The 144,179-nt window shown below is 41.8% G+C and overlaps 1 protein-coding gene across 1 annotated transcript; it reads right to left on the bottom strand.

The window, feature by feature from the left end:
- Positions 1 to 61,450: 61,450 nt before the first annotated feature.
- Positions 61,451 to 118,342, bottom strand: LOC124613794 (peptidoglycan recognition protein 1-like). The gene is made up of 3 exons (XM_047142516.1): positions 118,270 to 118,342; positions 80,698 to 80,877; positions 61,451 to 62,028 (listed from the first exon to the last, which is right to left on the bottom strand). Exons 1-3 carry the CDS (start codon positions 118,340 to 118,342, stop codon positions 61,451 to 61,453), a joined length of 831 nt encoding a protein of 276 aa, XP_046998472.1.
- Between the last annotated feature and the right edge of the window lie 25,837 nt (positions 118,343 to 144,179).

The raw sequence follows: 144,179 nt of genomic DNA, 5'->3' as shown, positions 1-144,179 counted from the left end.
ACATTGAGGCTCTGGGAAGGATATCTGATGACGATATATACGACACATTCATTAAACGAAATGAAATAGTGTGAATACAATGATTGCCCCATCTACAAAATTAAACAGAGCTCCACATGCGTTATGTCTGTGAATTCAGTCATGGTGAGTCTACGTGAACTTACTGGAGTTTAGCAAAGCCCTTACTTTATTGCGACCTAATGCGCAGAAGCTGCTGCGTGACCTTATCATAATAATTGTGAGTAGATGAAATGAGTGCGGACGTGTAGATGTACGTCACCAGAATTCCGACACTATATCAGTCCATTTCCGGACATTGCCTTCGCCTTTCTCCATCCTTCTCGTGCCTGCAAGTGAAGTCTGATGTGGCGTATGCAGAAGTCTGGCTAAAAGTGTCAAGTCTTAGGAGTCTGCAGACGCCTGCTAAGAAGCGAAGTCAAACCCCGTATAGTCTGAAGAGAAGTTAAATTTGAACTGAAATGATGTGAACACCACGCTCCCATTGTCTGCCCTGTGCGTAATTTCGCGATAAAAAAATCTTTTTCCACCAGTGACACGATTTATTGTATCTTCTGCCAATAGTATTTGTAGATTTACTCCCATACAATCTGGTATCTGTTTGCCTGCTCTTTATTGAGAATTCTGGGCCTAGTACCTCCGTTAAGAACACGTGTTGTTTTAGTCAACCAATGATGTGTCGTTTCGCGTGAAAAAATTTTGAAATTGGACTTTGCTTTTACATGAGTTCTCAAGACACTTCTTTCTGTTCGTACATGGAGAAATTACTCTCATCCCACTATTGCTGCACCGCCCAGTCCTCTCTGCACCTGGTTGTAAAAAACGACACGCAGGACGTCGTTCGGAATGTTTCAATTGCTTTCAGGCAAGAGAAAAAGATAGGCATTTCTGGAAAAAGGCCTCCTCGTTCCCGTCTTCTGTAAAATACTCTCGACATCCAGCAAAGCTTTAAAACCTGGCTTTGTTTTCATAGGACAGCCTGACAGTAAGTCGCTCCTCTGCTGGAAGATTCGCTACGGTGTCGTCTCAGAAGAAGGCGAGTCTACCAGTGTTGTCGCTTAGCTGGCAAAAGCTGGCCTTCTCTGCACCGTGACGCCACACCTAAATGCATTTTCTGAGCCTTCCTGTTGTCTCCTAAAACTGTGTGAGCTCACCTCTTAGCGCCCGTGTGCGTGAGGTCGCCGTCACCCCATCGGACATCTCTGCTCTGACCACTGACCAAAAACTGTGTGTTTCACAAGCAAAACCAACCTCTAAGTAAGCCCACATTGTTAAATGGAGAAGAAAGTGATTTGGCTTCACAATCACTGCTAATACTCTTGCAATACATTCTAGTATTAATTTAGAGAAAGATTCGATCCATGTGGAGACGACATCCTGCAACTCTATGAATCAATGCAAAGCCGAATAACTGCTTGCATAAGGGCCAGAAGTGTACCAACGCGATTTGACATGCTCAGTTTGTGGTTTCTCTTCAATAAATAATCAATTTTTTCTGAAGTTGTAATCATGTATTTGTGTGAACATTTACGCCATATCTACCGACTTCCGTCGCATTCGAATAACTCCTTCGTGGTTCGTCGCTCTTTTCTTTTTTTGTCTTAGAGTGTTCTTGCTACAGAAAATAGCATGTCGGCGAGGCCCAAAGCCGTGCTTCAGTGGAAGTCATTAAATACGCCAAACACCTCGAGAAATACGACTGATGCGTAAGTCCCTTGCCCCAACGTTAATTCAAGCGTAGGTGTCACGTGACAACACCGAATTCACCATTGCTGCGATGTGCCAGTGTAACGTTCTGAAACTACTACACACTTACATTATTAAAAAAATGGCTCTGAGCACTATGCGACTTAACATCTGAGGTCACCAGTCCCCTAGAACTTAGAACTACTTAAACCTAACTAACCTAAGGACATCACACGCACCCATACCCGAGGCAGGATTCGAACGTGCGCTCGGAGCGGTCGCGCGGTTCCAGACTGAAGCACCTAGAACCGCTCGACCACTTCGGCCGGCTAACATTGTTAGTCCAAGTAAAATATCTCTTCTTTATTATAGTTCACAAACTATTTTGACATGAACTCTGTTGAGCAAGTATTCCATGCAACAGCAACTTAGTCCGTGATAAGCTACCACCCACAGTAGCGTCGTCTGGAGACCAAGTTCTTAACAGCTATGCAATCCTACGTGGTGGTTCCAGTAACAAGTCTGTTTACAATATGGCGTATGCCTGTATGATGTCTCTCAATGGTCCATCACACTTACAGCTAACTTGTAACTATGACTGTAGAACATGGCTGTAGTATGCGACTCCAGAATGCGACTGTGACAGTCTCTGCAGTCCTCGGTCTGCAAGTTGTAACACCGCACGGATGGCCACATTGGATCCAAGTGGATGTCAATCGCTGCCGGAAACAACTTGGCTTTCCTGGCCAGATGGCATCACTGTCGTTCCTGGTTGGTGTCTGCGGGAGGTGTAGCAAAGTAGTTTCTTCCCACAGGTGATCTCCGTTGAACAGTCCCAGAGACCTGCGCAGCTCACTGCCTTGCACGCAGAGCAGGAAACCAGGAACACAGTGATAGCCGGAGAATCCAGCATATATTAATAGTGTCTCCATGGCTACCCTACCATTTCCATTCAAGTACTGTCCATTCTCACGTAATGCAGATACATTTATGATTTTTTGTGGCAGAGGTCCAATCTTGACTTGTCCAAATCGTTCTCATCCAGAACGTCCAAATTGTCGACTAATAACGATTTCACTGAAAACATTTTGCTTGCACCGAAAGTATCCGCAGCAAGCGGAATAATATATTTGCTATTCACTTCTTGCATGGTGCCACGTTGCCACATATACACTACTGACCATTAAAATTGATACACCAAGAAGAAATGAAGACGATAAACGGGTATTCATTGGACAAATATATTATACTAGAACTGACATGTGATTACATTTACACAGATTTTGGGTGCATAGATCCTGAGAAATCAGTACCCAGAACAATCGCCCCTGGCCGTAATAACGGCCTTGATACGCCTGGGCACTGAGTCAGAGCTTGGATGGCGTGTACAGGTACAGCTGCCCATGCAGCTTCAACACGATACCACAGTTCATCAAGAGTAGTGACTGGCGCATTGTGACGAGCCAGTTGGTCGGCCACCATTGACCAGACGTTTTGAGTTGGTGAGAGATATGAAGAATGTGCTGGTCAGGGCAGCAGTCGAACATTTTCTGTATCCAGAAAGGCCCATACAGGACCCTCAACATGCGGTCGTGCATTATCCTGCTGAAATGTAGGGTTTCGCAGGGATCGAATGAAGGGTACAGCCACGGGTCGTAACACATCTGAAATGTAACGTCCACTGTTCAAAGTGCCGTCAATGCGAACAAGAGGTGACCAAGACGTGTAACCAATGGCACCCCATACCATCACGCCGGGTGATATGCCACTATGCGGACGAATACACGCTTCCAATGTGCGTTCACCGCGATGTCGCCAAACACGGATGCAACCATCATGATGCTGTAAACAGAACCTGGATTCATACGAAAAAATGACATTTTGCCAATCGTGCACCCAGGTTCGTCGTTGAGTACAACATCGCAGGCGCTCCTGTTTGTGATGCAGCGTCAAGGGTAACCGAAAACCATGGTCTCAGAGCTGATGGTCCATGTTCCTGCAAAAATCGTCGAACTGTTCGTGCAGATGGTTGTTGTCTTGCAAACGTCACCATCTGTTGACTCAGGGATCGAGACGTGGCTGCACGACCCGTCACAGCCATGCGGATAACATGCCCGTCATCTCGACTGCTAGTGATGCGAGGCCGTTGAGATCCAGCACGGCGTTCCGTATTACCCTCCTGAACCCACCGATTCCATATTCTGCAAACAGTCACAGGAACGAAGCGAACAGCAATGTCGCGATACGATAAACCGCAATCGCGATAGGCTGCAATTCGACCCTTATCAAAGTCGGAAACGTGATGGTACGCATTTCTCCTCCTTACACGAGGCATCACAACAAAGTTTCACCAGACAACGCCGGTCAACTGCTGTTTGTGTATGAGAAATCGGTTGGAAACTTTCCTCATGTCAGCACGTTGTAGGTGTCGCCACCGGGGCCAATCTTGTGTGAATGCTCTGAAAAGCTAATCATTTGAGTATCACAGCATCTTCTTCCTGTCGGTTAAATTTCGCGTCTGTAGCGCGTCATCTCCGTGGTGTAGCAATTTTAATGGCCAGTAGTGTAAAACAGTGCGATGTACCCAGATTGGTGTTGTCTAACATTGACTCTACCAGACACAAAATATCACTTGGTAGATCGCTCCGTAAGCTCTTCCCGAGCAGGTTATCTGTGGGTTTTGGCACCATCATGCGATGTGAGTCTTAAAGATTGTATATGCAGTTTATTCGGCTCTAACGTCATGAGAGAAGATCCTTGAAATAATGTATTGTAGCGGTCTCTAACAGGTAGAACAATGTTCCACTGGGTGCAGCTGTGTGCTGTGAAAGATAAACTTTTGCGTGATGTCTACTTGAGATATGTAACCCCAGGACTGCACAGTATCCTTCACTTACAAGAGGCAAAACGTGCGTACTTTCCCTACAGTGACTTCTTTCAGTGGGAAAATTGAGCAATATTGAACCTCGTGATGTCATACACTGTCCCCTACTGCGCCTAACCAACTGTGTGAAGAATTTAGCCTCTTTCTACCCAATAGGTTCAGACTCATCTAAAGAGCCCCCATATCCACTAAAAAATTGTGGTCCGTCCCATTTACCACGCCAACTAAGCATCACTCCGCCTCTGTAGATGTCTTTGTACCTCTGAATTTTATTGGGAATGCCATTCGATAATTTTGGTGTGCATTTCCTACGTCCTTGTCCATTTTGTCTCCTATTACTACAATCTGGCCCGAGGTGTCCCACCGCACTCATGGCATTGTGGCTGAAATCCAGAACTACAACACTTTACATCCATAGAAGAGTCATCTCACTTGTCCCTGCACTCATATCGCTACAAGTACTTGCTCCAACTCCGTAGATACCCTGAAGGCAACAGCCAAATCCCTTTGGTTTTCCATCCGTTCCCGCCTCGACATCTCGGGAGGAAGTTCTCTCTCTCGCCCTCCTCCCTCCCCTCCCCCCCCCCAAAAAAAACTGCTTTGTAAGCAGTATGAGAATAGCAAAACGCATAGATGGTTCCTTTGTAAAAGTCATGCCATGTTTTCTCTCATTCTGTGTACGATCGAAGACTGTGATTCCCACCACCCCCCTCCCCCCCCCCTTCAAATGAACACATCGTTGACAGGACTTTCAAAAAAATATATTGCTCCGTGCTTTAAACAACTGCTCTGTGTCAATATAATAAAATTATTGCGGGTTTCCTGGCGCATAAGGCCGCTGTCAGATGCAAAATTTCGGAAAGGCTTTTCTCTCTCACTCTTTTGCGATTGTAAAAAATTTTATATCGGACAAACGCAGAGCCATGTGTACCTGTGTTGCGCCCAGATCATATGCGCAATCCAAGACTGTGCCAGAAAAATAGATTTGCGCAATGCGACTGTAGCTTAAAGGGAAGTCGGATAGTATGTTGGATAGCATTATTAACGAGACAGTGGAGATACGAGCGCTGACGAATGTTATTAAGGGGCTCCGGAACGCCCTATACTTGCAATGTTAAAATAACGCTTATAAATTACATCTTTCCTCACAAAGTATTTGAGGTAGGAAGTTGAACTTTTTACAGATTATTTATTGGAATATGGGCTACAACTTAACACAGGGATTTTACAAAATTTTAGTTCAGTTATTAAAGATGATTTTTTTTTCAATTGTAATGAAAATTCACAACATTTTTTTGCAATTTTTTATTTATATATTCAAAAATATACAGTTTTTTTTGGAAAAAGGCTGTGTTAAATTATGCAGAAGGTACTGTGTAACATTTACTGAAAGTTTGAAACAATTATGTTTGGAAGATCCTTAGAAAACATGTAATTAGTATGAGAAAATAAAAGTTTTGGGAATCGAGCGACAAAGATTGGATTAACTTTTTAGTGCATTCCAGGTCCATAGGATGGATTATCTTCATCCTCTGCAAACTCCTCCTCCAGCTTCCTCTTGTTCCTCCTCCTGTTTACTCTTGCTTGTATTTATAGACTCTTTACAGCCCTGTCTGCAGCCCGAAGGCGTTCCTTGTCTAAAGCAAGCATCGCTCGTTGTTGTGTTCGTAGATTTTGCTACCATTTTCTTCAGTTGCAGTTACTGCAACACTGTTCCAAAAGGTGGTCATGTATGAACACTTATCACATTTCAGTTGTATTTCACTAGCAAGTCCTACGTGCTTTATTATGGAGAGTTCCAGACCAACTTCACTACAATGAATACATCTTACACAGTTTGAAAAAATTCCTTTGAGAACCGACATATCAAATATTTCATTCACATCCGATTCGCCCATAAAACATTCATAGTTTTCACTCATTGAACCAAGCTTCTTCTGTGAAATATTTTCTTTCCCACTTTGACTGCTATGGGCAGGTGTACTTGAGAGGTTAGGTTCACTCACTTGGTTATCGTCTTTATTGTTTACAATAATAACACATACCTCTGGCTTTCCAACATTTCTCCTTTTCTTAAAAGCCTTCAGAGGATTTCTAATAACTTTACTTTTACTCATTATTATACTTCAACAAAACAGAGACTCAAGAAACAGAATTAATTACGAATATTTTCGAGATAACGACAGAGTAAATAAACATGAAACAATCGACAATCACACCAGCGATATATATTGAACCATCACAGGTTAGCCACAACACATACTTTATCTCACATCACTAAAATGTACCTGATGAACACGGACGTTAATAATAACACCATTTGACAGCAGTTTAACAGCGCCACAGTGGGTTACGCCCATGTAGAACACATTTCAAAAAAAATTCAAAACTAGTTGTAGTCTTCGGAATTGAATAAATTATATATCTATTAAAAGGCAATAGTCTGCAGATTCAGAAAACGCAAAAAAGTAAAAATTGAACTTTTCATGATTTTGAGCCTTTCCGGAGCCCCTTAACTGAAATTAGGATTTTGCCCTCAGCACAAGTAGCAAACCAGCCACTGAAGTAATAATACAGGAGAGGCGGCGGACTGCACCGAGTAGAGCAGTGGTGGATGGCGGACGCGAGTTACGTCAACAATCGGCCGAGTCGCTATTAACTGTTGTGGAGCGGACGTTGCGCGATCTACATGCCCGCCGCCGATACAGACAGGGTCTATCAAAATGACACCGACAAACTTCGATGGGATGTAGAAAATGTCATGAGGAACAAAATGAGGATTGTCCAGAGCGCCGAAGTTATAGGCATCGGTGCCTGCCGCTAAACGTCCTCTCCAACAGAAGGCGTGCCACTGAAAGCGAAAAGACGGCGGATAGGCCGAGTCCTGTGGCTCTTTATATTCGGCGTTCGCGACAGGTTGCCACGAACGCCAGTGGAGTAGATGGAGTTAGCTGCTGCATAGACAAGCCTTGTCTCCTACAAACGCGATGCTCTGTTGTGGTGGCTGACTGTGTCGGATACGGGCATCTGTCCACAGTGTATTGTTTCCCGAAAACCTCTACACAATCTCCGATACTTTGCGGTGTATATACAGACTTTAATACACAGAGAACAAACAGCGTCCAAATTGCGGGGGCGACAGTCGGGCTACGCAGCGGCTGTTGCCATCTACTCCGATGGTGTGTGCAGCAGTCGGCCCCATTACATCAATAACAGCAGACATTCCGAGACGTCGGGTCCTTTATTGAATTTAAAGAACAGAAACCATGAACGCAAGGGAACTGGGGGAACAAGGTTACATGTAGACACTGTGGCAGGCATCAGACAACAAGATCCAAGAAACGTACATTACTATTTATTCCGCCGGTACAGGAAATTAAATATACTCTACACACAAAAAAGACATGTGCAACAAATGTTAAGTCCCTAAATGTTGCATGGCGGTCTAGACTGTTTTTTTCACTTGTTTAAATTAATTTATCGGTTCGCTGGTAATCCCTTCAACAATCTACATCTACACCTACGTGACTATTCTACTATTCTCAATTAAGTGCCGATCCACTCTCGCACGGCACGCAGGAGAAACGAGCACTTAAATTTTTCTGTGCGAGCCCCGATTTCTCTTCTTTTTTTTTTATCATGATGATCATTTCTCCCTATGTAGGTGGGTGCCAACAGAATGTTATCGCAATCGGAGGAGAAAACTGGTGATTTAAATATTATGAAATGATCGCCTCGCAACGAAAAACGCCTTTGTTTTAATGACTGCCACTCCAATTTACGTATCATTTCTGTGACACTATCTCCCCTATTTCGCGATAATACAAAACGAGCTGCCCTTCTTTGAACTTTCTCCATGTCATTGGTCAGTCCCACCTGATACGGATCACACACCGCACAGCAATATTCCAGAATAGGGCGGACAAGCGTGTTGTAAGCACTCTCTTTAGTAGACCTGTTGCACCATCTAAGTGTTCTGCCAATGAATCGCAGTCTTTGGTTTGCTCTACTCACAATATTATCTATGTGATGGTTCCAATTTAGGTCATTTGTAATTGTAATCCATAAGAAAACTGGCGTACTACGGATCGAAGCGTGGAATGTCAGATCCCTTAATCGGGCAGGTAGGTTAGAAAATTTAAAATGGGAAATGGATAGGTTAAAGTTAAATATAGTGGGAATTAGTGAAGTTCGGTGGCAGGAGGAACAAGACTTTTGGTCAGGTGAATACAGGTGTATAACTACAAAATAAAATAGAGGTAATGCAGGAGTAGGTTTAATAATGAATAAAAAAATAGGAGTATGGGTAAGCTACTACAAACAGCATAGTGAACGCATTATTGTGGCCAAGATAGACACGAAGCCCACGCCTACTACAGTAGTACAAGCTTATATGCCAACTAGCTGTGCAGATGACGAAGAAATTGATGAAATGTATGATGAGATAAAAGAAATTATTCAGGTAGTGAAGGGAGACACAAATTTAGTAGTCATGGGTGACTGGAATTCAAGAGTAGGAAAAAGGAGAGAAGGAAACATAGTAGGTGAATATGGATTGGGGCTAACAAATGAAAGAGGTAGCCGCCTGGTAGAATTTTGCGCAGAGCATAACTTAATCATAGCTAACACTTGGTTTAAGAATCATGAAAGAAGGTTATATACATGGAAGAACCCCGGAGATACTAAAAGGTATCAGATAGATTATATAATGGTAAGACAGAGATTTAGGAATCAGGGTTTAAATAACAAGACATGTCCAGGGGCAGATGTGGACTCTGACCACAATCTAATGGTTATGAACTGTAGATTAAAACTGAAGAAACTACAAAAAGGTGGGAATTTAAGGAGATGGGACCTGGATAAACTGACTAAACCAGAGGTTGTACAGAGTTTCAGGGAGAGCGTAAGGGAACAATTGACAGGAATGGGGGCAATAAATACAGCAGAAGGAGAATAGGTAGCTTTGAGGGGTGAAATAGTGACGGCAGCAGAGGATCAAATAGGTAAAAAGACGAGGGCTAGTAGAAACCCTTGGGTAACAGAAGAAATATTGAATTTAATTGATGAAAGGAGAAAATATAAAAATGCAGTAAATAAAGCAGGCAAAAAGGAATACAAACGTCTCAAAAATGATATCGACAAGAAGTGCAAAATGGCTAAGCAGGGATGACTAGAGGACAAATGTAAGGATGTAGAGGCTTATCTCACTAGGGGTAAGATAAATACTGCCCAGGAAAATTAAAGAGACCGTTGGAGAAAGGAGAACCACTTTCATGAATATCAAGAGCTTTGATGGAAACCCAGTTCTAAGCAAAGAAGGGAAAGCAGAAAGGTGGAAGGAGTATATAGAGGGTCTATACAAGGGCGATGTACTTGAGGACAATATTATGGAAATGGAAGAGGATGTAGATGAAGATGAAATGGGAGATTTGATACTGCGTGAAGAGTTTGACAGAGCACTGAAAGACCTCAGCCGAAACAAGGCCCCGGGAGTAGACAACATTCCATTAGAACTACTGACGGCCTTGGGAGAGCCAGTCCTGCAAAACTCTACCGTCTGGTGAGCAAGATGTATGAGACAGGCGAAATACTCTCAGACTTCATGAAGAATAATAATTCCATACCCAAAGAAAGCAGGTGTTGACAGATGTGAAAATTACCGAACTACCAGTTTAATAAGGCACAGATGCAAAATACTAACGCGAATTCTTTACAGACGAATGGAAAAACTGGTAGAAGCCGAGCTCGGGGAAGATCAGTTTGGATTCCGTAGAAATGATGGAACACGTGAGGCAATACTGACCCTACGACTTATCTTAGAAGAAAGATTAAGGAAAGGCAAAATTAGGTTTCTAGCATTTGTAGACTTAGAGAAAGATTTGACAATGTTGATTGGGACACTCTCTTTCAAACTCTGAAGGTGGCAGTGGTAAAATACAGGGAGCGAAAGACTATTTACATTTTGTACAGAAACCAGATGACAGTTATAAGAGTCGAGGGACATGAAAGGGAAGCAGTGGTTGGGAAGGGAGTGAGACAGGGTTGTAGACTCCCCCCGATGTTATTCAATCTGTATACTGAGCAAGCAATAAAGGAAACAAAAGAAAAGTTCGGAGTAGGTATTAAAATCCATAGAGAAGAAATAAAAAACTTTGACGTTCGTCGATGACATTGTAATTCTGTCAGAGACAGTAAAGGACTTGGAACAGCAGTTGAACGGAATGGATAGTGTCTTTAAAGAAGGGAATAAGATCAACATAAACAAAAGCAAAAGGAGGAAAATGGAATGTAGTCGAATTAAGTTGGGTGATGCTTAGGGAATTAGATTAGGAAATGAGACACTTAAAGTAGTAAAGGAGTTTTGCTATTTGGAGAGCAAAATAACTGATGATGGTGCAAGTAGAGAGGATATAAAATGTAGACTGGCAATGGCAAGGAAAGCATTTCTGAAGAAGAAAACTTTGTTAACATCGAGTATAGATTTAAATGTCAGGAAGCCTTTTCTGAAAGTATTTGTATGGAGTGTAGCCATGTATGGAAGTGAAACGTGGACGATAAATAGTTTAGACAAGAAGAGAATAGAAGCTTTCGAAATGTGGTGCTACAGAAGAATGCTGAAGATTAAATGGGTAGATCACATAACTAATGAGGCAGTATTGAATAGAATTGGAGAGAAGAGGAGCTTGTGGCTCAACTAGACTAGAAGAAGGGATCGGTTGATTGAACATGTTTTGAGACATCGGGGATCACCAATTTAGTATTGGAGGGCAACGTGGAGGGTAAAAATCGTAGAGGGAGACCAAGAGATGAATACACTAAGCAGATTCAGAAGGATGTAGGCTGCAGTAGGTACTGGGAGATGAAGAAGCTTGCACAGAATAGAGTAGCAAGGAGAGCTGCATGAAACCAATCTCAGGACTGAAGACCACAACAACAACCATCCATAAGTATTTAGTTGAATTTACAGCCTTCAGATTTGTGTGACTTATCGCGCAATCGAAATTTAGCTGATTTCTTTTAGTACTCATGTGAATAACTTCACACTTGGCCTTATTCAGGGTCAATTGCCACTTTTCGCACCATACAGCTATCTTATCTAAATCATTTTTCAAGTCGTTTTGATCATCTTGTAGGGAAGCAGCCTACTCGCGCTGTAATAAATTCACATCAATCCTTCCATTGTGTGCCAGCCAGTCCGCTGTAACTAGCTCAGACGTCATAAATGTTGTGCAATACTTTAAAAATCAAGTAAATAACCTAAAATGTTTCTAGCAGGTCAGGAGCAATACTAAATTAATATGTGTTGAATATCAGTTCGATAACTTTAACCATTTTCGAAATTTGGACGTTTTTCTGTAAAAATCATTGGCACAACAGAAAAGAGCTAGAGACTTAAAAATTTATATCTAGATTCCTTTTTCCTAATTATTTAATAGAAACAGTCTTCTGGATCTCACAAATTAAGTTTTTAGTTGAAATTCATGATTTTCTGGTTTTTGTCTTAAAAATTAAGGAAGCAAGATAGATTAAGTAGGCTAATAAACAAGGCTAGGATATTTATATTTAAGTAGAATGAAGATCCGCTATAACCATAAAGAAGTGAGAAGTTTCATTTGAATAACTATAAAACTATAGCGATAGCGCATCTCCAAAGGGCAAGTTCAGAGCTCGTCTACTGCGTGCAGTGTAATTAAATTAATTCTCTCGCCCAAAATATTTAACTTAGCCACGTCAAACTTTTATTATGATTACTTACCTGTGTTTTGAATGCACATTTCAATTGAGAGCTTCATAGGCTATCAGCAAAAGAAGCTATGATTTATTCAATAACTTAATGTGGTGCATTATTAGCCCAGCGACTAGTCGGGAGAGCCGATTTGATCAGGCGTTCCCTTAGCCGTCCGCACAGCGGCTTTATATATAAGAACGCTGCGCGAAGAAGCAAGGCCCCAGTTCTCTCCAGACGCTGAATAGCACACCATCTGCGTCGGGAGTCGCGTCGTGTCGGTATCATTGCTATAAACAGCCTTGGATGCCGTATTAAGTTACTCGAGATATGCGTAACCATGAAATCATTTTCGAGTGAAGTGTTAATTCTGGGTTGACTTTAATTATCTATCTTCAGTTTGCGTATGTCGTATTTTCACGTGCCGTCGCGGGACAGACATTCTACCATTATTTAGCGTGGCGTTTGATGAACATTATCATCAAATTATGGCGAGCATTCATTTAAATATTTAATTTGGACAGTTATAGTTGCATCAGCGCATTAGACTCTGAACGGCTCTGTTAGATTGTTGGGATTTTTTCTTTTTCTTTTCATCTGTGACTTTCAGAATACAGCGAATTTTTAGAAAATCGTTTTTGATTATGAATCCCAGACAATCTCCTAATTCCTCAGAGCTATAAGCTGCAGCTATAAGTGTGTTTCTCAGATGAAGTGGGCACTAGGAATTCTAATTACAGGCTTCACGTTTTGCTAATCACTTTCTGGTTGCCAATATTGTAGTTAGAGAGCCAGTGTTGAGAACGGCAAAAGACAGCATAAATAACATTCAAACATTAATATAACAATTAATTCCACCTGCCGCCCCACATATGGTTAAACGGCAGGGAATTGTATCTTTTCTCTTTTCTACATAACATTCTACGTTTAAATAACAGCATTTAAAATAATTACAACCGCCGCCCCACATATGGTGCATCGGCCGGGAAGTGTTTCAACATTCAAACATTTATACAACAGTAAATTTTCTAACCACCGCCCCACATATAGTGCATCGGCCAGGAAATGCATCTTTTCTACATCACAAAACATTATATAAAACAATAATTCCAACCATCCGCCCCACAATTGGTGCATCGGCCAGGAAAAAAAAGTAAAGAAACTGAATAAAGTGAAAGTGATTTTTAAATATTCGGATTCGCGAGTGAAATGCGACACGCAGCTGAGTAATAAGACAGTGATAGTGACGTGTGCATGTGGACGACGCAATTGGATTAACAACGCATCTGGATTGACGGAGCTGGCACCGAGTCTAGCGGCGCTGCCGGCATCGCGAGAAGCCAGTTTCGCCTCATCGTAGTCGTCCGGCGGAGCAGCTGGAGCCGCGCCTGCAGTTGCGGGCCACGCAAACACACAACAGCCGTCGGAGTGCCGTCTGCAATTCAGCGCGCTGAGTCGCATCAGTAATCCTGGTATGCCACGCCGGCAACGCCATACGTCATGCAGAAGGAACTAAGTTGAGTGAAAAGCTGTTAAAAATTTTACTAACCTGCACTAAAAGACTGTCGGAAATGGAACTGCCAGAAGAAACTGAGGTTAAACTTATGAAACGTCCCCTTTGAACAATTATACAGGACTGTGCTTAAACTGACACACAATATTTTGTTAGCGCAACGCAATCTGACTTTCAAAATTCCCTACAAAAGAATGGCCCTGACTAACATTAAACTATACCTTTCACAAATCACTAAATCACTTACCTCACAATAATCTTCGTTTCTCCCACTACTGCAATACAGCAAGCGCCACTACTGCCAGCTAAATAAAAGATTCAAACTACTAAAGGCACTAACTACTGATAGGGATAGTTAGCAAATGAAAGATATTAATAGAGAGCAAACAATGTATTTACCTTAATATCATCACATGCCATAATATATATATCAGTTCATGAAAAATTACAAAACTCCGCCATCTCTCTCCCCACATCCACCACTGCTGGCGGCTCACCTCCAACTGCGCAACGCTACGCGCTGTTCACAGCCAGCTGCCTAACACTACAATGGCGAGTATTACAACAATGCAAAGCAGCCACAGACTGCACACAGCACAGCCAGTGATTTTCATATTGAGCGCTACGTAACGGTGCCAATAAGAAAACATAAACAGCCTACTTACATAGAGAAAACATAAACAGCCTACTTACATAGAGAAAACATAAACAGCCTACTTACATAGCCCCCATGCTCCCCACAAAAATTTTTACAAATTGGATGGGGCAGTGGCCAATACAGATTTGAAAAAATTTTTCATAATTACAATAACAAAGAAATCAAATGCACACACTTATTGATATTATGTTGGTCAAAAGCTAAAATTGTCTCACAGTCCATAAAGACAGTCCTAATCGTACATCATAACAGTAATTACAGGTTTTTTTTCACAAAGTCTCATTAGTAAAAGAAATTGCACACAGAAGTAGTGGATTTCCATGCAGTCTCGAAGAAGTAGTGTTGTCCTTCCAACGGAAAGACAGTGCTGACTCTTGACATGCTGACAGATAACGGGCCACAACAGAGCAAACCCACAGCAGAGTCAGTCGTAGTTTGGAAGAATATTGGTAGGTAGGTCATCACAGAGCAGACCCACTGTAGTCCTGGTAGAGAGTATGGTATTGGTGGGCCACCAGAGGTGCAGACCCACTGTAGTCCTTGTAGAGATAATGGTATTGATGGATCATCAAAGATGTAGACCCACTGTAGTCCTTGTAGAGATAGCCAGCAGCCATCTGTTGTGACTGTGCAGGTGCACAATCACCATTGAAGAGTCTTGCGGATAATATAGCAAGTCCATAAACCACCACTTGTGCACTCACAACGTTTTTGGAATTGTCCTTAGAACGAGCAATGCTGTGATCCAGTCCCTTGCTGAATTAGTAACACACGTCCAAACACTATCAGTCCCTACTTCTCACATATTGTCCATGTACTATGACCAACAGAAACGTGTGCAGTGAAATGTTACTTACAAGTTACTTAGTTTGATAAACTGGTGTCAATTACAATTTTATAACATGAGAATACAATTACAAAGGTACAAAATACGTCATTAAAAACATAAAAATACAGATAACATTTGTAGTACAGGCTTTACAAAAGAATAGAAATAAACATATACATCAGTGTTACAAAAATAGTGACATAAGTACATACATAAAATAATGAGAATAGTTTTCGAAACATTAATTTCACACATGAACATTGAAACAGAACAGAATTGTAAACAACTTTACAAAGAAAATAACATATTATTAATGCAACTTATATTTGAGGATAACAGTATTCCTCCTCATAGTGAATATAGCTTAGTATTAGAAGAGAAAAACGATTCTATGAAACAGTACACAGAGACAGGAAGAAAACAAATACTCAAGGGTACACAAACACATAGTGGGATAACACCAATAGGAAAGGACAGGGTTCGTTTTCAGTGTAACATTTGGTACTGCAGTCCAACCCAAAACTTCATATATCTTTCCTCTTATTTCATCCTTTGTTTCCACCAAAAAAAATTCTATCTAAGCATGCTTTCTGTATTTATATGTTCACACATTTCTTACCTCAACATTTATTTCCAAGAGAATCCTACCTAAACCTGTTTTCTCAATGCATTTCTTCCAATTCATCGCAACTCATTCTCTTAGAGGCTACCCCCTCTTAAGCTAACTTAAATCTACTGAGCTCAGATGCTAAACTAAGGGACGAGGCAATGCAGCATCACATAACAAATCAACACAAACAGCAATGCAAAAAATGAAAATTGGCAAAGCTAGCAGCATAAATGAGCAAAAGTCAAATTCAATAACACTATACCTGGCAAACAGCAGCAACTTATACCTAAACATGACATAGCGCAAGCAGAAAAAATATTACACTAAAATGGCCATGTCTAATACCTATGTCACATCTTAACATTAGAGTGATGCATCACAATTTATTCTACAAAAGAAATTACCAAGTACTTGAAAAGAAAATTATGTGTTACTGTTATTAGTTCCTTCTTATTGTTCTTTCCTTTCCAAGTGCTCCCTTTTTTTTTAAAGAATGTGGATCATAAAATAATTATTCAATAGATCTGTTGACAGAAAGTGTTCACATTAGCAAATGCATTTCATTTTATAAAAGCAATGCTGCAACACAGCTGAAAAACAGGTATCAAATGAAAAAAGCAACTATGAAAAGCAAAGCATAAAAATATCATTCAATAGTCATGTGACATTTCATAAGTTAGTAGAAATTCTCTCAACTCTCATAGAAAGACGCTTGTCGTAATCAGGTGTGCAGATGTACGAATATTTCCCATCAATTCATAAGCATTTCAGTAATTAGCACAAAGTGCGAGTAATCATATGTTTTCAAGTAACGAGGGTGTCGCATTAGCGATGAAAGGCACACCCTAATGGCTTGTTCTCCAGGTGTTTGACACGTCCCACGTCCCCTTTTTTTTCTACCTGTGCCGCTGAAAAGGGCTCGCAATAATGGCTTTTTCTCCAGGCGTCTGACACAGCTGGGTGCCCGCGACGCATTACGTGCAGGTGGTCACTTAACTTTCTTACGGAAATATTTACCGCTACAGTGACAGCCTCACATAAAAATATTTCACAGGTCAAGAATTAGCGTTGCAAATCTGTAGAAACAAAATGCTATTGATATAACAGTGTCCAAAAAATGTTCAGTGGCATTGTGATACATTCACACATGATTCACACATGTCATAACTCTTAAAGTACGATTCTTGGTTTCCAACATCCTTTTTCACAAGTCAAGAGTCCCTACCCACTATTCATTACTCCTTACCTCATTATACATATACATATTCGTCGACACTTCTTCAATATTTCATCGTGAGAAATACGTAGCATAATAAACATTCCTCAACAACATAATACACATCATCGTCGTAATAATATCATAACACCTCAGTCAAATCTCAAAATCGTCGTAGCTTCCTCCAATAATTAAAAAAAATTCTCTGCTCATGTCAAAAGTGTCATCTGCCTCAAACGTACTTTAAAAATCATGCTCCCTTACCAAATACATCATTCAAAGCTCTCATAGTATCACAATGGTTCCGAAAAAATATGAAGAGTTCACACAGTACAGACAAAATACAGTTTCATAAGTGTGAAGTTATCCAACTGTATGATTGCGTAAACATGTGTCACTGATGTAGTAAAATGAATGTTTGTCTCTCTCAGTTAAATAATCAGATAGCTGTGTAATTTGTGTGTTAGAGAAATAAGGTACCGATGTGTAAAGTTGTATAAGCAAATACCATATTAGCTAGGGTTCCTTGTGGTTGCCACACACATGGTACACAAAGTAAGCGTGTACCCCCCTGAGGATAAATGTAATTATACCCTCAGGTGTTACAGATTACAGCAATGGAATGAAATGTATCACGGAAAACTTTCTTTGTAATTAAAAAATCTTTAAAAATAAATGTTTCAAGTACAAAATTAATCACTCAAATACGTGTACTGTAGCGCTAAATGTGCGTCTTGTTGCAACATAATCTGTGTGGAAGTGTCGTAGTTATCGTCCTCTGAAAGCTAAGTTCTGCAGAAGCCAATGTACTTACCTCATGATAAACAAAAGTGAAATGCTTTGCGTAGAGATATCTTAGTTATTACGCTTATTGTTGTGATGATGAAAGTACTGTGCTGTAACGTATTGTTGTGCTATGGAAAAGGCTGTCTCCTTGTAGCTATACCACAAAAGTTACTAATAAAACATGTTTTGATTTCCAGAAGAATTCAGAAAACTGTGCAGATATAAAACAGATACACCGCAAAAGCAACATTGTAAATTGTCACTCATTAGTAGCGTCGTGATAAAAATCGTGTAGCTGTCACATAAACTAACCTCTGTGTCATCTGGTATCTCTCAGAAAGCACTTTAAATTCAGAATGTATTTTCAAATAAACCAAAATGTTGCATTAAAATCTCATTAGCAGTACTGGTAAATGTTCTAAGTATGTGAGCCTTATAGTCGTTACGTAATCGTGCAACAAACAAGCAAGAATGTACACACACAATAACACTGTGACGTCTGTTTACTATAACAATGCATTCGTCATTTCTGTTTAAATAAGTTTTCTTGGTTCTTGATTGGATATTTAACTTCAAACATTGTTGCATGGTAACAGTTTCTAAAGCATACTAGTAACGTGAAGTGAAACGTTTTATGGCAAAGACAAAGTTAAAAGGCAGATTATCTGTCAATAAATGGTTTTACATGAGAAATGTGGTGTAAACCTTTACTCTTCCTAGTACGCAGAGTTTCAACTTCAACGCAATTATCATGTGGTATACGTCGGATTCTGTAAGGTCCATTGTAAACTAGAAAGAATTTGTGACTCAAGTGTTTCTTCTTATGTGACAATGAATGAGCTTTAATGAGAACTTTCTGACCAATATACAACTTCTTTGCATTTGCTTTACCGTGTAGTTTTCTCCTTTTGTCTGCTGCAGATTTTATATTTTTAAGAGCCAAATCTATTATGTCTTTGTGTCGAAGTTTACGTGTATTCGGGAAAGGTACAAGCTCTCTGATTCTGTTCGATGGTTCTTCATTCTTCAGTACAAGAGTAGGTGGTAAAGCAGTGGAGTCGTGAGGCATTTCATTCAGCACGTTTTGAAATAAGTGTAAATATCTGTCCCAATGCTGATGCTTTCTGTGACAATAAAGTCTGCAAAGCTTATTGATTTCTTTCATAATCCGTTCAGACGGGTTGCAATGTGGTGAGTACAATGAAATAAAAACAGGTTTGATTTTATGGTTGCGAAGCATGCGTGACCAAACAGCAGATCTGAATTGCGGTCCGTTATCTGAAATGACTTTACTAACGTGTCCAACTTCACGTAAGAAATTTTTAACAAAGGCGTTGGATACAGACCGTCCAGTGGCTTTACGTAACGGTGTGAAAGAAACAAATTTTGAAGTAAGTTCAACAGCGACTAGAACGTACGAAAATCCATTAGATGTTCTGACAAGCGGTCCCAAGAGATCAACGGCAGCAAATTCTTTTAATTTAGAAGGAATGATAGGAAACAACGGAGCACGATGTGAGACAGTGGATGGTTTCGCCTTTTGACAAAGTTTACAAATAGACAAGACTCTTCGAATTCGCTTTTCCATATTGTTAAAATAACAAGTCGTTCGAAGAATATGATAACATTTTCGTGGGCCAAAATGTGCGTAGCTGAAATGAATGTACCAAATGAGCTTATTAACAAAATCGTCAGGAATGCAAAGTACCCATAGCTTGTCATCAACAGTGCAGCGTTTGAACAGTATGTTGTTTCTAACCAGATAATAATGCCGAATCTGTGTGTGTGTCTTTACATGCCATTTGCTCTTGATGTCTTTCCAAATCGGATCTTTATCTTGTTCATGAGCAATGTCCTTTAAAGATGTGGTGATGAAGTTTTCAAAGGCGACTTTCTGAATGTAAAGAATACTGAAATTTTTCTCGAGGTTGCCTTCTGTGGTACTTTTCTCAAGCCCAGCCGGTGCGCGTGACAGTGCGTCCGCAACAATGTTCTCCTTGCCGGGAATGTAGACTATTGTGAAGCGGAATTCTTGCAGAAACAATGCCCAACGTTTTAACCTGTCATGATTTAATTTTGAAGACATAAGAAATTGTAATGCACGATGATCACTGTATACTTTTACGTGCTTACCAGAAAGAAAGAAACGGAATTTGTTAAATGCCCAAACGATAGCTAAAGCTTCTAATTCAGTAACGGAATAATTTTTTTCAGATTTTGTTAGCACTCGGCTAGCAAAAGCAATGGTTTTCTGAACGGTAGTGTCATTTTCTATGGCTTCTTGAAATAAATGGGCACCAAGACCGACTTTAGAAGAATCCGTACTAAGGCAGAAATCTTGTGACAGATCAGGATGAGCTAGTATTGGCGCGTGAAGTAACGCTTCTTTCAAAGAATTGAATTCCAACTGTGCTTGTTCGTCCCAGTTCCAAATAGTATTTTTTCCAGTGAGAGAACAAAGTTTTGGTGTAACTAGAATTTGCATATTCAGAAAACGACGGTAAAAATTTACGAGACCTAGAAAACTGCGGACTTGTCTTTTTGTGGATGGAACTGGAATGGCTCTGATTGCTTCTAACTTTTCAGGATCCGGCTGAATGCCTTCAGAAGAAATAATATGTCCCAAAAACCTCACCTTTGACCTACCGAATTCAGACTTTTCCAAGTTAACTGTAATTCCAGATTCTGCAAAAATACGTAACAGACTGTTGAGGATGCGATTATGTTGTTCCCATGAAGCTTCCGCTATTAGAATATCGTCCACATATAAGGTGATGTGACGTTTTAAGAACTCAGGTAATATGGAATTTAGCCCGCGAATAAATGCTGCTGAAGAAATGTTCAAACCAAAGGGAAGTTTCCGAAACTGATAACAAACGCCGAAACAAAGGAAAGCTGTGTATTTTCTGCATTCTGGATGAAGTTCGATCTGATAAAAGCTGGATCTGAGATCAATGGAAGACAACACTTTTACACCATTAAAATTTTGAAGAAGTTCTTCCATCGTCTGCGGCCTGTCTGTTTCAGGAATAATGATAGTATTGATTTGTCTCGAATCTAAGACAAGCCTGATCGATCCGTTTTTCTTCTCAACAACATGTAATGGATTGTTGTATGAGCTTACTGCAGGCTCAATAATGCCCTCGTCAAGCATAGATTGTATTTCTGTTCTAACACGGTCCCTATAATGTGCTGGAATTACATATGGTCTAACACAAAATTTAGTATGCTCACGAACACGAAATTGGTATTGAAATCCCTTGATTGTTCCTGTTTTATGAGTAAAAACTGTGGAATGTGCTTGTAAAATCTCAAAAAGGTCCTGCCTATCAGTGTCATTACAATTCTCAATTGTTTGAATTTTATTCTGAATTAACTTATTAATGTCAAATGCGCCGTCGATATCATCCCTGTCAGTACTTGCAGAGTGATTATTAGTGTCTAGTTCCGTAGAAAAGTCCGAACTGTTGTCTAACAGAAGGTAAAGCCGATTAATTTCCTCGTCATGGTTTGAGAGCCAGTCTTCAAATTTCAAAGCTATTGACTTACCTTCTTTCTCTAAACTTATTTCAGCATCGTGAAAGCTTAAGATTGCTTTGTATTCATTCAAAAAGTCTACTCCCAATATAATTTCCGTCGACAATAATGGAACAATAAGAAAGTTCGTAGAGAAGCTATGGCTTTGACAAAAGAATTCTAAGTTGGTTTGTTGGCGTACATCTACACTTTTTCCAAAGATTGCACCTTGTAATTTAATCTTACGTAACGGAAGTGTGGGGCAATCGTTCGATTTGTTGCATTTGCTAAAGGCTGTTTCACTAATTACTGAAATGGGACTGCCAGAGTCAAGTACTGCCGTAAATTTTACATCATTTACTGTAATGTGAATCACAGGATATGCAATATTGTTATGTTTTATGTCGTGTTCCTGGAGTAAGATGTCCCTAATGTCTTCCATTTTTACGTAATTACTAGCTACGGCAGCTGCGTCGTTAGTGTCATAAGAACGTTTTGTGGCTGCCATCGGTGTGAGTCATTGCCTATTGTCTCTTTGTTGGCGCGCGTCGTTATTGGGATTTGGAGACCTAACTTCTACAAATTCACCGTGACGAGAGGGCCCTGCTCTGTTTGAATCCCGCCAGTTCTGATGCAATTCAGGTCTGTCGTTACGATCATATCGTCTGTCGTCATGTCGGTAGATTCCATAGTTTCTTTCTTGTCGGTCACATGGTGGAGAATTTCTCCCTGAATCGTAACTGCGCGCTGGTCCGTTGCGTCTAAAGTTATTCTGTCTCCCTTGATAGTATTTATTTTGGTTCCCATATTGTCTGTTTCTCTTATTGTCTCTGTGATAGTCATTACCACGGAGAGGTGATCTTTCCCTGTAGTTATTACTACTCTGCCAACGGTTGTCATACGGGTGGTGTCTGTTTTGGTCACGATTTGTGTTGTGAGAATAGCCTTGTCGTGTAAAGTTATTACTTCTTTCATCGCGGAATTGCGACGGATGTGACCTGTAATTGCTGTGTTCCTGGTTTCGCGTTCCGCGATTGTCAGTGTCAATTTCTAATTCTTGTAAGAGTCCCTGAAATGCTTCAATGTCGTCTTTGCAACGTCCTGCCAAAATAATATGTCGTAAATGTTCAGGCAGTTTGATTAAGCAAATGCGGATGAGTTCTGAGGGGCTGTATGGGTTTGAAAGATACTGATTCTTATGCAACATGTCTTCAAAATATTTCATAAGACTGGAAAATTCAGATTGTTCGAAACGTTTCATCATTATGATGCTATGTTTTACACGGTCTTGTGTGGCTTGAGACCAATATGCTGAGAGGAAGGCATGGTAAAACTCTCCTTCACTGTGGCAATCGTGAATTACCGATCGCATTCTTACAGCTGGTTCATTCTCCAAGTACCCACACATAAATTCTAATCTGTGTTCTAACGACCAGTTGGGAGGAAAACAATGAGAGAATTGATGGAGCCATGCTTGTGGATGAATGTCGTTGCCAGAATTCTTAAACGTTTTGAATTTACGTGTAGTAATGAACAGCTTATAGTCAAAATCATCGTGTCGGCGAGTAGCATCTCGGTCATAGTTACGTCGTTTAGGCGGTTCCATCTCAAAATCCAATGCGCCTTGCCAATTTCTTTCACAATTTCCGAAGTGCCCTGTGTTGTTATTTTGTGTCTGTTCCGTATTTGTATGTCCCTCTTCCCGTATTGGGGCGCGAGTGTCCTCCAAAATACGTAATTCTTGTACTACTTGTGCCAACTGATCTTGCACTTCCCGGATTTCTCTTTTGTACTGTGTATTGATTTGATTTTGATTTTGTTTGAATTTTCTAATTTGTTCATACTCTTCTGTGTCAGTGAAGGCTACAGGTGTTGTGTCATTCAGATCATCATCTACCTTTGTAGATAAGTTAGTGAACTGATCTGAAAGTTCGGCTACTTTATCCGATAGTGAAATCATTTCCTCTGTATGTTTTTCTGAACCAAGTTTCAGAGTGTCCATTTGTGTTGCAATCGTGTCTACTGTGACCTTTAAGTTTTCCTGAGTTTTTGCAAGTTGCGTAACCGAATCGGTAGATGCAACTGAGTCAATTTTAGCTTGCAAGATGTTGTGATTTTCATGAAAAATAGTTTGCAGTTCTTTTATGGCTGCTTCATGATTCTGTAATGCATTTTCATGCCGCGAAAAAATAGGTTGGAAATGCTCACAAATTTGTGATTTTACGTCATTACAGACTTTTTGACATTTCGATTCAATGTTATGTAACTCACTAGTTAAATCTTCACGTGTTTGTTCAAGTGTGGTGTCTAACTTTTGAAGATTTTGTTCCATTGTGTCTAACTTTTTGAGATTTTGTTCCACTGTGTCTAACTTTTTGAGATTTTGTTCCACTGTGTCTAACTGTTGCTGTGTTTGTCTCTGATTTTGTTCCATTTGTTGCATTAATTGCAATAATAATGTATTAGTGTCTGGAATCTGTTTCTCTACGCTTTTCGGCAGTGCATTTGCACCGACAACATTCACATTTTGACAAGCAGAAAATGTGCCTTGACTTATTTGAGAAAACGGTGATGACCCAAAACCTGAATCTACAGTATTTGCGAAATTGTGTCCTGTCATTTCGGATTCCTGAGGCGAGCTGTTGCCGACCGATCGATCGATAATGCTTCCCTCTTCACTAATTGTTTCACTGTCCACGCCATTGTTTGCCGCCCGTTCCATTTCCCTATGCACAATTACCAAATTACTACTTTGAACATCAGTTAATTCATTACTCGGTGGCGCTAACACACTGCTCTCATTTTCACTGTCATTTCTCAGTTTACTTTGGAGCCTAGTATTACGTTTTTCACACGCCATTATTGTCACAGTATTTCACACGACAACACAGAAAAACACAATTTGAAGAGCAAAAATAAGAGAACACATTAACATAACACTGAAAATAATATCTAGTTAATTGCAAGCGCAGCTGCGAAATACTTGCTGCAAATCTACATGCATGCCACAACTGTTTTACTATGCAACAATGAAAGGCTACAACTACAAAGGAGATTCTCTCTACAATTACGCGCTAGCAATAAACAAAAGCTACACTAAATACACAAACTACAAGAAAAATCAGAAGATTCCAGTGAGGTATCCTAGGCTAAGGGTCGACATATGAAACGTCCCCTTTGAACAATTATACAGGACTGTGCTTAAACTGACACACAATATTTTGTTAGCGCAACGCAATCTGACTTTCAAAATTCCCTACAAAAGAATGGCCCTGACTAACATTAAACTATACCTTTCACAAATCACTAAATCACTTACCTCACAATAATCTTCGTTTCTCCCACTACTGCAATACAGCAAGCGCCACTACTGCCAGCTAAATAAAAGATTCAAACTACTAAAGGCACTAACTACTGATAGGGATAGTTAGCAAATGAAAGATATTAATAGAGAGCAAACAATGTATTTACCTTAATATCATCACATGCCATAATATATATATCAGTTCATGAAAAATTACAAAACTCCGCCATCTCTCTCCCCACATCCACCACTGCTGGCGGCTCACCTCCAACTGCGCAACGCTACGCGCTGTTCACAGCCAGCTGCCTAACACTACAATGGCGAGTATTACAACAATGCAAAGCAGCCACAGACTGCACACAGCACAGCCAGTGATTTTCATATTGAGCGCTACGTAACGGTGCCAATAAGAAAACATAAACAGCCTACTTACATAGAGAAAACATAAACAGCCTACTTACATAGAGAAAACATAAACAGCCTACTTACAAACTTAAATCAGAACCTATGTCTGTTGAAGGAACTGTAAATCCAGACAACGGTTCAAGTATAAATATGCATGAAAGTAGTAATGTTAAAGTGAAATATGAAGTATTGTCTCCTGACAGTAGTGTGGGAAGGGGCAATGATTCAATAATAGAGACCCCTGTAGTAAAACAGAAGTCAGAAATTGTTAATTTACTGGATGATAGTTTCTATGATGAATTAAAAACGAAACAGCCATCAGAGGTGGTAGAGTTTAAACAGGAGAAGTTAGATATGACTGATCAATCAGAAGTTTCATTTAGTTTTGATGATTCTGGTGTTGGAGCTAGTTTTTTGTCACCTGAGTGTGATAAAAATCCAGCTAGTGAGCAACCCAAAGATACTGGGGCTATTGATTTAAATGTTATATTACAAGCAATAGCTGCCAGTAATGCAAAATTGTCAGCCAGTAATGCTGAATTAAAATCTAATATAATTGAGGTAAATAACAGGATTGTGGCCAGTCAAACCAATTTTAATAAACGATTGGAGGTAATGGACGATACCTTAAAAGCTGGTTGCAGTAAGTTGAAAGAGGATCTGGACAGTTTGAATTATAAAACTGATTACAACCATGACGATGTTAAGAAAAAGGTTTCTCAACAATTTTCTGAAATGTATAAAACAGTAAAATCCGAAGTTGCTGAGGTTCGCAAAGACTTCCAAATGGAAGATGCGAAGCTGGAGCACAAGTTAACAGAAAAGATCGAGGCGGAATCTGAACTGTACTCAGATAGATTTAAAGATGTTAATATAAAAGTAAACATATGTCAAGCAGAAGTAAATGAAATCAAAACTGATACTACCCATATTGTGCAAAGAGTAGATAATGTTGAAATGAGAGTAGAAAATATTAGTACTAACATTGCTAACATTGAGAGTAAAGTAGCTTCAGTAACTGCTGGTAATGGTAGTATACAACAAGTTGTAGCTGCAAACGCCGCTTTTATCGGGTGTCGGCAGTTCTTGCGGTTCGATCCAGATAAAAATATCCACCCGCTAGATTTCTGGAACGATTTTGAAGATGTAATTCCACCAACTTGATCTGAACGAGAGAAAATCTCATTTATTAGAAGCCATTTAGCAGGTGACTCCATGCGTTGGTCAATTGATGTTATGTTGAAGTGTAAAACATTAGCGGAGTTTAAAACAGCTTTCATTAATGAGTATTGGTCTAGCAATAAGCAAAATGAAGTGTTGAGAGAATTTTGGAGTGGAGAACGCTTCAATGCAGGCAAGGAATCTATAAAAGAATTTGCTAGGTCATGGATCTCACGTTTGTCACATTTGGCAGAAAAGCTAAAACCTGAAATGATAATACTAGGTCTTGAAGCCGAACTGCCATGGTATTGGCATACTAGAATTATATCTGCCCCTAGAGACAATCTGGATCGTTTCATTGAGTATTTGGAACGTGTAGAGCGTGTTGCTGCCAATGAGGAGGAAGCACATAATAACAGAAATGCTAATAACAATAGTAGTAATTTTAAGAACTAGCAGATTGGCAATGTAAACATCAGAACAGTAGGTGTCCGCCATCCTAAGAGAGGTAGGAATTGGAGAAATAATTATCAGAACCAACAATGGCATCCAAATGATAGTAATTTTGTTCCGAACAAAATTATGCAGGTAAACAACAGTATGGAAACCAATGCTGTGCCAGTTAACTATAATGGAAATAAAGGAAACAGTAGTAGGCCGAGGCAGGAAAACTAGTTCCTGTCTATCAGGACACTGGCGCTCACCAGGCGGCTACTTTTCCTAAGCCAGTAGTTACGAGAATTCGTAAGACAGATCAGAATACTCAAACTGAACATGTGGATGAAGTGTCGTTAGCATCTAAGGATACAACAGAAATATTAGATCACTCACAGTATTTGATAGATACCGTGTTAGAGACGCTTTCTAAGTGGGAAGAGAAAGAGAAGGCGCAGCAGTGTAACGATAGGGAAGAGCTACAAAATACTGAATAGTCAGGTGAAGAAGCAGAAGAAATTCATGCTTATATTTACGATGAGGATGATGTGCTCTTATCTAAAGTGCCTGTGCAGGATGTTGATACTGTACTAATAGATTTAGGACAGGAGGTAAGTGAGAATGTAGAGGGTAGCCTGTTGGGGGTCGATGAACCCAGTAGCTGTGACCAGTTGTCACTTGACAAGGAACCCGACGATAATAATGAAAGTGGTTTAGCTGTAACTAGTGTTATGCCCGGTCTGGAGGCGCAGAATCACTCAGACTACAGCAATTTGGGTTATGTTCAGCAAACTAAATGTAATGAAGTCGTGCGGTGTTTCGATTTGAAATTAATAGACCGACTGGAAAAGGCAGCTGAAAATGTAATTCAGGAAACCCCTACACACTTTGACCTAAATGTAATGAAGACAGATGTCGATCACTTTAGTTGGAGACAAATCCAAAAGGAACTATTGGATGAGTTTGAGGTACCACCTGTACAACCCAGAATAAGCCATCCTTTAATAATAGTGAATATGTTGGGTATCAATGTACGTTGTCTCTTAGACAGTGGAAGTGAGGTGAGTGTGATATCTCAGTCCTTCTTTGATGCATTACCTGGTAAAGACAAGCTTACAGTAATGAGAGTATCAGGACTAAGAATAATTGGTGCTACTGGCAAGGTGTCAAAAACGGCAAAGCAAGAAGCTTTGCTGCCCTTTAACATTAATGGTAATTTAATTCACCATCCATGTTTAATTGTAAACAATCTCAGTATTGAGGTTTTAATTGGCATAGATTTCTTGTCAAAATATCAGAGTGTTGTTGACTTTGAAAGAAGCCAGTTAAAAATGGTCTTGCCGATAACCGGAGTAATTACGGTACCTTTTATTGATAAACATGTAGTAACTAATGATGAAACTTGGGAGCTGCCTATACGAGTTCTGCAAAATAGGAGGTATTGGGACGAAGGTGTTAATAAAAAAAAAACTAATGTGACAAACCTAACAGTGGCATAAACAACAGAGAAGTATGACGTAATTAAGATACAAATGTATTTGAGTAACAAGTATGTATAGAACCCTGGTAATATTGTAAGTACAAAGTGTTGTGTTATTGGAAATGGTCCACCAACAATATTTAAAAAAGATATACAAGTCTAGAAGCAGGATCTGAAGTGGCAGTGAAACCTATTATATGCTGTAGAGCTAACTAATTAATAGTAAAAGAGATTGCTTAGTGTTATGAAAAATATGCAGACAAGTTGTAAGAATAAACTCACCTTGTGTAGCAAGGAACGGCAGTGTAATAGAATTGAACAGTGTTTGTGGTTGAGGCGTGAAGGACACGTCCCTGAAGTATTTATAAGGTTGGAGCTGGCCATTATTTTGGTGTAGTGTTTGACAAGACACACCTACACATATTGAGGTTATGAGTTGGAGGCGTGAATGCGACCATAGGTACCCCTATGTTAGATGAGACAGAGCAGCTCATGGTGTCCTATAGGTTTAAGGAATTTAGCATTACGCTCGTCCACAATTACTTGATGCACTTTAGTGGTAGGTCGAGAGAGACTACCTGTGGTTTCAGCGTCCGATCGAGTGGAAATGGATTGCCACGTGAGCAAACTAATCAGCTGCAATACACTATAGATATGAAATAAATGTGCTGTCCTATGCTTTAAATGTTAATACAGTGAGTGTTAAATAAGTACATACACTAGCAACATATTTGAGTAACATTATGGCAGATGTGAAACATTATTTATAGCTCAGCATAAATACACTTCGATGAAGTAAGTACATAATTGTAGATGTGGAACTGACACAACAGCAGTGGACCAATATGTGGATTTAGTAGTCAACTAAGCGTAGTGTGTTTTGAACACTCAGAACTGTACTATTACCAAAAGTTACTCACATGTACAAAGAAGCTGAGAAAACAACTACTAATCAAATATACTCATACTATCTCTAAGAATTAGGTAATCGAAGATGAGTCAGCTAAGTGAATAAAATACAAATGTATCAGGAATGTACCGAGCATTGGTTCAGTGTTCCGGCCCAGAAGTAATAAATTCAGATTAAATAGGATTTATGATTGTATGCCTTGAGCATAAATTTTCTCTAGTACGTCACTAACGGCGTTTTGAGCCATTTGTTTACCGATTTTATGACAATTAAGTAACCGCGAGAGTAAAATTGAAAAAGTTCTGTTAACTTTGTTCCAGTAACATATTGAAAGATAAAATGTATATATCCCCATTTCATTGTGACCCACCCTTAAATATTAAGTGAACGGAGTCTGAGGCACTCTTTTTGTTTGTTCTACAGGACAAACCAGATAATGGCAGCCTGGTAGCTGCATGAAAGCGTGGAGTGACTTGGACACAGTTCACAGTGACCCCTCCCCTTTCCCCATGTAATTTAGAGTGAACGTGAAGGACGCACACCATAGCAACTTCCCCTCCTCTACCCTTGTGAATGGAAGTGTAGAACGCCAGCAAAAGCGGCTACAACCACGAGTGTAAAAATGATTTGTGAAATTTTCTTTCAGGTTTAGAAAAGACTGCTCAGATATAATCATCTGTTTATGTATCTTGAATAACTGTGTTATTTTCTTTGAATTTGTGTAAATAAAAATGTATTTAATGGATTTAACATTTTCACAATTTTACATATTTTTACGTGTTTGTTTGTCTAAGGCAATATGTATGCCAAAGTGTTTCATTGATTTTGCTTAAATTTTGAGCGATAATATTGTTTAAGAGGCAGTGAACATGCCAGTAATTTAAATAATTAAAGTAGGTAATCAGTTTTCTTTTAATATTTCTATATGTTTACATTTCAATTTTAATTTTTCATAGGAAGTTAAGCTGTACTCTTGCTTCCCTTTTTGTAATTAAATTTTTTTTCGTTCATTAACATTCAAAAACAAAAAATTTAAGTAGAGGGTGATGTATAAAATTCCCATCAGTCTTTCCACTGTGTGCCAGCCAGTCCGCTGTAACTAGCTCTCACGTCATAAATGTTGCACAATACTTTAAAAATCAAGTAAATAACCTAAAATGTTTCTAGCATGTCAGGAGTAATACTAAATTAATATGTGTTGAAAATCAGTTCGGTAACTTTAACCATTTTAGAAATTTGGACATTTTTCTGTAAAAATCATTGGCGCAACAGAAAAGAGCTAGAGACTTAAAAATTTATATTTAGATTCCTTTTTTGTAATTATTTAATAGAAACAGTCTTCTGGATCTCACAAATTAAGATTTTAGTTGAAATTCATGATTTTCTGGTTTTTGTCTTAAAAATTAAGGAAGCAAGATAGATTAAGTAGGTTAATAAATAAGGCTAGGATGTTTATATTTAAGTAAAATGGAGATCCGCTATAACCATAAAGATGTGATAAGTTTCATTTGAATAACTGTAAAACTATAGTGATAGCGTATCTCCAAAGAGCAAGTTCAGAGCTCGTCTACTGTCTGCAGTGTAATTAAATTAATTCTCTCGCCCAAAATATTTAACTTAGCCACGTCAAACTTTTATTATGATTACTTACCTATGTGCGGAATGCACATTTAAATTGAGAACTTCGTCGGCCATCAGCAAAAGAAGCTATGATTTATTCAATAACTTAATGTGGTGCATTATTAGCCCAGCGACTAGTCGGGAGAGCCGATTCGATCATGCGTTCCCTTAGCCGTCCGCACCGCGGCTTTATATATAAGAACGCTGCGCGAGGAAGCAAGGCCCCAGTTCTCTCCAGACGCTAAATAGCACGCCATCTGTGTCTGGAATCGCGTCGCGTCGGTATCATTGCTATAAACAGCCTCGGATGCCGTATTAAGTTACTCGAGATATGCGTAACCATGAAATCATTTTCGAGTGAAGTGTTATTTCTGGGTTGACTTTAATTATCTATCTTCAGTTTGCGTATGTCGTATTTTCACGTGCCGTCGCGGGACAGACATTCTACCATTATTTAGCGTGGCGTTTGATGAACATTATCATCAAATTATGGCGAGCATTCATTTAAACATTTAATTAGGACAGTTATAGTTGCATCAGCGCATTAGACTCTGAACTGCTCGGTTAGTCAGATTGTGTGAATTCTTTTTTTTCATCTGTGACTTTCGGAATACAGAGAACGTTTTTTCACGATCGTTTTTGATTATGAATCCCAGACAATCTCCTAATTCCTCAGAGCTATAAGTTGTAGCTATAAGTGTATTTCTCAGATGAAGTGGGCACTAGGAATTCTAATTACAGGCTTCACGTTTTGCTAATCACTTTCTGGTTGCCAATATTGTAGTTAGAGAGCCAGTGTTGAGAACGGCAAAAGACAGCATAAATAATAGGAACATCATAAATAACAACATTTAATATTCTACCAGCCGCCGCACATATGGTTAAACGCCTGGGAAATGCATCTTTTCTACCTCACAAAACATTATATAAAACAATAATTACAACCAGCCGCCCCACAATTGGTGCATCGGCCGGGAAGTGTTTCTACATTCTACTTTATTAAAACACAACAAATAATTCCAACCAGCGGCCCCACAATTGGTGCATCGGTCGGGAAATGCATCTTTTCTACATCACAAAACATTATATAAAACAATAATTCCAACCAGCCGCCCCACAATCTGCTCACTTTACAAGACGGTAAATGACAGCATCATCTTCAAACAATCTAAGACGGCTACTCAGATTGTCTCCTATGTCGTTAATATAGGTTAGGAACAATAGAGGGCCTATAGCACTTCCTTGGGGAAAGCCGGATATTACTTCTGTTTCACTCGATGACTTTCCGTCTATTACTAAGAACGGTGACGTTTCTGACAGGAAATCACGAATCCAGTCGCAGAACTGAGGCGATACTCCGTAGGCACGCTGTTTGGTTAGAAGACGCTTGTGAGGAACGGTGTCCAAAGCCTTCTGGAAATCAAAAATATGGAATCAATTTGACATCCCCTGTCGATAGCACTTATTACTACATGAGTATAGAGAGCTAGTTGTGTTTCACAAGAACGATTTTTCTGAAACCGAGTTGACTATGTGTCAATAAATCGTTTTCTTCTAGGTACTTCACAGTGTTCGAATACGGTATATGTTCCAACACTCTACTGCAGATCGACGTTAGTGATATAGGCCTGTAATTCAGCGGATTACTCCTACCTCCCTTTTTGGGTATTGGTGTGACTTGATCAATTTTCCAGTCTGTAGGTACGGATCTTTCTGTGAGCGAGTGGTTGTATATAATTGATAAATATGGAGCTATTTTATCAGCATATTCTGTGAGGAACCTGACTGGTATACAATCTAGACCGGAGGCCTTGTCTTTATTAAGTGATTTGTGCTGCTTAGTTACATCGACGATATCTACTTCTATGTTTCTCATATTGGCAGTTGTTCTTGATTGGAATTCAGGAATATTTACTTCGTTTTCTTTGGTGAAGGAGTTTCGGAAAATCGTGTTTAATAACTCTGCTTTAGTGGCACTGTCACCAGTGACTGCACCGTTGTTATCGCGCAGTAAAGGTATTGATTGCGTCTTGCCACTGGTGTGCTTTATGTATGACCAGAATCTCTTTGGGTTTTCTGCCAGATTTCAAGACAGAATTTAGTTGTGGAAATTATTACAAGCATCTCGCATTGAAGTACGCGCCATATTTCGAACTTCTGTAAAACTTTGACAATCTTGGGGATTTTGCGTTCTTTTAAATTTGGCATGCTTTTTTCGTTGCTTCTGCAACAACTATCTGACCCATTTAGTGTACCATAGTGGATCAGTACCATCACTTATTAATTTATGTGGTATATATCTCTCAACTGCTGTCAATACTATCTCTATGAAAACATTCCACAACTTTTCTACACTTACATGATCAGATCGGAAGGAGTGAAGACTGTCTCTTAAAAAGGGGTTAAGAGCATTTTTATCAGCTTTTTTAAATAGATATACTTTGCGTTTCTTTTTGATGCTTTTAGATGTTACGGTATTCGGCCTAGCAGCAATTGCCTTGTGGTCGCTAATCCCTGTATTCGTCTCAATACTCACTATTTGTCCATGATTATTTGTTGCTAAAAGGTCAGGTATGCTTTCGCAACCATTTACGCTTCGAGTGGGCTCATGAACTAATTGTTCAAAATAATTTTCTGAGAAAGCATTCAGTACAATTTCGGATGACGTTTTATGCCTGCCGCCGGCTTTAAACGTATAATGTTTCCAGCATATCGAGGGTAGATGCTTTCACCATTTGTGAATTAAACACAATTATAGTACGTGCTCAAAATGCCTGCCTCCAGCGTCGCAGCATGCCTGACATCAACGTTCCCGAATGAGCGTTGTGTAGCGTTGTGTAGCTGTCGCCTGTGAGTCGAGGAGGGAGCATACAGGGCCCGGTCAAGATAGCATGAAACTTGCCAGCCCATACATTGATGGTGAACATTTCCTGATGGCCCGTTCATGGGTGACTTGGGGGTTCGTCACTGCCTACATACGGCAATTTTGGTCTTTGAACACTCCCTCGAGGTGAAGAACGCCTCGTCCGTGAACAGTACATACGCGGCCTAATACGGCTCTGCGGCGCAACGCTGCAGGAACCACTGTCTGAACTTCACACGCAGAACAAAAACGTGGGCCAGCAGCAGCTGTGTCTACCGAAGATGGAATGGATGACTTCCCTCCTCATGCAGCACCCATCAAACCACTGAGTGGTGTAAGACGTGTATATTTCTATCGTCTATTGTCAAACCACAGTTTATGAAAGATGTTTATATTTTATTAATAGGATTAAGTAGGAATAATTAATATTTGTCATGTTGGAAATAATTGTGGTAGCAGGGAATGTCTGCATCAAAGTACTGTTGGCAAGAGAAACCGCACATTGATGTAATTTTAAAAAGGGCGAGAGAGACTGTGTATGGATACATTTTAAGAAAAGAGCGGGACAGACCGCACATTGATACATTTTGTAATGGTAGCGGGGATTGCCTGCACCAGAAAGCATTGTTGGCACGAGAGACCGCACTTTAGCGTTCGTAGGAAGTCAGTAGTAAGCGAGAAGTGAAGCGAGTCGGTAGCAGGTCTGAAGCGAGAGGTTAAGAGGAGCGGTGTGCCTGCCAGCCACCAGCTATGATTTACAAGAGATTATAAACGGCTGTACAGAGACATCAGCTAACTATTATCATAAGAGGAACTAATATTATTGTATTATTTTTTGAGAAACTGAAGACTACTGAAGGTATGTTTGCACAATGCTAGTTGTAAGATTATTGTAAAAAGTAAGTCCCATTTGAACGTTTGTATAATCATTTCATTCAGAATGTAATTAACTTGTGCCAGCAATATTGCATTTCTAATTATAATCCATCCCAAAAACCATCAACGTAAAACTTTGCAAAATTTTATTGTTGTCAAGAAAAAGTTTATCTATGCATTACGTAGCGTCAGTCAAATTAATTAAAGAATAACGTCAGCTTTGCTATTAAAGAATAACGTCAGTTGTGGTAATAAATACAGCCACTTATTATGACAGCCCACCAGCAGTTAATATAGTATAGTAAACCAGAGGAAGTATATTCATGTGACATTTCGATGTAGCTGTCAGATGGCGATCCAGTAATAGTAAAAAAGGTAAGGAACAGTTTTGGGTTATTGCAGATAACGACTGAGGGCCACACGACGACGACACGTTCTATATTTCGACGAAATAGTCAGAAAATCACTTTTAATAAGCAGCAATTAAATTTGTATGCGAAGATTGAGAAAGAGAATAAATTTCAAAGGGAAGATTTCATTTGTTATTATCAAGCAAGAGATAGAAATCCTAAGGTTACTGTAAAACGGAAGGTTATTGTGGTGTCACCGCCAGACACCACACTTGTTAGGTGGTAGCCTTTAAATCGGCCGCGGTCCATTAGTATACGTCGGACCCACGTGTCGCCACTGTCAGTGATTGCAGACCGAGCGCCACCACACGGCAGGTCTAGACAGACTTACTAGCACTCGCCCCAGTTGTACAGCCGACGTTACTAGCAATGGTTCACTGACAAATACGCTCTCATTTGCCGAGACGATAGTTAGCATAGCCTTCAGCTACGTCATTTGCTACGACCTAGCAAGGCGCATTTATCCTTTGCTATTTATCTTATGAAGCATGTACTGTCAAGAGCTATGTTCACCAATTGTGGATTAAAGTTAAGTATTCTACCAGTTACGTCCGTTTTTCTAAGTTCTCATTTCCTTGTAATGTTCCAGACCTCACGCCAGACTGCGTGAGCTTAAAAGCGTGCATTTCGGCCTCCTCTAGCAACACGGTGTTGGCTCTTCTGCCAACACCTCAGTTATCATTAACAAAAGAGGTGTAGAGGAGACGGTAAGGTTTCAGTGGGAGCTTCACATTGCGTGTGCCGCAGCGCGTGTGTTTTCAGATGGATCTGCATCGAGCCCCTCTAGTACGTCCTTAGCAAAATGTGATGTGCATACACTTTGCGCTCGACATCTGTCGTGTCGATGCCCTGTGAAACAGTCTGTTTCATCCAGACGCCTATGGATGGCCACAAACGTGGAGTGGTGCGGCTGACGCCCATAGATGCATAACGCTGCGGCCCCATTGCCTGTCGCCTAGTTATATGCGATATCCTTGTTGCTCCGCTCGGCTCAGGTGAAGTCTCCATGATTGCAGCACACCAGCACACGGAAAACTACGACTAAGCGGGGTTTTTCTAGTGCATATGTTTGTCGTTCCCCTCTGCCACTACCACTGTTACCAGTCTCTACGATGCTGATCCGACAAGCATGCCCACGTTTGGCGCCATCTGATGTCGAGACTAAGACCGTAGACACCTATAAAAATATCGTAAGTCCGTTATACCGATATTTAATGGGATATCACTATCAGCCCCGATATAACAAAAAAAGTATCGATATATTATGTATAGATGGGAAAAAATGTGGACGTACTGGTCTGCAAAACTGTCGGCCGCACTGTTGTTGATAATTATTCTGGGTTATATGGCCGTGGTCCATGGAATTCTTCTATTCCTAACGTTTCGTCCAATACTACGTTCGACATCTTCAGAGGTATGGCTGGTCCTGCTGAGTCCTGCCGACTGACGAGTCGGGCGTCGGAGAGCGGCCTAAATATCGAGGAAAGTGGGCGTGGTCTAGCTTGCACATGGCAGCGGAGAGAAAACTAGTCAAAGATAAAATGTAACTATCGATAATAGTCCGGCATAGATAAAAATCACTTATCGATTCTGTAACACCACTGTCCATATCTAGCTTAGTTTCAAGGCCTCTTCTTTTCTATTAGAATTATTTTCTTGTTTATAAATTTCAATAGCCTCCCTATACAGTCGTGGGTAATAGTTCGTGGTAGCACTTAAAACTGAAGTTTCAGAAAACTTAACTGCATGGTCACCTGACTGAAGTGCATGTTCCGCAACGGCCGATTTATCTATTATCCCCAATCGGACAAGGTCTAACCTTGGCTCTTGAAGACATTCTGGTCAGTTTTGATATTGTATCTCCGTTTACTATGATTCCGGTCAATGAAGTTATGGTTTACATAACGGAAGTTTTCACTGAAGATTTGACCGCTCTGTTTAGACACTGTCTCACATCTAGCCAGTTTCAGTGGGATGAGGAGTTTTATGAGCAAATGGATGGTGTTGCCATGGGTAACCCGTTGAGCCCTCCGATTGCCAATTTTTACATGGAGAAATTTGAACAATTATCGTTCAATAAAGCAAATAAGGAACCATACTGTTGGTATCGTTATGTAGACGACACATTCGTGGTTTGGACCCACGGTAAAAAAGCCTTAGACGAATTTTTTTATTATCTTAATAGCATAAACCCTAAAATTCAGTTTACCATTGAAGTGGAAAAAGACCAGGCTATTTCGCTTCTCGATGTGTTAGTCATGAGACAGACAAATGGCAGTCAAAAACATAAAGTGTTTCGGAAGAGCACACATACTGATAGATACTTACATAAGAACTCCAATCATCACCTACAACAAAAAAGAGGTGTAATCAAAAGTTTAGTGGACAGGCCAAAACGGATTTGTACGCTGGAACATCTGGATGCGGAACTGAATCATCTGAAACAGGACTTTGAAAAGAATAGGTACTCAAACAAAGAAATTAATAGAGTTTTAGACCTAATTACAGCAGGCCAAAGGACAAGGATGGTACACAACAGTGGAAGAACACGGTGTCTTTACCTTTCATTAGTAAGATTACAGATCGAATCGGCAAAATTTTACTGAAACATAAAGTGAAACCGGTATTCAAACCTACCAGAAAAATAGGACAAGTACTTCGTTTTGTTAAAGATAGAAGGCCACCATTATCATCTAGCGGTGTGTATAAAATTCCGTGTACTTGTGGCAGGGTCTACATTGGTACTACGAAAAGAAGTGTGAATACGAGGGTAAAGGAGCATAAAAGTCTTTGCCGACTTGGAAAAATAGATAAATCGGCCGTTGCGGAACATGCACTTCAGTCAGGTGACCATGTAGTTAAGTTTTCTGAAACTACAGTTTTAAGTGCTACCACGAACTATTACCCACGACTGTATAGGGAGGCTATTGAAATTTATAAACTAGAAAATAATTCTAATAGAAACGAAGAGGCCTTGAAACTAAGCGAGATGTGGACAGCGGCGTTACAGAATCGATAAGTGATTTTTATCTATGACGGACTATTATCGATAGTTACATTTTATCTTTGACTAGTTTTCTCTCTGCTACCATGTGCAAGCTAGACCACGCCCACTTTCCTCAATATTTAGGCCGCTCTCCGACGCCCGAGTCGTCAGTCGGCAGGACTCAGCAGGACCAGCCATACCTCTGAAGATGTCCAACGTAGTATTGGACGAAACGTTAGGAATAGAAGAATTCCATGGACCACGGCCATATAACCCGGAAGAATTATCAACAACAGTACCATCCGATCGTGAAAGCCTTCATTGTAAATATACTGCCGATTTTAGATGTCTATATTTAAGTATTGATTTATTATTACATATTCTGTACACCAACAAGCTATCTGGCTGCTTATCTCACTTAGGGCAAGAACTGAAAGGAAAAACGATGCACGTTCGCGCTTGCCAATAACCATTTTCCTAAGAATGGTAACTGCATGTAAGCAGCACGATAAAGGTATCCGACGGAGCCGTCGTTCGGCTTCGACACGTATCATTCGTCTGGAACACTTCATGCCGATTTCACTTCTTTTTTCTCATTTCTGCAAACGTCAGCGACATAGCAGTTCTAGTGTCAAAGTCGTGGGGTGAAGTTAAACGTTGCAGTTTCTGTTGGTAGCGCCGATTTCGTCACAATATCCATTCACACGTCTCCGCCCACAACATAAACCAATCTTGTGATTTAGATTATTATCTCTTTCTCAGCAGCTGTTCTTGAAGAATGTCGACGTGAAGAAAAAGCACGCTGGTTGCATCAAGATTTGCTTTTTAAGCCTCTCGGTATGGTATCTTGTCTCACACAGTCAAACAGAAAGACTGGAAGTGATGGGAGCTCGAAAAGTAGTAAGACTCCCGTAAATAATGAGAGTAAAATTGTGTTCCAATACCATTTCAGAAGAATAATTTCATATATTTACCGAAAATTGCGAAAATGTATAATAAAAATATCGGCACATGATATTACCGTTTCGGTGTTGATATATCGATATTTCCGGCTATAGCTGTCACTTTAGTATATCGACATTTTTCTGGAAAAATATCGCTGTATCGATATATCAATATTTTATCAACAACCCTAGTCGAAATTGCTGTCGGGAACCCTGCGAGTCGTTCTGCCCGCGGCCTGTTCGTGTAGTATGTCACGCCTGCTGGGAAGGGAAGGTCTAGCAGCAGACGTCGGCGTCTGTAACTTCGACGATCTGCAACGTTATTGGGTGACGTTTCCGGACACGAGTTCCTTTTCTCAGTTTGTTCCTCAAGACGTCTTCTCCATCCCCTCGAAGTTTGTCGGCGTAATTTTGGAGCACCTGCATATAAGGAGACGGCCTTGTGACACATGGCACTTCGCCAGAAGATGGAATGTCAGGGTATCCATTCCGAAATATTGCTCTCACAATGCCACCTTATGCTACAAGCAAGCCGAGTGGGTTTTATTGTAAGCTTTACACTACTAGGTATTTTTAGTATCGTATATAATACATTCAAATTAATATTTGTTCGTTTGTCTTCTATGCATGCCTATACCATTCATCCATTGCAATATACTTCAGTGAGTTTTGTGCGTGGTTTTGTCTGCGGCCATGAGTGTTACTGTCGATGGTGAAAGGGATGAAAAGAGAGCGACAAAAGAGCGACGATTGAGTCCGTTAGAACCGTGTGGCGCTATCTGATGTTAACGTGCTGTGGCACCAGGCGGCCGACGCCCCTGCCTTTGCTAACAGAACGACATCGCCAGCAGCGCCTCTCATGCGCGCGTTGAAACCTTACCATCTCCTCTATATCTCTTTTGGTAACTTTCTTAAAATATGCATTCAAATTAGTCTTGATTGATTTCTATGTGTTCTATTTTGTCAATTAGTGTCAGAACTTCTTCTGTTAATTTATCCCTAATATTATGGATTTCAGTGTCTGTAGAAATTTTCACCTCAATTGTCTGTGATTGGATTTCCGTGAGCCTCTCTTGTATTTGAATATTTGTCTCCGTAACCGTTTCGATTTCTTCAGAAATCGAGTGCATGTGATTGTCCACTTAAATTTTTCCCTGAGCAAACACTTTCTTTTTGTCGTCCTGTCGCTGTTTAGTAATTGTTTCTAATAGTTCTTTTCGTTCTTTATCCTGCGATCGCACCAGTTTGCGGTGACGTATCAAACAGTTTTCTGTGTGATTGTTTAAAACGTTCACCAATGTGAGCGTTTTGTTTAGAAAAGTTCTCTGCCATTGTTTCTCGTATGCTAACAGTGAATGCTTCTTGTTTATCTGTTATTTCTTGAATCTTGGCGTGTAATTGGTTTGATTGTGAACGTTTTTCAGCGACTGCTTGAATTTCTACCTTGATTTCGTTTTTTAGGTCTGCTGATTCTTGTGCCCTTCTGTTAAAGTTTTGATTCATGTCTTGTCTCATTTGTAACAAAAATGCCATTATTCGATCCGTTTCGGTTTGACTTCTGTTTGTATTTGTATTCGTTGTTAAAGGTTGTACATCTGTGTTCATTTGAACATCCTCAGATGACTGTAAGCGTGTCACCTCTTCCGTGGTTTCGGAATTTGCGTCAATAAAACTGTGGTATCTGCTACGCAGATTGTGTATCTGTGTACCGTTTGAATCTGTTTCGGAGAAGACAATTGGTGGTGGACGATGGAGTTGATGTCACGGTTTCGCTCGATTAAAAAAGCACAATTTTGAAGGCGCTTGACCAAATTTTTTACCTGCCGTTAAAAATACACGTCACACGGTTGGACGAGAGGACTTCACTTTGGAGGAATGACTTTTATAGTGCACGTTGGTAACTTCTTATCGTCCTGGAACATCTCATCGCGTAACGACGGGTTCTTTCTTTTGTACGTATGGTTGCAAAGCATTACGCAAGAAGACCATGAACAAACCCGTTGTTAGTTATCGGATTTGGAGGATGTAATAACAACGTTGATATACTTCTTGGCGTACTCGTCGACTGTCTTCTGTACTCTGGGTCCAAACGTACCTGTGGACTCTTGGAGGCCTACGAAAACAAGAGGCAAGACTCGTCCAGACATCGTGATTGAATATTGTGCCGTATACGAATGCGTCACCTTGTTCATGTCGTGCCGGGTTACCAGGACAGCCTTGTATACATTTGAATTACAAAAAACAAATAATAAAAAAGTTGCATGGCTCGAGATTCGATCCGGCGACCTTCGGATTACGAACCCAAGGGCTTACCGCTGCGCCACGACGCTGTAGAAAATTATTAATCATAGAGAGTATTTCACCGCAACGGTTTCTTTTAACTGTCGATTTTCTCGACAACGGCTGAGAAGTGCATCTTGGTGCTTTGCCACATTACACCCCTGGCCATGAGCTTTTATCATGCGCAGTATGAATTGAATCTGAATTTCACAATTGGCGGCCTCCCCTTGTCAGTATATTCATTTTCACAGTAGGATCACTAAAGAGTCTCACTGATTGGATGTCGGCAAGTGAAACCTTCCCGTCTCCTCTATACCTCTTTTGTTAATGATAACCTTTCCTTGTACAATAACCTATGAAACCTTCCCTTAGGATTTCTACCTCTTGCTTAGTAATAACAAATGAAATCTTCCCTTTGAAATTAATTCTCTTTCTCAATCTTGGCATACAAATTTAAATACTGCTTATTAAAAGTTATTTTCTGATTATTTCGACAAAACATAGAATGTGTCGTCGTCGTGGCCCTCGGTCGTTACCTGCAATAACCCAAAACTGTTCCTTACCTTTTTTACTGTTACTGAATCGCCATCTGACGGCTACATCGAACTGTGACATGAATATACTTACTCTGTTTTACTATACTTTATTAGCTGCTGGTGGGCTGTCATAAGTGGCTGTATTTATTACCAAAGCTGGCATTATTCTTTAATAGCAAAGCTGACGTTATTCTTTAATTAATTTGACTGACGCTACGTAATTCATAGATAAACTTTTTCTTGACAACAACAAAATTTTGCAAAGTTCTACGCTGATGGTTTTTGGGATGGATTATAATCAGTAATGCAATATTGCTGGCAAGAATTAATTATATTCTGAATGAAATGATTTTACAAACGTTCAAATGGAACTTACTTTTTACAATAATCTTACAACTATCTATTGCGCAAACATACCTTCAGTAGTCTTGAGTTTCTCAAAAAAATAATTCAATAATATTAGTTCCTCTTATGATGATAGTTAGCTGATGTCTCTGTACAGCCGTTTATAATCTCTTGTAAGTTATAGCTGGTGGCTGGCAGGCACACCGCTCCTCTCAACCTCTCGCTTCAGACCTGTTAGCGACTCGCTTCACATCTCGCTTACTACTGACTTCCTACGAACGCTAAAGTGCGGTCTCTCCTGCCAACAATGCTTTCTGGTGCAGGCAATCCCTGCTACCATTAAAAAATGTATCAATGCGCGTTCTTTCCCGCTCTTTTCTTAAAATGTAATCATACGCGGTCTCTCTCGCCGTTTTTAAAATTATATCAATGTGCGGTTTCTCTTGCCAACGATACTTTGATGCAGACATTCCCTGCTAACACAATTATTTCCAACATGACAAATATTAATTATTCCTACTTAATCCTATAAATAAAATATAAACATCTTTCATAAATTGCGGTTTGACAATAGACAATAGAAATATACACGTCTTAGGCTGCGTTCACACTGCCGGCCGGGCCGGGCCGGGCCGGGCCGGGCTGACGCGTACTAGCTCGGCTCCTGCCTAGCCAGCTCAGGCCGACGAGTAGTGCATTCACATTGCGCGCCGCGCCGAGCCGGGACGGCGAAATGGGGGAAAATCCACTTCTCCGATTTTCATGTTTTAAAAATTCTTAGCGGTATATAAGACTTCGCCACATCGTTTTATGAACTTATTTTTTCCTTAAAAGCGTTACTTACGTCGTGAAAGAAGAAAAAGTCTACGTTTCTTAGTTTCGTAACGCTTCCCAACCGATTTTGAAGAAAGTATGCTGCTAAAGAATCTGATTTTTGTACACGTGGTAGTGCAACATCTTAGCTTCGTATTGAGTCATTTATCTTTCCATATTTCTTAACAGTCATTGTGAAATGATGCTATTTGTCAACGTTGTGCACTTGATTTACAAATCTTGTAGTGAAAAAGTTATGTAGCGGGTAGCTTACTGTTAGATCCGTTTTAGACCATACATTGTTGGGAATGAAATGTAGCTAAAAGTACCAAAAAGTTTTTGAAATGATAATGATACTGATATCTGTCTCTGGTCTCAAGTAATGCGAGCTATTCAGTGGCGTCAGTGCCGCGTCCGCAAGCCACGGAGTTCGCGCGGTTACAGCTTGGTTTAGTGTAGTCATATAATGCAGCACAGAAAAAAACTGATTACTAGTGATCAGCGCAGATCTAGTGCCGGCCCCTCTCATTATTTTAATGGTCTAATTCTCTAGATAAATCCAAATGTATAAGAATTTTTCCCTCGGCTACTAGATAATCATCTGCTATGCTTTTATAATTGGCCACACGTTGCATCACAAAAGGCAAACAATTATTTGTCATCAACATCCTACAATTAGTATGATGTACATTTCGTATTTCGAACTAAAAGATAACTGAAGCGCAATTCTGTAGTCTCGTTGTCTACTTTGGCAGAAAAAATAATGGAGAGTTAGTGAAACTACTATAGATCGGCACAGATGTGCTTTTCATTGTTCTTCATTGTTTTTTTTTTCTTCCTTGGCGGGCTGCGCTGCACTGTCAAGGTAATTCCCACTCTTTGGCTAAATGGCTGGCGGGAGGCCAAATAAATAAATTTAAAAAGATCCCCACCCTTCGACAGCTGACAAGCAAGTTAGTAGAAAACGCAGCTGCAGTCGACAGTTGCTCATCTTTAGCTAGTCTGTGCTGTCGTGTAGAACAATGTCTTCACTCTTTTATTGGTATTGTTTTGACTCTGCAGTTTTGAAGTACAGAAGAACTAGGAGGTTATGGATTCATCCCATAAATAGCGACAGACATTTAGGAGAGTTTTTGTCTTTATATGAAGAACTTAAAAACTATCCTGAAAAATTTTATTCAAATTACAGAATGAATCATAATACATTTCAGTATGTGCTGCAGAACATTAGAGACAAAATTTCTAAACACAACACAAATTTTCGCAGAAGTATAACAGCAGAAGAAAAATTGTGTATAACGATAGGGTAAGATTCGTCAGTACACACTTTTTGGTTTGCTGTAGAACTTTGTACAGCATTCACTACCTCCAATTAATTGTAGTCATGCTTTTGTATTTTAAATTTCACAAACGCTTACCTCTGAGGGGAAGAGTGTTTATGGGACTCCTGAGAATCATTAGGAAGTAATTAGCTTCGTCATTTTGGGTAATGTCTTTCTGTGCCTTCAACGAAGAATCGCAGAAATACTCCTTCAGAATTTTCCAACTTTTTTCTTCTTTTTACTTCATGATGCAGCGCTTGGCAGTGGTAATGGTTCATCATGTGGAGCCACTGATGACCTCACAGAATTCTTTTCATTTCCTTGTAAGATAGACAGATTGATAGGCGAAGAGCTTTGAGATAATGCCCTTTGACTTATTGGTTCTATTTCCACTGATAAGGAACTGCCACAGCATGACTTTACAATGCATTATCATCTGGTAGGGACACATTTCCGTCCCTCAGTGACACTCATATCTGACTCCGTTTACAAGTACATGCGAACTATTCAGTGGCGGCAATGCCGCGATCGCTGGCAAGCTATTGTTGTAAATGCATGTAAATACGGTAGATTAAAGAAATGAAATAAAAGTAATTTCGCATGTATCATTATAATAAACGTAATTTTTCCTCACTGATTGTGAAATGTGAGGTAACATCTTAAAATAAAAGACGTGTGGAGTCACACTTGTGATGAAAGTAGAAGGGAGACGTGTGATGCGTGTACTGCAGAAGCTGTAGTGCTGCTCCACAGGCTCGCGCCTGCGGTCGGCTCGTGCCGGCAATATTAAACACTCGGGATGTCGCCGGCTCGGCTCCGGGAGGCTCACGCCGTGTCGGCGCGGCCCGGCCGCCAGTGTGAACACCGCAATTCAAAACCATGTGTTTGATATCGAAGCGGGCGGCGGCCCGGCCAGGCTCGGCTCGGCCCGGCCGGCAGTGTGAGCGCAGTCTTACATAACCTTCCACTGGGTTTCCTTAAAATTTTCCTAAGCCATTAAGTCATTTGGACTTGATGTAAGGAGAAAATTTGATTATAGAAATATGTGTAGTAATATGTAAGTTAATGACAGAATATTTCTTTCAATAAAGCACATACATATGCTGTCATTAGAATTTGTTTTCCTAAATCTAACAAAGAGAATATTCGAAAGAGTATACATCAAAATATACAAATAATATGAGTCAGTAAGTTGGAAGTGTACATCGGGTAGTAAAATTTATTTGTATCTCTAATAGTAATAGATGGCAATAAAATTAGAGCATAGTTTATGTTTCATTATAATTTTTTTTTCATTGGTAAAATTGGCATCTATTAGTACCATATTCAAGGAAGGGAAAGAAAAGGGATTGGATAGCATGGTCAAAGCACTGGCAACTGTTTGTGAATGCACTCAAAAGTCCGTTTCTTTCCCTCGCATAGCACAACACCAGGTTTCGCCATGTGATTCCGTCGTCTCTTAGATCCATAGTTTTAGTGTAAGCAAACACTAAGTTAACCGTCGAATTGCCTGAGTTGCCGCAGCTACATCAGGTACAAGTTCCAACTCCAATTGTCCATTAGTAGTGATGGTGTGCATCTTGGTATGCAAGCACCTATTGACGTACATCATGACTGTGGTGTGCATCTTGGTATGCCAAATTCATAGAAAACATCGCAGATTGAAGTAACGTGATTCACTAATCACTTTGTTTGTGTTCCATAACCATGGGGATGCACAGGAATTAAGGTACAGGTATAATCATTTTGTCAAAATGTTCACGGATATGGTTGATACCGTTATTACCAAATTTTACATCATCTCTTTCCTCTGTGCTCATAAAAATTATTTAATTCACGTTTAAAAGGACAAAATATGTCGCCTTGTGTGACTGTAGAAAAAGTTTATAGTTTTAAACAATTACATAAAAAACACATTTTCCATCTGTAGTGAATTTAGCCTACAGTACATATGATATTACGTGACAGTCAATAACATAAACGAATATTTCTGCAAGTGGAATTTAGTAGTACATTTAGGCATCAACATTTTAAATAAAATAGACAAGTACCTTTATACAAACTACGTCACTTTCTGTGACTTTATCAGATACATTTCCTCTAAATAAATCATAATCTGGTGCTCATATAAATAATTACATAAAGACACTGTTATATTACTTCACAGGTTGTGAATACACAGTTTTTGAAATATGAAAGTACATTTTGACAAACTATGTCACTTTCTGTGACTTCAGTATGTTCGGTAATGTGGTCGTCAGTTACGAGTCATATTGCCAGTCGACCATATATTATGTTTGAGTTGTGTAGCACACATCGTCATTGTTATTTATGAGAAAACGTTTGTATTTTACGCAGAGTGCGAATCGGTATGCTGACATTTGGCGTGATCTGTTTTTCCTATGTATGTATCTGATGTAAAAGATACCATGTTCAATGCAGAAAAAATTTTTCGAATAACAAAGTACATATAGCAAGCAAATTAATGTGGTTTCTCCATCCGTAGTGCTGCGCTGCGCTGTGTCACCTGTTATCAAAATAAACCATTACTAAATTATATTCCTTACATACTAACATCTTCATTCTCCTCTCTCTTTTGTACACCGTGTCATCTCTCTGCATAGCCTATAATAAAATATTCATTGTTAATAATCATCAGCGCACAGCGCACGGCATGGCTTCAACATCTCTCTGCATCTGGAAAATCGCGTTAGCTCTCGGCATGACCTGTAAAGCATTTATCCACATTTCTCCATATTCAATACTTATATTATAATTAAAACTACGTTTATTTTGGTGAACTATGACAACAATGCTGCACGCACGGGTTAAAGAATACATCTAATTGCTACTACTGTATGAAAAACATTTGTACGTGTTATACATTTACATTTAAAGTAGTCCTGTTAATTGCTTAACTTACCTTACAAAATGTGAAATAAATGTCCTGCGAGAACGCTTGTAAGACTGCTATTAATGTTCAGTGTAATTATCTACGGTCGAGTCGAGGTGACCTGTTGTGCACGTAAATAATCCATTAATAGCTCACTGTGTTCGGGCTTGTTGGAATGTGTCAAAAAGCTTATTGTTATACTCTGTCTATATTTATCGCTGTAAGAAGGTTTTTCTATTTTAAGAAGTTCTTTATGTTTGACATATGATGGTTTTCTCTCGATTTTTTTGTCCTGAGTGTCTCATTGTGTACTACATTAGCGTGCGGAATATTTCGAATTCTGTACGGTCCTGCATATAGAAGTACAAATTTTTTGCATCGGTTCTTCCCTTTATGTGACAGGTAATAGGTACCATATCGCCAATCTCGTACTTGCGTAATCTACTTACCTGCTTCTGCTGTCTCTTCCGACGATCTGCAGCTCGTTTAATGTTCGCTAGTGCCGTGTCTATTATCTCACAATGACGAAGTCTACGCTTCTTTGGAAAAGTAATCATTTCAGTAAGTTTATTCGGTGGGTCTTTATTCGTCAGTATTACAGTTGGTGAGAGCATCGTTGACTCATTAGGTATTGCATTTATTACTTCCTGAAACTGTGAAATGTATTCGTCCCATGTTGTATGCTTTCTGTGGCAGTAAATTCTACATAGTTTCCCGATCTCTTTCATTATTCTTTCTGACAGGTTACAAGAACTGTGATATCTTGATATGTAAATTGGTGTTATGTTCTTACTCTCTAACATTTGTTTCCACATGTCTGACATAAACTGCGGTCATTTATCTGAAATAACCTTCTGTATATGTCGTACTACTGATAGAAAATCTCTTACAAATGCTCTTGATACTGATCTAGCTGTTACTTTCCTTAGTGGAGAAAATGTTACAAATTTGGGTGTCAGTTCTACGGCTACAAGAATATAACTATAACCTTTACTTGTTCTGGGGATTTTACCGAAAAGATCTACTGCTGCCATGTGTTTTAACTTAACCGGTATGATGGGATACATTGGTGGAATATGTGATACTGTTGATGATTTAGCTTTCTGACATATCTTGCAGGATGCTATAACTTTTCGAATGTTTTTCCATATTGTTGAAGTGACAATTTTGTCGAAGAATTAGAAAGCATTTCCTAGCTCCGTAATGTGCATAGCTTAGATGCGTATACCATATCAGTTTGGAATGCATAAAAGCCAATTGTTGCCGTCTGGGTATGAGCGGCAAAACAGAATATTTTGATGTATAGTGTAATTATGTCTGATTTTTGCGTTGCTCTTGTCTCGCAAAAGCGTTACAATCTCTTTTAATGTTTCATATTTCTGCTGTTCTCTCTCTATGTCCTGTAATGCTGATGATATAAAGTTTTCGAAAGCTACTTGTTTGATATACATAATAATATGGTTGTTGTGGCAGAAGGTAATTTCTTTCTCTAGTCGTTTATGGTGAATAGATCTCGATAGTGCGCCGGCAACAATATTCTGCGTGCCTGGAATGTGTACAATAGTAAAGTCGAACTCTTGTAGATATAATTTCCAACGGCTTAATCTATCATGCCTAAGTTTTGGTAATAACAAAAACTGGATTGCTCGGTGATCGGTATGTACTGTGGTGTGACTTCCATATAGATGATGACGGAATCTCTTAAATGCCCATACTACGCATAGCCTCTCTAATTCTGTTACAGAATAATTGCGCTCTGCTGGAGAAAGTACCGTGCTTGCAAACGCAACATGTTTAACGATTGTCTTAGCTTCTTCCTCTACTTCCTGGAAAATATGTACTCCTAGTGCTGTAGTTGAACTATCTGTTGCATTGGGAAAGTTTTATGTTGGGTCAGGATGAGATAACAAAGGTGCCCTTAGTAACGCTTCTTGCAAATTCTCGAATTCAGCTTCAGTGTCTTCATTCCATGACCAAATTGTGTTTTTACTTGTGAGCTGGTATAGCAAGAGTGTGTCTAATGCTTTATAATGAATGAATTTTCTAAAATAATCAATAAGGCCTAAAATGCTCCGATGTTTCTTCGTATTGGTTGGCACGTCGATATCTTTCAGTGCTTGCAATTTGTTGGAGTCTGGTGCAATACCTGTTTGTGAAATGATATGACCTAGAAATTTTATTGAGGCTTTTCCAAATTCAGATTGATGGAGGTTTGTAGTTACACCGTTCTGCTCGAATGTATTCAGTAATTGTTGAAGGGTGTGGTTGTGCTGTTCCCAGTTTTCTACTGCGATTAGAATGTCATCTACATATGTAGAAAGGATATTGCGGAGACATGGCTTAGCCACAGCCTGGGGGATGTTTCCAGAATGAGATTTTCACTCTGCAGCGGAGTGTGCGCTGATATGAAACTTCCTGGCAGATTAAAACTGTGTGCCCGACTTTCAGGAGTGCTAGTTCTGCAAGGTTTGCAGGAGAGCATCTGTAAAGTTTGGAAGGTACGAGACGAGGTACTGGCAGAAGTAAAGCTGTGAGTACCGGGCGTGAGTCGTGCTTCGGTAGCTCAGTTGGTAGAGCACTTGCCCGCGAAAGGCAAAGGTCCCGAGTTCGAGTCTCGGTCGGGCACACAGTTTTAATCTGCCAGGAAGTTTCAAATCAGCGCACACTCCGCTGCAGAGTGAAAATCTCATTCTGGATGTGTAATGGATTTATATATTGGCTTGCTGCTGGTTCAATTATACCCTGATTAATCATTGCTCGTAACTCTTTCTTAACTGCATCTGTGTGTATATGCGGGAATGGATAGTGTTTTGAAAGTCTCGTGTGGTTTCACTTGAAATTCGTACATAAATCTTGTCATCGTTCCTGGAACATTGTTAAAAACTCTTTTATGTTGCACGAAAATACTTTCTAATTCTGTGCGTTCTGTGTCGTCTTTTGCTATACTGTCTCCAACCTTGCGTGTAATTGTCTCTAATACATTATACTCCTGTTCCTCTGCCATGTTGTTATTATGTGTATTCGTGTATAGTGTGAGATAACAATCGTTATCTTTAGAATCTGCAATAATCTCTATTCTGTGCATATTTCGTCCTTCTGAGGATACTGTGTTTTGAAATGTCACTACCACCTCACTGTCTTCCTTCTGTAATGTGAGGTATGACGATTTAAAGTCAATCTTTGCGTCGTACTGTACGAGAAAATTCATTCCTAATATTATATCAGTTGTTAAATGTGGAATTATCCAACAATTGCTGTGGAAAGTTTGCCCTGCAAAAACAAACGTTAATTGTGTCTGTCTTTTGACTTCAATGCTTTTTCCTGGAAATGCTCCCTTAACTTTAGTTTTGTTTAACGGGTATACTGGGTAATCATTATTGCTATTGCATCTGTTAAATGTGTCTTCGTTAATTACGCACGTTTTGATTATTAGCGGTAGGTGGCGGATGAAATCTTGTGTCTGGTACCTTCATACGATGACTTGGTTGTTGTGCACTGTTTGAATTTCTATGAAAATTGTCAATGTAGAATGTCCTTTGCGGTCGGTGTTCATTTTCTCTCCTTCTGTCGTTATAGCTGTGGTTATACGGTGTGGTACACGTGTTTCTCTGAAAAGGCTGTCTTTGTTCGTTTTGTGTATTTTTGCGGCTGACCCGTGTAATGGCTTGCACCTGACGCATTTTCTAGGCGTTGAGTCATGTGAAAGTTTGAGCGGTTCGGCATTTCCTGTCGTATATTTGTCGTGTTATTTGGATGGCTTTGTTGCTGTCTTGAATTGTAATGTACATTATTATTATACTGCTGTTCATTAAATCCCTGTGCGTATTTTCGATTAAAATTTCCATTTTCGCTGCAAAAGAGTTTATTACGATTGTTATTGCCAAATCGTGTTTGCTCAAAATTAGCAGTGTTTGTCTGGTTTGCGTTATGTCATGAAAAGTTCTTATTAACAAACGCATAATCTGCCTGGTGTACCCCTAGTAATTGTAGGCTCTAAATGCGTACCGCTGTCCTTTTTCTGGCCTGTTAATAATGACACTTTTAATGCTGTGGGGAGTTTTGAAATACATAGCTATATTACTGCAGATTGACTGTACGGCTCATTGAGGTATTGGTTTTGTTCAACCATATACTCGAAAAATTGTGTGATTTTTGGGAAACTAGAATTTTCGAAATTTGGCAGACTAATTAGATCTTTAATGCTACTGTGTGGTATCTGACCAATATGCTGCTAGAAATGCTTCCTGGAATGCTTCTACTGAAAAACACTGTTTAGCAATTGGTCGCATTCTTCTCGCTGGTTCCCCATCAAGGAAACTAATAATAAATTCTAGCTTATGTTGAACTGTCCAGTGGATGTATTTGCTTCCTGTCGTTTTTAAATGTTTTAAATGTTTTAAACTTTCTCACTGAGAGGAAATGCTTGTGGTCGAAACTATCATGTCTTTGTGTGTAATTACTATCGTAATGTTGTTCATATGAATTTATGTGTTGAAAGGTGGCTACACTGAGCCACTGCGCCAGAGATTGCGCCAAAGAGTATTATTCAGCCGCCTCCACGGAGTGCCTGTCGAGAGTTCGTAGTAGTCAGTGCCTGTCGAGGACTCGTGGTAGTCTGTGCTGACATGTCGTAGTGAAGAGTGCTTGTTAAGAACTCGTAGCAGTGAGTGCTTGCTGAGATGTGGTACTGAGAAGTTCTTGTTGAGATGTGGTAGTAGCGAGTTGGTGTGGAGATATTGTAATGTTTAGAGTGCTTTTCATCAATATAAATTAAGGTAACAAACTACTTTTCTTTTTTTTCTCATTATTTCAGTGTCCTGAATAATGCGTCATTACAGGTTCAGTCAACAAAGCTTCTGGCGTGTGTTCTTGTATTAGAGTGTAATTCTTGGTTTCTTGCTCAATTATAGTATTTCTAATTTTCTTTTATCACGTCAGTATAATTGGTATTTAAAAATTCTAGTCTTGTTGAAGAAGAAGCGTGCCAGATGTGTACGTTGAATCACACTTCCACACACAGAACAGTTACTCTTGTGCTTGTTGTTGCGTTGGTTTTATAGTTGCTGGGGACTTAATTAATTAACTGTGTTAACGAAAATTTTCTTTCATTCTCTGTTGTTGTTCTATGCAGTCAGATTGCGTAATAATACTAGTCAGGGCCAACCGTTTACGAGACTTGCGTAATCGGACAGACAGCTACCAAAAATTTAAAAAATATTTGCATTTTATTTAATTAAGCCCCCATGCACGTGGCGACCGCTGATTCGGATCGTCCCTTGGAATCTTCTGATTGTAAAAATAGTAGACAGTAGTATTGTTGTAGTAATTTGTAGTTTAGTAATTGTAGTCTATTTTGCATGTGTAGATTTGGTAATTGGCATTCTTCTAATGGTATTTTTCAAAATTTAAATTTCTTGTCTTGTCTACGTGTTTGACAATTTAGTGCAATTATTTCAATTGTTCGATTGATCGTGTTTGAGGGAGACATTTCATGTAAATGGTATTGTTGGAGATAAGGAGACATTGTGTGTAATTTTTTAAGGTGACGAGTTTTGTATGTTTTGTAAATGATTACGCAGTCAATGAAACAGGCAAAAATGATGAATAGTCAGAATAACGAAATTGTTAACATGGCGAACTCGCCAACACAGGAGAACAGTGTGATGAATAATGAAGTGGAAAACAATGTAATAAGTGGGGAAAATAGTCCGGAACCATTTCAAAGTTTTTCTCAATCAGAAAATTCACAGAATACGAGATTAACGATAGAAGATTCTGTAATAGTATCGAACAAAGATAGCTTTACAGCTATGACGAAAGAAGTCGATTTTGCGGGAAACGTTAGGGGTGAAAAGAGTTTCGAACCAGTTACTATGGAGCAGTTGATGAGTGCTATATTAAATTTGGGATCAGAAATAGGAACAATTATAACCGAGATGGGAACTTTGAGATCTGAAATTAAAACAGAAATGAAAGCAATGACAACACGGTTATGCTCACAAATAGGATCTGAATTACAAACAGTGGCAACACGTTTAGATTCACGAATAGGGACATGTTTCAAAAATTTGAAAGATGAATCAAACAAAGAAATTAGAGAAGAAGTACAACCGATTTTGAATTCTCACAATAATAGATTAATTGCAGTAGAGATTAGACAAAGGGAACAGGATAGAGAACAGGAAGAAAGAGATCGCGTGATAGTACAGAAATTTTCAGAGTTAAATTTACAATGTGCACACGATAAGGAAGAAATAATTGAAAGAATCGAGGAATCCGTACCAAATGACAGAATAAATAACTTAACGCAACAGTGTGAACAGTTAACTACTAAATGTGACAACACCGAAACCCGAGTCGCGACATTTACAGAAGACGTAAATAAACAGAAAGAACAATTAAGTGACTCATCGGAAAGAGTTGAGGAGATCTCAGATAAATTGACAAGTGTTAGTTTAGCAGAAGGGTTTGAAGAAAATAATTTGTTTCATTTACGTGATGCAACAAGAGAGCGCCAGGCGCGTGAATTTAACAATAATCGCCATTGTGACTGGGACAGACGCGGTAGGTCTTTGTCGCCACGAGGAGAAAACTTTGACTATAAACATTTTTTGACTGTTCGGAAATTTAAGATCTTCCGCAATTCTAAGAATGACATACATCCATGTTCACGGTTAGATCAATTTGTGTACGCACTTCCGCCAAATTTGCCACTAAGTCACAAACTGGAGATTATGTGCGGCTATTAAAGTCCTCAGGGGATTCACTACTCTAAGTGAATATGTGCCGTAGCGAGCATAGGGCCCCGAGCTGTAGTGGTGCTATTTCTCTTTTAGTTTTCTGTACCGCTGCCTACTCTTTTACTATTCTTTGCATCTCTCAAACCAACTCTTCGACTATCAATCTATCTAGTGAGTAAGTAAACAATAACCGGATTTGACTAATTTACCCAAAAGTGATTTCGGAAATTGCCATGTGGAGTTACTGTACCTTCAGCAGCATTCATTCGTAGTTTAAACGAAATTTTACCTGTTTATCTTCGTGACAACATTACTTCACATGTTGACGATATTCTTATTGCTAAACATTCTTGGAGTGAGCACAACAAAATTTTGGATTCATTGTTACGTATCTTTGCAAGAGTTGGCATTACTGTGAACTTGGAGAAATCTGAATTTGGTCGTTCTCAGGTGAAATTTCTCGGTCACATTATTTCTACAGAAGGTATTCTCCCTGATCCAGAGAAATTGGACGCTATTCGTAACTATGCTGTTCCTACCACAAAACGTGATGTTCGTAGTTTCCTTGGTGTCTGTAATTTTGTTAGACGCTTTGTTAGATTGGACGATTTGGTTACACCTCGTTTATGTGAACTATCAGGAAAGAAATCTAATTGGTGTTGGGATGACGAAGCTCAATCAGAATTTGAACAACTTCGTGATGCTTTAGTTGCTGCTCCACTTCTTTCACATCCGGATTTATCTAAAGATTTTTGTTTGGCGACGGACTCATCATACAAAGGCCTAGGTGCACATTTATTTCAAGAGATAGAAGAAGACGGCGTTGTAGTCCAGAAAACTATTGCATTTGGAAGTCGTGTTCTCTCTAAATCAGAAAAGAATTATTCGATAACGGAACTTGAAGCTTTGGCGATTGTTTGGGCTTTCACAAAATTTCGCACATTTTTGTTTGGCAGACATACTAAGGTTTACACCGATCATCGAGCTCTGGAATTTCTTATGTCAACAAAATTAACTCACGGCAGATTGTCACGATGGGCGTTGTACCTACAGGATTTTGATTTTAGTATTGTTTACATACGGGGTTCTTCAAATATTGTTGCTGATGCTTTATCACGTGCACCTATGGGTTTGAAACAAAGTGCTGAAGAGGACTGCAAGGAAAACAATTATTGTTTGATGTATATTCAAGGTGTTGCGTTTGAGAACTTTATTCCGTCTTCGCTCCAGGACATCGCTAAGGAGCAAAATAAGGATCCAATCTGGAAGGACATTAAGGGGAAGTGGAGGAGAAAGGAAAGCGTAGCGATTAGACAGCATTATTTAGTTCGCAATGACATTCTTTTTAAACGAAAATCGGTCGACAACTCTGTTTGGTTAGTTTGTATTCCTGATGAGTGGGTTAATAAGCTGATTTGGTATACGCATTTCAGTTATGCACACTTTGGTCCCAGAAAATGATTTCATAAATTACGGGAAAATTGCTACTTCAGTAATATGGAAAAACGTATTCGATCTGTTCTTGCCAAATGCAAATTATGTCAAAAGGCTAAGCCGCCAACAATTTCTCACAGAGCACCGTTGTTTCCTATCATTCCAGCGAAATTAAAGGACATGGCTGCAGTCGATTTGTTCGGTCCAGTGGTTCATTCTACTAATGGTTTTGCGTACATTTTCGTAGCAGTGGAGTTGACATCAAAAACTGTGTGTTTTACACCGTTACGCAAAGTAACAGCTCGTTCAGTATTTAATGCTTTCATCAAACATTTTCTTAAAGAAGTGGGTCACGTTGATAAGGTTATATCAGATAATGGATCACAATTTCGTTCTAAAATTTGGCTTCGCACTCTACAGCGTCGTAAAACTAAACCAATTTTCATTTCACTTTTTCACCCTTAATTTAACGCTTCAGAGAGATGGATGAAGGAAATCAATAAATTGTGTCGTCTTTATTGTCATCAGAATCACAGAACGTGGGATCAGTATCTTCATATTTTTCAAAACATTCTGAATGAACTTCCTAATGATTCAACTTCTTTACCGCCTATTCTGATATTAAAAAACGAAGCACCCACAAATCGCATATCTGAAATCGTTCCTTTTCCGCCTTCACGGAAACTGCGGCATTCTGAAGTTGTGAACATGGCTCTGCAAAATATTGCATCTGCGGCTGCTAGAAGAGAGAAATCAGCTAAACATCCTGGTCGTTTAAAAATCTTGTCAGTTGGTCAGAAGGTGTTAATTAAGTCTCATCGTTTGTCTCACAAAGGAAAAGGCTTGTGTCGCAAATTTTTTCTGCTTTATAACGGTCCATATAGAATTCGCAAAATTATTCATGATTACGCTGTCGAAGTAGAAACTCTTAAATCACGACGCTCTAAGGGAATACATCATATATCTAACGCTAAAATTTTTGTGGAATGACATACTTTAGAGAAACTAACAGCTACATGTAAACATGCAGAGAATACAAGGATACCGCGCTGTGTTTTGGCGGCGGCACATACTCAAAGCAACAGTCAAGTCTGCGCGCCGCACAAGGCAGTCGTTGACCGCAAACAATTACTTCCTACGTCACGCGCCTACAGCTGATCGAGCGCTCAGTGCGAATGCACTGACAGCCATAAACAAATACACAGTCTAATTTCTCCGACTAAATTCAGTATAAAGCTATAGTGACTTGATGATTTATGTTATTAACATTCAGTATTTTTCAGGATATGTTTCTATAAAATATTTAAGAACTTCAGGTAAATTCTGTGCGTGTCCGACGTTAAGACGACTTGCTATCGAGAAATTTTCAGGAAGAATGTAATTTCGAAGAAGAAACTAATAAACTAAAAAAAAGGTAACTATTAATTGAGCTTATTTTTCAGGTAACATATTTCCACTTAGGTACGTACTTTAGACGTAATTTGCTGCTCGCGATTACGTGATTCATACTTTGTGCTAATTTCATGTTCTATGAAATTACTTGTGAAGCGACGTGCTTGCGTACGTTAACTGATTTTGACAATGATTATTAATGAACTGGGTTGTAACTTGTGCATATTATGCATCGCTTGGCTGCACTGCTTTTTCACTGATGTCATATTTTTTAATTATGTGCCTGCTGTGCTTATTTATTTAAATTATAATTGTCACCTGATTTATTGTGCTGATGTGGTTAGGTATGTAAGTTATACTTTGTGATTTATCTGCTTGCGCCTTCATGTTTACTTATTAAGATGACATATGAACATTTATTTGCTTATGCTGATATGATACTAATGACCTCTTTATTATGTAAGATATATGTTTGCTGCTATGCGTATGGATTGCATATTTATACATTTCTGTTGTTGTCATAACTACTCTTTAATTTGGTATATAGAAATGCTGATATACTGTGTACAATCATAGAGTTTAGGTCACACTATTGTATTAATTATAGATTGTTTGCTTGGCAGAGCCTCGTTGTAAGAATTGTGCTGCATCCACTTATTGACATTCTGTTCTCTAGTGGTATATTTACTCGCTATTGCATGTTTTGCTTATGCTCAGTGCCTTATATTTTTAAGATAGGAAAATGAACTGCTATAATTCGACATAAACGACATTAGTACAAGAAACTTCATAGAAATCACATGAGCTGGAGGTTTTATGGAAGCTGTATAAATTTATGCTAATAGGAAGGAAGCTAACGACATGACATACCAAAACTAGGTTTAGACCATTGACAGTTATTACACTGCATTTTTCGTGAGCAATTGAAATAGGAAGTGACACTTGACACAAGAAATACTCCACATGTTTGCTTTTGTTTGCCATAATTCTTGAAGTGGTGTACACACTGTGAAATATTATGATCATTCACACTCCGTAATCGTACTTCATTACTGAGAGTTATTCGAACTAAGTCTGTTAGAGGTCATGTATGCATTTCTTTTATTTAATGATGGACAGAAGATTTGGGTCAGATGGATTACACAGAGGTTGTGTGTTGACAGTGTGTCTTCGGATTGTATGGAATGATGAGGTTTGCATTAGGATTTTATCTGTACTTGTTCGAGGAGACTGACTAGAGGAAAGAGTTGTTATGGAAGTGAAATGATATTGGTAATAAGGTTTATATGTGTCGACGTATTGAAGAGGTATTATTGAGGTATTGAGATTATATGAAGTTGATGATTATTGGTGTTTTTGTGGACAAGAGGTAAGGTAAATGATATTGATGATAAGATTTATATGTATCGACGTAATAGGTATTATTGAAGTATTGAGATTATGTGATGCTGATGATTATTCGAGTTTTGGTGTATAAGAGGCGAAGTAAGTGAGGTGCATATTTTTTTTGTTGGTCTTATGGAACAAGGAGGATGAAGATAGCAGACTAGAACACTAAAGTAGAAGGAAGATAGTCTATACACACACTTTGTTAAATCACTAAGCAGTATATACTTTTTTTTTGAAGAGAGGAAGTATTTGCATATCTTGGCTCACTGACAGTTGTTCAGCAACAGTACATTTGATCTGGCTTGGCAAACATTGGTCTTGACATGATGACTATGACGTTGACTTAACTATTATTGACTGTTATACATTGCTGCCACTACTACTTGATACACATGATGAACATGAAATTTTGACAGAATTGCATTTACACAGTTAACACTATTCAATTACATAGTAGTACTTAATGTGGATGAAAGATGAGTGAGTGTATTTTGTGTGTTTTCCTTTCCTAATCCTACCCACCTATCTCCTAAATATTATTTTATTTGTTTGTAGTGGCTTGCACTGACACCCATAAATATCATAGGTTTACTGATATTTGTGTATTTGTAATAGTTAATATGACAATTATCTGATATCATTTGTGTGTTTATTAGAATTTGTATGTTTAGTGTAAGAGCATTGTAAAAGCATTTGTATGTGTATTCAAACTATTGTTCATGCTTGAACTGTCTGATTAGTGATGGTGAATATTATGGACTGTTACCTGCACTTTTTCAACATAATGGGTGCCACTTAGAAATGTTTAATTTCTGCTGATGAACTGTGTGATTAGGATAGTGAATATTATGGACTGTTACTTGTACTTTTTCTACGTGATTGGTGCCACTAGGACATGTTTAATTTCTGCTTATAAACTCTGATGAACAGTGTGATCAGTGATAGTGAATATTATGGACTGCTATGTGTACCTGTTCAACATTGCTGGGTGCCACTAATGGAACTGCTTCTGCTGAGAAATGTGACTTGTTGCTGTCTGCACCTGCTCAACATTGCTGGGTGCCACTGATGTACTGCTTCTACTGAAATGAAGTCACTTGTTGGTGTCTGCACCTGCTCAACATCGCTGGGTGCCACTGATGGACTGCTTCTACTGAAAAGTTGTCACTTGTTGGTGACTGCACCTGTTCAACAATGTTGGGTGCCACAAATGGAACTGTTTCTACTGAAATGATGTCACTTGTTGGTGTCTGCACCTACTCAACATTGCTGGGTGCCACTGATGGATTGCTTCTACTGAACTAATGTCACTTGTTGCTGTGTGTACCTGTTCAACATTGCTGGGTGCCACTGATGGATTGCTTCTACTGAACTAATGTCACTTGTTGCTGTGTGTACCTGTTCAACATTGCTGGATGCCACTAATGGATTGCTTCTACTGAACTGATGTCACTTGTTGCTGTGTGTACCTGTTCAACATTGTTGGGTGCCACTAATGGAACTGCTTCTACTAAAATGATGTCACTTGTTGGTATTTGCACCTGTTGACCATCTCTGGGTGCTACTACTGGAACTAATCATTGAAAGCATTTTATGTGAACATTTGTATAAACTGATTTTTTGTGTATTGTGTGAACTATTATGTAAAGTCACATGTATGAAAAGAATTTGTATTGATTACTGTATTTTGTATAGTAGGTTATTGAAAGGTCAGTGCAAAGCCAAAAAAAATTTAACTAATTATGTGATATTTAGGTATTAATATTATCTTTTATTTTTGTCTGTATTTTTGTGGACGAATTTGGTGGTATTTTCACCACCAATGCTGGCAAAAACACCATCAAATTCTGGCCCGTGGAGGAGGGGCATATGAAAGGTGGCTACACTGAGCCACTGCGTCAGAGATTGCGCCAAAGAGTATTATTCAGCCGCCTCCACGGAGTGCCTGTCGAGAGCTCGTAGTAGTCTGTGCTGACATGTCGTAGTGAAGAGTGCTTGTTAAGAACTCGTAGCAGTGAGTGCTTGCTGAGATGTGGTACTGAGAAGTTCTTGTTGAGATGTGGTAGTAGCGAGTCGGTGTGGAGATATTGTAATGTTTAGAGTGCTTTTCATCAATATAAATTAAGGTAACAAACTACTTTTCTTTTTTTTTCTCATTATTTCAGTGTCCTGAATAATGCGTCATTACAGGTTCAGTCAACAAAGCATCTGGCGTGTGTTCTTGTATTAGAGTGTAATTCTGGGTTTCTTGCGCAATTATAGTATTTCTAATTTTCTTTTATCACGTCAGTATAATTGGTATTTAAAAGTACTAGTCTTGTTGAAGAAGAACCGTGCCAGATGTGTACGTTGAATCACACTTCCACACACAGAACAGTTACTCTTGTGCTTGTTGTTGCGTTGGTTTTATAGTTGCTGGGGACTTAATTAATTAACTGTTTTAACGAAAATTTTCTTTCATTCTTTGTTGTTGTTCTATGCAGTCAGATTGCGTAATAATACTAGTCAGGGCCAACCGTTTACGAGACTTGCGTAATCGGACAGACAGCTACCAAAAATTTAAAAAATATTTGCATTTTATTTAATTAAGCCCCCATGCAGTGTCTTTTTGCCTGATTAAGATCTCTTACTCTCTGAAAGCTACTAAGGTACACCACAGGGTATCTTCCACGATGGAATCAAAGAAATAATACTGTCACGTAGAAAGGCAGAAAAACGGTACAAGTACTATCATATGGTTTTATTATTATGTCCATTTACAACAACAGCTACACAGGAAATATAGCACTGTTTTAAACTAACTTCTAATAACAGTACGCCAATGGCCTTGCCGCAGTGGTGACACCAGTTCCCGTCAGATCACCGAAGTTAAGCGCTGTCGGGGTGGGCTAGCTCTTGGATGGGCGACCCTCCGGTCGGCCGAGCGCTGTTGGCAAGCGGGGTGCACTCGGCCCTTGCGATGCAAACTGAGGAGCTACTTGATTGAGAAGTAGCGGCTCCGGTCTCGTAAACTGACATACGGCATCCAGTGACGCATGTGACCTGAGGATGGCATGGCGGCCGGTCGGTACCGTTGGGCCTACTAAGGCCTGTTCAGACGGAGCTTAGTCCACTTCAGTGCTAATAGCAGTATCATGAATTAGTTAAGTAACTTTATTTTCTTGAAATGAGATTTAAAACTTTCTGAATACACCTCGTACAATAAGTGTAAGTGGCCAGTATGGCAGTGTATGCTAACACAGATTATTTCATTGTTTTGCTGTCAGGATTGTATTTATAAATGGACCGTGGATTAAATTGTACGAGATGCCGAAAGTGTGACATATTTTGGGAATACGGAGTCACTGATATAAATGTTAGTAACTGTGTAGACATCTTCAGAGAAAATTAGCAGCACTAGAATAAGTAAAAAACTATTGCCTATGGTTTCCGGCAATTTATCTTAATCTCGAATAAAATGGTCGTTTTGTCTAACGGTTCTTAACTATACGTGCTGAGTGAAGACATTCTAGGCCAAGGTCACAGTCTGCCACGCATCGATGTGGCCATCCGTTTATCACTCTGAGCACGCCGTCCCCCGGACTCTTAACGGGGATCACGGAGTCCACCTGGCCGTACGATACGAGTCGGTAGTCGGGTCTCAGCTTACCCGAGCTCACACCGAATTCCAGCAGTTGCCGCAGCGAGTTCATCATACTGTCGGTAGCATTTTGGTCCTGGAAGTTGCCCACGAGTGCTACTGCTATGTTGCAGCCCTGCAGCCAGGACGACACGCTGCTGGCAGCGTCCCAGCCTCGGTCCACGTAGACGTTGCCCGCCACATCTACGAGGAAGTTCCACCGGACCTGGCGCTCGTCGCTGTATTTACGCAGCAGTGGCACGCACGCGGCTGCCGTCTCGCAGTACGCGCCAGGCGTGTCTCCGAAGACCACGGCAGGAATGGGGTGAAGCAGAAGACTCGTAGAGTCGGCTGGCACTGAACTCCGCTTGGGCCACAATTTGATCTCTCGTCCGAGTTCCGTCATCAACTGCCGATCTAGTGTTGTACCTGCAATCAGATATAGACTGTTGTGATCATAAATACCACACTTCCTCGTGTGCAAATACAACTTCCATGTACCAAACGGTATGGGACATATATTAAGCCGGCCGGTGTGGCCGAGCGGTTCTAGGCGCTTCAGCCTGGAACCGCGTGACCTCTACGGTCGCAGGTTCGAATCCTGCCTCGGGCATGGATGTGTCTGATGTCCTTAGGTTAGTTATGTTTAAGTAGTTCTAAGTTCTAGGGGACTGGTGATCTCAGACGTTAGGCCCCATAGTGCTCAGAGCCATTTGAACCATTTTGAACATATGTTAAAAAAAAGGGTGGTACGGTGGTGCAAAGGTACACTTTTTTGCTGAACTCCAAACAGGAGATTTCCAAATCCTCTGGCGAACTACATTTGTTTCGACATAGAATCCTACTTGTGCCGGCACAATTTTTTTCTTCTTTTTACCAAGAAATATTTCACTAAAGTTACAGCATCGTCAGTGGGTCTTTAATTTTCTTTCCCTCAGGTAGCAGGAAAATTCTTTCCTCTCTGTACATACAGAAATTTCATTTTTTAAGAAAGGTATTCACCCTATCCCGAAACAAATGTAATTTGCTACAGGATTTGGAAAACTCCTATCTGGAATTCAGCAAAACAGTGTATCTTTACACCTCCGTAGCAACTTTGATTGCCTTTAAGATACATCCCTTACTGTTTGATACGTGGCACAGGGCGCCAGTATAAGTAGACACAGGGAGCCGGTCAGCTGTTTGTTTGCCAGTTAGACAGAACCTCAACGCAGGACTCACCTGCACTCGCCACCAAGAGTAATCGAACTAGGCATTCTACACACGATGGTAGTCGTCGTTCACTTTATTTAGCAGTGTACCAAATACTGTATAACGTCTGTCAACAGCTCATTGTAAACTGTGCATAATCTTTAGTTCCATATACAGGGTGTTTATAAATGAATATCGGGGTTTTAACGCTTTACAATATTTATTACACTAAACTTACAGTTATAAATGATATGTCAAATGAAAGAGCAACTCAAACAGTTTTCCAAGAACCTTCTAAATGTTCAATGTAAGCACCTTACTGTCATAGCGAAGTACGCGATTGGTTGAACTTCACTGTACCCAAGCGCTGGATAGGCCGCAAGGGGCCCAATGACAGGGCTTGCTTTTTCATGGCCTCCACGTTCACCCGACCTAACGCCATGTGATTTTTTCCTTTGGGGCTTCATCAAGGATCGTGTGCCTCCGCTACCAACAGACCTCCCTGAGTCAAGAAACCGGATTGAAGCAGCTGTTGCTACGATCACTGAAGGCACACTTATCAACGTTTGGGAAGAACTCGGCTATAGACTTGATGTGTGCCGTGTGACAAATGGTGCTCACATTGAATGTTTATAAGGTTCTTGGTAAAACTGTTTGAGTTACTTTTTCATTTGATATATCACTTATAACTGTAAGTTTAATATAATAAATATTATAAAGCGTTGAAACCCTGATATTCATTTATAAACACCCTGTATATTGTTACCGTAGCTGTTACCTAATCCGATCTCGCTCTGATATTTCACCTCCTGTTGTTATTGTGATTTTCTGTATTTTGCTTTATAACTATTTTTCTTTACAGTTTGTCATCTGCAACCACAGGGAACTTAATGAAGAAGGTTATTTGCATCGAAAATTTACGACTGGGAATGTTACTCATAACAGTGCACTAACTCAGCTCAGAATACGTTCAACTGTCAGCGTATGGTTTTGAATTTTGTAAACAGTGACAAACCGCAAGTTTTTAGTAAGTGCAGCTTTCATTGTGAAAATAACGTGAAAAGCAAAACAAGTAAGTGGGGACACACTGCTTACACCACACACACACACACACACACACACACACACACACACACACACACACACACACACACAATCTTCCACACAGTATAAAATAATGTTAACCGCAACAATCCCATCACAAATTTCGATGTAAATACCATTTTAAAATAAGTGCTCTATGGTCGCGATTGACAAGCTATGGAAGAATAACAGCTATAACGCAAAATACGGAAAATCACAATAATAGCAGCTGGTGGAAACAGGATGTATTTCAAATTTGTGAACAGTTCCTATAAAAGCTGGAATTTCTGTATGTACAGGCAGTAAAGAGCAGTTTTCTGGTTACCTAATAGAAAGAAAATAAAAATGCAGTTCATGATGCGGTAACTTCAGCGACACACGTCTGGAAGGAAGAGAATTGCATTCCCTCAAGACGGAAACGGATCAAATAAAATTTATTTGTAAGCAGAGACGGACACAATAGTTAACTTCAAGCTCGAGCCGAATGTTCTGGGAAACTGGTTTTTCACGCAGCTTAAGTACTGATACATTAGTGTTTATGGGAAGTTTAATAACAAAAATGTATGTTACCTACCAATATTCGGTACTTTTGACCAGGATATAGACATTCAAGGATGGCACAGAAGAGTAATGGTATCAATTTGTTATAGGGAAATGTGATATGGAGACAAATTACAAAACCTAATGCGCTGTAAACTGTCGTGGTCTGTGACAACTTTCCATGTCCAAATTTCCTAACGAAATAATTCTGCGGCCATTATGAGGTTTACAAAGAACTGAATCATATATTCATCCTGGATGGATATTATGAAGTTAAACCTATAAAACATTCGACGTATACAAAATATAATTTACATATCTATGGAAAAACGAAAATAATCAAAGGAAAGACCCCAATAAAATTACACTATCCGACGGAAAGGCCTGGATCTCACCACACATGAAAAATCACAAAACATGATCACCACACTACACAGTCTTAGTGAGTGCGTGTAGCAATAATTGTTCTGGCCATCTGCACCGGGAGGAACTTACGGCGGTCACGGCGATAACGAATATTAACACATACTTACTTATACGAGGGTTGGAACTTTAATAGTGCCAACTATTTATTTACAGCTCGTACAAAACAGATAAGTGTTTCAAAGTTTTACTGACCTTCAAAGTAGTCACCAGCATTGTGTATAACCCGTTGCGAGCGATGTGGAAGTCGTAGGATACTCTTAGCAGTGCCAGTTGTGTTGACAGTTCGAGCGGCGCGGTCTATTGCCCGACGAATTTGTAGCAGTTCTGAAGCGAATGCCGTGAAGTGTTTCCTTCAGTTTAGAAATCGCGTTGAACTCACGAGGGCTTAAGTCAGGCAAGTGCAGTAGGTGGTATAGCACTTAGCAGCCCCACCAGTCAAACACATCAGTAACGGCTTGCACTGAACGTGCTTGAGCGTTGTCCTGCAAAATGATGGTCAGGTCCTGCAGAAAGTGTCACCACTTCTCTCTCTGTGCTGTTCATTTTTGAAACACAACCTACGACTAGCTTACAGACAGAAGTGATGGCACTTTCTGCAGGACCTGACCATCATTTTGCAGGACAATGCTCAAGCATGTGCAGTGCGAGCTCTTCCTGATGTGTTTGACTGATGCGGCTGCTAGGTGCTATACCACCTGCTGCACTACCCTGACTTAAGCCCTCGTAGCCGGCCGAAGTGGCCGTGCGGTTAAAGGCGCTGCAGTCTGGAACCGCAAGGCCGCTACGGTCGCAGGTTCGAATCCTGCCTCGGGCATGGATGTTTGTGATGTCCTTAGGTTAGTTAGGTTTAATTAGTTCTAAGTTCTAGGGGACTAATGACCTCAGCAGTTGAGTCCCATAGTGCTCAGAGCCATTTGAACCATTTAAGCCCTCGTGAGTTCAACTCGATTCCTAAACTGAAGGAAACACTTCAAGGCATTCGCTTCAGAACTGCTACAAATTTGACGGGCAGTAGACCGCGCCGCTCGAACTGTCAACACAACTGGCACTGCTAAGAGTACCCTACGACTTCCACATCGCTGGCAACGGGTTATACACAATGCTGGTGACTACTCTGAAGGTCAGTAAAACTTTGAAACACGTATCTATTTTGCAGGAGTTGTAAATAAATTGTTGCCACTATTAAAGTTCCAACCCTAGTGTATACCTGGAGGATACTTCATCGTATAAATGATGGCTCCACAAACCGTTTCGAAAGTTGTACAGTGAATGCCTTCTATTACCCCTTTACACCAACTACTGAGCCGCAACAAACGACCTACAGAAGTGTCAGGTTTCGTTTCAGACGGTTGCTTTTATACAAGCTATTAAATACGCAGAAACTGTTCGGACACTAAAGTCCCATTAGAGAACTGACAGCTGCACATTACCCTGTCTGGAGTCGAGTAATCAGTAAATATTCGATGGAAATGAGAGACGAATATCTAGATGAAACAGTAACAAGAACTCTCTAAATTCATGCCGGCCGCTGTGGTCTCACGGTTCTAGGCGCTCAGTCCGGAACCGCGCGACTGCTACGGACGCAGGTTCGAATCCTGCCTCGGGCTGGATGTGTGTGATGTCCTTAGGTTAGTTAGGTTTAAGTAGTTCTAAGTTCTAGGGGACTGATGACCTTAGACGTTAAGTCCCATAGTGCTCAGAGCCATTTATGTTAAGTCCCATAGTGCTCAGAGCCATTTGAACCATTTGAATCTCTAAATTCATAAGGATAAATTAAGGTACCGATATTACTCATAATGCAAAGACATGGCAAATAGTTAACGTAGTAGCGGAAACCAGCCTCTCACCAGTTCTGGTGCTAGCCTACGTGGATATGATGATCATGTTTTGGTAGTGTGCAATTCATCCGTCGCAAGAGACATAGGACACTGCAGAAACCGTAAGAGCAACATTTTTAAGATTAGGTAGAGCGTTTCTTCGTAAAAGTAGTGTGGCCTTATACATTGTATCACATATTTTCCGTATGCGACGTACTGTGTGGCTACTAACGAAAACATGTCTACAAAATGCAAGTGATGTATCACCAGATGCAACTGCGATTATGAATCAGTTGTTATATTATTTTAGTGATAACTACATATGTCAAGTAGAAGACTGTTTGTAATACATTTGAGGAGGTTGGATAACCCATACCTCATTTTGTTTCCATAGTACTGCTGGAAAGAATAACTTAATAAATTGCCGTATATGCGAAGAAGCAAGGAATCAAATCTTAATGAAAAATACGAGTTGAAGGTGTGAATACTGTTTACTCAAACATAACTTCCACTTGCGGGATTATGTAAGATTTTTAGTACACAATTTTACATTTATTATACATACTACTTTTTTGCTACAGTGGTTTGAGATCTGTAGAAAGAGTTTTGCCGGCCGGGGTGGCCGAGCGGTTCTGGGCGCTACAGTCTGGAACCGCGCGACCGCTACGGTCGCAGGTTCGAATCCCGCCTCGGATATGGATGTGTGTGATGTCCTTAGGTTAGTTAGGTTTAAGTAGTTTTAAGTTCTAGGGGACTGACGACCTCAGAAGTTAAGTCCCATAGTGCTCAGAGCCATTTGAACCATTTTTTTTTGAAAGAATTTTACTTTTACGTGTTTTCTATTAATAACCTGCTTACCGTTGAAACTTCCTGAAGGATTAAAACTATGTGCCTGACCGAGACTCGAACTCGGCATCTTTACCTTTCGCGGATAAGTGCTCTAGTGAGTGAGCTACCCCAGTACGACTCACGACCCGTCACCACAGCTTCAATTCCCCAGTACCTCGTCTCCTACCCTCCAAACTTCACAGAAGCATCCTCCAGTCTGTGGCTAAGCCACGTCTCCGCAGTATCCTTTCTCCCAGGACTGCTAGTTCTGCAAGGTTCGCAGGAGAGCTTCTGTGAAGTTTGGAAGGTAGGACACGAGGTACTGGCGGAACTGAAGCTGTGTGGACGGGTCGTGAGTCATGCGTGGGTAGCTCATTCGGTAGAGCACTTGCCCGCGAGTAAAGGCAAAGGTCCCGAGTTCGTGTCTCGGGCCGGAACACAGTTTTAATCTGCCAGTAAGTTTTATACTAGCGCACACTCCGCTGCAGAGTGAAAATTTCATTCTGGATGCTTACTATTGTCAAGGCTTGTGATACAGTTATCGCCTCATGAAACTGCTATCGACAGAGGTCTTCCCTCTACACATTAGCACTTCGTAACCTAGCAACGAGGGCTACAGCGACCGTGTGACGTGCGCAGCATGCCTCTCTGTGTTCTTAGTCTTGTCCTCAGTGTAGTTTGCCCGCTTAATGACTTTAAGTCCAACTAGCTGCCGCGCTTAAAGTGCCGCGCCGAAAACATACGGATGTTTTATTTCTGTTGGATATGAAGCCTGACATCCTACTCTGTCTTCTGTCACAGGTTCGATGCTTCCACATTTCAGCACTCGGTATGATACATGAGGAGGACCTCACCGTAAATATTCTGTAGCCTGCAAGGTCGAGCAAGGGCACAACTTGCGGCAGCAGTGGGTACAACAGTAACAATTGCCACCTTCGTTCACGGCACCGCCAGCGGTACACCAAAAGAAATTTAGTCTGGTGAGAAACATTTTAAAACGAAACACTTTCAGATTTCCTACCTACCAAGGAAGTGTGACATGCGTGTTTCCGTGCGTTATTGTTTCAAGACTATCCTCAGTTAAACTTTTTATTTATCTTGGGGAGCGTCTTTTGCTCGTTCAAGGTCATTGCAGTGTTCTATGGCTTGGTTGTCTTTTCCACTGCGATGGTTACACATCCCCTGGCAGAACGTTAAAAGACTTTACGTGAGAAATTATGACTGGTTTCATGGGTATTACGCGCACGTTATTGTACTCTGGGGTTCTGTCATTGTTTATTGTCACTGGGTTTAAGAAACGTTACTATATAACGTCAATAGTTCCTTCATTTAATTTTATCAGCTTTATGGATTTATAAATTTTTATTCAGAATTCTGAAAGCTTTCCTTGCAGTCTGTTTTGAAATATTTTTTATTGTGTATGATCTTTGTGTTTCCATGTTTTATGAGATTTTTTCAGTTGTTGTATTTACTTCGTACGGACCGTTTAATAGTCTCGAAAAAGTCTAAAATTTCTATCGGTGACAGAAGCTACTTCGCTATTGTAAATAGGGGAACATTAACAAACGTCTTATAAATTCTTTTGGTGCCTGTCGATCACGTGATACCAATGCTTTCCTAGTGATGACAATAAACGTCTATAAATTTCAATGATTTGATAAATAGCACCACTGACCCCGAGTTAAACATCTGGATAAATAGATTTTTCCTGGTTGTTTCCACTCCTGGCTCCTTACTCTCTATCCTTGCATTATGTTCTCCACCATCCAGAATTTTTACCCCCCACACCTCTCTTCATTATCAGATTAACTATTTCTTCATTCCTCAGCATGAGGATCCCAGAGGCTACCCCTCCTATCAGCCAAGTTGTACCACAAAACTCTTTTTTCCGAATTCGATTCAGTACTAATTCATTATTCACTCGACCTCCCCATTCAATCTTCACCATTCCTCTGCTACACCACATTCCAAAAGTTGTACTTTTTTTGTCTATACTATTAATCGTCCACGTTTCACTTCCACACAAGGCTGATCTCCAGACAAACACTTTCGGAAAAATTTTCCTTAGAATAAAAGTTATACTTGATGTTAAAAAAATTACTCTTTTTTTCAGAAACACTTTTCTTGCTAATGCCAGGCTACATTTTATAACTTCTTTATATCGACCATCGTCAGTTATTATGCTGCCTAAATAACTAAACTCTTCTACTTGTTTTAGTGTTTATATCCTAATAAATCTCTTTCAGCATCTCCTGACTTAATTCGACTGTAACACGTTCCCCTGTCATACTTCAGTTGGGTTTATCTTGTAAACTCTTCCCAAGCCACTGTTCTTTCCGTGCAATTGATCTTCCATGTCTAGTGCCGTATCTGACAGAATTACAGGACCATCAGCATACCTTGAAGTTTCTGTTTCTTCTCCCTCAACTTTACTCTTACAACGTCAATCTTCCAACTTCACTCTTACAAATTCACTCTTCCACCTATCTCTTTACTTTCTTTCACTATTTTCTCTATGTACAGATTCAATAACGTCGGAGATAGGCTGTAATATACTGAAGCATGGGAAAAAAGTTGAGGATCTATTAGATGAGGATCGTTTTGCCGTTAGGAAAGGTAAACACACCAGAAATGCAGCTCTGACGTGGCGCTTAATGATTGCAGCAAGACTTAAGAAAAGTCTAGGAATGTTCGTAGGACTTGTCAATCTATGAACATCCTTCGATAATGTAAAATGGTCCACGATGTTCAACATTCGGAAAGAAGAGTAATTTGTAGAAAGAGATGGGTAACATTCATTATGCACAAGAACCAAGAGGGAAAAAGAAGAATGGAAGAGCAAAGTGATGCAATCTTTCACCCTCACTCTTTAGTTTACATATCGTAGAAGCAGTGATCGAAGAACCACTGACGCAGATAAAGGAAAGTTCAAGAGAAGGCGTAAAACTCAGGTTGAAATGATATAAATGATGAGACTCGTTGATATTGGGAAACTCACTGAAAATAAGTGGAATCGCAGGGCTTATTGAATGGAGTCAACAGTCTAATGAGCACACAATATGAATTGAGAGGAAACCGAAGTAAAGAGGAGTAGCAGGAAAGAGGTCATCGGTAAACTTTTCATCAACATGCTGGATCATGAAGTAGGAAAACGGAAGGAATTATTCTGCCTTGGAAGCAAAATAACAGATTGTGGATAAAGCAAGGGCGAGATACAAACGAGACTAATATGGGCAAAGACAGCACTCCTGGCCAAAACAAATCTATTACCATCACGCATTGCGCTTAGTATGTGAGAGAAATTTCTGACAAAGTACGTCTGGAGCACAGAATTGTACGTCCCCCTGCGGGTCCGGGGGTTATAATAGGCCCAAGGTATTCCTGCCTGTCGTAAGAGGCGACTAAAAGGAGTCCCTCCCCCTTAAGGGGGTAGTTTGCACCTGCGTCCGGAGACGGACGGTTCCACGACTTCTCTTTGTGGTCTTTTTGGTTATTCACTTATTCTTGTTTCTTCCTTCCTTTGTTTGGTTCCTTTCTTTGTCCTTCTCCCTCTCACTGTCTTCCTTACTTTTTCCCTTGCCTTCTTCTCCTTACCTTCTTCTCCTTGCCTTCTTCTCCTTGCCTTCTTGTCCCCCCTCTGTTCTCCGCCTCAGCGTTTGAGACAGTCTGTCCTTTCTCTCCCTATCTCCCTTCTTTTTTCCTCTTCTTCTTCCCTCCCTGTGCGTGCCTGAAGGCCGACCCACGCGTTCGCACGCGTAGCCGGTGACGGGGTAACGCGTAACTCCCCGCCCTGGGTAGACAAGTAAGGCAAGCACATACCCCTGGTAAAGGCCAGGCCCGGAGAGGGGTGATTGCCTGAGCTGACACCTTCCGACCATGCCGATTGGTCCCTCCGTCCGTTTCTCGGGAGGTGTGACCTGAGGTGTAAACATTCACCTAAGGCGGGAGTGCCCTCTGAGAGGAAGGAGCGCGCCATCGGAGACGCTGGCAATCATGGGCGATTCCTCCGCAATGGATTTCTCTTCTTCTTCTCTCTCTACTTCTGCCCAAAAACGGAAACTTGACCACCCACCAGTGACAAAAGTACTACCGCCTGCCCCAAAGTTCCTCGTAGTTTCTCGATCTGAGGATGGAAAGGATTTTTCATCTGTCAACCCTTTCGTTATCCAGAAGGGCGTAGATGCCATAGCCGGATCTGTCAAGTCTTGTACTAGGTTGCGTAACGGTACCTTGTTACTAGAAACTGAGAGCGCCTTTCAGGCACAAAAACTGCTTCGGGCCACACTCCTGTACACGTTCCCTGTCCGGGTGGAGGCTCACCGCACTTTGAATTCGTCGCGTGGGGTGGTATATACTAGAACACTCGACGGATTGACTGACGAGGAGATTCAGTCTTTCCTCGCTGAACAGGGCGTGACGGGTGTCCATAGGGTCATGAAAAAAGGTCAACAATGACCTTGTACCGACCCGGACACTTTTCTTGACCTTTGATAGTGTTCAGCTGCCGTCGCGCATCAAAGCGGGCTACGAGGTTATTTCTGTTCGCCCCTATGTCCCGACACCTACGCGCTGCTACCAGTGTCAGCGTTTTAATCACACTCGTCAGTCTTGTTCCAATGCGGCTAAATGTGTCACTTTTTCTTTTCTTCTTTTTTTTTTTTTTTTTTTAAAAAAAAAAATTTCTTTATTCAACATTAATAATATTTATACAAAGGAACCCACTACCTTAGTGATTAGTGGGTTATAACTAATCTACATATATTAGGTGTTTCAGCAGCTATTTATTCTTATTATTATATTATGCTATGTTAATTATTGTGAGCTACAGACAGAATACTAGAGAATAATGAGCAGACTACGGCTAAATTCTACATACTAATTATTACTATCTTCCTACTAGTTTATTCCTAACTGCCTGCAGCGTTACAGGTGTGTCAGCATAGATATAAACCTACTGCTTTAGGCCCTGCTCATCGAGCTAATCCCGATGAGCGTGCCCCTGACACTGGGCTGGCCAAGACCGTTTGTCGCTGCAGGTTCCTAGCTTAATATCTATATCTAGAGCTACAACTACTACTAAACCTACGTCAATTCCGGTGCTTTGGTCTTTATCGGTGTACCCTGATCCCCCTAGTCCTGCACGTGGCGGATTGCAACTAAGAAGTCGACCAGTCCACGTACAGGCGGTATAGGATGAGGGTAATTGGTCACATTCGGTAAGTGTCTCTAATCGTAAACGACCCTTTTGTATCTCGTAATGGGACACATTTGGTATATGCCTTAATCATGAAAGTCAGCAAGGTATGCCGTCAATACCTTTCGTGACACCTCGTCTGCCAATTTGTTTAAAGTGTCGAAAGTTTCTTCGTGTCGTAATAGGTCGTATGTGTTATTGTGTGGAAGTTGTTGTCTCAGTGTTATTGCTACATCATCGAAAAGGGGGCACTCGTAAACCACATGGTCGGGAGTGCCCTCCGAAGCTCCACAGTCACACTCGGGTGTAGCCTTTTTCCCAAACCGACACAAGTATGTCGGGTAGGGCCCATGACCAGTGAGAAAGTGTATTAGACCCCGCGTTGGCTCAAAGTACTTCATCCCTAGCCTTTCTTTTACATCTGGCAAGAACCCAAATGTTCTTCTGCCAGTTTCTTCTGTTTCCCAAGACCGTTGCCATAGGTCCTCGCCCCTCCTACGTATTTCTCTCCTATCTATTACCAGTATTCCCATGATGTTCTCTGTTTTCGCGTTGTTCCCCTTCTTGACCCAGTACCAAGCTGCTTGTTCTCGAATTTTGATGTCTAAAGGACAGAGCCCCATTATTACTAAGAGTGCACTTCCTGGAGAAGTTCTATACGCCCCTATGGATCTTAGAAGCATGTTTCTTTGTACTCTTCTCACTGCCATGGCAGGCACCACCCTTGTGAGCCTATGTGCCCAGACTCCCGATCCGTAACCCACTACTGATGTTAATATACTATTGTGATACAACTTGATTAGATGTGGTGGTAGATGAAATCGTTTATGACCTATTGAGGTAAGATTGTTTAATAATTGCAATGCTTTTTGGGATACGGACTCAATGTGCTTTCCAGAGTTCCACCTTTCATCGATGATGACGCCCAGGTAGCGAGTCTCTTGTCGTCTTATTACTGGTGAGCCTCCGATTCTAACTGTAGGGTTCCTCGCCAGCTGTCCCTTCAGTAATAAGTACGTCTATTTGGTCGGTGAAATCGTCATCTTAATATTTGTGCACCACAGTTGTAATTTGGTCATCGCTCTGTCTATTTTTGGTTCAATGCCCTCGCGGCTTCGGCCGCCGACCAGCAAGAGGAGGTCATCCGCGTAGGCTATCACCTCTAGCACCTCTTCACTCTGTTCCAAACTGTCTAAAAGCGGTTCCATGTGGATGTCCCAGAACAGGGGACCTAGTACGGAGCCCTGGGGACATCCCTTAGTTATGGATTTTCCTACTCTGCCGCTAGGGGATGATAGCCAGACCTCCCGCCCTTCACAATAGCTCCTCAGGCAACCATATAGCGACCCTGGACACTCCTTCTCCCGCAAGCAGGAGAAGAGCGAAGGCCACCACAGGTTGTCAAATGCGCCACTGATGTCAACCATGATGCCAACAACGTACTTGTGTGGGGTAGAGTCGCAGACCTCAGCCGCTAGAGCGATCGCATCAGTTGCCGATCGCCCCGGCCTGAAGCCGAACTGCCTGCCACTCATCCCACACAGCACTCGGTGTGCAGTCAGTCTGTCAGCTAGCAATTTTTCGAATAATTTCCCGAGGATGTTCAGTAGGCAAATTGGCCTATAAGACTTAACATCCGCTGGGTCCTTGTTAGGTCCCTTTTTGATTATAACAACGTTTGCCTCTTTCCAGATTTTCGGGAACTTTTCCTGTCTTAGACATTCGTTGTATAACTGGGTTAGTGGTGCCACCAGTTGGGGTGCCAGGAACTGCACCACCTCCGCCACAATGCCGTCTGGGCCGGGGGCTTTACCTGTTTTCAATGCTTTAATGTGGCCAGCCACTTCCTCTTCAGAGAAGGGGTAGACTGCCCTGTTGTTAGCAACTCTATCCAGATCTTGATTTCGTAACTGGGACTGTCCCTCCGTGTCGCTGGCCTCATCGTCGTCAGGCAGCAGGGACCGGAGAAGAACCTCGGCAGTCTCCTGCCAGGACTCTGTCATCCCATCCCCGCACCTGACTGTTGATAACATCATTGGGGACCGGATCTTTTCCCTCACTAGTTTGTAGGGTATTCCCCATGGATCCAGGGCCAGCTGGTCTAGCACAAATCTTTCCCAACTACGTAGTCTGACTTCTTTTAGTTCTTTCTGGAATCTATCTTTACCCTCCCGGTATAGTTGTAACCATCGTTGTTTTTCCCACCAGACGACACTGCGCTGGTAGTGCCTCCTCAGCCTTCTGACAGACTGCCGCATTTCCTGAAGTTCAGCTGACCATGGTGACGGGGAGGCCGCCATGGCTCTCCTCCTGGTTGGAACAGCTGCCTTGACCGCTCTGGTCACTTCACCTACCAGTTCTTCGGCCCGCTTGTCTATGTCCAGGTCCTGTTGTGCATCACCTTCTGGCAATGGAGGAATGTCGCACTCTCTCGCTAGTCTCTCCCAGTCAGCTCTCTTGAAATTCAGTTGCAACTCCCACCCTGTGGCCCAGTGACAACCTCCATTTCCTATGCTGAACATTATGAGATTATGGTCGCTTGTTGTCGCGTTCTCCTTGACTTCCCAATTCTGAATGATGTTGGCAGAATTTGGCGTAACTAGCGTTACATCTATATTAGTTCCGCGCCCCCCTCCCGCTGCGTAAGTGGGGGGGTTGCCAGGTCTATTTGCAACCACAAGTTGTAGAGCCATAATCATTTCCTCTATGTGTCACTTGTGGCAGGGATGCCCATGAGGGTGACTGTCCACCTCCGTCTCCTCGTTGCATGAACTGTCAGGGTGACCATGCAGCGTCCTCCCGCGACTGTCCCATCTACAAGGATGAGCGCTGTATACAGGAGATTCGGGTCAAAGAGAAAGTGTCCACCTCGGCTGCTCGCAAGCTATTTGCTAGTGGGAAGCCCACGCTGCTCCCAGCGGGGAAATACAGTACTGTCCTCGCCTCGCCTCGGGCTACCAGGCGACGCAGACATGCGATCTGACCTTCAGCACTACGGTCGTCCGTTCGGCCAGTGCTAAGATCGCCCGGTCGACGTCTCCTCTTCCTCTCGTCACCCCTCAGACACAAACTCCTTCATCAGCTTCTGCCAAAACAAAGACCCAGAAGTCAGATGCACGGGCCTTCAAGAAGGAACCGTCCCGTGCAGACTTCCTACGTACCTCGAACTCCCAGCCATCGACTAGTACTTCCACTAAACGACCTTCCAAGAAGGCTCATAGGAAGCAAAGTTCTCCTTCTCCGCCACGGCGCGTTTCTTCTCCTGCGCCACCAAGCGGTTGCCGCCCTAGGCCGTCATCCGTTTCGCCTGGCCGCACCGCTGGTAGCCGAACATCTGGCCGTTCACCGACGGAGAACGCTCCCCCTCCCGGCCATCTTAACAAGATGGCCGATGAACCTATTGAACCAATGGACGATGACTCTCCGCCTATTGATAGCGGCGGCAGTGCTCGCTCGAAGCCAGGCCCTCAGCGGCCTTCGAGGTGACCCCTTCTTGTTTCTCCTTTTTCTTTTTCTTCTCACGATGGCACTTCTTCATTGGAATATTCGCGGCATTCGCTCCAACCGAGAGGACTTAAAGTTGCTGCTCCGCTTGCACCGTCCGCTCGTCGTAGCCCTCCAGGAAACGAAGCTACGCCCATACTATCAAATTGCCTTGGCACACTACCACCTCTTTGCGTTTTGACCTACCCCCTGTGGCAGGTATTCCGGCTCATGGAGGGGTTATGTTGCTGGTCCGGGATGATATTTACTACGATACCATCACATTGCACACCGGCCTGCAGGCAGTTGCCGTCCGAATTACTCTCCCCACTTTTACATTTTCCATTTGTACCGTTTACACTCCATCGTCGTCTGCCGTTACCAGGGCAGACATGATGCAAATTATTGCTCAGCTACCTGCACCATTTTTGTTAACTGGAGACTTCAATGCCCACCATCCCCTTTGGGGCTCTACAGCATCCTGCCCGAGGGGCTCCCTGTTAGCAGACCTTTCCAACCACCTCAATCTTGTTTGCCTCAATACTGGCGCCCCTACTTTTCTTTCGGACACATCTCACACCTATTCCTCTCTATATGTGCTACCCAACGGTTTGAGTGGTATGCACTTTCTGATACGCATTCGAGCGACCGCTTCCCGTGTGTTATCCATCTCCTGCATCATACCCCCTCTCCCTGCTCAACTAGTTGGAACATCTCCAAAGCAGACTGGGGGCTCTTCTCTTCCAGGGCGACCTTTCAGGATGAAACCTTCGCAAGCTGCGATAGTCAGGTCGCGCACCTCACGGAAGTCATTCTCACTGCTGCTGAATATTCCATCCCTCACACTACTTCTTCTCCACGTCGCGTACCGGTCCCCTGGTGGACCGCAGCATGTAGAGACGCTTTACGTGCTCGTCGACGTGCTTTACGCACGTTTAAACTCCACCCTACAGTGGCGGAGTGTATCGATTATAAACGATTACGTGCGCAGTGTCGTCATGTTAATAAACAAAGCAAGAAAGCCAGCTGGGCTGCTTTTACAAGCACCTTCAACAGTTTTACTCCTTCTTCTGTTGTCTGGGGTAGCCTGCGCCGGCTATCTGGCACTAAGGTCCACTCACCAGTTTCTGGCTTGCGGGTCGCGAATGACGTCCTTGTGGCCCATGAGGATGTCTCCAATGCATTCGGCCGCTTTTTCGCAGAGGTTTCGAGCTCCGCTCATTACCACCCTGCCTTCCTCCCCCGAAAACAGGCAGACGAGGCCAGGCCACCAAACTTCCGCTCCTCGAATCGCGAAAGTTATAATGCCCCATGCGGGAACTCGAAAATGCACTTGCCCGGTCACGGTCCTCCGCTCCAGGGCCTGATTCTATTCGTATTCAGATGCTGAAGAACCTTTCTCCTGCGGGTAAAGGTTTTATTCTTCGTACTTACAATCGCATCTGGATTGAGGGTCATGTTCCCGCATGCTGGCGCCAGTCTATTGTTGTCCCGATTCCTAAGCCGGGGAAGGACAAGCACTTGCCTTCCAGTTATCGACCCGTCTCGCTTACCAGCTGTATCTGTAAGGTGATGGAGCGAATGGTTAACTCCCGTTTGGTTTGGCTGCTCGAATCTCGACGCCTACTTAGCAATGTACAATGTGGATTTCGTAGGCGCCGCTCTGCTGTTGACCATCTCGTTACCTTGTCGACCTTCATTATGAATAACTTCTTGCAGAAGCGCCCGACCGCGGCTATGTTCTTTGACTTGGAGAAGGCTTACGACACCTGTTGGAGGGCGGGCATTCTCCGCACCATGCATACATTGGGCTTTCGCGGTCGCCTCCCTCTTTTTATTTGTGCCTTTTTAATGGATCGACAGTTCAGGGTACGTGTGGGTTCTGTCCTGTCCGACGCCTTTCGCCAGGAGAATGGGGTGCCACAGGGCTCAGTTTTGAGCGTCGCTCTCTTCGCCATAGCGATCAATCCAATAATGGATTGCCTCCCAGCTGATGTATCAGGCTCCCTTTTCGTAGACGATTTTACCATCTATCGCAGCGCGCAGCGTACATGTTTCCTGGAGCGCTGTCTTCAGCGTTGTTCAAAAAATGGCTCTGAGCACTATGGGACTCAACTGCTGAGGTCATTAGTCCCCTAGAACTTAGAACTAGTTAAACCTAACTAACCTAAGGACATCACAAACATCCATGCCCGAGGCAGGATTCGAACCTACGACCGTAGCGGTCTCGCGGTTCCAGACTGCAGCGCCTTTAACCGCACGGCCACTTCGGCCGGCTTCAGCGTTGTCTTGACCATCTTTACTCCTGGAGTGTCGCCAATGGCTTCCGTTTTTCTGCCGAGAAGACGGTCTGTATTAACTTCTGGCGCTACAAAGAGTTTCTCCCACCGTCCTTACGACTCGGTCTCGTTGCTCTCCCATTCGTGGAGACAACAAAATTTCTAGGTCTTACATTTGAGAGGAAACTTAGTTGGTCCCCACATGTGTCATATTTGGCTGCTCGTTGTACCCGTTCTCTAAATGTCCTCCGTGTTCTCAGTGGTATGTCGTGGGGAGCGGATCGAACCGTCCTACTTCGCCTATATCGATCGATCGTCCGCTCCAAGCTGGATTATGGGAGCTTCGTATACTCCTCTGCACGTCCGTCCGTCTTACGCTGCCTCAACTCCATTCAACATTGGGGTTTACGTATTGCGATCGGAGCGTTTTATACTAGTCCCGTCGAGAGTCTTCATGCCGAAGCCGGTTAATTGCCACTAAAGTACCGGCACGATACACTGCTTTGTCGGTATGCCTGTCGGCTGTTGTCAAATGGTTCAAATGGCTCTGAGCACTATGGGAATTAACATCTGAGGTCATCAGTCCCCTAGAACTTAGAACTACTTAAACCTAACTAACCTAAGGTCGACACACACATCCATGTCCGAGGCAGGATTCGAACCTGCGACCGTAGCGGTCGCGCGGTTCCAGACTGTAGCGCCCTGAACCACTCGGCCACCACGGTCGGCTGTTGTCAATGCCCGACCACCCGTCTTATCGTTCCTTTTTTGACGACTCTCTCGACCGTCAATACGGGTTGTATGTCTCTGCCCTGCTACCCCCTGGAGTCCGCTTTCGTCGCCTCCTTCAGCACCTTGAATTTTCACTCCCTGCAACCTTTCGAGTGGGCGAGAGCCAAACACCACCTTGGCTCCAGGTTCAGGTTCGCGTTCACCTTGACCTCAGCTCGCTCCCAAAGGAGGTTACCCCCGGTTTGGTATACCGCTCCCCTTTTGTCGAACTTCGTTCGAAGTTCATTAATATGACCTTCATTTATATAGATGGCTCTAAGACGAATGACGGTGTCGGGTGTTCTTTTATTGTCGGGGCACACAGTTTCAAATACCGGCTCCATGGCCATTGTTCGGTCTTTACAGCTGAGCTATTTGCCCTCTACCAGGCTGTTCTTTACTTCTGCCGCCACCGACATACTGTTTATGTCATCTGCTCCAAATCCCTGAGCGCCATCCAGAGCCTCAGTGATCCGTATCCGATTCACCCTTTCGTGCACCGGATCCAACGCTCTCTTCAGCAGCTGGTGGACGACGGTTCTCCGGTTAGCTTTATGTGTGTTCCTAGCCATGTCTTTATCCCTGGGAACGAAACTGCGGATGCCGCGGCCAAGGCTGCGGTCCTCCAGCCTCGGACAGCTACTTGTTGTTTCCCTTCATCAGATTGTAGCAGGGTCATTTGTCAGCGCATTTTATCGCTGTGGCATGCCGATTGGGCTGCACTTACGGACAACAAGCTTCGGGCCTTGAAACCTCTTCCCCCGGCTTGGACGATCTCTTCACGTCCTTCTCGACGGGAGGAGATCGTTTTGGCCCGGTTACGAATTGGACACTGCCGGTTCAGCCATCACCATCTGCTGACGGCTGCACCGGCGCCGTTTTGCCCATGTGGGCAATTGCTGACGGTACGCCACATTTTAACGTCCTGTCCGACTTTTACTGAACTGCGCGTTGATCTTGGCCTGCCACGTACTCTGGATGCCATTTTAGCGGATGACCCCGGAGCAGCTGCTCGCGTTCTTCGTTTTATCAACTTGACAAATCTGTCTAAGGACGTTTGATCATGCGGTTTTTTTAATCCTATGCCTGTCCGTCTTTTATAGTATTGACTTTTTCGTTGCTGTTTTAACCTTGTGCCTCACAGTGCATTCCTTATTTAGTCTGGGCGCTAATGACCATTGTAGTTGTGCGCCCTGAAACCACAAAAAAAAAAAAAAAAAAAAAAAAAGAATTGTACGGAAACACAGAAAATCGAAGCGTTTGAGATATGCTACACAAGGATATTGAAAATTAGGTGGATTGATAAAATAATAAAAGAAGAGGTTCTTCAAAGAATAGGTGAGGAGAGAAACATGTGGAAGACAAGGAGAACGGACAGGATAACAGAACACTACGAGTTGTATCCGGGATAGAGCCTTAGTCCACAACACAAACTTAAGTTGCATGTGTGGTTCTGCGCTAGAGGCCAATGAAGTAGATGACTTACCTACAGAGGTTTTAGGTGCGTCCTGGCTGACGTTTGTGTTCTTCTTGCTGGAGATAGCTAATAGTGCAGAAGTCATTAGGACGGCTAACACTGCAGCCGCAAGCAGGGCGGTGGACTTCCTGACCGTCTCGTAGAAGCTGTCGCTGAGGCAGCTGCCCTGGTTACCTCCTGGTGGGCCACCTATGGCATTGGTCGACACATTCGTCACATTTCATTCCAGTTTTTAAGACTTTTCATAGAAAATCGCGAGAGATGACCTAATGAAAACATGATGTTGCCGATATTTCGTTAAATTTATCTCAAAATACAGTTTTTGAAAACCCATGATTTCTATGGATCTTGAGTTGATGACGAAAAAAGAATTAACCTCAAAAATGATCCACTGATAAAAGATACTACACCTGCTACAGCGACAACTTCCAGTGATACTGATGGATGTATCATCCAACATTATTAATATCCTTGGGATAATCAAACATGACAAAATTTGGTATGCAGGATATACGAGACTTGGGAAATACTGTCAGGTTTCATGAATACAGCAGTAAAAGCAATACCAAAGAATGCAGTTACTAACAGTTGCCTCTCCGAACCATCACTTTATTACGACATCATAGAAAAACGCTAACACGCATTATTTACAGAAACTAAGAAATTAGTGTAGGGCAATATTTGGTGGGAGATCGTGTGAGGTTGTTCTGGAACATAATTAACGTTTTCTTCCTCTGCGCATCAAGACCCTTTTGCATGTGATCAATGGCAGGTGTGTTCTAAGTGTGTTTGTCGAATACACTGATGTGAGTGTGTATACATTGATAAGCCAAAACATTACGACTGCTGCCCATCGCGAAGTTGGATGTCGCCTGATGTCGTTGCGGGAACGTGACGCGGTAACAAAAGTAAAGCGGAGAAGAAACGGAAGGGGGATCACTCTACCGAAGATATGGTTTGCAAATGAGAAGATCCACTGAGATGAGCGACTTTGACAAAGGGCAGGTTATTATTACGCAGAGCATGTGGATTAGTATCTCGAAAACGGTGAAGCTGGTCGAATGTTCACGTGCTACTGTCGTGAGCATCTACAGAAAGAGGTAGAAGGACAGTGAAACTGCAACTAGGTGCAAAATGGTTCGACATCGACAATTCTTCACGGAGGCTTGTCTGTTCCGTTTGGTGAACATATTGGAGCATCTACACATACAACTACATGGATACTCTGCAAATCACATTTAAGTGCCTGGCAGAGGGTTCATCGAACCACCTTCACGGTTCTCTATTATTCGAATCTCGTATAGCGTGCAGAAAGAAAGAACACCTATATCTTTCCGTACTAGCTCTGATTTCCCTTATTTTGTTGTGGTGATCGTTTCTTCCTATGTAGGTCGGTGTCAGCAAAATATTTCGATTTATGAGGTGAAAGTTGGTGATTTGAATTTCATGAGAAGATTCGGTCGCAAAGAACAACGCCTTTCTTTTAATGGTCCCAAATCCTGTATCATTTCCTCTCTCCCATATTTCACATTAATACAAGACGTGCTGCCCTTCTTTCAACTTTTTCGATGTACTTCGTCAGTCCTTTCTGGTAAGGAACCCAGACCGCGCAGCAGTATTCTAAAAGAGGACGGACAAGCCTAGTGTAGGCAGTCTCCTTAGTAGGTCTGTTACATTTCCTAAGTGTCCTGCCAATAAAACGCAGTCTTTGGTTAGCCTTCCCCACAACATTTTCTATGTCTTCCTCCCAGTTTAAGTTGTTCGTAATTGTAATTCCTAGGTATTTCGTTGAATGTACGGCCTTTATATTTGACTGATTTATCGTCTAACTGAAGTTTAACGAATTCCTTTTAGTACACTTTTCTTTATTTAGGATCAACTGCCAATTTTCGCAACAGTCAGATATCTTTTCTAAATCGTTTTTCAGTTTGTTTTGATCTTCTGATAACTTTAGTAGTCGATAAACGACAGCGTCATCTGCAAAGAACCTGCTCAGATTGTCTCCCAAATCGTTTATACAGGTAAGGAAAAGCAAAGGGCCTATAACACTACCTTGAGGAACTCCAGAAATCACTTCTGTTTTACTCGGAGACTTTCCATCAGTTACTACGAACTGTGACCTCTCTGAAAGTAAATCACAGTTCCAGTCACATAACTGAGACGATATTCCATAAGCACGCAAATTCGGGAAATCCAGAAATACGGAATCGATCTGAAATCCCTTGTCAATAGCACTCAACACTTCATGCAAATAAAGAGCTAGTTGTGTTTCACAAGAACGATGTTTTCTAAACCCATGTTGACTGTATGTCAATAGACCGTTTTCTTCGAGGTAATTCATAATGGCCGCGGGGAGTGGCCACGCTGTTAGAGGCACTATGTCACTGACTGCACGGCTCCTCCCGCCGGAGGTTCGAGTCCTCCCTCGGGCATGGGTGTGTGTGTTGCACTTAGCATAGGTTAGTTTAAGTAGTGTGTAAGCCTAGGGACCGATGACCTCTGCAGTTTTGTCCCTTAAGAACTCACACACATTTGAACATTTGAATTCAAAATGTTCGAGCACAATATATGTCCCAAAATTCTGCTGCATATCGACGTTAATGATATGGACATGTAATTAAATGGATTACTCCTACTACCGTTCTTGAATAGTGGTGTGACCTGTTCAACTTCCAAGTCTTCGGGCACGGATCTTCGTCGAGCGAACGGCTGTATATGATTGTTAAGTGTGGAGCTAATGCATCAGCATACTCTGAAAGGAACCTAACTGGTATACAGTCTGGAGGATATTTACTTCTACGTTACTCATGTTGGCAGCTGCTCTTGATTCGAATTCTCGAATTCTCGAATATTTACTTCGTCTTCTTTTGTGAAGGCATTTCGGAAGGCTGTGTTTAGTAACTCTGCTTTGGCACCACTGTCTTCGATAGTATCTCCATTACTATCGCGCAGACAAGGCATTGATTGTTTCTTGCTGCTAACATACTTCACATACGACCAGAATCTCTGTATTTTCTGCCAGGTTTCGGGACAAAGTTTCGTTGTGGAAACTGTTATAAGCACCTCGCATTGAAGTCCACGCTAAATTTTGAGCTTCTATAAAAGATCGCCAATCTTGGTTATTTTGCGTCTGTTTTAAATTTGGCATGTTTGTTTTATTGTTTCTTCAACAGTGTTCTGACCCGTTTTGTGTACCAAGGAGGATGAGCTTGTAACAACAATGACGTTGTGCTATTGTACATATAAGTAGTTTTTTCCATCCGATTTTCCGATAAACTTGTGTAATTGATGTTCTGATTTCAATTTTTTTTTGTTTCGTGCCATTGTGTTAAGAAAACTATAGATAAGTTTCAATGTGAATATTAATGTTGATGTCAAATGTCAAGTAATATTGTAATAGAATTGAAATGTAACAAATGTTGAGACTGTTGTAAGATGTTTAAAATGGTAACTGTGCGTCTGGTCCATACGTAGGCAATGTGTTAGGATATGTAGAATGGGAAACCTCGGGTGAATACCCTGTCTGTAAGGGAGCCGTAAAAGGTGGATGGCAGGCGAGCGCGGGAAAATGCGCACGGGCACTGCACGTCACAACGTGCTCAGCAGTAGTAGTTGGAGTTGGGCATTGGTCTGCGCAACACCTTCTGGAGCGAGGAGGCTCTCCTGGAAGACATAGCTTCACTGAGCCTCGGGTATGCCGTTCCAACGCCCACACAGCACGACAAAATTCCATAGGCAGTAAATGGAAAAGTATTGCGACGCTAAGAAGAATTAAAGTGCCAATACATCAAGAGCCATAGCTGTGGTTGTATGTGTGCTCTGTGCCTCGCCATCTCGCCACCCGCCAACCGCCGCATCGATACTAGCAGGTTGAAACTTTTAGTACTGTATTCGTCCACACGAGAGTGAACTGTGTTTTTTTGGTGCAATAATAACCTAAATTTTACCAGAACTTTCCCATCATTTATTTATCCTCACAACTAACCTAGACAGGGTCCTTTTCAAATGTTGTGCAATCCGAGTGTCCCGAAATGATAATTAAAATTTATGTTAATAATAATTATTTGCAGAACTAGTTATGTTAGAATGGTGTTTAAAGAAATGTTTTCTTAATGAACCAGTAAATTAATAACGAAGGTCTAACGAAGTTGAAAGATAACTTTAGTATTGATATAGTAATGAAGTTTATTATTTCGAGACAGATTCAAAGGCATTTAAATGAGCAGTAAATAAGATGAAAAGAGTAGTAACTTATATACTGGAAATCTTGAATGAATAATAAATTCAGTAATCATTTTTTTTAAAAATACAGCGATCATAACAGTTTCAGGGTCCCCCCCCCCCCCCAAATTCATTTGATTTCTGAAGTGTTCTAAATTGGTTTGACCAACAAAAGTTAAAGTCAATATAAAAGTCAAAATTTATCAGTGTTTTATCTTTATCAAAATTGACATTTTGTGTGTGGCATGAAAATACAATTTCTAGGGTAACCTATGCCCGATTTTAATCACATTAATACAGTATAAAGTTCTGTAGTAAACATTATAGTGTAGTGTTATGTATTCATGATTTTCCATATCAGTACAGAACGTGAAACTATCAGTTCAATAGATTTTCTGGTTCTAAAATTCGACTATGTTATGCAGTATTACAACTTGTTGTTTTGCATGAATATATACCAACTTGTATAGGGAAGAAACACAGCTAATGCCTAATTAGGCTGGCGACCGTATTATTATCTAATTGGTAGCATCTTCTGGGTTGCTTTTGATCCATCCTGACGTGCAATTGCATTTCGAACTTACTTGACGGATCACTGTTATTACAGAGTGGATGTAAGTCTGATTTGCCACCATTCAGGTACACTGTCGATAACTATACGAAAATCCTTTCTCATAAGGTGAATCCCGCTCACTTACCATAGCACAGGCTTTAACGAGTACTGTGTCAGGGATTACAAGCTCCGTCGTTTGTTAATTTATTTGGTACAAATCTCTAAATTGCTGCTGATACTATTTCTCTGAATTCAAGCCACATCTGGTTATCACTAATATTATTAATTTGGAAAGAGTGGAGATTGTCTCTCAGGAAGGCGTCAAGTGAATTTTTATCTGCTTTCTTCAATTGGTAAATTTTTCGTTTATTTTTGGAGGATTTGGGTGTTACAATATTCAGTCTCGCTACAACAACCTTGTGTTCACTAATCTCTGTATCGCAGGGCGCTGTGGCCAGCGGTTCTAGGCACTTCAGTCCGAAACCGCGCTGCTCCTGCGGTCGCGGGTTCGAATCTTGCCTCCGGCATGGATGTGTGTGATGTCCTTAGATTAGTTAGGTTTAAGTAGTTCTACGTCTCGGTGACTGATGACCTCAGATGTTAAGTCCCATAGCGCTTAGAACCATTTGAACCAATTTTTCAATCCTTCTATCCGTTTTGATCCTCGTTATTAACTCAGGATTATTTGTTTCTAAGAAGTCAAGTGTGTTTTCACAACTGTTTACTATTCGCGTGGGCTCATGAACTAACCGTATTCACGCTGATAGGCGACAGTGAAGCCCCCATGGTCCAATCATGTGTACACCTTCCTAGTGGAGTATAGAACCTATCGGATGGAATGGGCTCCATATTCTCCAGATCTCAGCTCTGTTGAAAAAGCGTGGGCGATGATAAAACGAGCTGTTTGCAATAGTCCTGTTCCACCACCGATTATACAGGGCATCATAGAGGCCACTGTGGAGGAATGGAATAATACCCCACAGGATTATCTGGACAGTTTGGTAAGTAGTATGCCTAACCGCATTCAAAAGTGTATCCAGTTACAAGAAGTGGCAGTTGGTTCATAAACTATGTGTTATGCAAGATGAGACTGGGAAGAAACGGCAGTGTTTGCAGTGGAATCTTTTGTGAGATATATCTCCTTTATTTTCGTTTTCTTGCGACTATAATAAGAGAAAAAAGTTTTGTTTCTTATTTATGTCGAGTATTGACAACAAAGCAATAGCCAACATTTACTTTGACCACTGTATCTGTTACGGTGGAACCGTGTCACGATTTGTTATAGGTGATGTGTTTTCGTACGCCACAATGTGTCTTTGAAGTTATCTCAAACTGTAGATATTGCGATGGTAAATAACACAGTAGGCAGTTCAGTTGAAGATGAACGAACATCCCTAACAGAGCCAATCACATAAGTTGGACAGAAGAATATGGATGGAAGGAAGGTAACCACAGACAAGCCTAGCATGAAAGAAAAAATACTTAAAATGATTAACGATAGATGAAATAGAAATATATTTAAGAAACTGATGGCATATGGCAGTGTAAGATACTTATGAATGAAATCAATAGGAAGTGCATGGAAGCTAAAGTGAAATACTCGTATTTGCAGGAAAAATGGAATGATCTCGAAAAGCGAAATGGGCTGCTACAGAATCTAGGAAAATCAAAAGTACTCCTGCTGAAATTAAGAACAATGGCGTCAACTTTCAGAGAATTCCATCGTTAAACACAGCAGAGACGGTAGGTTAACATTACGAGCAGCAATCTCGCGAAGCAAGAAGCAGTGACGACTGCTTGAACAGCTCACTGGCGAGTAAGCGAACAGGCAAGGAATGTAGATAAGCTAGTGACTTTACATGAATTGCGTAGCTTTTTCCGAGATCCGAACGTGCTTGTTTGACTGAAGGTTGGAGACGACTCAATGGTATATAGGAGGCGGGCTAAATGAGAGACGAATATTACATATTTTCAACAAAGCTACGCTGTAGACCCTGTAAACATGATATAGCAAAACCAGTATGCCAGGAAAAAAGGACTTCATCCGTGATTCTAAAACAAATATTAAGGAAGTTTGGAAGTGTTTTAATGATAATAGATTATAAAACCAGCGGACAAGTGCTCCAATAGGAGAACAAAAAGAAGCTAGTATGTTCCTGTTTATTTAAAAGACCGACTGAAATGTTAAGTCCCAGGAGCCTCATTCAACCTTCCTCGACACCTTTAGCATGCGAAACGTTCGCACTATCCATAACATACAACTCACCTCACACTCCCACAACCTCCCCTAACAGTACCTCTCTCACACCCACTAAAGTGCTCGTCATTTATGTTGGCGGCCGAGTTTAGGTTCGTTCTGCGCATCTGACGTCAAAAAATACAGTCAGCCAATGAACAGAGAACGACGTTGCCAGATCTCGACTGTAGAGCAGAGCACGGACGAGTGTCTTCAGTTTTAGAAACGTTCAGTCATAAACAAAGTAATAGAACAAAAGCAATGTCTTGATAGCAGACTGTTTTTTGAAAGTTTGGAAAAACCATTCTTTATACCAATTGCTTCATTTTCTATTAATTAATTAAACCAAACAAGCAATAAGACTCTTAATTCAGGCGATAGCAAGGAAAGGTGTTTGTATCAATTTCACGAACCGCTTTTTCGCAATAAAGAACAGCGATAATTGTTTATTTCCTATTGTACTTCGACGAAGTGCGAGTAATTCATAGGCATACCAACAGTGTTTGTCAGAATGTTGCGTGACCTGTTATAGCCCTTATGAAGTGACTTTGCAGGACGAGCTGCGCTAGCGTAACGGTTAAGGCGTTGGGTTGGTAAGCGATAGGTATAGAGTTCAAACCTTGTGCGATGTTAAATATTTTTTTTATTTTAAAACAATATCGAGGTGTCTTACTTCATGAATTTTATTCGCTTGAATGCAATTTTTTGAAATTTCTAGTGCTTTGTCTCTTCATTAACCCTTTCGCTGCTGCAGTCATGTGCTCCCCGCATTCCGCGCTGTGCGCGATTTTGTCATCACTGCACTGCTCGCCTGTGCAGACACATGGTGGTCCCACTGCTTTGACACACTTATCATTCGATTTCACAAAAACTATTTGGCCCAAAAACTAGATTTTTACACATCTTGACTGATACCTTCCCCCCATAAATGACGTAATTTTATTTCGATGTTTAACCCAGTTATTGTGCAGCATTAAATGTAGTAAACCATTGCACGAAATTTTGTTGAGTTTGCAGAGGTAAAAGTCCATAGCGTGTACTTTCCGTATGGTCGATTTTAGTTGCCACAATGTTGAGAATGAAATGTGGACAAGGTACCTAAATATCATATAAAATTTACTGTATAACAATATCTCATTTAATTTAAGTACCACATAGGTGTCGTATGTAATATTGAGAAATATTCAGTCTTTCGCGACTGTAATAAAAGTTTCATTTACACCGGGCGCGTTTGGCTTTATTTTAAAGCACTTCAGTCAGTCAAAGGAAGTGGGGGGAAGGTATCAGTCAAGAAGATGTGTAAAAATCTAATTTTTGGGCCAAATAGTTTTTGTGGAATCGAATGATAAGTGTGTCAAAGCAGTCGGAAACACCATGTGTCAGCACAGGCGAGCAGTGCAGTGACAAAATCGCGCACAGCGCGGAATGCGGGGAGCACGTCTCTGTAGCAGCGAAAGGGTTAATGCGGCCGTGGTGGCTTTACTTCATAAACTGCGCGCTCCCCCCTAAACGTAAGCTTGCGAACTATACTACACTATGGCGCTGTTTCTATTGGCGCGTGCGTCGTGTGCAACTGGCAACGCAGCAATCTCCCGCGTCTGGGCGAGCATGGCGAGCCGCCAAGATAAAAGAATTGAACTATAGTCAATCGCTGTACGTCGCTTGCATACCCATCCACACCCACTTAACCTCTCTCACTCACTCATCAGCCCAACTCGTTCTCGTTATCTCTTTGTGTCTCCCTGTCATTGTCTCCTGTGTCACAGTCTCAGTCCCCATCGTTCTCTCCTCTCAGTGTCACTGTTTCCCTCTTGCTCTCTCTTAGTGCTACTATCTCGTTCCTTCTTTCCTACTGCTGTTGTCTCTTCTCACTGTCGCTACCGCACTCTTTCTCGTTGCCATTTTCATACGCTCTGTCTCTCTTTATCACCGCCTCACAGTCCCTTCTACTTTCTCATTCTCTTTATTCCTTCCCCGCTGACACACTCCCATACACTCTTTTCCTAGCGCTGTTCTGTCACTTCCAGCTATGTTCCTCTCCCACTGTGAACCTCTCTTTCTCTCACGCTGCAATTGTCTCCTTCTTAGCTCTTTCTACAGGGTGTTTCAAAAAGGTACAGCCAAACTTTCAGGAAACATTCCTCACACACAAAGAAATAAAATATGTTATGTGGACATGTGTCCAGAAACGCTTACTTTCCATCTTAGAGCTCATTTTATTACTTCTCTTAAAAATCACATTAATCATGGAATGGAAACACACAGCAACAGAACGTACCAGCGTGACTTCAAACACTTTGTTACAGGAAATGTCCAAAATGTCCTCCGTTAGTGAGGATACATGCATCCACCCTCCATCGCATGGAATCCCTGATGCGCTGATGCAACCCTGGAGAATGGCGTATTGTATCACAGCCGTCCACAATACGAGCACGAAGAGTCTCTACATTTGGTACCGGGGTTGCGTAGACGAGAGCTTTCAAATGCCTAAATAAATGAAAGTCAGGAGGGTTGAGCTCAGGAGAGCGTGGAGGCCATGGAATTTGTCAGCCTCTACCAATCCATCGGTCACCGAATCTGTTGTTGAGAATCGTACGAACACTACGACTGAAATGTGCAGGAGCTCCATCGTGCATGTACCACATGTTGTGTCGTACTTGTAAAGGCACATGTTATAGCAGCACAGTTAGAGTATCCCGTATGAAATCATGATAACGTGCTCCACTGAGCGTAGGTGGAAGAACATGGGGCCCAATCAAGACACCACCAACAATGCCTGCCCAAACGTTCACAGAAAATCTGTGTTGATGACGTGGTTGCACAATTGCGTGCGGATTCTCGTCAGCCCACAAATGTTGATTGTGAAAATTTACAATTTGATCACGTTGGAATGAAGTCTCATCCATAAAGAGAACATTTGCACTGAAATGAGGATTTACACATTGTTGGATGAACCATTCGCAGAAGTGTACCCGTGGAGGCCAATCAGCTGCTGATAGTGCCTGCACACGCTGTACATGGTACGGAAACAACTGGTTCTCCCGTAGCACTCTCAATACAGTGACGTGGCCAACGTTACCTTGTACAGCAGCAACTTCTCTGACGCTGACATTAGGGTTATCGTCAACTGTACGAAGAATTGCCTCGTCCATTGCAGGTGTCCTCGTCGTTCTAGGTCTTTCCCAGTCGCGAGTCATAGGCTGGAATGTTCCGTGCTCCCTAAGACGCCGATCAATTGTTTCGAACGTCTTCCTGTCGGGACATCTTCGTTCTGGAAATCTGTCTCGATATAAACGTACCGCGCCATGGCTATTGCCCCGTGCTAATCCATACATCAAATGGGCATCTGCCAACTCTGCATTTGTAAACATTGCACTGACTGCAAAACCACGTTCGTGATGAACACTAACCTGTTGATGCTACGTACTGATGTGCTTGATGCTAGTACTGTAGAGCAATGAGTCGCATCTCAAAACAAGCACCGAAGTTAACATTACCTTCCTTCAATTGTGTCAACTGGCGGTGAATGGAGGAAGTACAGTACATACTGAGGAAACTAAAATGAGCTCTAACATGGAAATTAAGCGTTTCCGGACACATGTCCACATAACATCTTTTCTTTATTTGTGTGTGAGGAATGTTTCCTGAAAGTTTGGCCGTACCTTTTTGTAACACCCTGTACAACACTTTTCTCTCAGCATAAACAGCGCAAATATACTCTCTCGCCAAGATTTTCGGGAAAAATTTTGAAGGTGCTGAGAAAGGTAGAATGAGGCAGCTGGTACCCCACTTTTCAGTTATTCTCGTAAATACACTGGAACGTATTCGCATCTTTTACTGTGTCCAGATTAAGCGCCTGTAACTCTCGCTTCCCGCGAAGCAGACCGGTACAGCGGGCCCCGGACCGAGTACGGGTCAGCCTGCCCGGTCGTCCCGGAAACACAAACACAGACGCTTCCCAGAGACCACCAGGAAGCGTCCACGGCGCCGCAAGAGGTCACTATGGCCGCGGACCTCTTTCCTTCCGCTTGACACGTGACTGCAAATAGAGCCAGCCATATCCATGAGCCGAGCAGTATTTAGGCTGGTGCAGGAGGCTGGAGAGGTTTCCCCCATCTGCTCCTATTCCTCGAACATATCCGCATCGTCTACACCTCCCGCCGCCTTGATCCCCCTCAGCCACTGGTTGCTCCTCTCCCATCCCCACCCCCTGCCACTTCTTCACTGTCGTGTCCCCCCTACCCTCCATCTCTACAGCCTTCATCTCCTTTCCCAAGGTAGCTTCCATCAACTCCCCCTCCCAGACGATGCCCTCTCTCCTTCCATTTATCCCTCCTATCAACTCTGATCCTCACTCCCCCTCCTTTCCTCTGTCCTTTTCCCGGGCTCCCTCTCCCCCCCTTCCATCCTCTTTTTTCCCCACCTACCCTCTCTCTGCCCCCTCCCCCCCCCTTACGTGTCCTCTCCCTCCTTGGTCCTCCCCCTTTTCGTTTTTTTTCTCTCCTCCCTCCTTGTTTTTCCCCCTCCTCCAGGTCCCCCACCCCCCATCTGCCTTTGGCTCGGGAGTGTCATATTTGTGCCGCCATTTTCGTGCAGTGTTTTACAGTGAGTGTTTTTACGGTGAGTGTTCCATGTTGTGTCTTTTGGTAAGTGTAGCGAACAGCCATCATACTGTCGCTGGGTGTGATTTTTTATCTCTTGCGAACAGAAACCAGACTGTCGCCACGTTTTTTAATTGTGTGTCTACTATGATACTTGTCTGATTCCTGTGTATTTTACCAACATTGCCAACCCCTTTTGCTTTCTGTTTAAACTTTCCGCATTTTTCGGCCATTTTACACTTTAAGTCACCGTTTTATCGCCTGTTCTTCTTGTTTCTTTCTTCTTCCTTTTTCTTAAAAAAAGTCTGTAGGCTGAAGAGCAGCGTACTAAGCTGCTGCCAGCCCGCCCCCTTTGGGGGGAATTGAAAATCAATAAAGAAAAGAAAACCTGGAGAGGCAGTTCACGCCGAGCGAGCCCACTGGTGTCATCGTAGCCGCCGCGTCATCGTCCACCGCCGCCAGCGCACCGGAGCCATCCTCGCGGAGCCTCTACTCGCCTTCGGACTCAGGCGACAGCAACGTGGACTCCGCTCCGCTCTTCACGAAAAGCCCGGGGCTTGGTTTGGTGAAGTTGTATGGTTACTACAGCCGGTTTATGTTTGGAAGAATCTCTGATTTAGTTATTGGTAGGCTTGGAGGATCAGTCCTACCTCACGAATATTGTTTTGTAAATTTTGAAGAAAGACTTTAGTTTAAATAAAACGCTATAACTCACACTCTGAGATTTTCCTATCCGCGGACGGCGGATATATTATCTTTTGTACTCCGATAGGAGCATTTTTACACTGGATCCTTTCATATTGGCCAGTAAAATTTAGATAGTGCACTTAATTGAAATTCAAATAAAGCAAAACTTTCTACCTCAGATCGGATTGTACGTGCAACAAAATTTTTACGCGTTTCAGTAATACAACGCGGGCATCCCAGATGATCACGGAGACACTTTACGGCATATTTTTCTGCGCTACGTCACTTTATAGACTACATTTTCGCCTCACACCGAATTTTTCATGCGTACTTTACGTGTACAAGTAATCTCGGAAACGGATAAAGATATGTAAAAAAATTTCAAGATTGTTCAATATTTGGATCTTAGGAATATAGCAGAATAATTCAGCCAATTGCTACACATAGCTATCTTAGAATCCTCTGCTGGCTTTTCGTCCACTGCAGACATTTTTATGGGAAATTCCAGGGGCCGCCCCATGGACTAATGGCAATTCCATAAGTCTCAACGAGGCCACCATACATCACACGAAATACAAGAAGAACCAACCGATTTTCTCCATTTGCCTAAGCAGGAGGAAATGTGTATTATTTTCTTTATTTTATTTACACGTGAAGTTCCGTAGGACCAAATTCAGGAGCAAACCTTCAAGGTCATGGAACGTGTCAGTACATGATACTACAACATACAGTAATAACAGATAAAAATAAAATGTTCGTAGACCCGAAAAATGTCAAGCCATAAGTTTAAGTAAACGCAATCAACAATACATCAAGAATCAACAAAAAATGGGTCAAATGTCTCTGAGCACTATGGGACTTAACTACTGAGGTCATCAGTCCCCTAGAACTTAGAACCACTTAAACCTAACTAACCTAAGGACATCACACACATCCATGCCCGAGGCAGGATTCGAACCTGCGACCGTAGCGGTCACGCGGTTCCAAACTGACGTGCTTAGAACCGCACGGCCACACCGGCCGGCTAAGAATCAACATAATTTTTCAAGAAACTCCTCGACAGAAAAGGAGGAGTGACCCATGAGGAAACTCTTCAGTTTCGATTTGAAAGCGCGTGGATTACTGCTAAGATTTTTGAATTCTAGTGGTAACGTACTGAAAATGGACGCAACAGTATACTGCGCACCTTTCTGCACAATAGTTAGGGAAGTCTGATCCAAATCCAATTTGATTTCTGCCGAGTATTAACTGCGTGAAAGCTGCTCATTCTTGGGAATAAGCAAATATTGTTAACAAGAAATGACACTAAGGTATATATATATATATATATATATATATATATATATATATATATATTGAGAGGCCAATGTCAAAATACCCAGACTCGTGAATAGGGGTCGACAAGAGGTTTGTGAATTACACCACTTATTGCCCGAACCGCTCGTTTCTGAGCCAAAAATGTCATTTTAGAATGTTACCCCAAAATATAGTGCCACACGATATAAACGAATGAAAATAAGCAAAGTAGACTAATTTTCGTGTCGAACGATCACTCACTATAGATACCGTTAGAATAGTAAAAATGGCAGTATTAAGTCTTTCGAACAAGGTCCTGAACGGGGGCTTTCCACGACAGCTTACTATATATCTGAACACCTAGAAATCTGAACTGTTCAGTTTTACTAATCATAAGCCCATTCTGTAAAATTAATACGTCGAGGACCCAACATTGATCCCTGTGGCACCCCCCACTCGACCGTACCCCACTCAGACCCCACATCACAGCCATTTTCAATACTGTGAATAATGGCCTTTTGCTGTCTGTTGCTAAAGTTAGAGGTGAACCAATTGTGAGTTGCTCCCCGTATTCCGTAATGGTCCAATTCTGGAGCAATGTTTTGTGATCAACACAATCAAAAGCCTTAGTTAAATGAACAGATATGCCTACTTTGTAATGTCAGATAGCGACACTAAGATTGCCGTTCAGCAGGGTATAAAAACAGTCCCTAGCCCAAGGCCTATCAAAGACACTTTACACTACCGTTTTATCTTGGCTCCACTTCTCTTCAGCATCTGTACCAACGACCATCCATTGACCCCACGCACAAGGAGATTCTTATATGCTGATGACGTAGCCCTTGCTACGCATAGTTCATGCTTTGAAAGAGTGGAAAGAAACCTAACAACAGCGCTTAGAACACTGTCAAGCTACTACAATCGGAACCAACTCAGACCAAACCCTTCGAAGACACAAGTGTGTGCCTTTCATTTAAGAAACAGGGAAGCTAATCGTGAGCTACATATTGCATGGTCTGGCATCCAATTCCAGCATCATCACGCACCTAAATACTTGGGAGTCATTCTTGATAGAACTCTGACATTCAAAACTCACTGCAAGAACACCAAAATGAAAATCTCCACTCGGAACAACCTAATTCGCAAACTAGCGGGGACACAGTGGGGATCACATCCACGAACTGTTCGCTGTTCTGCAATGGCACTGTGCTTTTCTACTGCTGAATATGTTTCTCCAGTCTGTGGGGCGGCGGGTGGAAATTACTTGTTTTTTATCCTGTTATTTAAATGTAAAGTGTAATGTAAAAAAGATGCATTTCCCGACCGATTAATCATATGTGGGGCGGTGGGTGGAATTAATTGTTATAAAAATGTACCTATTATTTATGCTGTCTCTTGCCGTTCTCAACACTGGCTCTCTAACTACAATATTGGCAACCAGAAAGTGATTAGCAAAACGTGAAGCCTGTAATCAGAATTCCTAGTGCCCACTTCATCTGAGAAATACACATATAGCTACAGCTTATAGCTCTGAGGAATTAGGAGATTGTCTGGGATTCATAATCAAAAACGATTCTCTAAAAATGTTCACTATATTCTGAAAGTCACAGACCAAAAAGAATCCACACAATCCAATTAACAGAGCAGTTCAGAGTCTAATGCGCTGATACAACTATAACTGTGTTTAAGTGAATGCTCGCCATAATTTGATGATAATGTTCATCAAACACCACGCTAAATATTGGTAGAATGTCTGTCCTGCGGCGGCACGTGAAAATACGACATACGCAAACTGAAGATAGATCATTAAAGTCATCCCAGAATTAACACTGCACTCGAAAAACGATTTCATGGTTACGCGTATCCCGAGTAACTTATTACGGCGTCCGAGGCTGTTTATAGCAATGATACCGACGCGACGGGACTCCCGATACAGGTGGGGTGCTATTCAGCGTCTGGAGATAACTGGGGCCTTCTTTTTTTCTCGTGCAGCGTTCTTATATATAAAGCCGCAGTGCGGACGGCTAAGGGAACGCCTGATCAAATCGGCTCTCCCGACTAGCCGCTGGGCTAGTAATGCACCACTTTAAGTTATTGAATAAATCATCGCTTCCTTTGCTGATGGCCGATGAAGCTCTCAATTTAAATGTGCATTCAGCACAGAGGTAAGTAATCATAATAAAAGTCTGACGTGGCTAAATCAAATATTTTTGGCGAGAGAATTAATTTAATTACACTACACGCAGTAGACGAGCTCTGAACTTGCCCTTTGGAGATACGCTATTACTATAGTTTTATAGTTATTCAATTGAAACTTCTCACATCTTTATGATTATAGCGGATCTCCCTTCTACTTAAATTTAAACGTCCTAGCCTTATTTATTCGCCTACCTAATCTATCTTGCTTCCTTAATTTCTAAGACAAAAACCAGAAAATCATGAATTTCAACTAAAATTTTAATTTGTGAGATCCAGAATACTGTTTCTACTAAATTATTATGCAAAAGGAATCCAAATATAAATTTTTAAGTTTCTAGCTCTATTCTATTGCACCAATGATTTTTACAGAAAAACGTCCAAATTACGAAAATGGTTAAAGTTATTGAACTGATATTCAACACATATTGATTTAGCATTATTCCTGACATTCTAGAAACGTTTCAGGTTATTTACTTGATTTTTAAAGTATTGCGCAACATTTATGACGTCAGAGCTAGTTACAGCGGACTAGGCTGGCACACAATGGAAAGACTGATGTGAATTTTATACGGCGTGAGTAGGCTGCCTCCCTACAAGTCTGGTACAGGTCATCTCATGCCAGACAAGTAGACATTGCTCTCAATGAAACCTGCAGGTTGATCACAGGTTGCTTAAGACCTATCCCAACTGATAAGCTCTACTGCCTGGTTGGAATAGCGCCACCATGGATACGCAGAACAGTGGCTGCCAACAAGGAGAGACTGAAAGTGGAACAGGACAGTGCCCATCCACTGCACGGACATAATCCACCACAGCAACGGCTGAGATCGCGAAAGAGCTTCCTGAGAACATCCGAGAAGCTCACCATTTCACCAGAGAAGGCGAGGCTGGAGTTATGGGAGAAGTCGACGCCTCACCTGCAGACGTCAGAAGCTGAAGAACTACCACCTGGACACAACGAGAGCTGGCTGGTGTGGAAAGCTTTAAACAGATTACGATCAGGAGTTGGACGATCCAGAGACATGGGGCTTCATAACAGAAGATACATCCTGTGATTGTGGACAAGAACAAACCACAAGCCACATGCTCCAATGTCTTTTGTGTCCTACATCCTGCACGAAGATTGATCTCCTGCAAGCCACTCCAAGCGCCTTCGAGGTTGCAAAGTACTGGGCACATGTAATATAAATACAATTTGTGTATATATATATGTACATATTTATTGATTTGTATGACCACTGCAAATTTGTATGTTTCTGATTCGAGAATAATAAAAAAGCAATAGAACCCGAGGTATGAAGACCGGAAAATCCCGGTTTTATGCGAGGCGTTCTGGAACATATTGGCAGGCGTCCTGTGGCATGCGTACTGATTAATAATGACTGAACCACTGGAGCGTTCTGATCATAAAGTGTAAAATGAAAACTGACTACTTCAGTAATTGACGAGACGCGAGATCGACAGGTCTCTGCGCGCTCTTTGCTTCCGCAGCCGCAGTTCTGGGGAAAGTTCGTTGCCAGGAGCAGCGCATGTTCCGCGCCGAACTCTCTTAGCAGGGGACACACCGAGAAGCGGGAGCGGCACCTGCTTGCTTGGAGGTAAGAGTCAACGAGCGCCAGTTGCCGCTATGGCGTACCGAGTATGGCGTTCACTGCCGACCTTCGGCGAGCGCTCTGTCCGGGTGCAACGAATGGGCTTAACCGAGCCGATCAGCACGTGATTCAACGGACAGAATCGGCCTTCCATCTCGAGCATCCGATCCGGGAAGTTTTCCCTCTGGTGCGACCGGTGCACCGGCGCTCGGAAGACATCAGCCCAACTGCTGCCCGCTTACCGATGCGTGGCCAGGGGAGCGTGCGGCCAGCAGCTCGCGGAGAGGGGGACCGATGGCTGCGCGACAGCGCCCACTACACCTGGGCGAATCTACTATAGTCTGTCCGTAAACTCAAGAGCGAGTAGCGCTTTTGGTGGGGGAAGTGGCCTATCCCGGAAGAACGCTGTCACTGGCCTACAGGGGCACCCAAAATCTGTTGCCTGCTACCTGTCTAGCGGCGTAGACCGGCGTGCAGTGAGATACGTCGTTTTTGTTCGTGGGATCTTAGTTGCTAGTGTCAGTCAGTTTGTTTATTCACTAATATACTCCATATGGATAATCGCAAGGGATCACCAATTTAGTATTGGAGGGCAGAGTGGAGGGTAAAAATCGTAGAGGGAGACCAAGAGATGAATACACTAAGCAGATTCAGAAGGATGTAGGTTGCAGTAGGTACTGGGAGATGAAAACCTTGCACATGATAGAGTAGCATGGAGAACTGCATCAAACCAGTCTCAGGACTGAAGACCACAACAACAACAACAACAACAACAATGGATAATCGCCCTGCATTGCAAGAAAATGTGCAGAATACGAAGAAGAGGAGGTATTTGAGGAGTAACGAGCGTTCGATGGTCCCTAATTTTATTACAGCATGTATTAAAGAGGCGTCCCAAAAAATAAAAAATAAATGGTTCAAATGGCTCTGAACACTGTGGGACTTAACATTTATGGTCATAAATCCCCTAGAACTTAGAACTACTTAAACCTAACTAGTCTAAGGACATCACACACATCCATGCCCGAGGCAGGATTCAAACCTGCGACCGTAGCGGTCACGCGGCTCCACGTCCCAAAAAGAACTGTTGGCTAATATAACCAGTCCCAATCAAAGGGCTGTAATTTATGCAAACGTCAGCCTCGCCACAATAGGACTCATAAGGAAGGAACGCGAAAATAAGCCGCATGGTTTACTGGGATCGCCACGAAGAAAAATTAATAATTTTGGGAGGAAGCCCACCGTTACAGACAATTTCAAAATCACACAAAACCTTTGATGCTTGTGGAACACTAAATCTCTATCTCGATCAATATTCACCTGATTCTAAGACATATTGCTTAAAACATGTGCGCAATAGCTATTCTAAACACTGCTGAAATTTCCTTCGAAACATGTACACCGATTCTGGACTTCTAAGCAAAATGCTTGACATACGAGGTGCGTTCATATATTATTTTTTATTTTTTAGTGAGAAGTTTATATGTTAATCTACAGCAATGTTATTCTCTTCAAAATATTTCCCATTACCTACTAAACACATACGCCAGTGCTTTTTTCAAATTCCCGAAACACTTTAGGAACTGTTTCTTCAGGATAGTTTATAGGTCTCTTAACTATGCATTTTTAATCTCATCAATGCTTGTAAAACCGCTGTCCTTTAAGGCCTGCTTTGAAATGTTTATACCACTTGTATGCTCTTGGTTCACTCATAACGGGCTCACCAAAAGCAATATTTAACATTTCTAAAAATTTCGTACACTTTCCATTCTTATAACAAAATTTAATACAGATTCTCTCTAATCTATTTTTATAGAAAACACCATGTAACACATGTAACCTGTTTGACAGCTGACAACAGGGTAAATACTTAATATTCATAACATTGTACACATACTTTTGAGACAAGTTCACGAAGACAGTGACGAAAAAAGTAGTGCAAATCGAACTAATACAACACACAACATTAGAAATTTCTGCTTACTTTTTCAACACTTTTCGTGTTGCAAGAATTGTAAAGTTTCAATGCAGTCTTTCAAGGAAAACTTCTACCTTTTAGTAGAAACATAAAGTAAGAACAAGCCTTAAATTCTACAGATTGGTTGCATTATATGGGGTTCGCTTTGCGAATAGCAATAAAGGAACATACATTCACATGAACAGGCATTCGGTTCTATGTTTGTAGCAGAATCCTGACCTCCGTTCTTATGTTAATATTATTTTCTCTATAATGTCGTGTTTCGGAAGAAGCTTTCGTTTTTTGTATTCCTTGTGGTCTTAATGTATTTTTCTAAAAATAAACCCAGCCGAGACGTATCTGTATACGGCGTCGCCACAGATTTAAAGCGCGCGCCGTGGCAGGGCCGGTACTACGTTGTGAAACAGCCTATAGAAGCGCCTTGTAACGTAGCTGGGTTGACAGAGTGGGGACTCGCTCGCTCGCTCTTCAATTTACCGACAGACTATACCCTCGGCATCCTCCTGACAAAGGTCTATGCTGGATGAGAGTGTCTTGGATTGCTTAAATTGTGATTGTGCTCTTGTGCTGTGGCAGTGTGTCGGCCATAAGGGAATCACTGTTACCTAGATGAACGGTCCTGTGTGTGATTATCGCCTTTTTGAGTTCTGTTTGCTGTATTATTGTCCCTGCCACCCTTAAGATGTAGTTCCCAATCACGTTTGTCCAAGTCTCTAAATTCGAAAAGTTATAAGAGGAACAGTTTCCTCACTGCGTCACAGCTCAGTCTCTTGCTCTGCATACTTATCAATGTATTTTATTATTGTTAGTATTGTAAAAAGAACAAATTGCTACTCGCCATATAGCGGAGATGTTGAGTTGCAGATAGTCGTACCAAAAAGAATGTCAACCGAATAAGCCTCCGGCCAAAAAGGTGTGCATCGGAATTAGCCAACACACACACACACACACACACACACACACACACACACACACACGCACACACCTTGGCACCCAGAGGCTGTGGTCATGTGTATGTGAGTTGCGATTGTGTGTGTGTGTGTGTGTGTGTGTGTATGTGTGTGTGTGTGTACACTATGACATCAAAGTGTCAAGACACCCCCCAAAACATACGTTTCCCATATTAGGTGCATTGTGCTGCCACCTACTGCCAGGTACTCCATATCAGCAACCTGAGTAATCATTAGACGTCGTGGGAGAGCAGGATGGGGCGCTCCGCGTATCTCACGGACTTCGAACGTGGTCAGGTGATTGGTGTCACTTGTGTCATACGTATGAACGCGAGATTTCCACACTCCTGAACATCCTGAGGACCACTGTTTCCGATGTGATACTGAAATGTAAACGTGGAGGGACATGTATAGCACGAAAGCGTACAGGTCGACCTCGTCTGTTGACTGACAGAGACCGCTGACAGTTAAAGAGGATTGTAATGTGTAATAGGCAGACGTCTATCCAGACCATCACACAGGAATTCCAAACTGCATCAAAATCCACTGCATGTACTATGACAGTTAGGTGGGAGGTGAGAAAACCTGGATTTCACGGTCGAGCGACTGCTCATAAGCCACACATCACGCCGGTAAATGCCAAACGACGCCTCGCTTCGTGTAAGGAGCGTAAACATTGGACGATTGAACAGTGGTAAAACGTTGTGTGCAGTGACGAAGCACGGTACACAATATGACGATCCGATGACAGGGTGTGGGTATGGCGAATGCCCTGTAAACGTCATCTGGCAGACTGTCCAGTGCCAACAGTAAAATTCGGAGGCGGTGGTGTTATGGTGTGGTCGCGTTTTTCATGGAGGGGGTTGCACTCCTTGTTGTTTTGCGTGGCACTATCACAGCACTGATGTTTTATGCACCTTCTTGCTTGCCTCTGTTGAAGAGGAGTTCTGGAGTAGTGATTGCTCCTTTCAACACAACTGAGCACCTTTTCATAACCCACGGCCTGTGGCGGAGTGGTTACACGACAATAACATCCCTGTAATAGACTGACCTGCACAGAGTCCTGACCTGAATCCAACAGAAAACCTTTGGGATGCTTTGGATCGCCGTCTTCGTGCCAGGCCTCACCGACCGACATCGACAGCTCTCCTCAGCGCAGAACTCCGTGAAGATTGAGCTACCATTCCCCAAGAAACCTTCGAGCACCTGATTGGACGTATAGGCGAGAGTGGTAGCTGTCATCAAGGCTAAAGGTGGACCAACACCATATTGAATTCCAGCATTACTGATGGAGGGCGCCACGAACTTGTAAGTCATTTACAGCCTGGTCTTCGGATACTTTTGATCACATAGTGTATGTCGGCTAATTCCGACGCAGGCCTTTTTGGCAAAAAGCTTACCTGTTTGACATTCTTTTTGTTCTGACTATCTGCAACTCAATATCTTCGCTGCATGGTGAGTAGCAATCCTTTTCTTAATATTGTCTTTATTCCATCATGGATATTCCATTATTTTGTAAGTGTCACTTTTTTCACTCCTCGTCATTCCTTAGCTGCTTCAAAATTCATGGAGGAGCACTATGTGATCAAAAGTATCCGGACACCTCGCTGAAAATGACTTACAAGTTCGTGGCCCCCTCCATCGCGTAATGTTAGAATTCAATATGGTGTTGGTCCACCCTTAGCCTTGATGACAGCTTCCACTCTCGCAGGCGTACGTTCAGTCCGATGCAGGAATGGCAGCCAATTCTTCACGCAGTGCTGCACTGAGGAGAGGCGTCGCAGTCGGTCGGTGAGGTCTGGCACAAACTCGGCGTTCCAAAACATCCCAAAGGTGTTCTACAGGATTCAGGTCAGGACTCTGTGCAGGCCAGTCCATTACAAGGATGTTACTGTCGTGTAACCACTCCGCCACATGCCGTGCATTATGAACAGGTACTTGATCGTGTTGAAAGATGCAATCGCCATCCCCGAATTGCTCTTTAACATTGGAGCGCAAGAAGGTGCTTAAAACATCAATGTAGGCCTGTGCTGTGATAATTCCACGCAAAACAACGAGGGGTGCAAGCCCTCTCCATGAAAATGACGACCACACCATAACATCACCGCCTCCGAATTTTACTGTTGGCACTACACACGCTGGCAGATGACGTTTACCGGGCATTCGCCATACCCACACCTTGCCATCAGATCGCCACATTGTGTATCGTGATTAGTCACTTCACACAACGTTTTTCTACTCTTCAATCGTCAATTGTTTACGCTCCTTACACCAAGCGTAGTTTCGTTTGGCATTTACCGACGTGATGTGTGGCTTACGAGCAGTCGCTCGACCATGAAATCCAAGTTTTCTCACCTCCCGCATAACTGTCATAGTACTTGCAGTGGATCCTGATGCAGTATGGAATTCCTGTGTGATGGTCTGGATAGACGTCTTCCTATTACCCATTACCGCCGTCCGCAATTGTCGGCGGTCGCAGCCAGTCAACAGACGAGGTCGGACTGCACGCTTTTGTGCTGTACGTGTCCGCTCACGTGTCCACTTCATTATCACATCGGAAACAGTGGACCTGGGGGTGTTTAGTAGTGTGGAAATCTCGCGTACAAACGTATGACACATGTGACACCAATCACCTGATCACGTTCGAGGTCCGTGAGTTCCGCGGAGCGCCCCACTCTGCTCTCTCACGATGTCCAATGGCTACTGATGTCGCTGATATGGAGTTCCTCGGAGTAGGTGGTAGCACAATGCACCTGATATGAAAATCGTATATTTTTGGGGGTGTCCGGATACTTTCGATCACACAGTGTATATCCCGCCTGTGCAACAAAATGAAATGCACTTTGTTTCCTTCAATAAGCGTTTCACTTATTTTATTTAAACAGTGCCTTCGGTGGACTGAATATATGTTTGGTTTTACATTCATAATAAGTACGTTATGTACACTACTGGCCATTAAAATTGCTACACCAAGAAGAAATGCAGATGATAAACGGGTATTCAGTGGACAAATATATTGTACTAGAACTGACACGTGATTACATTTTCACGCAATTTTGGTGCATAGATCCTGAGAAATCAATACCCAGAACAACCACCTCAGGCCGTAATAACGGCCTCGATACGCCTGGGCTTGGATGGCGTGTACAGGTACAGTTGCCCATGCAGCATCAACACGATACCACAGTTCATCAAGAGTAGTGACTGGCGTATTGTAACGAGCCAGTTGCTCGGCCACGATTGACCAATTGGTGAGAGATCTGGAGAATGTGCTGGCCAGGGCAGCAGTCGAACATTTTCTGTATCCAGAAAGGCCCGTACAGGACCTGCAACATGCGGTCGTGCATTACCTGCTGAAATGTAGGGTTTCGCAGGGATCGAATGAAGGGCAGAACCACGGGTCGTAACACATCTGAAATGTAACGCACACTGTTCAAAGTGCCGTCAATGCGAACAAGAGGTGACCGAGACGTGTAACCAATGGCACCCCATACCATCGCGCCGGGGGATACGCCAGTATGGCGATGACGAATACACGCTTCCAATGTGCGCTCACCATGATGTCCCGAAACACGGATGCGACCATCATGATGCTGTAAGCAGATCCTGGATTCATCCGAAAAAATGACGTTTTGCCATTCGTGCACCCAGGTTCGTCGTTGAGTACACCATCGCCGGCGCTCCTGTCTGTGATGCAGCGTCAAGGGTAACCGGAGCCATGGTCTCAGAGCTGATAGCCCATGCAGCTGCAAACGTCGTCCTACTGTTAGTGCAGACGGTTGTTATCCTGCAAACGTCCCCATCTGTTGACTCAGGGATCGAGACGTGGCTGCACGGCCCGTTACAGCCATGCGGATAAGATGCCTGTCATCACGACTGCTAGTGATACGAGGACGTTGGGATCCAGCACGGCGTTCGGTATTACCCTCCTGAACTCACCACTTCCATATTCTGTTAACAGTCATTGGATCTCGACCAACGCGAGCAGTAATGTCGCGATACGATAAACCGCAATCGTGATTGGCTACAATCCGACCTTTACCAAAGTCGGAAACGTGATGATACGCATTTCTCCTCCTTACACGAGGCATCACAACAACGTTTCACCAGGCTACGCCGGTCAACTGCTGTTTGTGTATGAGAAATCGGTTGGAAACTTTCCTCATGTCAGCACGTTGTAGGTGTCGCCACTGGCGCCAACCTTATGTGAATGCTCTGAAAAGCTAATCATTAGCATATCACAGCATCTTTTTCCTGTCGGTTAAATTTCGCGTCTGTAGCACGTCATCTTCGTGGAGTAACAATTTTAACGGCCAGTGTAGTATTTTCAAGCATATTACGAGGGCAATCCCAAAAGTAAGGTCTCCTATTTTTTTATAAGTACAGAACTCTGTTTGTGTGGCAGTTGGTCACACTGTTATGCAGAGTACTTCACGCGCTGTGTGTAAACCCTAGGTGATCTCTGCACGTTGGTTCCTGACGTTTTCCGAAGCACTGCTCACAGTATTTTAACGGAAACACTGAACTACCGGAAGGTGTGCATTTCTTCACGGCCTTGCAGCCGAACAGGACAACTTTCTGGACTCAGTTGTCACGGGTGACGAAACCTGGGCACACCACTCAACAACGGAAAGCGATTCAGCTCCGACGACGAGGTGAAAGATGAAGTTCATAACTTTCTGAACAGCATGGCGGCGAGCTGGTATGACATGGGCATACAAAAACTGCCATAGAGTCTACAAAAATACATCGACAGAAATGGTGATTATGTCGAAAAATAGCTAAATGCTCAAGCTGTAAACTGATGTAAACCATTGTAGAAATGACAGGTCTATGTACTTATAAAAAAATAGGAGACCTTACTTTTGGGATTACCCTCGTACTATGTTTCGTTTCCAGGTGTTCTTCTTTTGTTTTTCAGACTAGAAACACTATTTGCAGCCAAATGTCGTGAGGTTAAATTACCGTTTGGTGTTACGTACGATTTCCAATGTTGCTAGTCCATGTGTGTGGTCCTGGAGATACGTTTACTATGTCCCCATCCTCCAGACGACCGAATTATGGCGTTTTTCCACCCACAGTTATTACAACACTTCACTTGCTCTTCTCATTGCGTGTTGAACGTGTGTGTCTTTACAGTGTATAGTGCTGCCAACTGTCGCTGTGTGTTTGTCATTAGTCAAATTAACAATTACCAAATCACATGTACAACACAAAAGAAAGACGAAAGATTGTTGAGGAAGACAAAATGAGGATTGAGGCAGCAGGTTCCACACTTTTCTGTCAGAGTGTTTTGAAGAGGAACGTATTCGCCTTTTCTGCGCTCCTACAGAACGGAAATCAAGGATGCAGTCTGTCTGCTCCATCCTTCAAACTATACATCGTATTGAGCAGTCACGGAAAAGTTTAAGAGTGGGATTAAAATTTAGATTGAAAGGCTATAAATTAAAAGATTTACTGATGACATTGCTATCCTCAGTGAAGGTAATGACCTGGCGAATGGAACGGAAAGTGTGATAAGCGCAGAATATGGACTGAGAGTAAACTAAAGAGAAACAAAAGGAATGAGGAGTATCAGAAGCAAGATTAACGATAAATTGCATAATTAGGGATTATGTAGTAAATGCAGTGAAGGAATTCGTCTACCTCAGAAACAGGAAATCGTATGGTGGGTAAAGCGATAATCAAATGCGGTATAGGTGGAGTTGGTGGTGTAGGTTCTTGTAGGGGTCAGGATCAGAGGTTCATCAAAGGCCGCTACCTTTCCTGGGGATTATTTGATAAAGCGGGAGGTCGGGCTTGTATTTGCGAATTGCTCTGGGAAACGTCTGCGGATTTATGAAACTGGTACCGCGTCTGGAGGTGTAGACGTTCTAACAACCCTACCACAACAAAGGTCAAAATTTAATAATGATTGTGGTGTTGCTCACGCTGCTAAATACTGCATTTTCGGGCAACAACAAAGTTATTATGTGGCAGGTGTCATTAGAGCACAGCTAATAAAGTCATTTCATGTAGTAATGAATAAACTAGGCACTCATCTTTTCGTGTATCCCACGCTGGTCTCGTTGTAAAATCATGGCTCAATCGTCGAAAATCTAGGTGGTGATGATTCGAAGCTCGGATGCAAAGAGGCCTAGGTTTTATTCTGCTATATTCAAAAGTTTTATAGATGTGCTTCACAAACCATTGTTGAAGATTACACTCTTGCAGGACAATGGCGACGTAAAAAAATAATCGGCACTCCGAATTTAAGTTACACTTCTTTTTTATTTCTTTTGTTGCAGTATCACTTAACACACAAAACGTCACTTCACAATACAAAACATATTTGAAAACATCTTCCTCACATTTTATAAGCTAACTGCAATATGCGTCTTTTCAAAATGAATTCCAAGACTTGACTTTTTTAAGGTCCGACTCTCTAACTAACTAAGTCTCTAATAATCGCTTACGCGCCCAAAAATCAGAGCTACGTCAAAGATCATAGTGACAAAACAAAGAATACACATAAGAATAATATCATGGCAACATAAACATATCGGTGTATCAAAGTACCTCTAAATGGCTCTGAGCACTATGGGACTTAACGTCTAAGGTCATCAGTCTCCTAGAACTTCGAACTACTTAAACCTAACTAACCTAAGGACATCACACACATCCATGCCCGAGGCAGGATTCGAATCTGCGACCGTAGCAGTCGCGCGGTTCCGGACCGAGCGCCTAGAACCGCTAGACCACCGCGGCCGGCTCAAAGTACCTCTACATTAATGAAATAAAATCTGAATGTTGTCTCAGAAACATGTTAACTTCTTTACAGAAGCACAGTAGAATATTGCTGGCATCGAGAGGTTCAGGTGAGCTGCCGTAATGGTTACGTAATTCCAGTACCATTACAACGTTCTGAGAGAGGTTCTGCCAGAGTCGTAGGTAGGTAAATGTATGGGGTTTGTGACACTGCAGCCATTAAGTTAAATGTATGGAATGGGCTTCGCGGTTGGATCGGGCATGTGGGGTGTTCGGTGATTTTCTGGGAGTCGTGAACTTTAAAAGAGTTTCAAATAGTACTTCATGTTGCTCGAAGTCATGTATGTAGACTTTTATTTGTTACTGCCCAATAGTTGCACGAGGTCGAACACTTTGACCAACGCTCCAGTATACGACGGTTTGTAAGTGATATTGGAGTGTAGAAAAAACTTGTATTCTTCTATGTGATTTAACAGCTGAACCCGCCCATACATTTTGTCACATGTAGTTGGAGACAGAGTTCGTGAGGGTTCGTGTTAATTCCCGGATGTTGCGCCCATATAATCAGCATCATCTTTTTTAGTTTTCTTCAGTACTTTGTTGGTGACTTTATCTGATTTCTCATTTTATGAGGTAAGGTTTATTAAGCATTGGTCCAGCAGTGATTTGGGATCTTACCTAGAAAGTAGAATGGCAGGATTCTCGCACCCCTGGTGCCATATGAGGCTAATGGCGGTGGAGCTGTAGGTGCAGGTGACGCCGTAGGCGATGGCGTCGGAGGAGCCGATTCTACTGGTGGTGGCAGAGCTGAAAATGGAAACACTGTTGTAAAGACGAAGAGGGAAGGGAGGTTGTTGAAATATCACCTGTGTGTGTGTGTGTGTGTGTGTGTGTGTGTGTGTGTGCGCGTGCGCGATGGAGAGCCGACGATTACATTCTCGAGAATCTGCAGCGCAGCGATTCTTGGTCAGAGGCACAGGAACTCAACATTTTTACGCTTGAGATCCACTACATGCAATTCAGTCCATTTAGAGGTCTACCGAGTTAAAAATTATTGAAGGTTTAAGCGCAAAACAACACTGTAAGCAAAACTAGCTACTTTAATTACACAAAAATCAGAAAAGATAATTTTGTCTCTATCAACAGCTGTAATCCTACAAGTTCATTTTCAAGATATTACACACGTGAAAAAATTAACATTTACACCACCATGAATGGTGAAAAAAGTTTAGTGACATTACACATACGATGCCACTTTTACAGTGTTAGTTTTTACACTCACTAGTTTCTTCAATCAATTTTGACTTTAATGAAATGGCATTTTGAAATTTAATTACATTCTTTTCACGCTTAGTCTCAGTACAGGGGAAAAGAGCACTGATTTTACTTCAAATATCTACCACATTCCTTAGTTGGAAAAGCTGAGCTGTGAAAGCTACAACAGGTTCAATTGCCTTGAAATCTGAAAATCAGTTTTCAAACTCTGATTTCTTTGCAGCTTCTTGATCCAATGATGTTTGCTTAACTGACGGCTCCGAAAGTATTGGAGAGAAGCGTTACACATTTAATTTCTATAGCTGTACTGTGCAAGGGTCAAGCAAGTCCCCTCGAAAATCCTGAACTCTCCGCGCTCACGTCAACAACCGTTCACAATGTAGCAATTTACAGTTCGCTAGCAGTAACCTCACCACGCAGGAGAGACTGTTGATCGGCTCCAGCGTTAAGAACGGTGAAAAGCAGATGGAGACGAAAGAGGCGGACACAGTCTTGTCAATATTACCGCCTACAAAATTCTGATCGTCAAGGAACTGGTATTTTACGAGAACAGCTCATTTAAACAGGTTTCGGACAAAGTTTGTGAAAGATCGACTCAGAAAGCCATGGTAACTGACGACCGGTCGATCGCGATCGACGGGTTGAGCACCGCTGGTCTAAGACAACAGTGAGGGTCTCCTCGACGGTAGCGGTGTGAGCAACGACCCAACGTGGCTGCGGCGATGACAGGTGTGGTAGCGGCTACGACAACTTCCTGCGGTGACCGACCCCCTCTTCCGCCTCCCTCCCCCTCCCCCTCCCCCAATGAACCACGGACCACGCCGAGGTGGGGTAGTTTCAACGATAAGGATCATTGTATCCACAACGGAGAAGTATTTGTGCAAAGGGCAGATTAAAATGTGATTACTGGAGAGGAGCATCAGCCTTCGTAGTAGTTGCACGTACAGCAATCTGGTTGATAACACTTCGTAACATCAGGTAACACTTTCTTGCTGCACTGTTGCTGTGAAGGGCAGAAACCAAGAGGAAACTTTTTTGTGTGTGTGTCATCAGTCTTCTGACTGATGCAGCCCACCACGAACTCTTCCCCTGAGTCAACCTCTTTACCTTGGAGTAGCACTTACAATTTACGACCTGAATTGTTTGATATTTGTGAAAATTACCGAACTATCATTTTAATAAGTCACGGCTGCAAAATTCTAAAACGAATTCCTTACAGACGAATGAAAAAACTGATAGAAGCCTACCTCGGCGAAGATCAGTTTGGATTCTGGAAAAATTTTGGGACACGTGAGGCGATACTGACCCTACGACTTACCGTATAAAATAGATTAAGGTAAGGCATTTTAGCATTTGCAGACTTAGCGAAAAATTTTGTCAATGTTGACTAGAATATTCTCTTTAAAATTCTGAAGGTGTCAGAGGTAAAATACAGAGAGCGAAAGGCTATTTACAATTTGTACAGAAACCAGATAGCAGTTATTAAAGTTGAGGGGCATGAAAGGGAAGCAGTGGTTGGAAAGAGAGTGAGACAGGGTCGTAGCCTATCCCCAACGTTATTCAATCTGTATATTGAGCAAGCAGTAAAGGAAACAAAAGCAAAACATGGAGTAGGAATTAAAATCCACAGACAAGAAATAAAAACTTTGAGGATTGCTAATGACATTGTAATTCTGTCAGAGACATCAAAGGATCCTGAAGAGCAGTTGAACGGAATGGACAGTGTTTTGAAATGGGGATATAAGATGAACATCAACAAAAGCAAAACGAGGATAATGAAATGTAGTGAAATTAAATCAGGAAAGGCTGAGGGAATTTGATTAGGAAATCAGGGGCTTAAAGCAGTAAATGAGTTTTGCTATTTGGGGAGCATGTAACACAATAATTAATATTGTAAATATTTTGTACTGATTAATTCTGCTCGTTGCCAAGTATGTAATTTTCACTATGTAGTGTCTTTGACCTATTGTAATGAAGTGTAAAGTAGTGTAAAATGTTTTCTCTTTACTATTAAAATTCTTTGTATTAATTGGAGGAAAATGTTAGATAAGTATGTGGCTTTTGTGTTGACATGTTAATGTATTTAAATATTAAGATTTTTTAAAAGACTTTGTTTACAACTATGTACAAACTGGTTCATACCTAGGGACTTGCATTGTATAAAATGAAAAGCAAGAGTACTTCCATTCTGCAACGGAAGTGAGTTGGCGCGCTAGGAAGAAGTGGACGTGGTGCTCAGTCTGGGCCCCAAGTGAGAGAGCACAGTCAGTCGGCAGCTAGCTACTGGACAGTCTGGTCTGGTCTGAGCAGCAAGTGAGTGAACAGTGCAAGTGCCGAGTGAGGCACCCAGTACCTGGACTAATTTGGAAAGGGATGTGTGTACGACTCTAAAATGGTGCTTTATTATTGGAAAAGGCTCTAAAGTTGGTAATTTCGTCGCTAAGAAGAAAGTAATAGAGCAAATTACATCCAGAGGAAAGACCAGGTAGCCACCATGTACTCGCCACCAATATTGCGCCATCACTTCAACATAATCTAAGAGGTCAGCTTTATGTCAAAGCATGAACCAGTACATTTAAGTGTTGTTTAATTTGCAATAATAAGGCAAATTTCGTTAAACTGTGTGTACAGCCCTAGAATTTGTTCGTCTCATCATACCTCTTAGGATCCATTCCACATAATTACTACCATCCGAGTATCCTGTATATGAAAAACGATTGAAAATAAGTGATTGTTGGTGTTGCTTAATTCTGAACACAACAATATATATAGAAACACTGTGGGATTCATTGAAATCAAGGGAGGTAGTTAGTATTGCATTTATGAAAGACTCCATAATGTTTGATTTGTTTCAGTTAAAAGTATTTGTGCTTCAAAGATTAACTGCATTTAATTCTGTCAGTAAAAATTACTAGTTGTGGTAATGACAAATCCAAAGCACATTATTTTAAGGTTAGTTACAGTAAAATGCATTTAAAGTCATACTTAAGAACCTGTATAAAAGATCACCGACATAAGCTGTTTAAAAAGTCCTACAAGGTGAGTGAAGTTTGTGGAAGTGTAATCCCTAAATTTGCATCTTACAAATCGTCTCAGAAAAGTGTGTTTAATGTGCTTTAGTGTAAAGGTCAGTTGAGAATCCCCACTTTAGTGTTGCTTAATATGAAGAAATATTCTTGAACAATGAATTTACTAATTTCATTATGAAGTAATTCTAGAGTTTTGTGTGCGTTGTGTAATAAAAATTGGAAATAGAGTTTGAGGGCCCCCACCTAAGTCTTAGCCTATGAAAGATAAAGTAACTGTAATTGCTTTTATTTAAAAAAAAAGAAGTAAGATTGCTTCATAACGAGTGTAAAAATCCTATTGCAAGTGACTTATAATTATCTTTGTGCTATATGAAAAGTAACTATTGAAACAAGACTATGTCCATGTCCAACTTTGGTTTAGTAGTGTCTTTCACAACATTTGATGATGAGATAACTTATATGTGCAAAGTATTACTGCTGAAAAAGAGATAAAGTGTCAATTGTTCCTGTGGGAGCTTCCACATACTATTTATAACTGCAGGTGTCCATTGTATCACTTATCTGATTATAGCAGAGTTTCATCGCACTTCTATGGTGATACAAATAATGGTAGCTTTCCTTTACCAAAATCCAATACAGAATTTTTAAAAGTAATGTTCATATTACTATGCCTAATTAGGCTGGCGACTGTATTTTATTTCATTTAAGTAAACTTGGTTACTTATGATATTTTCCGAATTTTAATCTTTAGGTTTCTGATTTCTACTGTTATATTAAATTCAGGTTCGATAATCCAAACCCATTAGGCAGCGATAATACGCATTATACCGGTATAACAAACAGTGCAGTGTAGTGTAGTGTTGTACTTGGCTTTTCCCGCTACAGTACTATCTGTTGGGCAGTAAGTGTTATATTTGGCGCCACGGGACAGGACATCATTTAATTTTACTGTTAGAGACTGTAATAATCGTAAATATTACATGAAAAACAAAAGTAAAACAAGAACAAAACGTTCAGTGGCACGAAACTGTAACACAAAAGAAGAAATAAATAACAGAAAGTTACCTAAGTTTGAAAGTTAAGGATACAAAAATATAACAATAACTAAGATGGATGGAAAACGGGGAATAGAAAAAGACGAGTGGGATGGGAGCATGAAAAATGAGCCATACAGTTGAAGATAGTGGATATGCAAACGAGTCAACAGATATGTTTGATTCACCAAAGATCAAAAGGGAAGTAACTGAGCCACAAGAAGTAGCATTTGAATATGAAGGTGCAGCAGAGTAGAAAAGCGAAAAGTCACCAAATATGACAGGTTTGTTAGAAATATTGTCTGGACAGATAGCAGTACAGGGTCAACAAATACTTTTCTTACTTAGGTAGAGTCCTGCTTGCGGAAGTTATCATCTTGTGCTCTTGATTAGTTAATTCACTATTTTCCTGGAAAATTTCAACTTGGATTCCATATGTACTACTGTCTGTTTTCATATGGAAGGGTTCACTCAAAACTGGGTGAAGTAATATATTCCTTCTAACTAATGCAATTTTTAATTCTTCAAAATCCTTTGACATTCATTTGTCCAGATATATGTACTACATTCATTAAGTAAACCATTTAAATGTGGGCTATTTAACGTTTGCCCCTTCGCAAATTTGTGGTAAAAACCGCAAAGACCTAAAAATGCTTTCAATTGTTTTCGGTTCTTATGTGATGGACATTTTTCTATAGTTTTCAATTTTCCTTGGTCCTTTCCAATCCGAGACGTAGTTATGATATGTCCTAAAATCTTTATTTCTTGTTTAACGAATTCCCATTTCTTCCACTTCAAAGTCATCCCTCCTGCTGAAACTCTATATAACCTCTGGTTTAGTCAATTTATCCAGGTCCCATCTCCTTAAATACCCACCTTTTTGCAGTTTCTTCGGTTTTAATCTACAGTTCATAACCTACAGATTGTGGTCAGAGTCCACATCTGCCCCTGGAAATGTCTTACATTTTAAAATCTGGTCCCTAAATCTCTGTCGTACCGTTATATAATTTATCTGATACCTTCTAGTATCTCCAGGCTTCTTCCATGTATACAGCCTTCTTTAATGATTCTTGAACCAAGTGTTATCTATGATTAACTTATGCTCTGTGCAAAATTCTACCAGGTGGCTTTCTCTTTCATTTCTTACCCTCAATCCATATTCACCTACTACGTTTCCTTCTCTCCCTTTCCCTACTATCGAATTCCAGTCACCAATGACTATTAATGTTCCGTCTCCCTTCACTATCTCAATAATTTCTTTTATCTCATCATACATTTCACCAATTTCTTCATCATCTGCAGAGCTAGTTGGCATATAAACTTGTACTACTGTAGTAGGTGTGGGCTTCGTGTCTATCTTGGCCACCATAATGCGTTCACTATGCTGTTTGTAGTAGCTTAGCTGCACTCCGATTTTTTTATTCATTATTAAATCTACTCCCATATTACCCCTATTTGATTTTGTATTTATAACCCTGTTCCTCCTGCCACCGAACTTCACTAATTCCTACTATATCTAACTTTAACCTATCCATTTCCCTTTTTAAATTTTCTAACCTATCTGCCTGATTAAGGGATCTGACATTCCATGCTCCGATTCGTAGAATGCCAGTTTTTTTTCTCCTGATAACGACGTCCTCTTGAGTAGTCCCCGCCTGAAGATCAGAATGGGGGACTATTTTACCTCTGGAATATTGTACCCAAGAGGATGCCATCATCATTTAACCACCCAGTAAGGCTGCATGCCCTTGGGAAAAATTACAGCTGTAGTTTTCCCAGGCCGGCTGCGGTGGTCTCGCAGTTATGGCGCTCAGTCCGGAACCGCGCGACTGCTACGGTCGCAGGTTCGAATCCTGACTCGGGCATGGATGTGTGTGATCTGCTCAGAGCCATTTGAACCATTTGTAGTTTCCCCTTGCTTTCAGCCATTCGCAGTACCAGCACAGCAAGGCCGTTTTGGTTAGTGTTACAAGGCCAGATCATCCAGACTGTTGCCCCTGCAATTACTGAAAAGGCTTTTTGTAGCCTATCAACAACGTCGTTTCTTTCGTAGGGCAGAGTTTACCTTCTGCTACGTGATACTGAGATAAACAGCTTTTTCTTTCATGCGGGTTTTAACACAGGTGGCTACAGTGAGTCACGCATGTTTTTAGTTGGGTTTCTCCAGTCCTTTGTAAGCCATTTCCGGCCTTGTTCCTGTACAAAGGCTTTCCGAAAGGTCGTCATTAAAAGGAGCGACAAGGGCTGCTTTTGCCGCCAGTGTTGTGCGCAGCTGCTCCAGCGTTTTATTGTGTCCGCTAGATGCCCCACTGTGAAAGGTTCAGCCTACATGGGACGGACGTTGCCGTAGTTAATTCTCATTTCCTCATAACTGCGTCTCGTACTTAAGGTCTGAGAAATTACTTCCCTCCATTTACTAGTGTGAGTGTTAGTGGTTTATATTCAAGAAATGCCAGCTTGTTTATTCGCTTTGTCTGTCAATTATACGTACATTTTCACGTAACTATGTCATGTGACACAACGAGTTCACCGGAATTGTTTCAGGAATTCAGTGTAAGGTGTGTTACTTGTTTGACACCTTACACACTCTCGTTGCAGCAGCCTAATTCTCGGCTCTGCCTGCCGCAGTTGAGGAACGGCTGTTGCTTTCCTACTATTAAAGTAGTTGCTTCATGTATGCAAGCATATATGATAACGATGGTGGGATACACAACAGTGGTTAGGGGAAGTTGACGTATCTTCTTTAGAGGAAAAATGCAAGGAGGCATATTTCATTCAACTGTTATGTGCATGATTTCCATAAACGAACTTTGAGACAGCTGTACCGTGATCGGTACAGGGAAGCTGTGACTCCATGAGAACCTCGTAACTCGTACTGATATGTTTGAGGCGATGACTGACATTAATTTGGCCATGCAATGTTGTTTTAATAGGTCTCAGACAAGACAACAGATGATATACAAATGGGAGAATACACGATTGTATAATGCAACAGGATCTCCATGGAAACTTTTGTTTTTCCTTTTAGATGAAATATGAATGCACAGGTTACACTCTGAATCAGTGCCAAAGAAGTGACAGAATATAATTTTATTAAACATCAACAGCGGCAATGTCTTTTACTGCAAACTCAGCACATACTTTTTTTTATAGGGAAACTTACTTGATCCTCTTTTGCAGATGAATTAAATACGGAAGAACTTGCATCAACCCTTACAATCTTTCTGCATGCGCAGTAGGTAGGCCTATAAAGTTTTCCTTTTGGTATAAAAAAGGATGTTATTTGTGATGTTAGATGAATGCTTGAATGCTGGTGAACAAAAGGATGTCATTTGTGATGTTAGATGGATGCTGGTACATTATGGTACAAAACTAAGAGCTAATAATGGACTACATACGCTTTTATAGATGACGAACGTTGGAATAGCGTAATATCTTGTGGAACATACCCAGTTGGAAAGTTAACTTTTCTAAATGACCAATGAATCAGCAGAACTCAGTTCCTCGATCACATGTGATAAATATCACGTTATCTCTGCAGAAAATCATTTGTCGTTCCCGTCACCAAAACTTCGTGAGCAGCAGCGAAAAATAAAGGTTGATTCTTATTGTTCTGTGATGAAATCAACAAAACCAAAACAAAGTAATGGAATTCACTCGAATTAAATCAAGTGATGCAGATAAAATTAGAGTAGGAAATTAGACCTACAAGCACTGAATGAGTCTTGCTGTTTGATCAGTAAAGTAACTGACGTCGGTCAAAGCAGACAGGATATCAAATGTAAAGTGGCAATAATAAGCAAAGCATTTCTGAAAAAGAGAAGTTTTTCAATATGTATCATAAACTTAAAAGTTACTTAAATATTTTCTGGATAGAGTATATCCTTGTATTTTGTATGAATATATTTCTGGGGCAGTTATGAGGGAAAGTGCTTTAATAACAGAGATTTCAAAAATTTCAAAAGGCAAAAGCTGATACATCAGAATTCTTAAAAATACTTTGAGATAAATAATTGAAAAGCTTAATTATCAAAAAGTGCTTGGGTCAATTTCGATCTCCGTAGTGACTAATTAGCAACCTCTTATAAGCTACGTACAAGAATTTTGTCATTCCTTTTACGAGATTTTAACTACTGCAGCAAGTCAGAAGGGACTTTCAAAACTAATTAAAGGTATAAACAGTGGTTTAATGAAGTTAGAGTGACTAAATATTTATGATAAACGTTGGGAGCTAATCGTTACGCTACACTGCAGTTAAACAATAGCACTAAAAGCCAGAATTGCGCTAATTCGACACTACAGCCTCCCTTTCTCTCAAGGTCAGGAAACCGATCCTGCGAAGTTTAATCTACTCAGTCTGGCGTAAAACTGCCAATTAAATTTTTCCCCGAGCAAGGATAAAAACTTCGAGTGAGATTTCGTCCCACTCCGATACATACAATCAAGACTGTATGCTGAGAAGTGTATAACGAAAGAAGACAGCTTCTTAACGTTGTAATACAGCATTTAATGGGGTGGGGTACCTCATTGTAGTCAGTCAGTGCTTTATATTCATTATGGACAGAACGAAATATTGTATATTTGAGCCGCAGCTGTTGCGATTAGACTAATTTCTCTTTAAATACTCTTAGGGAGTTTCAGGCTATGAGGCCCAGTGATTGTAATTCTCTTTGGAGAATATAAGGGGACATTCTTGAAAATTAATGCCTCTGAATCTTTTATTGTATCTCAATATCGGGTGTGGTATTACTTAGTAGTTCACTGTTGACTAGCACTCCCCCTGTAACTCCTACTAGGTAGTAGTTTTAAATGTTTGTCGAAGAACACGTGATTATGGGCTATCGTACTGTCTACTACCACCAGATGGTGTTGCTGCTTCCCATGGGCAGCGCATTGTAGCAGCTCTTGTGCCGGTTTGTGAGTGCACTGGTGGACATCGATAAGACAACAAGGAAACAGACATTCATGTGCAACGGCGGACAGTGTGGTTCCACTGTAAGGAAGATGTGACTGCCTCAGACATCCATAACAGGATAGTAGGGTAGGGAAACATTACCAAGTCGCAGGTCAATGTTTCGTTGGGTATCAGAATTCAGAGACTGCAGGGGCTGTACTTCAAATGCAAAAGCACTGGATGTCCACCAGTCGCATGCAAATCAAACAACGCCCAGCGTGTCAGTTACCTGATATGGAGCCTAGGTGAATCACCTTTGATGAACCAGAGATGGCAACAAATCTATCACGGGAACCCTCCATATCATCATCTGCGTTGATCTGAAGATGAAGAAGGTGTGTGCACAGTAATTGCCCAATTCCCTCACCACTGTGCAGCAACAGAAGCGTGTGGAGATATGCTATATACCGCACATCCAGCTGAGTTCCTTGAGCATCTGGTCAGTGTGGACGAGTCACGGTTCCTCCCTGTTCGCCAGATCTGGCTCCTAGTGTCTATGGCCTTTTTGAAGTAGTAAAAGAAGTCATGTGGGGTAAGAAGTTCACCATCAATAACGATCTTCCTGCAGTTGTCCACTAGTGGCGCCAGGATACCCCCAGGGAATGGTTTGCTACACATAAACGGAAGATGCCAGAACGATGGCAAAAGTGTATGGATATTGATGGGGAGTACCTGCCACTTATGTATTCTTTTGTTCAGCACATAGCTCCTGTGAACACGAAAGAAATTGTTGTGCCACTCATTTCTGAAAGCCCCAGGTACAAATGGTTCAAATGGCTCTGAGCACTATGGGACTTCACTTCTGAGGTCATCAGTCCCCTAGAACTTAGAACTACTTAAACCTAACTAACCTAAGGACATCACACACATCCATACCTGAGGCAGGATTCGAACCTACGACCATAGCGGTCGCGCCGTTCCAGACTGAAGCGCCTAGAACCGCTCGGGCACTCCGGCCGGCCCCAGGTACAAGTCATGCATATTACTCGGTCGACTTCCCCACTTGCCGGCCGCGGTGGTCTCGCGGTTCTAGGCCCGCAGTCCGGAACCGTGAGACTGCTACGGTCGCAGGTTCGAATCCTGCCTCGGGCATGGATGTGTGTGATGTCCTTAGGTTAGTTAGGTTTAAGTAGTTCTAAGTTCTAGGGGACTGATGACCACAGCAGTTGAGTCCCGTAGTGCTCAGAGCCATTTGAACCATTTGAAGCCTTCCCCACTTCGATGATGCAAGTAGCAACCCTCTGCCGCTAGAGAGTCTGGATAGTAATGTGTACCATGGTGATGTGTAACGTACCTAGGTCGGTGCATGAGAAACAGTGTGGTGTAATCGAATTACCAACAGCAGAAAACGTCAACACATGGAGCACCCACTCCTTCAGCACAACAATGACAGACCACACACGTGTGTTGGAACATGTGCAACAATCCAGTTTGTTGCCATACAGCCCCAATTTGGTCCCATCCAATTTTCATTTGTTTCCAAAACTTAAAGAACACCAATGTGGACTTCACTGTGATAGTGCTGCAGCAGTGCATGAAGAAGCGACATTGTGGGTCCGTCAACAAAGGCGAACATTCTACAGCAATGATATTAACAAATTGATCTCTCGTTGGGACAAATGTGTTCGTCGTCAGGGTAACTATGTTGAAAAATAAATATGAAATATGTATACATGAAGAATAAAGATATAGAATGTTAATAATGAACTGTGGAGCCTCTCTGGATATCGACCCTTGTACTCTATTCTGATCTTTTGTCGTCAGTTGCGACACGAGCGTGAGGTGGCGCGCTCGAGCCTTATTCTGTATCGTTCATACAGGTTGACCTCGGTAGTGACGTCATTTTCGGTTCGTTAGCCGAAGTTGCTACCCTGTCATCTTATGAGGCCTGTTACCGACTGGTCTGCCCACCGACCTTTCGACAGCTGTACCGAGAGGTGCTCAGGCTTCAGTATGGCCACTAGCTCGGTTTGGTGTGATTTGTTTACAGCTAGAATTTGTCATTTTAGAAATACTAGTTTCAAATTTAGTAATGATGTTTTACTGAAGAATCACCAGGATGCATCCAAGAGGAAAGTGAGTTTATAATAGACTGTTTTCCTTTGTTAGAAATATAGTTTGTATTGTTGTTACTGTGAATGAAAATGCCTCTGAGCACTATGTGACTTAACTTCTGAGGTTATCAGTCCCCTAGAACTTAGAACTAATTAAACCTAACTAACCTAAGGATATGACACACATCCATGCCCGAGGCGGGATTCGAACCTGCGACCGAAGCGGTCGCCTGGTTCCAGACTGTAGAGCCTAGAACCACACGGCCACTCGGGTCGGCTCCTGTGAATGATTGTAACATGAAAAAAAAAAAGAAAATTTGGCCCATAGCCTCGCGAAACATCTGTTATGTTTATGTAATTAATAGTTTAAACATCATTAAATTTCAAGACATCACCTCTGTGTACATATAGTGAATGAATGTTAGCTGCAATAGTAGTGAATTTGCGCACTTTTTTCTTGCAGATAGTTTAGTTATTAATTATTTTGACGCTTTTACAACTTTTAAGTAATAATAAAAAGGAATTTTGTAAAGCCTGACAGTAGAAACCTTCCAAAATTTCATGCATTTACGACTTACGTCCACGGCATTCTGCAACGAAGTCACTTTGTTGTCCTCTCCATTAAACTAGGCAGAAATAGAGCATACGCTGCGCATTGTTTGTCGTGGCCAAGCAGTAGTCTGCCTTCGTCGGCAGTGCGGTTGGGACGGGCCTGTTTACGTTTTCGCCGCGGTGCGCGCTTTCGAGGTGTTTACGTGCTACAGCGGCTTTCGCGCGAGTGTCTGTGGAAGTAAATGGCCAATTCATATCGGAAGTCGACACTGAAATTCAGTTTCTCGAACGAATATGCACGTCCCAAAGTCCTTGAAATAGAAAGATTTCTTCGAAACGATATGAATATTCCTTGTACCAATCTTGTTGGTATCCCTCTCTCAACTGTGAGCATCTTGGTTTATGTGAAATTAATAACTGATGCTCCCTCTGACGATTTTAGAGAAAACGAGAGACGGACTCAAGCTTCGAAATTAGGACAGCAACATTGTCCCAGTGACTGTGGGTCATGCGGATCTCAGCCTCAGGACGCTCCTCGTATTCGAATTCCTGTTCGAAGTGCTGGTGGACGGTGTAGCCGTGGCCGCGCTTAGGCCCTATGGGACGATTTACGGCCACGTCGCGGAAAAGTGGGCACAATTTACCACCTACCCTGTACTGAATGCAGTACGACAGGTGCACATTGAACTCAGAAAGCATGTTCTGTCCTACCTCTACGTCGGGGGATGCTGAGCGATCGTCGTAATATATGGCGGTCTGTGGTAAAAAGGGCTGTTGTAACCTGTTGTGACCGCGACCGGAACGGTCGCGGGGTGGCCGACAAAGCGCAGCTTGACCAAACGGAGAGCGGCCCGCGCACAAACAATGACGCACGATGGAGAGAGACCTTACGGCGACAACACGCAAGACGCAACGGAGTGACAGAGACGACCAAACGAATCCAAGACGCCCACGATTAGCGAGATCAAAGTACGATAAACACGCTGTCTTGTCGAGGCGATGTGTCGAGACTCACGCAACGAATAGACTCGCTGGCAGAGTTTTTTTTTTTTTCTTTATTGAATTTCGATTCACCCTCCGAAGGGGGCGTGCTGGCAGCAGCATAGTACGCCGCTCTTCAGCCTACAGACTTTGTTTTAAAAAGGTGAAGATAATATATAATAAAAAAACAGGCGATAAAATCGAAGACTTAAAGGGTAACATGGCGAAAAAAAAATCGTGGAACTTAAAACATAGAACAAAGGGATGATGATGCTAATAAAAATACATACGAAGCAGACAGTTTCAAATGGTTCAAATATCTCTGAGCGCTATAGGACTCAACTAATGAGGTCATCAGTCCCCTAGAACTTAAAACTACTTAAACCTAACTAACCTAAGGACATCACACACATCCATGCCTGAGGCAGGATTCGAACCTGCGACCGTAGCAGTCTCGCAGTTCCAGACTGCAGTGCCTAGAACCGCACGGCCACTTCAGCTGGCTAGCAGACAGGTAAAATAATAGACAGACAGTTAAAAAAAAAACACGGCGGCAGTCTGGTTTCTGTTCACAAAGGACATAAAATTCACACACAGCGACAGCATGGTTTCTGTTCGAAACACGGGAAAAGATGAAACAACAGTGAACATTCACTGGAACACTGTGCTAAAATATGACATGCCATAGCCGAGAGCATGTGGGGGGAAACTGGGCAGATGAGGGGCATATAAAGAGGGGGGCAAGGTGAGGAAAAGCGAAGGGGGAGGGGGGAAAGAAACCAATGGAGGATGAGGACCCATAAGAGGGGTGGGGGGTGCTGGACAGATGCGACAGGGAGTGCGAAGGCAAGGGGGTCAGGGGGTGGGGAGAAGGGAGGTAGGGAGAGGTTAGGCCAGGAGAAACAGAGGATAGAAGGGGGGAGGGAAAGAATGGAAGAAAGGATGGGGGTGAGGATCAGAGTTGATAGGAGGGATAAATGGAGGGAGAGAGGGCACCATCCGGGAGGGGGAGTTGATGGAATCCACCTTGGGAAAGGAGATGAAGGGTGTAGAGATGGAGGGTAGGGGGGACACAACAGTGAAGACATGGCAGGCTGGCAGAGCGAGAGGCCGACTCTTAAATACTCTATTGGGGGCGCCGCTATTGGCTGCTGGAACAACGTGCTCCATTGTGGAGCCCTCACACTACACGCAGGTCAGTACATGCACGCCGCCACAGCTTATGGCGCGATGATGCAGAGACCTCTAGTCGTCTTCGACGTCCATGACATCTGGAGGGGATTCAGATTCCACGGCTCGCGGTAACAGAAGGGCCACGGATTGTCCAGCTCCAACCAAGAGGTCTGATGCCTTGCAACACCCCATCATCTTTATCTCTCATGTATGTACCCGCGGTATAGGGGTAGCGTCTTTGATTCATAATCAAAACGTCTTCGGTCCCGGGTTCGATCCCCACCACTGCCTAAATTTTGATAAATAATCAGCATTGGCGGCCGAAGACTTCCGGCATAATAAGTCAGCCTCATTCTGCCAACGGCCTTGTCAAAGAGGGCGGAGGAGCGGATAGAGGTTCAGGGCACTCTCTTGTCCTAGGGGTGGGAAATTGCCCCTAAAGGTGGAAGAATCAGCAATGATCAACGACATGAGGATGCAGAAGGCTATGGAAACCACTGCATTAAAGACACGTAACGTGTATCCATAGGACATGTGGCCTGTCGTTGAAGAAGTGTCATGGTGATCTCTCCATTGGCAAAAGATTCCGGACCGTCGAAGGCGAAGAAGGCCGCCAAGGTTCCGACGAAGAAGCCGAAGGCGCCGCGCCCGAAGAAGGCGACGACGCCGTCTAAGGCGAAGGCTTCGCCCAAGAAGAAGAAGTAGAGTAGAGATGGGAAAGGAAGGGTTGGATCTCCGGGAGGGGACTGCCCAGGGGGAGGTTACCATGAGAAAAAGATTGAATAATCAACGAAAGGATAACGTTCTACGAGTTGGGGCCTGGAATGTCAGCAGCTTGAACGTGGTAGGGAAACTAGAAAATCTGAAAATGGAAATGCAAAGGCTCAATCTAGATATAGTAGGAGTCAGTGAAGTGAAGTGGAAGGAAGACAAGGATTTCTGGTCAGATGAGATTCGGGTAATATCAACGGCATCAGAAAATGGTATAACAGGTGTAGGATTCGTTATGAATAGGAAGGTGTGTTACTGTGAACAGTTCAGTGACCGTGTTGTTCTAATCAGAATCGACAGCAGACCAACACCGACAACGATAGTTCAGGTATACATGCCGACGTCGCAAGCTCAAGATGAACAGATAGAGAAAGTGTATGAGGATATTGAAAGGGTAATGCAGTATGTAAAGGGGTACGAAAATCTAATAGTCATGGGCGACTGGAGTGCAGTTGTAGGGGAAGGAGTAGAAGAAAAGGTTACAGGAGAATATGGGCTTGGGACAAGGAATGAAAGAGGAGAAAGAATAATTGAGTTCTGTAACAAGTTTCAGCTAGTAATAGCGAATACCTTGTTCAAGAATCACAAGAGGAGGAGGTATACTTGGAAAAGGCCGGGAGATACGGGAAGATTTCAATTAGATTACATCATGGTCAGACAGAGATTCCGAAATCAGATACTGGATTGTAAGGCGTACCCAGGAGCAGATATAGACTCAGATCACAATATAGTAGTGATGAAGAGTAGGCTGAAGTTCAAGACATTAGTCAGGAAGAATCAATACGCAAAGAAGTGGGATATGGAAGTACTAAGGAATGATGAGATACGTTTGAAGTTCTCTAACGCTATAGATACAGCAATAAGGAATAGCGCAGTAGGCAGTACAGTTGAAGAGGAATGGACATCTCTAAAAAGGGCCATCACAGAAGTTGGGAAGGAAAACATAGGTACAAAGAAGGTAGCTGTGAAGAAACCATGGGTAACCGAAGAAATACTTCAGTTGATTGGTGAAAGGAGGAAGTACAAACATGTTCTGGGAAAACCAGGAATACAGAAATACAAGTCGCTGAGGAATGAAATAAATAGGAAGTGCAGGGAAGCTAAGACGAAATGGCTGAAGGAAAAATGTGAAGACATCGAAAAAGATATGATTGTCGGAAGGACAGACTCAGCATACAGGAAAGTCAAAACAACCTTTGGTGACATTAAAAGCAACGGTGGTAACATTAAGAGTGCAACGGGAATTCCACTGCTAAATGCAGAGGAGAGAGCAGATAGGTGGAAAGAATACATTGAAAGCCTCTATGAGGGTGAAGGTTTGTCTGATGTGATAGAAGAAGAAACAGGAGTCGATTTAGAAGAGATAGGGGATCCAGTATTAGAATCGGAATTTAAAAGAGCTTTGGAGAACTTACGGTCAAATAAGGCAGAAGGGATAGATAACATTCCATCAGAATTTCTAAAATCATTGGGGAAGTGGCAACAAAACGACTATTCACGTTGGTGTGTAGAATATATGAGTCTGGCGATATACCATCTGACTTTCGGAAAAGCATCATCCACACAATTCCGAAGACGGCAAGAGCTGACAAGTGCGAGAATTATCGCACAATCAGCTTAACAGCTCATGCATCGAAGCTGCTTACAAGAATAATATACAGAAGAATGGAAAAGAAAATTGAGAATGCGCTAGGTGACGATCAGTTTGGCTGTACGAAAAGTAAAGGGACGAGAGAGGCAATTCTGACGTTACGGCTAATAATGGAAGCAAGGTTAAAGAAAAATCAAGATACTTTCATAGGATTTGTCGACCTGGAAAAGCGTTCGACAATATAAAATGGTGCAAACTGTTCGAGATTCTCAAAAAAGTAGGGGTAAGCTATAGGGAGAGACGGGTAGTATACAATATGTACAACAACCAAGAGGGAATAATAAGAGTGGACGATCAAGAACGAAGTGCTCGTATTAAGAAGGGTGTAAGACAAGGCTGTAGCCTTTCGCCCCCACTCTTCAATCTGTACATCGAGGAAGCAATGATGGAAATAAAAGAAAGGTTCAGGAGTGGAATTAAAATACAAGGTGAAAGGATATCAATGATACGATTCGCTGATGACATGGCTATCCTGAGTGAAAGTGAAGAAGAATTAAATGATCTGCTGAACGGAATGAACAGTCTAATGAGTATACAGTATGGTTTGAGAGTAAATCGGAGAAAGACGAAGGTAATGAGAAGTAGTAGAAATGAGAACAGCGAGTAACTTAACATCAGGATTGATGGTCACGAAGTCAATGAAGTTAAGGAATTCTGCTACCTAGGCAGTAAAATAACCAATGACGGACGGAGCAAGGAGGGCATCAAAAGCAGACTCGCTATGGCAAAAAAGGCATTTCCGGCAGGGAGAAGTCTACTAATATCAAATACCGGCCTTAAATTGAGGAAGAAATTTCTGAGGATGTACGTCTGGAGTACAGCATTGTATGGTAGTGAAACATGGACTGTGGGAAAGCCGGAACAGAAGAGAATCGAAGCATTTGAGATGTGGTGCTATAGACGAATGTTGAAAATTAGGTGGACTGATAAGGTAAGGAATGAGGAGGTTCTACACAGAATCGGAGAGGAAAGGAATATGTGGAAAACACTGATAAGGAGAAGGGACAGGATGATAGGACATCTGCTAAGACATGAGGGAATGACTTCCATGGTACTAGAGGGAGCTGTAGAGGGCCAAAAACTGTAGAGGAAGACAGAGATTGGAATACGTCAAGCAAATAACTGAGGACGTTGGTTGCAAGTGCTACTCTGAGATGAAGAGGTTAGCACAGGAAAGGAATTCGTGGCGGGCCGCATCAAACCAGTCAATAGACTGATGACCAAAAAAAAAAAAAAAAAAATGTAGCGGCGCTCCGGATGGGTCCCAGTCAGGTGCATGGGCCCGACCACCTGCACGATCTTCCGCAACCGACGATGTCCAGACGGAACGACGAGGGTCAGATGAAGTCTAACACGGTCCCCCATCACGCCTAGGCGTCTCTAAAAGGATGAGGAAACCCATGGTGGTTTGGAAGTTGATGCGATGGTTGTACCGACGGCCGCCGTTGTACCTGGACGTCGAGACTCAATCCCGCCATCAGACACAGAGACGCAATCTGGGAAACAGCGGCCCCCAAAGAGTCATAAGAAGCTAAACATGACCTTCACAAGTGCGTCCACGACACAGTCGCGAGATGAACTTCCGATGGCCCTCCACAGCAGTGTCCTCCCACTGGGTTGACCGTCGATCCGATCTTGTCGAACGTCCAGCCGCTGATTGCCGACCAACGCGACGAACGACGCTCTGTGCCATGTGAAGTATCCCAGCAGCCACCACGTTTCTTTGAGGAGGACTCTGAAAACCGCACTACTCACCTGATATCATTGACCAATGATATTGTCCTCGAATGTTTGGGCGAGAATACATAGGCGACTGTTGTCCCGGCGGCACGGGAACGTTAGAACGTGTTGTGGGGTGAAGGGAAGCACTGCGTAGTTGATTTGTCTCTGTGGCTACACCTCCTCCCCCTCTTAGGAAAGTCCCATTGCCTTCAGACCATATGCAAGCTTACCAGGTAGCCTCCATCAGTCTCAACTTGATCGGCACACGTATCAAACTTCAACTGCTGCGCGATATGCTGAGGGCGGCGGACATGGATGTTGGTCTATTGCAGGAAGTTCGACTGGAGACATTCCCAGGGGTTTACCGCTTTCGTCACTCCCGCTGCTATGGGAGGCAGTGGAACGGCTGCTGTTGTGCGAGAAGGAATGAAGGTACCTGAACTGTGAATTTAGTTTCAAAACCTTTTCTTAAGAATTTATTTTATTTACTAGCGATTCATCAAGAACATTAACACATTTAATCACCCTATGTGAGCGTGGAAGTCGTTGCCAGTGGGTAACTGGTGAAAACAAATCAAATTTCTTTCAACAAATGGAAAATTTATTCGTAAAACAAATTTTTGACTGTATGAGCTTTCGGGCTGAGACGCTTGCTACTCCCATTTGACAGGGCCATAGTCACGTCCGTTCACAACAACCTCCGAAAGACTACATTGGTACAAATCTACAACACACCAGATTACTTTAAACTAAAAAATTTTAACAACTCACACAAGCACATAAGCTATGCACCCCGTAGAAGAGATGGAAATGGCACAAAACACTAACATTAAAAGATTAACTTGCCACCGAAAGTGCAACATGATTTTTAAAAAAAATCCTACGGTGGAATGGTGGCAACTTTATATAGTAAAATGACCATTTAAATAAAAACTCATGAAATGCAGTCTTACGTAAAATGTACAAGGTTTGCCAAACATGCTCTACATTACACATATACCGTCTCTCAAGATGATAGGCAAGATAAAAACATATTTAAGGAATTCGGCCGTTACACCTCATGCAATAAATTCGTTAACACCGAATCTGACAAACATGACACAGGCAGCTGTTAACGTATGGCAGACCGACAGACAGACAGACAGGCAGACACTAACTGCCTAACAAATGTGGACGGGAGACAGACGAGCAAGCTGGGGACGAGAGACTGACCAAGAAAACAAGTAGAATTTAACAAGTACATGAAACAACATATCACCAATCACTTAACTTCTAGCCGGCCGGAGTGGCCGAGCGGTTCTAGGCGCTACAGTCTGGAACCGCGCGACCGCTATGGTCGCAGGTTCGAATCCTGCCTCAGGCATGGATGTGTGTGCTGTCCTTAGGTTAGTTAGGTTTAAGTAGATCTAAGTTCTAGGGGACTGATGACCTTAGAAGTTAAGTCCCATAGTGCTCAGAGCCATTGAACCATCTGAACTTAACTTCGATTTCTGGCGTACACCCCGCGCAGCACCCCCAAAGCGCTCTCCAGAACCGTCCGCTGCCAGCTGCTTCAACGGACGCAGGATGGCGCTCCGATCTCCCGTCTCATGGCGTCGCAGTTCGCTCCGGCCAGACCGATGTCGTGGGTTGACTCCTGTTGCTCTCGTGTCGGTCGCGAAGCCACTACCCCTCGCTATACGGCGCGGCGCACTGGACCCACGTGGTGACCTCATATGCGCCGACGCTCAAGGCGGACAAGTCATCTTGTGTCTCAGTGCGCGACCGACCAACTCAATGATGCAACCGGCCTTAAAGGTCAATCCGAACGACAGACGTACTGGCACTCCAGACGACAGACAGACACTAACTGCCGCACAAATGCGAACGAGAGACAGACCAGCAACTGGTGACACATGACTGACCCAGACTCACTCCCACTGACCAACTGACTAGACTCGCTCCCTAGCGAGCTCATCGCGCTCCTTAAATGCACGTGAACAGGCTACCTTTCCCCTTTCCCACCAGAGGGAGACACCAAAGCTGTGATTGCCACAGTGGCGCCACCCCCAGAAACGGAGGGCGACTGCTTCACACAACGCTCTGCGGCGCCCTCTTCAAAACAGCAATTTTTACCACAGCTCAGTACCCAATGTGGTATATTTGCCATCGGCATGGGAACTGGTGTTCGATATGCAGGGGACTCAAGTTGTTAAAGTCTCCTCCCTTTCGGGACTGATAAAAGGCGAGACGTGACGGTTTTATGCGGAAGAACTTACGCCTCTCTTCTTAGGCGGCCACATCCACATCATTTTAATAGTGTGCTGTCTCAGAAAGACCAGAAACCGAACTGCACTCCCTGTCCCAAACTGCGTCTCTTGGTACAACAACCGCGTCTTGCTGATACTTGGGAGGTATTGCATGGTGGTCGTCCTGGCTTTATTTATGTGACCAGTAACTCAGCCAGAAGACTCGATAGTATCTAAGTCTCTTCTTTGCGATGGCGGTTCTAGCAGCAGGGCGCTGACCCAGGGCTTTCTCAGACCACAGTGCATACATGGACACGGTGAACCTCCGGCGGCAGACGTTTTGGAGAAGCCGGGGTTATGGAAACTGTATGCGGTGTTCCAACACGACCAAGAATGCAAACAGCTCATAGCGATCACAGCGAGTAAGTAGCCCTCAGGTGAAAGTGGTATCCATCATGGATTCAGTGGTGGCTAGAATCTGTCAAACTGGCTTTATGACGTACGCTGGTTAGTTATGCTAGAATAAGATCGCTCTTGCACCAACAAACCATACACTTCTCTGAGAACTTACAACACACCCACCATTTCCTGATCGCCAGACAAAGATCTGCCGCGTCAAAGTGAAGATTCTCACCCTTACCCGCCATAGCATTGAACGAGATGCCAGAACAGGATCGGCGAAGAACCTCTGTCCCTGCACCACATTATCTCCGAACGACGACAAAGATGTCAAAAACTGGTACACGCTCTGAATCTCTCGGATGGTAGCAGGGTGACGACCCAGGCGGACATCACGCGTGCATTCGTCGACCACTATCACCGATTATACAGGGTTTTTTCTTTTTTGTTGAAATCCTATGGGACTTAACTGCTAAGGTCATCAGTCCCTAAGCTTACACTCTACTTAACCTAAATTATTCTAAGGACAAACACACTCATGCCTGAGGGAGAACTCGAACCTCCGCTGGGACCAGCCGCACAGTCCATGGCTGCAGCGCCTAAGACCGCTCGGCTAATCCCGCGCCGGCGATTATACAGGGGGTGCAGCATGATGCTGCAACTCACACCCTCGCTGGCACTCTCGAAGATACAGCGTCAGCATCCCTTTTGGAAGAGGTGATGTTTTAGACACCCTTGCCAAGGGCACAGTTAATAAATCACCAGGACGAGATGGCTTTCCACCGGAATTCTACTGGACCTTCAAGTATCTGATGGCCCCATGGTGGAAGAAGACATACCAAGAATTGCTGTCATTAGCGGTCCCCATTTCACCGGCTTTCATGGAAGGTCCAAAGCAGCTGGTGGCACACAGACTGAAGATTACCACCCAATCACCATCCTCAACTGTGATTTCAAGATCTTCACAAGAATTCTGGCGATGCGTCTTAAGCGAGTATTGCACCAAGTTATCTCATATGAACAAATATCTTCAGGGGGGAACAGTAATATGCGGACAGTTCTTAGCGAGTATTCAGATGTGATCGCCCTTGTGCCGGCCTATAGGTTGCACGGTGCCCTGGTCTCCGTGGACTTTGATCACACATTTGATAAAATGAGCCAGTCTTTCCTGGCTGTCGTGATGAATCGGATGGTCTTCCCAGCTGCGTTGTCATAATTGGTCTGATCCTTTGTTAATTGCTAAAATTGCTATTGTTTGGTTCATGTAAAACGAAGTGTTACTTACTGATCTCTTTCCCGCTAACAGGTTGTTGTTAAGGGGGGTATGACATCAAACGAGCCGACTTCGAGAAGGAGAGGTACCACAGGACATTTTAATTTGCACTGTCTATACTTTTACAAATAAATTCATAAAACTTTGTTAGCATGACCAGGAAGGATTCAGGATTCACACTCAGAGCAGTGGAAGTTCAAAAACACGAAAAAATAATATTTTTTAAATGTGAAATTTCATGATTTTTTTCACTTACTGTTGGCTGCATTTGTAGCTATAGGTACACCTTTCTTGATAAGTAAGAGAGATTCTTCGATGAATTTTGCACAGCTTACAAACCTTACTTACAGGTGTATGAAACTCTAGAATTTATTTAATCTATGGAAAAATGAATGGGCTGTTACGTTTTAAACTTCGTTTTTAGAGAAAACTCGAATTTTATAGTTAATTATCTCGATTTTTACCACAGTTTTTAACAGATTTGGGAAATTCTAGAGTTTCATACACCTGTAAGTATGGTTTGTATGCTGTGCAAAATTCATCGAAGAATCTCTCTTACCAAAAGTGTCCCTAGAGCAACAAATGCAGCCAGTGGTAAGTGAACAAAAGGTGAAATAGAAATGTAAAAAAAATTGTTTTGTTGTGTTTTTGAACCTCCTCTGCTATGAGTATGTATCCTGAACCCTTCCTGGTCATGCTAACAAAGTTTTATGAATTTATTTGTAAAAGTATAGACAGTGTAAATTAAAATGTCCTGTCGTGCCTCTCCTGCACCAAGTCGGCCCGTTTGACGTCCTACCCCCCTTAAAGTCATTCAAACACATTTTGAAGTTCCTTTAAATTAAATTTTTGTTTTCCTATGTGAAAGCTTTGTACTGTCGAATTGTTGTTCTAAAATCGTAAACCTTGTTTGAGTTTAGAGAACCTTTATATTCTCATGTAATGTTCATTGTCTGTTTTAATTCTAAAACTTCTTATGCTTTAAGAGTTTTGACCAAAAAAAGCCGAAGACATTCCTTTGCAGCATAGCCCCGTGATCTTCAAGTGCTTTTTAAAAGAAAGGAAGCCTCAATAATAAACATACTGTTAAATGTTACTGATGTTGTCATATGCAGTCTTCTGATAACTAATATAATTGGCGCTATAGTGAAGCGTGGAGCTCAAACATTCGTTGAAATCGCTGCCCACCTGTCCCTACGAATTTAATCTAAGTTATAATGAAAAAGGAGGAATAGCACGATTTGGAGATGGAGGTGGACGTTGACGCAGCAGAAGCGGTAGGCCGGCCCCGCAAGTGACCTCGTAGGTGCAGTCTATCAGGAGGCGGAGGGGCATGGTCGTGCTCACCATCAGCTGCTTACTTGTGACTCGCGATCCAGACGGTCTGGCCCTCAAGGTACCTGGACGGTCAGACAGCGTGACGTGCTCAGCGTGCTCAAACAAATGCGGCGCGTGGCCCTGGTAACAACACTATGACTCAGTAGCAAGTGAGCTTGACCGCTCAGCACAGGTGCGGGACAGCACCGAGAGCCGGACACAGTGGGTCCAGTGGGTCTCTCTCCCCCCTCCAACCTCTCCCTTCAGCCCCTCTGACGTGCCACCGCGCGAACTGCCTGTCGGGGCTTGCGGCGCGGGAATGCGCAACAGCATGTTAAAGTCTGTGATACTTAATCCTTAACTCGAAAAATCTCTCAAATGAGCGTGACTAGAAACATGTGGTCATTTAGACCTCGTAAAGCTTTTTATGACGACTCCAGCGTAATCGACAAAAATTAAGAAAACTGTCAGCTAACTCATAAGTAAATTTTATGCTATTCAGCACATACAAAGACCTTCTTGTTTACATCATGTAAAACGAACGCGAAATACCCTGAAAGTCACGGTATTCATAATATAAATGAAAGATTGCAGAAAATACAGGGTGTTACAAAAAGGTACGGCCAAACTTTCAGGAAACATTCCTCACACACAAAGAAAGAAAATATGTTATGGGGACATGTGTCCGGAAACGCTTACTTTCCATGTTAGAGCTCATTTTATTACTTCTCTTCAAATCATATTAATCATGGAATGGAAACACACAGCAACAGAAAGTACCAGCGTGACTTCAAACACTTTGTTACAGGAAATGTTCAAAATGTCCTCCGTTAGCGAGGATACATGCATCCACCCTCCGTCGCATGGAATCCCTGGTGCGCTGATGCAGCCCTGGAGAATGGCGTATTGTATCACAGCCGTCCACAATACGAGCACGAAGTGTCTCTACATTTGGTACCGGGGTTGCGTAGACAAGAGCTTTCAAATGCCCCCATAAATGGAAGTCAAGAGGGTTGAGGACAGGAGAGCGTAGAGGCCATGGAATTGGTCTCCCTCTACCAATCCATCGGTCACCGAATCTGTTGTTGAGAAGCGTACGAACACTTCGACTGAAATGTGCAGGAGCTCCATCGTGCATGAACCACATGTTGTGTCCTACTTGTAAAGGCACATGTTCTAGCAGCACAGTTAGAGTATCCCGTATGAAATCACAATAACGTGCTCCATTGAGCGTAGGTCGAAGAACATGAGACCGAATCAAGACATCACCAACAATGCCTGCCCAAACGTTCACAGAAAATCTGTGTTGATGACGTGATTGCACAATTGCGTGCGGATTCTCGTCAGCCCACACATGTTGATTGTGAAAATTTACAATTTGATCACGGTGGAATGAAGCCTCATCCGTAAAGAGAACATTTGCACTGAAATGAGGATTGACACATTGTTGGATGAACCACTCGCAGAAGTGTACCCGTGGAGGCCAATCAGCTGCTGATAGTGCCTGCACACGCTGTACATGGTACGAAAACAACTGGTTCTCTCGTAGCACTCTCCATACAGTGACGTGGTCAACGTTACCTTGTACAGCAGCAACTTCTATGACGCTGGCATTAGGGTTATCGTCAACTGCACGAAGAATTGGCTCGTCATTTGCAGGTGTCCTCGTCGTTCTAGGCCTTCCCCAGTCGCGAGTCATAGGCTGGAATGTTCCATGCCCCCTAAGACGCCGATCAATAGCTTCGAACGTCTTCCTGTCGGGACACCTCCGTTCTGGAAATCTGTCTCGATACAAACGTACCGCGCCACGGCTATTGCCCCGTGTTAATCCATACATCAAATTGGCATCTGCCAACTCCGTATTTGTAAACATTACACTGACTGCAAAACCACGTTCGTGATGAACACTAACCTGTTGATGCTACGTACTGATGTGCTTCATGCTAGTACTGCAGAGCAATGAGTCGCATGTCAACACAAGCGCCGAAGTCAATATTACCTTCCTTCAATTGGGCCAACTGGCGGTGAATGGAGGAAGTACAGTACATACTGACGAAACTAAGATGAGCTCTAACATGGAAATTAAGCGTTTCCGGACACATGTCCACATAACATCATTTCTTTATTTGTGTGTGAGGAATGTTTCCTGAAAGTTTGGCCGTACCTTTTTGTAACACCCTTTATAAATGAAGGCAATAATTAGATAAACTGAAAATATTAAACTGCAACGGTTTTGCATAGTCAAAGCACACATATTATAGGGAAATTTTTTGACCACATTTGGTGCACTTGTATGCCTGTTTCCTTTTCGTGAACCCAGGACATTTCATACACGTCTTTCTCTTTTCCATTTTATCCCTTGATATTCCTCCAGTACGTTGTGATCAAATAAATCCTCCCATAATTGAGATTTGGTAGGCCTTTGCCCCAAAATTTCGATTGTTGGCCTTTAGTCCAAATATTCCATCTCTTATAATGTCATGCTGAGGAGTTTCTCGTATTCTAACAGGCTCAAACCGTTCCCCTTTGAAACTATTTTTGTCATATATGTACTGTGTTTACTGTGAGGAATTATCTGTGGCATAGATCACACCAGGCTTTTCTTCCAATAAAGTAACTGCTCTTGGACCCAATCTCCAAAATTTGCACCTGCTGCAGACGTCTTATTCCTCTTAGAAAGTCGCTCCATGGTATAGCTGGAAGGTAACATGAATTTACACATTTAATAAAATTTTATCAAATAAGAAAATCCGGAGAAGCAATTGAATGCAAAATATGTGATAGAGACATGTTGTCTACTGGATATACTTAATTATCACACGTAATGCGAAACATGCGGTATTCCAAGTACCCAGTTTCACCCTCAGCTCTACATAATATACTTTACCACTACACTGACAAAGCCAAACAGGTTGTTGATAGTTGCTTTACATGTGGTAGGTCTTCAGACGAAGATACTGAGAGAGGGAGATCGTCATATATTATAGTGCTACCACACTTGATCTTTAAAATGAAGGATGGGTCTGAGAAAGCAATGTTGCTGGTTAAGGGTTTAAAATATGCAAACTGTACCTAAAATTGGTCAGATATATGTAAAAATATATGATCTTGAGCTTGACCTTAGTCAGAATAATAGTTTCCATAAAAATTTATGTTTCTCGAAAATTTTAGAAGCACCTAATTTTAATGTTACAAGATTAAAAATTTTAATGGTAAAAGAATTAGAGCATAAAAAATCATACTGAAACACTGTTACACTACTTTTAGTATTTATCGAGTTTTTTTCTGGTCAGTGTTCTCTATGTAGATTAACGATACGAGAGATATGATGAGCAGCAATCTGTGACTGTTTGCTGATGATGCTGTAGTGCCGGCCGGAGTGGCCGAGCGGTTAAAGGCGCTACAGTCTGGAACCGCACGACCGCTACGGTCGCAGGTTCGAATCCTACCTCGGGCATGGATGTGTGTGATGTCCTTAGGTTAGTTAGGTTTAAATTGTTCTAAGTTCTAGGGGACTTATGACCACAGCAGTTGAGACCCATAGTGCTCAGAGCGATTTGATGCTGTAGTGTGCGTGACGGTTTTGTCGTTGAATGACTGTAGGAGCATACAGGATGACTTAGACAGTATTTATATTTGTTGTGATGAATGGCAGCTTGCTCGAAGTGAAGACAATTTTAAGTTAATTTGGATCAGTAGGAACCACAATCCCGTAATGTTCGAATACAGTATTCATGTTGTACTGATTGACAACCTAGGGTCCATGAAATACATAGACGTAACTTTGCAAGCACGTGAGGTCGGTAGGAGGGAAGAAGAATGCTCTACTTTAGTTTATTGAGAGAATTCTAGGGAAGTGGAGACCTTACGAGTATATAAAGGACATCACTCATTAGTGCGACCCATTCGTGAGTACTGCTGTGGCGTTGGCTATTCTCACCAGAAAGACATGGAAACAATTCAGATGTGTGGTGCTAGATTTGTTACCGGTGGGTTTGACCAAAGCGTGAGTATTACGTAGATGCTTTGTGAACTCAAATGGAAATCTCTGGAGGGAAGAGGGTGTTATTTTCGCGAAATGCTATTGAGAAAATTTTGACCTTCAGCATTTGCAGCTGAGTGCAGAATGACAGTACTGATGCCAACGTACATTTTCCGTAAGGACCACAAATACAAGTTAAGAGAAATTAGGGCTCGTGCGCAGACGTATTGACCGTTGTTTTTCCCTTGCACCATTTCTGATACGAACAGGGAATATGACTAATCGTGATACAAGAAACACTCCACCATTCGCCGTATGGTCGCATGCGGAGAATTTAGGTAAACATAGATGTAAAAAGTGAAATTTGTCCTAGAATGAACTAAAGTATCATAGATTGCCTATTCGTTGACGTAAGTTTGAATATAGAAATTTCAGCACAATATACGTTTTGTGAATTAATTAATATGTTTCAGTTTTTAAGAGAATATTTGCGACATTCAGTGGTACAAAGAAGACAAAGAGAATAATCACGACTCACAGTTCCATTTGAAAAGTTGTACAAGCCTTACTTGTTTGTATGTTGTTCTTGTTGTGGTTTTCAGTCCTGAGACTGGTTTGATGGAGCTCTCCATGTTACTCTATCCTGTGCAAGCTTCTTCATCTCCCAGTACCTACTGCAACCTACATCCTTCTGAATCTGCTTAATGTTTTCATCTCTTGGTCTCCCTCTACGATTTTTACCCTCCACGCTGTCATCCAATACTAAATTGGTGATCCCTTGATGCCTCAGAACATGTCCTACCAACCGATCCCTTCTTCTAGTAAAGTTGTGCCACAAACTCCTCTTCTTCCCAATTCTATTCAATAGCTCCTCATTAGTTATGTGATCTACCCATCTAATCTTCAGCATTCTTCTGTAGCACCACATTTCGAAAGATTCTATTCTCTTCTTGTCCAACCTAGTTATTGACCATGTTTCACTTCCATACAAGGCTACATTCCATGCAACGACTTCCTGACACTTAAATCTATACTTTATGTTAACAAATTTATCTTCTTCAGAAAAGCTTTCCTTGCCGTTGCCAGTCTACATTTTATATCCTCTCTACTTCGACCGTTATCAGTTATTTTGCTCCCCAAATAGCAAAACTCCTTTTCTACTTTAAGTCCTCAACTAGAGGTCTTGCGGCCGCGTTCACGCTTCCCGAGCACGGAGTCCCGGGTTCGATCCCTGGTGGGGGTCAGGGATTTTCACCTGCCTCGAGATGACTGGGTGTTTCTGCTGTCTTCATCATTCATCAAAAGTGGCGAGATTGGACTGAGCAAAGGTCGGGAATTTGTACGGGCGCTGATAACCGCGCGTAATTGAGCGCCCCGCAAACCAGACATCATCATAGTCCTTTTCTACTTTAAGTGTCTCATTTTCTAATCTAATTCCCTCAGAATCACCCGACTTAATTCGACTACATTCCATTGTTGTGGGTTGGTAGGAGAGCCAACACCGGTATGAGAGGAAGCCGTAAGGACAAGGAAATTAGACTGTAGAAAAAACTGACGTAGCTGGTGGAATACTTAACTTTAATCCATAAATGGTGAACATCTCTCTTGACGGTACATTATTCATAATCTCAATAGTAACTGATAATGGCGCCTTGCTAGGTCGTAGCAAATGACGTAGCTGAAGGCTATGCTAACTATCGTCTCGGCAAATGAGAGCGTATTTTGTCAGTGAACCATCGCTAGCAAAGTCGGTTGTACAACTGGGGCGAGTGCTAGGAAGTCTCTCTAGACCTGCCATGTGGCGGCGCTCGGTCTGCAATCACTGATAGTGGCGACACGCGGGTCCGACGTATACTAACGGACCGCAGCCGATTTAAAGGCTACCACCTAGCAAGTGTCGTGTCTGGCGGTGACACCACATCCATTTTCCTCGTTTTGCTTTTGTTGATGTTCATCTTATATCCTCCTTTTAAAGACATTGTCCATTCCGTTCAACTGCTCTTCCAAGTCCCTTGCTGTCTCTGATATAATTATAATAGCATCGGCAAACCGCAAAGTTTTTATTTCTTCTCCGTGGATTTTTAATACCTACTCCGAATTTTTCTTTTGTTTCCTTTAGTCCTTGCTCAATATACAGATTGAATAACATCTGGGACAGGCATAGGTAGTCAAATTTTAAACTAGTCTGTTATATAAACGATGAGCTGTTGTAGGAAAAATTGGGATGGGAATAGAATCCGAAATGTGGGAGATGTTTGCTATTTAGTACTCAGAGAGTGTGCTCTTTCAGTACAAAGTTGAGTGCGCTCTAAGTCCCTAACCGAGACTCCCTTTTGCCATCCGCATCAAGGGAATAAAAGCAACACCTTTAAACACGTCCGTCGGAATCGGTCGATGTGCTCACTTCAGCACTTGTGTGAATGTTAGGAAAAGCTGAAAGCATTAACGGTGTTATTACCTCACCTCCTTCGGTCGCTAGGTTCTTTTTTCAAATTTCTTTCTTTTTTTTCACCTGTGACGAAAATTCGCTTGGCGAGTGAAGCTTTCGGCTTCACAATTTCAAGATAATTAAAACCATCGCTTACTATCAGTAACTGCTGATAATGGCACTTTCATGAAATTTCGAATTTTAACAATGCCAAGTGCTGAGGAAAGGGTATAATTTCTAAGAGATTTTACTGTCTTGTGTGTGCGAACAAGAGGAACTATGGATATATGAATTTTTTCTTGGAACTTTGAGTGTCTAATTTCAGTAGCAATTTAGTCATTACCTTGCATTATTAAGTAAGAGATTTTTCAGCTAAGGAAAGCTGGAATGCAGGCAAGCAGAAAAGAGACTACAGCTAACTCGTTATACCTGTTTTCAGATTATCTATCTCAGCAGTTTACAGGTCCGTTTTGCGTGGCTGGACTAGGATTGGGAAAAGATTAGCAAGCTGTTTAATCAGCCCCCTGCCCCAAAACATCAGAGTAAAAGAAATATATCCAAGCTTGATCTGATCTCGTGTAAACTGTAGAAATTTTAATCGTGAATTTCATGAGAAACAATAAAATTGAAAAAAGCGTTTTTCTAGCATTGTCATTCTACACAAGCACGGCCCTTTCGTAACCTAAGAACCCATTACTGTCAACAAGGACTGGTTTAAGGCAGTGCATGGCTCGTAGCACTGATGGACTGTGGTGCTCCTATTCGGCAATATTGTATAGACTCTGCGCAATTTTACTTCATGTAATATGTGAAGACAACTTCTAGTAAAAATTGTTTCACTAATTTACGCATTTAAATACCCGCTGTTACATATTTGAATGATTTTTCTAACTAATATAATAAACATCAGTCAAAACGCGAAAACTGTGAGTTTGTCCACAACATCCTCAAAGAATTCTGAAGGGGATGTAGGTGGGCGCAGGAAGCAAGATCTGTCTACTGGCTCCCAGCACATGGGGAGCCGAGGGGATGAGACAGTGCGCCCCGCTTCCGTCAAGAAATGCTGGCACTACACATGTGCTTATCGAGTTCCCATGGCACGACAGGATAGTCACTTTACAAAGGCTACGGTAGACACTGGTAGTTTACTATTAGGGCGCGGCCAGACAAAACACAACAGTGGGCCTAAATCTATCGACTTCTTCTGATTTCCCCTGAGCGTCGCTAGGGAGTACTGGTTCAGGACATTGTAAACAAATACTACCTGTCACAGTTGACTTTTGTTAGGTCCAACCACGTAGCATGGCATAGTGCTCCTTTTCTATAAGAAAGCAGATAAGCCACTGAAGTAACATGTCAAGACTACCATTTCGTGAAGGCGAGTGCTGTCTCCGTTTTAAGCCACGAGGACATTATCTGCAGTCTTCTAGTCAATGGTGGGCTGGATGAGCGAGTCCCCACACAAAAGAGGAAGAATACGAGAAAAACACGTCTACTTTAGAGCATTAGTGACCAAATAACTTTGAAAGCTCAACCATTCATCTGGAGATTTGACCATTAGTCATGCTGTTTCGACGAAATACACTTAAAGCATATATTCAAAAAAATACGAATTTAAAATAAGGAAATAAATAAACCGACAAGAATACATCGTATTATTCTTCCCTGCAACTTGTATCCTGCATCTCAGCGATCTCAATAAATCTCATCCTTCATGCAATCACATATTCTCCAGAATCCTATAAATATCCACGACGTTCTTATGACAATTAGTTTTAAGTGGAAAATCATAACTGTACCTCAGGCGATGGACCATTAAATATTAAATCATGCATAAAAACTGTACACAAATGCGTTCATCACATGGCAACCTAAAGACCGTGGCTGAATTTAAAATTGTTGAAACGAGCCTAAAACAGGGTAGCTTAAAGAGGAACACGTGAGCCAAATTATCACTAACCTTATTTCAAGCTAAAAGTTGTCAGACATTAGAGAGAAAAGTCTTTCGATTATGGTTTTGTGCACGATATAACAACAAACAGTATTTAGACAAGCTCTATTAACAATGCCAAGCAAACAGTATGCGTTGTCAATGATGCGGTGCAAATTTGTAATAATACACAAGCCACCAAAGTGAAGCAGAAAATATAAATTGAACTCTTCTACCCATTTGTAACGTGTAAAATTTTGTTTCAAAAGGCAAAAGAATTACCATGAATGCTTTTTCTAAACTCTCCAAAATTAACACAATTGTATGATGTATTATTTACAATTATGTAAGTATATCATACAGTCATGTGGAAGGGCGCCCATATCCAGGGATAAGGCGGGTCAGTCACCCCAACTCCACCCCCGCAGCCCCCCAGCTTTCAAAGAAAGTAAAAAAGCATAGAATAGTCAGGTGTTTTTCTTTTCTTTTTTTCCAAGGGAAAAGGGTATTACTTAGGTTTCTGAGAGTCAGACTGGAACTTTCTTATGGCTACTTACAACTTGCAATTAGTCTTCCAAAATATTAAAAATATTCCATACCTCTATGTCTGTCTATGTATGGACGCCCTTGGTCATGTGAACATAATCGCCAACAGAATTGTGAATGTGAACTTCTTGATAGGCGGGACGAAGCACGTTATCTAACAATGAACTGTCACTCACTCGACCTCATACAGTATTTTAAGGGTCAAAATGCACACTTGCAATATATCAACACCAGCAGTCGATCCCGCGCGAAAATTTGGTCCATAACTCTGACAGTATGCAGCTGTGACCTTCTGAATGTACAGCTTTCAACATTTCCCGTGCACCGGTTGTTGGTCACTTCCTCCACCCCATCGCACCCGCCCAATGTCCCAGAGCGAGGTACTGTACTGCAGGTACTCAACAAGAGTGCTCCTATTCGAGGGATGTTGAAGAGGAGGGGGACGTGGATACATGTGCGCAATGTATTTTGAAATTTTGTTCGAGGACATGTGAAGAGTCCAGGCAACAAAGGATGAGGGGTCCACATTTTATGAAAAATGAGCTTGCAGTGAATTTGTATACTTCAACCCCAACACAATATGTTGAACTACTCCCAGAAGGCTAAAAAGATGAATGTCTGTGGATACACAACCAACAAAAATCTGTGTTTAGGCAAGAAAGATGAGGGTGCCACTGTACGTCAGCGACAAAAATGAGGATCCACTTAGTTGGCTGTGCTGACTGCAGAGTGCTCTGCACAGTCGATGCATCTTTGTGGATTAATACAGTGCTCTCCTGTCACTCGTCATCGGCCTAGGAAACAGGAATCTGTGACTGACTTTCACTCATATTCATATTCTTATAAAGTGAGAGTACTAAGTAATGCACAAGTTTGTGAAAGTCATGTATGTTACATATCATTTTTATCAATTCATGGCATTACAGCTGAAAGCCTGCAAAATCTACAACAGTGTGATAAAACAACAGGTTTACCACCGTTGGATATGCGAGGAAAACCCAGCTCCAGGCATAAGAAGCTTCCTGATGATATTGTAAATTCTGTAATTGAACACATTCAGTCCTTTAAAAGCAGAAGGTCTCACTATGGTTTAGCTCAGTCTCAAATACACTACTTACCAGAGGAACTTAACGTGAGTAAAATGTTTTGTCTCTACAAAAAGGCTTTCCCAGACAATAAAATATCACTGAAAAAGTACAGAGAAATAATTAGCACCAAATTTAATTTGACCTTTTGCTATCCAAGGAGTAACACCTGTATCACCTGTGACGGATTTACTGTGAAAATAGAATCTGTTCATTCGAAACTAAGCCTATCCACTACTTCCCAGAATGAAGTTTTGAAACTCTACTATGAATTAATGAACCTACTACAAAAAAAGAATTACACTTAAAGCGAGCTGATTCTTTTCACAAACTAAAGAAAAATGCTAGGCTTGCAGCACAAAAAGACTAGGCCAAAGAAGCAATCGCCACGGACTTTCAGAAAAACCTACCTCTTCCAAATATCAGACCAAACGATGTTTACTATCTACAGCAGCTATCATTCTACATGTTTAACATACACCAATTATCAGATCATGACACTAGTTTCTACACGTATCCTCAAACTTCGGGCAAAAAAGGAGGAGATGAGGTTTGTTCCATGCTGTAGGATTTCATTTTTCATCATCTTCACTCTGAAGTAAAGGAGCTTTCAATTATTTGTGGCTCATGTAGTGGTCAAAACAAGAACTACTCTGTGTTTAGAATGCTACACTACATTGTACATAACACCAAACGACTAGATACAATAGAAATGGTTTTTCCAATAAGAAGACATTCGTATTTAGAATGCGATAACAGCATGGGTTTAGTTAACCAGAAGTCTGTGGTTGAACTTCCGTCTGAGTGGAACGAAGTTCTCCAGAACTCTAGAAACAAACCAAGACCACTTAGTCATTTTTTGCGACAATCAAGAAATATTCAGACCGTGGACCACCTTTCTTTCCCCATTGTATGTAAAAGAATGTCCCTTTAAAAGACGTCCAGTGAGGAAACTGAAGATCGTCCGTCACCATCCTAGAATGATATTAAATCGGCAAACCTAAAATGGCATGGATGATGAAAGTGTTGTCACTAAACCGAAGAGGAAAATCTTATCTCTACCTGACGGCTGCTTTCATCTTCCTGAATTAGAATATGATGGGCCTATACCTGTTCCAAAAGCAAAGTTTGATGACCTTCAGCATCTAAAGAAATTTTGTTCTGTCAAAGCCCAAAAATTTTATGCATCACTCCGTTATTTGTGAAGCGTACTGTGTATTTAAGAAGCCTAGTGTTAGTTTCAGGTAATGATGTAGGCAAATTTATAACAAGTGACATTTTAGGTGTTTCAAAAGCTACCACACAAACAATATAGTCATAGATTTCAATACTAATGAATGGACACTCATCCTTTTGCCTACATTTTTGTGACATAAATCAATTATAACGTTATTTTTATATGTTACATTAATGCAAAAAGTCTATCCATATAATAAAAATGTACCAGATATGTTATTTATAATTGTAACATCATAATAATTATTGTTTTTGTTTAGGATTTTGTCATTTCGTTTCAAAATTAAAACCGCTGTTTTCTCAAAACTTTGTTTACTGGACCCTCCACTTTTTTCCCTGGACTCTTTATATGCTATTACGCTAAAAATAGGTAAGTAAAGTGAGCACATAATATTTCAACCTCACCCACTTGTATGTTCAACATTACTTAACAATATTCTCGTATCGATATTTCACAACAACATGTTCGCCACAAAATCGAAATGAGTAAACTAACTAAGCAACTGAAGAATTATTATGAAATGTAGTTAATGATTTTCGATTTGCAATTTAATCATTCCGTTCTCGTTGAAGAACAGAGCATCACCTGCAACTATACTTCCCTTTAACATTGTCAGCTTTAAAATCCAACAAAAAATAAGGCATAACAGTATTGTTAATATTGAAACAGCAGTCAGCTAATTCTTCAATGAAACATTCATTCGTTTCCTTCATTTACACTGCATTTGTTAATCACACATAAAAATTTTCAAAGTAAAGAAATCTCTGACACAAGCTACAGTTTGGAAAACGTGCACTTGAACACCACGAG

Source organism: Schistocerca americana, chromosome 4 (genome assembly GCF_021461395.2).
Source record: "Schistocerca americana isolate TAMUIC-IGC-003095 chromosome 4, iqSchAmer2.1, whole genome shotgun sequence".
NCBI classification, from domain to species: domain Eukaryota; kingdom Metazoa; phylum Arthropoda; class Insecta; order Orthoptera; family Acrididae; genus Schistocerca; species Schistocerca americana.
The sequence above is the reverse complement of the archived record's forward strand: the minus strand, read 5'-3'. Positions and strand labels throughout refer to the sequence as shown.

Coding starts and splice junctions, on each gene's coding strand:
- LOC124613794 (XM_047142516.1), bottom strand. CDS start 118,342: ATGGAGGGTTCCCGTGATAGATTTGTTGCCATCTCTGGTTCATCAAAG. Junction 80,878..118,269: donor TCACCTAGGCTCCATATCAG/GTAACTGACACG, acceptor CCAATGCCATAG/GTGGCCCACCAGGAGGTAAC. Junction 62,029..80,697: donor CGCACCTAAAACCTCTGTAG/GTAAGTCATCTA, acceptor ATCTGATTGCAG/GTACAACACTAGATCGGCAG.